Source organism: Dermochelys coriacea, chromosome 1 (genome assembly GCF_009764565.3).
Source record: "Dermochelys coriacea isolate rDerCor1 chromosome 1, rDerCor1.pri.v4, whole genome shotgun sequence".
Taxonomy (NCBI): Eukaryota; Metazoa; Chordata; order Testudines; family Dermochelyidae; genus Dermochelys; species Dermochelys coriacea.
Genome location: NC_050068.2, coordinates 213,481,357 through 213,609,910, shown reverse-complemented (window position 1 = coordinate 213,609,910; position 128,554 = coordinate 213,481,357). Strand labels below are relative to the sequence as shown.

The 128,554-nt window shown below is 45.9% G+C and overlaps 2 protein-coding genes and 3 gene segments (V, D, J or C); 3 read left to right on the top strand and 2 right to left on the bottom strand.

The window, feature by feature from the left end:
- Nucleotides 1-18,219: 18,219 nt before the first annotated feature.
- LOC119849980 (C-type lectin domain family 5 member A-like) lies at nucleotides 18,220-31,505 on the bottom strand. 3 transcript variants are annotated; one of them, XM_043513585.1, is made up of 9 exons: nucleotides 31,290-31,505; nucleotides 30,674-30,837; nucleotides 28,462-28,559; nucleotides 25,679-25,747; nucleotides 21,766-21,834; nucleotides 21,508-21,644; nucleotides 20,573-20,682; nucleotides 18,681-19,397; nucleotides 18,220-18,454 (listed from the first exon to the last, which is right to left on the bottom strand). In XM_043513585.1, exons 3-8 carry the CDS (start codon nucleotides 28,550-28,552, stop codon nucleotides 19,283-19,285), a joined length of 591 nt encoding a protein of 196 aa, XP_043369520.1. In that variant the 5' UTR covers nucleotides 28,553-28,559; nucleotides 30,674-30,837; nucleotides 31,290-31,505; the 3' UTR covers nucleotides 18,220-18,454; nucleotides 18,681-19,282. The 3 variants fall into 3 exon arrangements, with proteins under 3 accessions (XP_043369520.1, XP_043369515.1, XP_043369525.1); XM_043513580.1 differs by lacking the exon at nucleotides 30,674-30,837 and having other exon boundaries at nucleotides 31,290-31,493; XM_043513590.1 differs by lacking the exons at nucleotides 25,679-25,747; nucleotides 30,674-30,837 and having other exon boundaries at nucleotides 31,290-31,489.
- A 15,394-nt stretch (nucleotides 31,506-46,899) lies between these two features.
- Nucleotides 46,900-86,056, bottom strand: LOC119854412 (DBH-like monooxygenase protein 2). Its single transcript, XM_038398790.1, is given in 12 exon segments — nucleotides 46,900-46,986; nucleotides 70,376-70,490; nucleotides 70,787-70,916; nucleotides 71,270-71,333; nucleotides 71,582-71,678; nucleotides 74,744-74,834; nucleotides 75,599-75,658; nucleotides 75,661-75,768; nucleotides 76,825-76,927; nucleotides 80,113-80,265; nucleotides 84,808-85,023; nucleotides 86,039-86,056. Coding segments are annotated over 12 exon segments (1,242 nt in total).
- Nucleotides 86,057-91,417: 5,361 nt separating this feature from the next.
- LOC122459979 lies at nucleotides 91,418-92,918 on the top strand. The segment is given in 2 exon segments: nucleotides 91,418-91,543; nucleotides 92,026-92,918. Coding segments are annotated over 2 exon segments (375 nt in total).
- Nucleotides 92,919-95,521: 2,603 nt separating this feature from the next.
- LOC119854367 lies at nucleotides 95,522-96,147 on the top strand. The segment is given in 2 exon segments: nucleotides 95,522-95,664; nucleotides 95,759-96,147. Coding segments are annotated over 2 exon segments (384 nt in total).
- Nucleotides 96,148-99,515: 3,368 nt separating this feature from the next.
- Nucleotides 99,516-103,517, top strand: LOC119854334. The segment is given in 3 exon segments: nucleotides 99,516-99,915; nucleotides 100,010-100,309; nucleotides 103,288-103,517. Coding segments are annotated over 3 exon segments (588 nt in total).
- The last annotated feature ends 25,037 nt before the right edge of the window (nucleotides 103,518-128,554 follow it).

Sequence of the window (128,554 nt, the reverse complement as noted above, 5' to 3'; positions counted from 1 at the left end):
TATTTGGCTGCTGGACCCCCCACTCTTGGGTACTGCTACTGCTCCAACTGCAGCCCTGGGGGGGGGGGCTGCTAGCCCACTCCCCAGAGAGGGGGAGTGAGGGACCCCAGCCACTGCTGTTGTGGACACCACCACCACCACCTGAGAGGGGTCCTCTCTGCCTGCCTGGATCACCACCTGGAGTTCTTGGAGCTGCTGCTGCTGCTGTGGAGTCTGCTGCCTGGAGCTGCTGAAGCCCGAGGAGGAGAAGAAGAGGATCATCTGCCAGTGGGGCAGCACCTAGAGACTTTGCAGACCACCGTGGAGGGGGCCTAAGACTGAGTAATTTTCAAACTGTGCTCTTGTGGTGGGGGTTTTGACTGTGTTTGTAGGGACACGGGGGGTGTGGTGTGGAGCTGCCCCCCGATCCATCTGTGTGTCCCCCCCAACCCTCACCACTGTTACCACCACCGCTGCTCCCTCCACCACCCCCACTGGCTGTATACCATCTGCCTCAGCTCCTGCCTCTGGACTCAGCTGCTTGCTTGGCTTGCCACGCCCTATTTCCACCCTTTGGGCCAGAAGCAGCAGCCAGCTAAAAAAGACTTGTGCAAGTGCACATGGGCACATGTGCCCCCCCCAGACTGCCTAACCCCCAGCTTTGCCCTTTACTACCTGCCCCAGTTGCCACTTGCTTTGCCTCCTCTTTTGCTCCAGCCCCGCTTACTAGCTTCAGTTTGTTTGCCTGCCCCGCCCATTTCCTCCTGCAGCCTTTGTTTGTTTGCCCCGCCCCAGCCTCTGAAGCTAGCCCCTTGGTTTCCCTGTTCTACCCCCAGACCGCTTAGCCCCTCGCTCCGTGTGCCCATGCCCCCTCCCATGCGCTTGTGCAACTCCCCATTTCAGTTGCAACCCTCTTCACTGCACCTTCAATGTTGTTGAATCCTGCCCCCCATAGTGCACCAAGAGGAGCCGGAATTTCCACTTTGAGTCGGTGACTAACCCCAACCCCTGATTGCCCCCCGTTCAGCCCACCCCTTTTGGCGCCCTCCTCCCCTGCCTGCAGCCTAGCGGGGAGGAGTGGTCGACCTGCTTCCCCTCTCCCCTCCTCCTTTTGGTGTCCCCCCTTTCCTCCTTGCTCATGATGGCGGGGGATGAGACGGGCGAGACCTCTCCAGTAGCCCGAGCTCCCCCTCCCCCACCTGCCCCCCTGTCACCCCCCCAAGCTTCTACCTCCGCTGCCAAACCATCTGGCATCGCCCCCGCTGGGGCACCAGCAGCGACGGGCACCGGGGTGACCTCCACTGCTGCCACGTCTCTCACCCCCTCAGATTTGGGGGGAGTCCCCCCAGCCGGCGGGAAGGGCCAGGGGAAGAAGAAGGGGAAGGGCCCCGCTAAAAAGACCAGGCCATCCATGGCAGGGGCTGCCCCCGATGCCCCGGCCCCATCTCCAGCTGGGGCGCCCCTCCCCGCTGTTCCCTCCACCAGCTCTGCAGGTGTCCCTCCCCAGGCCCCCAGAGCATACGCCCAGGTGGTGGCAGCCCCCGCGCCTGCCGCTACATCATTTCTCCAGCCCACCGCCTCCGCTACCATCTATAGCGGCCGGGGCCCCTTTCCCACCATGACCAGGAAGCACGGCGTCCGTTGCCTCCTGGTGCCCGCCTCACCCCACGTGGAGACCTATGTGCGGGCATTGGCGAGGGTGGTGGGGCCCACGGCCATTGTGGCGGCCTCCAAAATGTATGGCAAGGTCGTCTTCTTCCTAGCATCGGAGGCCGCCGCCCAGGAGGCGGTGGAGAAGGGCCTGGCGGTGGGGGGAGTGTTCGTCCCCTTAGAGCCGCTAGAGGACCTGGGCGTCCGCCTGGTCCTGACCTCCGTCCCTCCCTTTCTCCCCAATGCCGCCCTGTTACCCGCCCTTTCTGCCTTGGGAAAGCCCATCTCTGTCATCAGCCCTCTCCCGTTGGGCTGCAAAGACCCCGCCCTCCGTCACGTCCTCTCCTTCCGCCGGCAAGTGCAGCTTCAACTGCCGCCGGCGGCGCGCGACGGAGAGGCACTGGAGGGGTCCTTCCTAGTCCCCTACCAGGGGACCCCTTATAGGGTTCATTATTCCACGGGGGAGGCCCGGTGCTACCTCTGCCGGGCGATGGGGCACGTCCGGAGGGACTGCCCCCTGGCCCGGGAAGAAGGGGCACTCAGAACCCCCGAGCCCCGGCAGGGCACCGGCCCCGTCATCGCCGACGCCCCTGGCTGCCCGGCACCTGAAACCGCCCCTCCTCCTTCACAATCCACCATTGCTCCCGCTCAGGCCCAAGGGGCACCTCCCCCACTATGCCCAGACGAGCGGGAGAACCCCGCCCCCGCTGCTTGCAATCTGGCGGGGCCTGTGGAGGAGGGTGCGGCAGGGACAGCGCCAAGCATGGGAGAGGGCCCGCCCCAAGGGGAATCTTCCCTCCCTTGTGCTGCCCCACCGTTACCCCCTCGAGTCCCTGAGCCATCGCTTCTGCCCCCTGACACAACCCCTGCTAGCCAGCCCCCGGATGATGCCATGGAGGGCTGGGCCTTAGTCAAGGGGAAGCGGGGCAAGCGGAAGGCTCGAGCTCCGCTCTTCCCATGTGACGCGGAGGCCCCCCGGAAGACCAGGAAGGGGGGCACCGATGCCGAGCCTTCCGCTCTACCCACGGGTGTGTTCCACCCACCAGAGCCGGCTGGGGAAGACGTGGCAGCACTGGAAGACGGTATCTCCCCTCCACGGGAGTCCCTCCCCTCCAAGACCCCCGAGGCACCATTTGAAACCCCAGTGTGCCCCGAAGTAACCATCGCGTCAGGTGCCGGCGGGGAGAATCCCGGGGTAGCGGAAAACAATTTCCCCTCTATATATGAGGAGATCGATGCCCTGGGTCTGACCCCGGTCACCCAAGGGGAGGACGATCCTATGCCAGCGGGCCTCGATCTGGGCGACTTCTTTCCAGCCCCCCTTTCCCCATACTCCCTCCTCCTAACCGTTGCTTCTGCTCCCACCTCCGAGGAGCCCCTGGACTCCTCCATCAACCCGGCTGCAGAAGGTACCCTGCTGAGAGCCACCGAGCCAGTTGAGGCGACGGCCAGTGCCACGCGGCTGGAACCTGAGCCACCAGGGGCATCCCTCGCTGGTGAGGAGCATTCAACCTCCTTTCCGGGAGAGGACCCTACAGAAGAAAGTCCACCTCCTGATGCCGTGGCTGCCAAATCCACCAGACAGCTTGCGCCCGGCATCGGTGAGAGCCCTCTCCCGACCCAGAATCTCACCTCTACCCCTGCCCCTGCCCTTCTCCCGCCCACCTCCCGAGATATTATTGCCACCCCTGGGACAGTCTCCTTCCCCTTTCCAACAGATGACTCCCAGGGAATGGCCTTTGTGTTTGCCCGTCCCGACCCACCAGGGGCTGCTATCCTCCCTCCGCCGCCCCCTATCGCCCCAGCACTCAGGTCAACCCATCAAGAGCCCCGTCGGGGGTCCGCACCCTGTCTGCCCGTCCCGCTGGGCCAGGGGGCTGTACCAAGGGCCCCATCGGGAAGCAACCAGACCATAACCCCAGCCCCCCATGCGCTGCGAGAGGAGTTGCGGGAGTTCCTAGAAGACGTCCGTGGCTCCCGCAACAAAGTCCAGCTTGCCCTCCAGCGATGGGGGGACTTTAATCAAATCCTCCGGGCCGCAAGGGCCCTCATGGGGGAGGGGAAAAGGACCGGGAGACAGGGCGCCGCGGCCTACCAGCGGGTCCGCCACTTCCGTGACTCCTTACTCACCTACGGGGTGGGTCACGGACTGCTACGCGGCCCGCCGGGAGCCACGAGCATCCCTGCCGGCGAGGATCCGCCCCAGCCCTCCTCATGGCACCCTTTACCATCGCAACATTGAACACCCGTGGCTGTAAGATGGGTCTCCGCAGGTCCCAGGTGCTCTCCTTCCTTCGAGAGGGGAGGTACTCTGTGGTTTTCCTGCAGGAGACCCATACGGATCCGACCGCCGAAGACAGCTGGCGGCTGGATTGGGGGGACAGGGTCTACTTTAGCCACCTCACAGTTCATACGGGTGGAGTGGCGACCCTGTTCTCCCCCGACCTACGGCCCGAGGTGCTGGGGGTCGCCGAGGCTGTGCCGGGTCGCCTGCTGCACCTCCGGGTCCAAATGGAGGGGCTCGTAGTCAACCTCGTCAACATCTATGCCCCAGCAGCGAGCCCAGAGCGGCTGCAATTCTATCAGCAGGCACCCGCCTTCCTCGGCACCTTGGATCCTCAGGAGTGCCTGGTCCTGGGAGGGGACTTTAACATCACCCTTGAGGAACGGGACCGCTCGGGAACCGAGCAGAGCCCGGCCGCCGTGGCCGTCCTCCAGGAGATAGTCGAACACCACTCCCTGGTGGACGTCTGGCGCGACCACCACCCGGATGACACTTCCACGTTCACCTTTGTCCGGGTGGAGGCCCATCGGTCGCGCCACTCCCGGTTGGACCGCATTTATTTATCACGCTTTCATCTTACACGAGCCCACTCCTCCAGCATCCGGCCGGCCCCATTTTCTGACCATCACATAGCCACCGTGACAGCCTCCCTCTGCGCGGAGAGGCCGGGGCCGGCCTATTGGCATTTTAACAACAGGTTGCTGGAGGATGCGGGCTTCGTGGCGTCCTTCCGGGAGTTCTGGCTGGCCTGGCGAGGGCAGCGGTGTGCCTTTCCCTCGGCACGGCGGTGGTGGGACGTAGGGAAGGTGCGCGCCCGGCTCTTCTGCCGTGACTACACCCGGGGCACCAGCCGACTGAGGGATGCAGCGATAGAGCAGTTGGAACGGGAGGTCTTAGAGCTGGAGAGGCGTCTGGCCGCCAGCCCCGAGGATCCACCCCTCTGCGGAGCGTGCCGGGAGAAGCGGGAGGAGCTCCGGAGCCTCGAGGACCATCGGGCCCGGGGTGCCTTTGTTCAATCCCGCATCCGTCTCCTTCGGGAGATGGATTGCGGCTCCCGCTTCTTCTACGCCCTGGAAAAAAAGAGGGGGGCTAAGAAACATATCATCTGCCTACTGACTGAGGATGGCACCCCCCTCACGGATCCGGTGGAGATGTGCGAGAGGGCGAGAGCCTTCTACGCAAGCCTTTTCTCCCCGGAGCCGACCGATCCTAACGCTTGCAGAGTGCTGTGGGAGGAGCTCCCGACGGTCAGCGTGGGCGACCGAGACCGGCTAGAGCTGCCTCTCACTCTGGCCGAGTTCTCGGAAGCCCTCCGTCGCATGCCCACCAATAAATCTCCGGGCATGGACGGGCTGACCGTGGAGTTCTACCGCGTGTTCTGGGACGTCCTGGGCCCAGACCTAGTCACCGTCTGGGCCGAGTCTTTGCAGAGCGGGGTCCTCCCTCTTTCGTGCAGGCGAGCCGTGCTCGCCTTATTGCCGAAGAAGGGGGACCTCCGCGATTTACGAAATTGGCGTCCCGTCTCGCTCCTCAGCACGGACTACAAAATCGTGGCAAAAGCCATCTCCCTGCGGCTAGGGTCCGTGCTGGCGGACGTGGTCCACCCAGACCAGACCTACACCGTCCCGGGCCGCAGTATCTTCGACAACCTCTATCTGGTCCGGGACCTATTGGAACTTGGGTGTAGGGATGGTCTGTCGTTCGCCCTCCTGTCCTTAGATCAAGAGAAGGCGTTCGACAGGATGGATCACGGGTATCTCCTGAGCACTCTGCAGGCATTTGGCTTCGGACCCAGGTTTGTGAACTTTCTCCGGGTGCTGTACGCTTCCGCAGAGTGTCTGGTAAGGCTCAACTGGACCCTGACCGAACCGGTCAACTTCGGGCGAGGAGTACGGCAGGGGTGCCCCCTCTCAGGCCAGCTCTACGCTCTGGCGATCGAGCCCTTCCTCTGTCTCCTCCGAAGGAGGTTGACAGGGTTGGTGCTGAGGGAGCCGGAGCTGCGGCTGGTCCTGTCGGCGTACGCTGATGACGTGCTCCTCATGGTCCAGGACCCGGGCGACTTGGTGCGAGTGGAGGCTTGCCAGGCCATCTATTCAGCAGCCTCCTCTGCGCGCGTCAACTGGGTCAAGAGCTCTGGCTTGGTGGTAGGGGACTGGCGGCAGGCGAGCCCCCGCCCACCCGCGCTTCAAGCCATCCGGTGGAGCACGGGTCCGCTGCTCTATCTGGGCGTTTACCTTTCTGCCACGCATCCCTCTCCGCCGGAGAACTGGCAGAATTTAGAGGGCGGGGTGATAGAGCGGCTCCGGAAATGGACAGGACTACTCCGGTGCCTCTCCCTTCGAGGGAGAGCGTTAGTGCTTAATCAACTAGTCCTGTCCATGCTTTGGTACCGGCTCAACACCCTGGTCCCAGCCCCGGCTTTCCTGACCAACCTGCGGACATCGATTCTGGAGTTCTTTTGGTCAGGACTGCACTGGGTCCCTGCAGGGGTTCTCCATCTACCTGTGGAGGAGGGAGGGCAGGGCCTCAAATGTCTGCTTACTCAGGTCCATGTCTTCCGCCTCCAGACCCTGCAGAGGCTCCTTTATGGTGCAGGTAGTCCGGCGTGGAGCATACTGGCGCACGCCTTCCTGCGCCGCTTCCGAGGGCTCCGATACGACCGGCAGCTCCTTTATCTCCATCCGAGAGGTCTTCCGCGAGACCTCTCCGGGCTGCCGGTCTTCTACCAGGACCTCCTCCGGACCTGGAAACTCTTTACAACGAGCAGGTCCGTGGCGGCCACCGAGGGGGCAGATCTCCTCGCGGAGCCCCTGCTACACAACCCCCAGCTCCGTTTGCAGGTGGCGGAGTCCCGCTCGGTGCGCCAGAGGTTGGTCCTGGCAGAGGTCACAAGAGTCGGAGACCTCCTGGACTATGACCGGGGAGACTGGCTGGATCCCCTAACCTTCGCTCAGCGCATGGGGCTTTCCAGACCTTGTACTCCCCGATGCATACTTCAGGAGGTGAAGGCCGCTTTGCCGCCCGCTGCTCGGGTTTATCTCGACCGGGTCCTGCACGAGGGCACGCCCCGCCCACCCACTACCCCAGGCCCGCCGGACCTTTTAATTGGACCCCTCCCCCGTGGACCCAACCGATCCCTTCACCCCTTCACTAGAAGCCGGCTGCACGAGATGCAGCCGGTCTGTTTTCAAACCGCGCCAAGAAAACATCTCTACACGCTCGTGTTCCACACCCTTCACGCCCGCACCCTCGTGTCCCGCCCCGATACAAAATGGCGGGACCTCCTGCCACCTTTGGAGGGTGAAGAGCCCTGGTGGGCCAGCCTATATTCCATCTTAGTCCCAAAGCCCGCCGGGGATGTCAGTTGGCGGCTCCTTCACGGAGCCGTGAGCACGGGCGTGTACTTGGCGCGGTTCACCACAATCCCAGACACCTGCCCCTTTTGCGGCGTGAGGGATACCCTGGCACATGTCTACCTGGAGTGTGCCAGGCTGCAGCCCCTATTCCGGCTCCTCACCAATATCTTATTACGTTTTTGGTTGCACTTCTCCCCTCACCTTCTCATTTATGCACTCCCTATCCGTGGCCCTACAAAGTCCCGGGATCTCCTGGTCAACCTCCTCCTGGCCCTAGCTAAAATGGCCATCTACAAAACCAGAGTGAGGAGGTTGGCCGATGGAGTCTCCTATGACTGTAGGGCCTATTTCTGATCCTCGGTCCGTTCACGTATCCGGGCAGAGTTCCTCTGGGCGGCGTCCTCTGACTCCCTTGACGCCTTTGAGGAGCAGTGGGCTCTGTCCGGGGTTCTCTGCTCGGTGTCCCCGTCCGGTTCCCTTCTTTTGACCCTTTGACCGCACTCCTGTCCCTGTTATTTTATTAGTTGTCCCCCGGAATTTTTTGGGTATCTAGGTCCTGTGGATCCCCCTTTTAGGCTGGGGGGGATCCTTTAGCTGTGGACGGGCTTCGCCCGCCCACTTCCCGGATCCCAATAAGACCTGACTGACTGGGAGGCTTTTAACTAGTTTCAGCCAGCCCCTGATTGGCTTCAGGTGTCCCAATCAACCTAGCCTTCTCCCCTCCTTCTGGAAAGTTCTTGATTGGCCCCAGGTGTCTTAATTGACCTGGAGCAGCTGCCATTTCACTTACCCTGGTGCCAGGGATTTGTTTAGCCTGGAGCGAATCTCTCTCTGCCACTGCTCTCCCATAGCATTCTAGCTTGGAGGGAGGTGGGAAGCTGCTACTCCTGCTGCTGCTAGGCCCTAAGCTCTCCCTGCTGCTCCAGCTGCTCCCCTGGCTGGGCCAGACACCCCCATTCTCTGCTATTTGGCTGCTGGACCCCCCACTCTTGGGTACTGCTACTGCTCCAACTGCAGCCCTGGGGGGGGGGGCTGCTAGCCCACTCCCCAGAGAGGGGGAGTGAGGGACCCCAGCCACTGCTGTTGTGGACACCACCACCACCACCACCACCACCTGAGAGGGGTCCTCTCTGCCTGCCTGGATCACCACCTGGAGTTCTTGGAGCTGCTGCTGCTGTGGAGTCTGCTGCCTGGAGCTGCTGAAGCCCGAGGAGGAGAAGAAGAGGATCATCTGCCAGTGGGGCAGCACCTAGAGACTTTGCAGACCACCGTGGAGGGGGCCTAAGACTGAGTAATTTTCAAACTGTGCTCTTGTGGTGGGGGTTTTGACTGTGTTTGTAGGGACACGGGGGGTGTGGCGTGGAGCTGCCCCCCGATCCATCTGTGTGTCCCCCCCAACCCTCACCACTGTTACCACCACCGCTGCCCCCTCCACCACCCCCACTGGCTGTATACCATCTGCCTCAGCTCCTGCCTCTGGACTCAGCTGCTTGCTTGGCTTGCCACGCCCTATTTCCACCCTTTGGGCCAGAAGCAGCAGCAAGCTAAAAAAGACTTGTGCAAGTGCACATGGGCACATGTGCCCCCCCTGGACTGCCTACCCCCCAGCTTTGCCCTTTACTACCTGCCCCATTTGCCACTTGCTTTGCCTCCTTTTTTGCTCCAGCCCCCCTTACTAGCTTCAGTTTGTTTGCCTGCCCCGCCCATTTCCTTCTGCAGCCTTTGTTTGTTTGCCCCGCCCCAGCCTCTGAAGCTAGCCCCTTGGTTTCCCTGTTCTACCCCCAGACCGCTTAGCCTCTCGCTCAGTGTGCCCATGCCCCCTCCCATGCGCTTGTACAATTCCCCATTTTAGTTGCAACCCTCTTCACTGCACCTTCAATGTTGTTGAATCCCCCCCTCCATAGTGCACCAAGAGGAGCCGGAATTTCCACCTTGTGTTGGTGACTGACCCCTAACCACTGATTGCCCCCGTCCAGCTCACCCCTTTTGGCGCCCTCCTCCCCTGCCTGCAGCCTAGCAGGGAGGAGTGGTCGACCTGTTTCCCCTCTCCCCTCCTCCTTTTGGTGTCCCCCTTTCCTCCTTGCTCATGATGGCGGGGGATGAGACGGGTGAGACCTCTCCAGTAGCCCGAGCTCTCCCTCCCCTGCCTGCCCCTCTGTCACCCCCCCAAGCTTCTACGTCCACTGCCAAACCATCTGCCATCGCCCCCGCTGGGGCACCAGCAGCGACGGGCACCGGGGTGACCTCCACTGCTGCCACGTCTATCACCCCCTCAGATTTGGGGGGAGTCCTCCCAGCCGGCGGGAAGGGCCAGGGGAAGAAGAAGGGGAAGGGCCCCGCTAAAAAGACCAGGCCCTCCATGGCAGGGGCTGTCCCCGATGCCCTGGCCCCATCTCCAGCTGGGGCGCCCCTCCCCGCTGTTCCCTCCACCAGCTCTGCAGGTGTCCCTCCCCCGGCCCCTAGAGCATACGCCCAGGTGGCGGCAGCCCCCCTGCCTGCCGCTACATCATTTCTCCAGCCCACCGCCTCCGCTACCATCTATAGCGGCCGGGGCCCCTTTCCCACCATGACCAGGAAGCACGGCGTCCGTTGCCTCCTGGTGCCCGCCTCACCCCACGTGGAAACCTATGTGCGGGCGTTGGCGAGGGTGGTGGGGCCCACGGCCATTGTGGCGGCCTCCAAAATGTATGGCAAGGTCGTCTTCTTCCTAGCATCGGAGGCCGCCGCCCAGGAGGCGGTGGAGAAGGGCCTGGCGGTGGGGGGCGTGTTCGTCCCCTTAGAGCCGCTAGAGGACCTGGGCGTCCGCCTGGTCCTGACCTCCGTCCCTCCCTTTCTGCCCAATGCCGCCCTGTTACAAGCCCTTTCTACCTTGGGAAAGCCCATCTCTGTCATCAGCCCTCTCCCGTTGGGCTGCAAAGACCCCGCCCTCCGTCACGTCCTCTTCTTCCGCCGGCAAGTGCAGCTTCAACTGCCGCCGGCGGCGCGCGACGGGGAGGCACTCGAGGGGTCCTTCCTAGTCCCCTACCAGGGGACCCATTACAGGGTGCATTATTCCACGGGAGAGGCCCGGTGCTACCTCTGCCGGGCGATGGGGCACGTCCGGAGGGACTGCCCCCTGGCCCGGGAAGGAGGGGCATCCAGGACCCCCGAGCCCCGGCAGGACACCGGCCCCGTCATCGCCGACGCCCCTGGCTGCCCGGCGCCCGAAACCGCCCCTCCTCCTTCCCAGTCCACCATTGCTCCCGCTCGGGCCCAAGGGGCACCTCCCCCACTATGCCCAAACAAGCGGGAGAACCCCGCCCCCGCTGTTTGCAATCTGGCGGGGCCTGTGGAGGAGGGTGCGGCAGGGACACCGCCAAGTATGGGAGAGGGCCCGCCCCAAGGGGAATCTTCCCTCCCTTGTGCTGCCCCACCATTACCCCCTCGAGTCCCTGAGCCATCGCCTCTGCCCCCTGACACAACCCCTGCTAGCCAGCCCCCGGATGATGCCATGGAGGGCTGGGCCCTAGTCCAGGGGAAGCGGGGCAAGCGGAAGGCTCGAGCTCCGCTCCTCCCATCTGATGCGGAGGCCCCCCGGAAGACCAGGAAGGGGGGCACCGATGCCGAGCCTTCCGCTCTACCCACGGGTGTGTTCCACCCACCAGAGCCGGCTGGGGAAGACGTGGCAGCACTGGAAGGCGGTATCTCCCCTCCACGGGAGTCCCTCCCCTCCAAGACCCCCGAGGCACCATCGGAAACCACAGTGTGCCCCAAAGTAACCATCGCATCAGGTGCCGGCGGGGAGAATCCTGGGGTAGTGGAAAATAATTTCCCCTCTATATATGAGGAGATCGAGGCCCTGGGTCTGACCCCGGTCACCCAGGGGGAGGACGATCCTATGCCAGCGGGCCTCGATCTGGGCGACTTCTTTCCAGCCCCCCTTTCCCCATACTCCCTCCCCCTAACCGTTGCTTCTGCTCCCACCTCCGAGGAGCCCCTGGACTCCTCCATCAACCCGGCTGCAGAGGGCACCCCGCTGAGAGCCACCGAGCCAGCTGAGGCGACGGCCAGTGCCACGCGGCTGGAACCTGAGCCACCAGGGGCATCCCTCGCTGGTGAGGAGCATTCGACCTCCTTTCCGGGAGAGGACCCTACAGAAGAAAGTCCACCTCCTGATGCCGTGGCTGCCAAATCCACCAGACAGCTTGCGCCCGGCATCGGTGAGAGCCCTCTCCCGACCCAGAATCTCACCTCTACCCCTGCCCCTGCCCTTCTCCCGCCCACCTCCCGAGATATTATTGCCACCCCTGGGACAGTCTCCTTCCCCTTTCCAACAGATGACTCCCAGGGAATGGCCTTTGTGTTTGCCCGTCCCGACCCACCAGGGGCTGCTATCCTCCCTCCGCCGCCCCCTATCGCCCCAGCATTCAGGACAACCCATCAAGAGCCCCGTCGGGGGTCCGCACCCTGTCTGCCCGTCCCGCTGGGCCAGGGGGCTGTACCAAGGGCCCCATCGGGAAGCAACCAGACCATAACCCCAGCCCCCCATGCGCTGCGAGAGGAGTTGCGGGAGTTCCTAGAAGACGTCCGTGGCTCCCGCAACAAAGTCCAGCTTGCCCTCCAGCGATGGGGGGACTTTAATCAAATCCTCCGGGCCGCAAGGGCCCTCATGGGGGAGGGGAAAAGGACCGGGAGACAGGGTGCCGCGGCCTACCAGCGGGTCCGCCACTTCCGTGACTCCTTACTCACCTACGGGGTGGGTCACGGACTGCTACGCGGCCCGCCGGGAGCCACGAGCATTCCTGCCGGCGAGGATCCCCCCCAGCCCTCCTCATGGCACCCTTTACCATCGCAACATTGAACACCCGTGGCTGTAAGATGGGTCTCCGCAGGTCCCAGGTGCTCTCCTTCCTTCGAGAGGGGAGGTACTCTGTGGTTTTCCTGCAGGAGACCCATACGGATCCGACCGCTGAAGACAGCTGGCGGCTGGATTGGGGAGACAGGGTCTACTTTAGCCACCTCACAGTTCATACGGGTGGAGTGGCGACCCTGTTCTCCCCCGACCTACGGCCCGAGGTGCTGGGAGTCGCCGAGGCTGTGCCGGGTCGCCTGCTGCACCTCCGGGTCCAAATGAAGGGGCTCGTAGTCAACCTCGTCAACATCTATGCCCCAGCAGCGAGCCCAGAGCGGCTCCAATTCTATCAGCAGGCATCCGCCTTCCTCGGCACCTTGGATCCTCAGGAGTGCCTGGTCCTGGGAGGGGACTTTAACATCACCCTTGAGGAACGGGACCGCTCGGGAACCGAGCAGAGCCCGGCCGCCGTGGCCGTCCTCCAGGAGATAGTCGAACACCACTCCCTGGTGGACGTCTGGCGCGACCACCACCCGGATGACACTTCCACGTTCACCTTTGTCCGGGTGGAGGCCCATCGGTCGCGCCACTCCCGGTTGGACCGCATTTATTTATCACGCTTTCATCTTACACGAGCCCACTCCTCCAGCATCCGGCCGGCCCCATTTTCTGACCATCACATAGCCACCGTGACAGCCTCCCTCTGCGCGGAGAGGCCGGGGCCGGCCTATTGGCATTTTAACAACAGCTTGCTGGAGGATGCGGGCTTCGTGGCGTCCTTCCGGGAGTTCTGGCTGGCCTGGCGAGGGCAGCGGCGTGCCTTTCCCTCGGCACGGCGGTGGTGGGACGTAGGGAAGGTGCGCGCCCGGCTCTTCTGCCGTGACTACACCCGGGGCACCAGCCGACGGAGGGATGCAGCGATAGAGCAGTTGGAACGGGAGGTCTTAGAGCTGGAGAGGCGTCTGGCCGCCAGCCCCGAGGATCCACCCCTCTGCGGAGCGTGCCGGGAAAAGCGGGAGGAGCTCCGGAGCCTCGAGGACCATCGGGCCCGGGGTGCCTTTATTCGATCCCGCATCCGTCTCCTTCGGGAGATGGATTGCGGCTCCCGCTTCTTCTACGCCCTGGAAAAAAAGAGGGGGGCTAAGAAACATATCATCTGCCTACTAACAGAGGATGGCACCCCCCTCACGGATCCGGTGGAGATGTGCGAGAGGGCGAGAACCTTCTACGCAAGCCTTTTCTCCCCGGAGCCGACCGATCCTAACGCTTGCAGAGTGCTGTGGGAGGAGCTCCCGACGGTCAGCGTGGGCGACCGAGACCGGCTAGAGCTGCCTCTCACTCTGGCCGAGTTCTCGGAAGCCCTCCGTCGCATGCCCACCAATAAATCTCCGGGCATGGACGGGCTGACCGTGGAGTTCTACCGCGTGTTCTGGGACGTCCTGGGCCCAGACCTAGTCACCGTCTGGGCCGAGTCTTTGCAGAGCGGGGTCCTCCCTCTTTCGTGCAGGCGAGCCGTGCTCGCCTTATTGCCGAAGAAGGGGGACCTCCGCGATTTACGAAATTGGCGTCCCGTCTCGCTACTCAGCACGGACTACAAAATCGTAGCAAAAGCCATCTCCCTGAGGCTAGGGTCCGTGCTGGCGGACGTGGTCCACCCAGACCAGACCTACACCGTCCCGGGCCGCAGTATCTTCGACAACCTATATCTGGTCCGGGACCTATTGGAACTTGGGTGTAGGGATGGTCTGTCGTTCGCCCTCCTGTCCTTAGATCAGGAGAAGGCGTTCGACAGGATGGATCACGGGTATCTCCTGAGCACTCTGCAGGCATTTGGCTTCGGACGCAGGTTTGTGAACTTTCTCCGGGTGCTGTACGCTTCCGCAGAGTGTCTGGTAAAACTCAACTGGACCCTGACCGAACCGGTCAACTTCGGGCGAGGAGTACGGCAGGGGTGCCCCCTCTCAGGCCAGCTGTACGCTCTGGCGATCGAGCCCTTCCTCTGTCTCCTCCGAAGGAGGTTGACAGGGTTGGTGCTGAGGGAGCCGGAGCTGCGGCTGGTCCTGTCGGCGTACGCTGATGACGTGCTCCTCATGGTCCAGGACCCGGGCGACTTGGTGCGAGTGGAGGCTTGCCAGGCCATCTATACAGCAGCCTCCTCTGCGCGGGTCAACTGGGTCAAGAGCTCTGGCTTGGTGGTAGGGGACTGGCGGCAGGCGAGCCCCCGCCCACCCGCGCTTCAAGCCATCCGGTGGAGCACGGGTCCGCTGCTCTATCTGGGCGTTTACCTTTCTGCCACGCATCCCTCTCCGCCGGAGAACTGGCAGAATTTAGAGGGCGGGGTGATAGAGCGGCTCCGGAAATGGACAGGACTGCTCCGGTGCCTCTCCCTTCGAGGGAGAGCGTTAGTGCTTAATCAACTAGTCCTGTCCATGCTTTGGTACCGGCTCAACACCCTGGTCCCAGCCCCGGCTTTCCTGACCAACCTGCGGACATCGATTCTGGAGTTCTTTTGGTCAGGACTGCACTGGGTCCCTGCAGGGGTTCTCCATCTACCTGTGGAGGAGGGAGGGCAGGGCCTCAAATGTCTGCTTACTCAGGTCCATGTCTTCCGCCTCCAGACCCTGCAGAGGCTCCTTTATGGTGCAGGTAGTCCGGCGTGGAGCATACTGGCGCACGCCTTCCTGCGCCGCTTCCGAGGGCTCCGATACGACCGGCAGCTCCTTTATCTCCATCCGAGAGGTCTTCCGCGAGACCTCTCCGGGCTGCCGGTCTTCTACCAGGACCTCCTCCGGACCTGGAAACTCTTTACAACGAGCAGGTCCGTGGCGGCCACCGAGGGGGCAGATCTCCTCGCGGAGCCCCTGCTACACAACCCCCAGCTCCGTTTGCAGGTGGCGGAGTCCCGCTCGGTGCGCCAGAGGTTGATCCTGGCAGAGGTCACAAGAGTCGGAGACCTCCTGGACTATGACCGGGGAGACTGGCTGGATCCCCTAACCTTCGCTCAGCGCATGGGGCTTTCCAGACCTTGTACTCCCCGACGCATACTTCAGGAGGTGAAGGCCGCTTTGCCGCCCGCTGCTCGGGTTTATCTCGACCGGGTCCTGCACGAGGGCACGCCCCGCCCACCCACTACCCCAGGCCCGCCGGACCTTTTAATTGGACCCCTCCCCCGTGGACCCAACCGATCCCTTCACCCCTTCACTAGAAGCCGGCTGCACGAGATGCAGCCGGTCTGTTTTCAAACCGCGCCAAGAAAACATCTCTACACGCTCGTGTTCCACACCCTTCACGCCCGCACCCTCGTGTCCCGCCCCGATACAAAATGGCGGGACCTCCTGCCACCTTTGGAGGGTGAAGAGCCCCGGTGGGCCAGCCTATATTCCATCTTAGTCCCAAAGCCCGCCGGGGATGTCAGTTGGCGGCTCCTTCACGGAGCCGTGAGCACGGGCGTGTACTTGGCGCGGTTCACCACAATCCCAGACACCTGCCCCTTTTGCGGCATGAGGGATACCCTGGCACATGTCTACCTGGAGTGTGCCAGGCTGCAGCCCCTATTCCGGCTCCTCACCAATATCTTATTACGTTTTTGGTTGCACTTCTCCCCTCACCTTCTCATTTATGCACTCCCTATCCGTGGCCCCACAAAGTCCCGGGATCTCCTGGTCAACCTCCTCCTGGCCCTAGCTAAAATGGCCATCTACAAAACCAGAGTGAGGAGGTTGGCCGATGGAGTCTCCTGTGACTGTGGGGCCTATTTCCGATCCTCGGTCCGTTCACGTATCCAGGCAGAGTTCCTCTGGGCGGCGTCCTCTGACTCCCTTGACGCCTTTGAGGAGCAGTGGGCGCTGTCCGGGGTTCTCTGCTCGGTGTCCCCGTCCGGTTCCCTTCTTTTGACCCTCTGACCGCACTCCTGTCCCTGTTATTTATTAGTTGTCCCCCGGAATTTTTTGGGTATCTAGGTCCTGTGGATCCCCCTTTTAGGCTGGGGGGGACCCTTTAGCAGTGGACGGGCTTCGCCCGCCCACTTCCCGGATCCCAATAAGACCGCTCTCCCATTGGCGGCTCCTTCACGGAGCCATGAGCACGGGCGTGTACTTGGCGCGGTTCACCACAATCCCAGACACCTGCCCCTTTTGCGGCGTGAGGGATACCCTGGCACATGTCTACTTGGAGTGTGCCCGGCTGCAGCCCCTATTCCGGCTCCTCACCAATATCTTATTACGTTTTTGGTTGCACTTCTCCCCTCACCTTCTCATTTATGCACTCCCTATCCGTGGCCCCACAAAGTCCCGGGATCTCCTGGTCAACCTCCTCCTGGCCCTAGCTAAAATGGCCATCTACAAAACCAGAGTGAGGAGGTTGGCCGATGGAGTCTCCTGTGACTGTAGGGCCTATTTCCGATCCTCGCTCCGTTCACGTATCCGGGCAGAGTTCCTCTGGGCGGCGTCCTCTGACTCCCTTGACGCCTTTGAGGAGCAGTGGGCTCTGTCCGGGGTTCTCTGCTCGGTGTCCCCGTCCGGTTCCCTTCTTTTGACCCTTTGACCGCACTCCTGTCCCTGTTATTTTATTAGTTGTCCCCCGGAATTATTTGGGCATCTAGGTCCTGTGGATCCCCCTTTTAGGCGGGGGGGGATCCTTTAGCAGTGGACGGGCTTCGCCCGCCCACTTCCCGGATCCCAATAAGACTACTTTTCTATAACCATCTGGCCGTGTCCCGTCACAGTATGCATATGCAGAAATTCATAGTGACATGTTATTTAGTACAGTATTTGCAGTAATATATAAAGCTTAAACCTCACTAACACGTGTGGGATCACAATAAAAAAGGGAAAACAGAGGAGACTGAGGATTTCTGAATATTGCAGAAAATCATTCTACTATTTGTAGATGACAATAGATGGTTACATACTGTGGCTATGCATGTGATATAAATAGAATTGATTAGATTAGATACAATTGAAGATACAGTATAAATCAAATAATCTAAAAACATAGCAAGACAACAGCACTCTTATTGGTAACGTTATACTTACATTACAATAAAAGGCAAATCACAAATTTCAGTTAGTAATCCTTCAGGATAATGGGTCAATATAGTGGTGATGAAATCCAGTAAGGGCTCTATCTTCAGCACAAATTGGACCAAGAATTAGGGTGACCAGATGTCCCAATTTTATAGAGACAGTCCCGATTTTTAGGTCTTTTTCTTATGTAGGCTCCTATTACTCCCCAACCCCCATCCTGATTTTTCACATTTGCTGTCTGGTCACTCTACCAAGAATCTGGGTATATGAAATATATCGTGAAACCGGTCTTAAGTAATCACTGAAGGGATTGACATTTGGTTGCTTAATTGAGGGGGTCTTTTAATAGAAGTGGAGCTGAGCTGTACTTAGTACAACTGAGGAATACTTTGATGTCATCCCTTTAAAAGAGAGGGTAGCTTTTTAGGGTAGTCTTGAATATAAGTATGGTTTAGTTCTCCAAAAGTATGGACTGGGAATGTTCACCTCACAGTCTCCTCAGTGATAATCTCCAGCAGTTGCACTGCTGAATTTACCCTCAAAACAAGGTGATTTATTTCAGGATAAATTTTTCAGAGTTTTGCCTGCAATAGACTGAGTTGGAAATGCTCTGTCAAAGAAACTCTTCTTTTCAATGAGGTAATATCTTTTACTGGACCAACTTCTGTTGATGAGAGATACAAGTTTTCAAGCTTAAACAGAGCTCTTCTTCAGGTAATCTGAGGAAGAGCTCTATTTAAACTCAAAGCTTGTCTCGCTCACCAACAGAAGTTGGTCCAATAAAAGAAGATATTACCTCACCCACACTGTCTCTCTAATAGCCTGAGATTGACATGGCTGTAACAACACTGCATATCTTTTTTACAATATCCATTGACTTCCCTGTAGCATCACCAGGCTTAAGTCCAGAAATGTTAACAGTTCGTGCTATCTATAATAGGATCTTAGCTCCCCACCACAGCTGCTGCTATTAAAAATCTTCTGTTTTACACATCACAGGAAGTGTAACAAGCATTGTATTTCCCTTTGTAGTGCACCTTCCATGTATTTCATTGTGGTGGTCAGTAACAACAGTGTTCAACCTACAGGAAACTGTGTTCTCTTTAATTAGCTAATGTTTCTGCATTTCTCACGCGATTGGGGCGAAATCCTCATCCTGTTGAAGTCAGTGAGAGTTTTGCTATTGACTCAGTGGGATCAAGATTTCACTCTTGGTGCCAAGTTGATTTTGAACTGGTGTAACTCCATAGACATTAATGAAGTTATTCCTGTGAAAGTGATCAGAGAATCAGGCCCATCAAGCTCTATCAAAGTGCTAAATATAGCTGAGCTGCTATATTGCTTTTAGAAAAGGAGTACTTGTGGCACCTTAGAGACTAACAAATTTATTTGAGCATAAGCTTTCATGAGCTACAGCTCACTTCATCGGATGCATTCCTATGAAGTGAGCTGTAGCTCACGAAAGCTTAAGCTCAAATAAATTTGTTAGTCTCTAAGGTGCCACAAGTACTCCTTTTCTTTTTGCGAATACAGACTAATGGCTGCTACTCTGAAACCTGTTATATTGCTTTTAACAAGGGCTTCTAGAAAAATTGTGTTGTTCTCAAGAGTTCCAAGGATTCTAATGTTCTTGGTTTGAACAGGGTCTTCCAGGTGCACAGGTCTTAGTCTACCCCCACACCTTGCTTTATAACAGTGTTTTTAACCATTGTCATTTCCAACACCACTTTTATCTTCTTCAGCCTCAAATTTTATCTGTCATGCTTATTTTAATTCAAGGATTCTTATGTCAGCGGTAAGTTTGTCCCTGGCTGCATGTGTGCATAAGAAAGAGAATTAGCTTCTATGCAAGTTTACTGTAGTTTGTGTGAATACAGCATTATATGGGCATTAACATCAGTACATGGCACCACCATAGTGCATGTCATCTGAGGATATACTTTACAAAAGTGGATACATTTATTCTTTTTCTACAGATGGGAAAACTGAGTCACAAAAAGCCAAAGTAACTATCCCAAGGCCTTTCAGCCAATACAGTATAGAAGAAAACCTGTCTCCTGACTCCGAGTGACTTGTTCTAACCACTAAACCGTGCCACCCAAGTTCCAGTTAGCCTGTGTGTGCCAGCCCCAGAGTCTTCCTCCTTCCATGGGAGCTGTTATGCTTTCTTTTCACAGATCCAGCGGTTTGGTACAGAACAAGATATAGTACCCACGACAGTTAATCCAATTACAACACAATTAGAGGTGTCACTATTCAAATCTATAATAAATCTGTGTGGAGATGAGAAAGAAATGAGAATCAGGGTATTCATTCCTATTATTCTGAATTATCCAAAGTTCATGCAATAAACCCAAGGACAGACTAAGGATATTTCACCTTCTAGTCAGAAGTTTCCTGATGAGTGATTGAAGCCACTTCATATTGACACCTCCTTCAATCCCCACATTTCTCACATGCACACACTCCTCAGTTTACTATCTAAATCTCCCTCTGATGCACACACAAATACAGTGAGTTCTTTATCCAGTTCTATAGAATAGCCTGGGAGATTCTCACTCTCTAGACCAGTGGTCCCCAATTTTTTTCTGTTCCCCTGCCTACTTCCCCCCCCCCCAGTAATGGAAAAATCTGTCCACACTCCCTGGGAGTCGCGGCCAGAGCTGTGGCCAGGAGCGGGGCCTAGCCAGAGCTGCAGCTGGGGCCACGGCCAGGACCAGGAGCAAGGCTGCAGTTGGGGCAGGAGCTGCAGCTGTGGCGGTGGCTGGGAGCAGGACACAGTCAGGGCCAGGGTTGGAGCTGTGGCTGGTGGAGAGGCTGGGCTCTGGGGGAGGAGGGCATGTGGGTATCTGGGTAAGTGGGGGCCCTGCGGCTGGGCTCTGGGGGGAGAGAATGTGAGTATCTGGAATGGGGGGGCCCCCGGGTGGGTTCTGGGGGAGAAGGGGGTTCAGGTGTATTGGCAGGGGGGTAGGCCCCATGGCTGGGCTCTGTGGGAGAAGGGTTGTGGGTTTCTGGCCCCCCAGCTGGACTCTGGGGGTGGGAGAAAGGGGCAGAGAAATAGGAATTGGGTTGTCATATAGGTTTCTTTAACTCTACTCCTTGGGGAATTTTTGTGTGTGTCTGTATTGTTACACACATATTTGCTGACAGGTATTTTGAATTAAATTTTCCAAAATAATTAAAACTGGCATGATTATATAGTGTTATTTTGACACATAACGTGCAGAATTTTTAAATATTATGTGCAGAATTTTTAATTTTTTGGAGCAGAATGCCCCAAGGAGTAGCATTTTAATCTTAGCATCAATTCTGCCTGTGTTACTCTTCCCTGTTGCAGGCACAGGAAAATCCTAGCCTGTGTTCTGTCCCCTTTCTCCACAGTATACCTGTGGCAGATACCTCAGAGGAAATAATTGACACTTGGAGGTATAATAAGGAATAAACGTACATGTCTGTGTTAAACTCTGTGTTGTCAATCCATTTCCATCTACCTTTAGCGCCTCTGATTGACAATCCAATGAAGTGATCTTCAGCTTTTGTGTTATTATGGAGGAACTCCTGCAAAGGAAGCATACAGTGAGTTCTGAGAATTCTTACCTGTGGCCAGAGACAATTCAATAGCATTAGCATCTATTTGGGGTGCCACTAGGGGTGATTTGCTTGGGTTTGTCCGGATTGTCCAGATTGTCCTAGCCAAAAACTGTTGTTCTAGACTAGACAAACCAAACATGACCAAGGGATCCCCAGTAGCCTGCTGCAAACCCAGCACAAAGCCTATTAGATCCCATCCCCTATCGGAAACTCTCTGTAGGACAATGCTCTCACAGGGCTTTGTCTAACAGACTTGCCAATGTCTCATAAAAGGACCCTATGAAATAAAAGGTGCATATTACAGCATATTCCCATGGTGGGCTATCTGGCCACATTTCAGAATGCTCACCTGTGGCTTTATGCCTCTCCCCACTCCAGTTCCCTGCCAAGTACTTTGACATCTGATGATGTTGCCATCCTCTTCTTACTTTAGACACAGGAGGCCTGGCTGTTGTATTGCTGGGCCCTGCCTCTCTGCATGCTTATTAAAATCACTTAGTCATGCTAGCCCACTGTGCATTGGGGTGCATCATAAATCCTGGAGTGGGTGTCTTTAATTAGGTAGCAGAGAAGCAGGTAAAGCCTCTGGGCCTGCACAAATAAAGCTGAACCCCTGCACTGGTACTAAGGTAGGGTGTAGCTAAGGAGGGAAGGGGAGAACTTGGAAGAGTGCAGATAGGAAACTTGCATGGGGAACTCAGAGATGGAGAAAACAGGCTGGGAAGCTCTTTGAAGCAGAGTCCATGGTTCATTTTCCACAGGATTATATGCTCTTTCTACAATAGCTCTCACCAGTTCCTCTTTGCTGTTGATAATCACTAAACTGGAGTTTGCTTCAGAACATGCTCTTTGACTGGCATTCCAAGTCTTTTCTTGAACAGAAAAGAAGTAGCATTTCCCCCTTTGAAAAGTCCACCGGATCGGGCAGTCTGTAGGAAGGGCACACACAAAGAAAGAGGGAAATACCAACATGTAATTGGCAGGAAAAGAACTCTTCTCTCCCAATCACATTTTACAGCAAACATCACACTCTCACTGCACTGATCTTACCTGTTCTTCCCCCGCTGGTTGAAGACCTAGAGTTCTCTGGTGAGTCATCAGTGGAGAAAATCTGTGAAACTGAACACAAACCTAGTTTTTGGTCTCTGATATCTTTAATGCTATAAAAACATACTTGGCAATAAATGCTTGGGCAGCATTTGCTCTTCTTGATTTATAAAGTGCAAGATGCCCTATGACAGTGGTTTTCAAACTTTTTTTCTGGGACTCAGTTGAAGAAAATAGTTGATTCCCATGATACAATGGAGCTGGGGATGAGGGGTTTGGGGTGTGGGAGGGGCTCAGGGCTGGGGCAGAGGGTTGAGGTGCGGGGATGAGGGCTGTGGTGTGGGACCAGGAATGAGGAGTTCAGGATGTGGGAGGGGGCTTTGGGCTGGGACAGGGGATTGGGGTGTGGGAGGGTTTCAGGGGCTGGGGGTAAAAGCTTTGGGGTGGGGCTGGGGATGAAGGGTTTGGGGTACAGGAAGGGGTTCTGGGTTTGGGGGGGCTCAGGGATAGGGCAGGGGATTGGGGCATGGGGTTGGGGTGAAGACTTACCTCTGGCAGCTCCTGGTCAGTGGCGCAGCCCAGGGACAGGGGCTGCGCCCCGGAAGTGGCCAGCAGCAGGTCCAGCTCCTAGGTGGAGGTGTGCAAGTGACTCTGCTCGGCTCTTACCCGCAGGCACCATCCCCTGAGCTCCCATTGGCTGGGAACCAGCCAATGGGTGTGCAGAGCCGGTGTTCAGGGTGGGGGCAGTGCGTGGAGCCCTGTGCCCTCCTCCCTAGAAGTCAGACCCATTGCTGGCCATTTCCAGGGCACAGCGCGGTGTTGGAACAGGTAGGTATTAGCCTGCCTTAGCTGGGCAGCACTGCCAACGGGACTTTTAACGTCCCGGTCGGCAGTGCTGACCAGAGCGACCCAGTGCCTTACATACAGCGACCCAGTACTGGGTCGTGACCCAAACTTTGAAAAACACTGCCCAGGAGACACCATTCTTGTCCTGGGAATCTTGTGACCTAAACAGATGGGCAGCACAACACAGTCACTGGGAGATCCACAGGAAGGTTTTGTCTTGGTGGGTTTTTGTTTATTTGTTAATTATGGGGTGGATGAGAGCATTTTACTGATGTGGGCTAGTGTGTTTCACGGAAAAAGTGAGTTTTGAGGAACTTTGAGGAAAGTTTTGAAAGACAAGAAGGTAGGTGACTGTGCTGTAGTGTCCCCCACTGCAGAGAAAAGACAGGGCTTAGCTGTAATGAATATAAAGGGGTTTCTTTGTTGGGGCTGCTGGGACACAAATAGACCCTGTGGCTCTGTTGCTTCCGGATGGATTGGCTAACACAGTCTGGGCTGAGCAGGCTCACCTTATGTCCTGGCCTGGACCAAGCCGCCATGAAAAGGACTACTGATTGCACTGCAGGTGCTGGCATTCTGGGACAGGGAATGAGTGGCCAAAATACTATGCCTTCTTTCCAGTAAAAAACTGCCCCATGCCTGGAGACCATCCCCACCCTGTGTCTTCCCTTACACAGAACTCTCTAACCTCATCACCTGTCTGGTAAAGGGTCAGTTTAGGCCCGACTGAACACAATCACATTAAAAGTTATATCCAGACAAGCAAAAAGACAGACTATTTACAAAACAGGTCAGGACATGTTCAGCATCCTAAGCCAGCCTGGGTGGACAGCAAAAGAAAAGCCTGAGAGAAGATGATGTTAGCGGTGAGGTTGGATTCTTCAATGGATCCAAGGGAGCAAGGGGAAGAATGGTAGACGATGAGCGCATAGCTGTGCAGGGCCTAGAAGGGGAGGAGGAGAAGCATGTTTTGCTATGGAAGGTAAGAGGATGAAAGGTGGAGGAATTCAGAGAGGGGAGGGACATGGTCTGCATGGTGGGTGAGGAAAAAGATTTTATCAACAGTGGTCTAGATGCACTAGTCTGAAGGTGGATTGTGATGGGGATCAGGAAGGCCAGAAAGAAAGGAGTTGTAGGAGATGAGTGTGATGTTGCACCCCATAATGCTTCATAGAAATATGCTTAAGAGTGTAAATGTGACATAAGTGGATATTTTATGCCAGATATGCCACGTAACATATCTTTGCAAAGGTTATGTTCTTCTGCGTGTATTCATCCTATTTCTATGCATGTATCATTTTTGTATTCAAAGTTTCATAGATTTATAGATACTAAGGTCAGAAGGGACCATTATGATCATCTAATCTGACCGCCTGCACAACGCAGGCCACAGGTTATGAATATTGGTTGTGTACTTGTTTGATTTTAAGTAGCCTCAGTGAAGCATTTGCTCAGCTTCTTGAGAAAAGACTATTCTCAGTAAGTACCCAAACAAGAAACACTTAAGCTGACAATAGACCTTGATAGACGCCAATCCGCATCTGAGCTTTCCTGGCTGTGTGGCTTGGCCTGTAAAGTTCTGAGTCATGCATGGACATATCACTTGCCCATGTGACTCCAAAACTCCATTTTGTAGCTGTAATTCTACACAGGGGGAGAGGGGAGTTTCCACCCAGAAGAGAGAAACTATATAAAGTCCTGGGAGACCCCTCCATTTTGTCTTCAGCTGGCTCAAGAGATATCCTTTGGGGGTACAGAGGCTACCTGGAAGAAAGTGGAACAGAGGACAGTAGCCACAGGGGTGTGAGTGGTTGCTGGACCCAGACTACAAGGAGACTAGTCTGTAAAAGAAGCTTACTGGAACATCTCTGAGGGTGAGATTTCATCTGTAATCACTTTCTTACTGTATTAGGCTTAGACTTGTGTGTTTTATTTTATTTTGCTTGGTAATTCACTTTGTTCTGTCTGTTATTACTTGGAACCACTTAAATCCTACTTTTTGTATTTAATAAAATCACTTTTTACTTATTAATTAACCCAGAGTATGTATTAATACCTGGTGGGGGACAGTTGTGCATATCTCTCTATCAGTGTTATAGAGGGTGAACAATTTATGAGTTTACCCTGTATAAGCTTTATACAGAGTAAAACAGATTTATTTGGGGTTTGGACCCCATTGAGAGTTGGGTATTTGAGTGTTGGAGACAGGAACACTTCTTAAGCTGTTTTCAGTTAAGCCTGCAGCTTGCGGGGGATATGGTTCAGACTTGGGTCTGTGTTTCTAGCAGTCTAGTGTGTCTGGAACAACCAGGCAGGGCCCTGACGTCCCCAGCTGACAGGGAAAACAGGTTCAGAGGTAGTCTCAGCACATCAGGTGGCACTTCCCAAGGGGGTTTCTGTGATCCAACCTGTCGCAATGAGCTTCCTGGTCTACAATGCAAAAATTAAAAAGGCTGAAATTTCCCTCTTTGCTGCGCCCATCATTTCCCCCAAATCCCCGAACACACACACACATGCCAGAAATTAGAGGTTAGGAAAGTCTGGAGATAACCAAAGCAAGGACAGGTTTTATTTCATTATTAGGGTTGCTGGGATTATTGGGAATGGCAACAGAGGGCTCCTCATTGAACCCTGACCTGCAAAAAATGGTGAATGGCCAGAAAACTGTCACTTCTTTGGACCAATGACATAATCATAGTCCAGAAGTGCAGAGAAGGGCTCCAAGGAAAGCACAAACACAAATCCAGGCATAAAAAGCACAAGTATACCTATAGCACACAAGGTTCAGGGCACAGGGGCAGACAGGAGAGATCTCGTATCCAAGTGGATGCTGCTAACCATTTCCCATCCACCATGATGAGTGAGGGATAATCCCATCTCTGCAGCCCCTGCCCCAGTTGGGACGCAAACACAAATATTAGTATCTCTCTGGGCAAATATCCCAGCCAATAGGGTGACTTTGCAGAAGTGGACATCAGTGATGGTGAATCAGGAACATAAACCAAGATAACTCCCTTTTGCCCCAGAGAATTTCACAGCAAATCCCAGAATCTCATTGCCCGGACATTACCTGTTCTGTTCCCCTCAGTTGTGGAATTGAGTATCCTCTGAAAACCCAGAGTTGGGAAGATCTGTGGAACTGAACACAAGCCCTTGTTGGTCTCTGGGAGATGATTTGTAATACTCAATATAAAGTGCACTTGTGGTGTTAACTTGTTGGATGGTTGTCCATTTCTTGTTTTACTTTATTATTATTAATATTGCATTTGGGAACCCCAAGGATCTCAGCAAGAGTTTGTCATTGCCTCCGTTCCCAAGACACTGGAGTATGCCCTTAGCCTTAGGATGGCAAATAATACAGTGGGAAAATATAGCATTCAGGGGAGGAAGTAATGCACCTCTGACATTCTAACAAATAGCATCAAGTGATAAATGATCAGACCCATGCAGAGATTTAGGCAAAAAGAGAGCAGGCAGAGGTCAAGGACACAAGCAGAGATACAGACAACAAGTTTAGGTGGAGTTATGAGCATGGGAAGTGATGCAGGCACAGGTACAGCCAAAACAATCATGGGTTCAGGTGCAAACTCGGCACAATGAGAGGCACAAATAGTAAAATTAAGAAAAAGAACAGTCACAGACAAAGGCACATGTTAAGGCTGACTGCCCAGCTATCATGCTCTTCTGTTACAAGATGTGTGGCTCAGCTCCTGTCCCACATGCTATAGTTTCCAAAAAGCATGAACTTCACATCACAATCATGGAAGGAACTGTGAATGGCTTTGGGGAAAGGGCAGACCTAGTCCATACTTGGGGATGCATGTAGATTTGGGGATAATTATAGTTCTCTAAACATGTCATACAACTGGATTCCCATTGGCAGTGGAACCTGTTCATCAGCATACAGCACATAATGGCCATTCACTGAGCATCTCCACTGGTTTAGATGGAGATGCTTGCAAACTCCAATCCATTCTTTCTCTCCCACTTGCTGTAGACATACATAAACCATTTCCTTTGGTAGCTATGGACTCCTTACGAAATTGTCAGTTCATAGTAAAATAGGAAACTGGCTGTGGCAGTGTTGTGCAACAAAGTGAATATGTGCCTGCGAGATTAGTCACTTCTGAGCCAACCATCCCCCTTTCTTTCCATTTATGCATTAGCTGTGTCTCAGTGGAGTTGGTGGGGGTGTAATTTGTCAATTTGGCCTATAAGGAAGTAACATCAGAGAGAGAATTTTTGTAGAATAAATACAAATGGGGGACATACACATGACAAACATATATATACATATTGATGTATAAGACACATATCAAACAATATTGGGAAGCACTTTTTGTAACCCACTGGTCAGTGTGTGTTACCGGAACCGCTGTGGACTAATCCATAGAGGATGTGAGTGTTACAGCCACCAGCTACAGGAAGTTGAGTTTTTAGTTCAAACTGGAGCAGCTTGTGCTTTTAATAATGGAGATCCCTGGTTCAGTCTAAATGTGTCATACAAGAGGGCAGTCCTCACACTTCTACCATCACTATATGGATATATTGTTTGTAAACGGTGATCTCCTCTCTATCGGTTAGGGTGCGTTTTGTGTACGAGTTGTATAAGCAAAGAAACTGATGGTGCTCTCTTCTCTGAAGTAGGAAGTTGCACCTTCCAGCAAACTTCTTCCTTTGACTATAAGACAGGATTTAGTTATTAAGAAATACAAAACACATACAGCAGCCAGTCTGCACCTCAGTTAATATGCTAATTTACACACCAGCCAGTGTATGGACCTTGGTGCAGCTCACATGGGTGATAGACATCTCGCTGTTGCCTTGTCCCCATCTATTGGTTGTAGCCACCTGCTATCTGTTGTTTTGTACTTAGGTTGCTAGCTCTTAGGGGAAGCCTCTTTTTTGCTATATGTTTGACACTACCTAGCACAGTGGGCCCTGATCCCTAAGTGTGGTCTCTATGCCCTATGCAATACCAATACCAAACCCTATCTTAACTGTCAATTCCCATACTTTCAAACACTTTTTAAAGTTTAATATTATCTTGAGTTTCCTGGCTCTTAAATGTTTAGGTTTTGAGAACCACAATGTTATCTTACATGTTTTCCTGTAAGTTATGGATTTTTTTCTTGGCTTTAACTCCACTTTACCAAAGTCTTTTGTCTGGGAAGCTCTCCAGGTAGGTATAAAAATGTAGATAATCAATACCAATTGCAAAATATGGTCAAAAGCACCATATAGCAGCTACTCTCTTTCATCTTCACACTATTGGCAAAACCCATTTGCAGGCTAAAAAGACAGATTGGCCAGATGTGTCTTGCACTGTGTTAAAAACGGCAGAATGTTAAGCAATGGTAGAGAGTACTAGTACTCAGACTCAGACCCCTCCATTAAAATGCCACATCCCTCCCCTCCTAGAGTTCAACCAGAGGGATAGTCAACAAGAGCATTTAAAGATACACAGGAAGAAGAGATATCCAAGATAGTGAAGTCCATGGCCACTTATGGATTTATAGAATAATCATCAACATTTTGAATTGCAGCTGGGCGGGGAAGGGAAACCAGCGTAAGGCACAGAAGACAGGTATTATATGTTCACATCCGTCTGTCATTTAGACAGGCAACCAAGTTCTGCACTAGCTGAAGGATATGAGTTGTTTTCAAGCACAATCCAATGCACAATTGTCCACCCTGGAGTTGACAAAGGTAGTAACGGTTGTATGGATAATCTTGTTGAATGCCACCCTGTGGGATTTACATGGGCCTTGCCTGAGGCAGTGAGATTTAATTACAAGATCCCAGAGAATGTAAATTCCACTTGAGAAATAACAAATATTGATTGATACTCACAATATACCATGAACAGGGACGTTCCTACAAGTTTAATGGCCAAGATGATCAAGCCAGGAATCACCAGCTGCCAGTTCATGTTATTCGGCATTTTAGCCCTGAAAAGTTTAAAATGACATCATTTACCACTTTGCAAGTGTTCTCCATTGTCTCCTGGGATCTGCACTCATCTCCATGATATCTGAGCACACAGGGATCTATGGCAGCTTGTCATGAAATAGAATAGGTGTCTTCATTTACTAATAAAGTTTGTATTAGTAAAATACTAGTTTGTTTTATTTTCAGTTAGTCCCTTCATTCCTTCTTCCGGTCGGACTAAAGCTATCTGTGTCACTGCTGTCTGGTTTAACAAACTACTGTCCTTGGAAGAAGCTTCTAACATTCAACCGATTATTAGGTAGGAAGCACCTGCAGGTATAACTGCATTGCAAAAGTAGTATGCAATAACAGAACAGATCACAACTGAAATCAAGTCTCCCCAATATGGATGAATTTAGATTATCTGAAAACGGTTACCTCATACAGTAATTTCAGTCACCATTATAAAACCAACACTTGCCAACAATGGTGGTGGACTTAGTTATTGCAGTTATTTCCAATTCTGACATACCCTGGTAAATTAATAAATGGTATCAGATGACATTTTAATGGAGATCTTGAGTGAAGTATTTGCTTCCTATATTAACAAACTCCACTGTTGATGATATCTGCCCTCAGACTCTTAAGATCTCTATGCAGCTCATAAGCTTGTCTCTGTCACCAGCAGAAGTTGATCCGATAAAAGATAGTACCTCACCCACCTTATCTCTCCAGTACCCTGGGACCAGCATGGCTACAACATTACAAACTGAGACTCTTAAGTCTATTGGATGAGCAAATTGCCACAGAGGCCAAAACAATGTTCATTTGGATCTGCAACTGGCCAAAAGATTGTGTCTCAGTCTATGAGATGTACCTGGTCACAGTGATCTACATATTTGTAACCTCCAGTCTTTATGATTTCAACTCATATCGAGGAATGAAGCAGCCCACGTAAGAAAGCTCCAGCTCCCACAGAATGCTGCTGCTCATCTGTTTAGTAACACAGATTGGCATAAATATATCACACTGGTTTTCTGCTCTCTCTACTCTCCACTGACTACAGAGTCCAGTTCAATGTTCTATCCTTATATTCATAGCCCTCACATGCCCTAGCTCCCTGTGGCTGTGCTTATTCTAGGATTTTTTTCCTAAAATTTCCCACTGGTGTTATCACTGCTTCAGCTCTACCAGTCACAGCCATTGTGGGACTGCTAGAGTAGACAGGATTCCTGGCAGTTGCTAGCATTTTCATCACCATGCCATTTGACCCTGCTCACAGCAGGTCTAGATGACAGTGATTTAAATGTTAGTAGCTGTGAGTACCTTGCCTACATTAAAACTCCTATGACTGCCTCCACTGGAGAAGCTGAAACAAATGGTTAGCAACAGTAGAAAACTTTTAGGAAATAAATTCCTAGATTGGAAAAGACCTCTCAGAGCACATCTCCCTCCACAACTATGACCTCACTCACCAGCTACGTTCCACTGGAACAATAAAACTGTTGACTAATACAGGGAGGCTTGTGGATGCAGGAGAGAGGACTTTCCCAAAAGCTGGGCATAAACTATGAAACTCACTGCCATGAGAAATATGACCATCGCCACATCTCAATCAGACCTACATGCAAAACTAACTCCTTCAACTTCATTCACCCCCCAAAAAAAGTTCTTTACACACCCCAATAAATGAATCAAGCTGTTTCTCTCACAGGTTAGGAAGGAAGGAAGAGAGAGAGAGAGATTGTTCTTATTATTCCTGTTGTAAATACTTGGTAGGTGCTCAGATATTCTAGTAATAGGGAATATTTAGGCACAGAGAGAGAGAGAGACCAATTATTTAAATATTTAATCAGAGTGTGCCAAATTAATCTGTAACGTAACATAACTGAACTTCACTGAAGTTGCACAAGACCTGAATTTGGCTCAAAATGGTCTATTCAAATTTTAGTACCTGTTCAATAAGGTAGATAATCTATTCACAATGACTGAATCTCTACAGATAAATTCCACTGGGTATTAACAAAGGTGTGATTCCAATGCAATAACTAGGGCAACTAACATACATCCCTTTAAATTGAATAAGGTAGTTCTTGCATATTAATCATGTAATGCAGCCAAGCAGTTATTATACCTGGGGTACCACTAGTCAGAGACCTGGGTTCAATTGCCTGATCGGTCACAGGCTTCCTGTGTAAACTGAGGCAAGTCACTTAGGCTCAGATCCACAACGGTATTTAGGCCCTTAACTTTCATTGATTGAATCCTTCCAGGACAGTTTGCAAAAGCAGACAGCATCTATATAAAGATAAAAGGAGATGGTATGTGATGGGGAATATTTCATTAAAAAAAACAAAACTTTAACCTTTTTTTTCAGTGGGTTGGAATAAAAAAACAAAACTTGTTTTTTTTTAAAACCAGCCTGTTGGAGAAAGTGCCACTTCCCTGTCTTACTCTGCATCCTTCAGCCCCATCAAGACAGCAGCACACACCATTCTGAGCAGTCATATTTCCCAGGTCATCTACAAACTTGTATCCTGGGCCCAGTTCTATATATACCCTCCATGCTCCTCAATTAGAAACACCAATTGGAGTCTCTCACAATTAAGAGCCTGTGAATCTTGCTTATTCTATCCCACTTAAATCTTTGCAATTCCAGGAAACCATTATAGTCATAAAAGGCAGGAGAATTACAGGAAGCAAGCTACACAAATAAAATAGAACAGAAGTACTTCTCAGAAAGAGCTCACCACACTGAAGCAATAGTTCACAAATCTTTTTCCATCGTATCTCTTGGTCTGGAATAGATGCTGTGGAAAGGAATTAACAGACCAATTGTCCTTTGGGTCTTGGTCACAATATTCTATATGTCTTGGCTTCCTTGGCAATCATGCTGTGGTTCCTTTTGTGTATGTGCCTCCCCCCCCGAAGAGAATCAGTGTCCATAAAGGCTTCCTCTTTTGTATCATTTCACAGGATGTGTTCTCTTCTAAATAGCTTGCAGTTAGGAAACACATCATGCCTTCACAACAGCTAAAGAGCTGAGATAACACAATGATGGTTTCATTCCTCAAGTGATTTAATCAAGGAGAAGAAAGCACAACACTTTATGTCTGCCCACACTAAGAGAGAAATGTGGGGTTCAACATTTCTGGTCATTCCCTGTCACTCCCAGACTAAAGGCTGCTTGAAAGGTTTAATGGGACACTTAAAATGATGCTGAAAACTTTTGCAGATTAGCAGCCACATGATTAGCATAAGTAAGTGTTTACCTTATCTGCTGTTTGTCTATAGGGAAATTCCCTAAGTTTCTCTTTTAAACTGCTCTTTGGAAGGAGGGCTTGAGGGACCTCTAGAACTAATGAGGGCTGAGCAGGAGGGCACTGCCACTTTGTGTGTTGCTCTATTGAAGGTACATATATACCCCGTCACTGTAGTGCCTGAGCACCTCACAATCTGTAATGGGTTTATCCTGATAACACCCAGGTGAGGTAGAGAAGTGCCATTATCCCCATTTTACAGATGGGGAACTAAGGTACAGCAAAGCTAATGCCCAAATCCACAAAGTTATTTAGCTTGCTAACTTTCATTGAAATCAATGAAAGTTAGGGGCCTAAATACCTTTGTGGATCTGAGCCAAAGTGACTTGCCACAGTTTACACAGGAAGCCTGTGACAGAGCAGGGAACTGAACTCAGGTCTCTGACTAATGCTCTAACCCCTGACTTCTTCCTTCCTCTCATATTTTAAGAAGCCCACAGCTTGTAGTAATGAATATGTTAACCCTCAAGTTCTACAGGGGACAATAACAGTTTTTATAAATTTTGCTGTTACCAATAGTCAAGCAAAAATCACAATGAATTACTCAAAAATGAACCTAACAGACTTTAAAGTCAAAGGAACAACCCACAGAGGACAAATGAATAAAGTTAATTGGGAATTTTTCAGGATCCTAGAGCTTTGGCTCCAGCCTGAGCCCAAACAGCTATACAGCAATTAAACAATCCCTTAACCCAAGACCTGCAAGCCCAAATCAGCTGGCACAGGCCAGCCATGGGCTTTTAATTGCAGTGTAGAGATACTACTCAAGTGCTTAATTTGTAATGAAAGAAGTGCTGGGGCTCAAGCAATTGTTTTACTTTCATAACTGATGCAAGCCCAGAGTGCTGGGGCTATGAACTCCCAAGTCTAGAATCAGCCCTGGCAAGTCCTGGCACACATTAAGCACTGAGACATACACATTTTGGCCAGTTGGAGCTGCTGAGTGCTCAGAACTTTGAAAGATTGGATGACTTATTTAGAAGCTTCTGTAAGAAAATGTGTAAATTTGAAATTTTGCATCTAGATTTTTAACAAACCATAACTTCAGAGATGCTATCAATCAAAATTCACAATTCTGACTGATTTTTTCACCTATTATTGTTTCTATTCTATCAAATAATGCTGCTATAACTGAAAGAGATTAACATTTTTTCCTTCCTTCACTCCAGTTTCTTTACTTTGTGTATTTGACTGCTCTTTGTTTACAGTCAGTTTCACTGTTTCTTATTTGTGTGATTCTTTCACGCAGCAACAGAAGCAAGAACATCATCTTTAAAAATAGGAAAATGTAATTATAAAACACAAAAAATGGCAACAAGACTTGTATCAGGGTTGGCCACCACCAGAGCACCCCTTCATGGCCAGAGGTTGATCTGCAGCCACCTGCCTCTGCTTTCCCTTTCTTCAGGGCTCCTCAAACAAACTCAAAACAGTCCAAAGGAAATTAAAATATTTTCCCACATGGGGTCCAATTTATTCAGTCTTCAAGTATATAGGATAAATAAATACAATTTTGTAATTATTTCACATGGACTGGAAATTCCATTTCCCCACTAGCTCTAGAGAAAAGTTCTTTCTATGGGAGTCTTGTGATGAAGTTTATCAAGTCTCTTGTCTCAGATGGCACTTAACCCAATGGAGAAGTCTTATTGATGCCGCTTTCAATTTGGGATTGACGAGAGGGAGAACAACGTCGTCCACAGAAATACAGGTCCATCACGATTTCACAAATCATCCATATCCTGGAGTTTTAACTGGAATTTTGACTACAGCAACCATTATCATTGAGACAACACTAGCTACAAAATATAACACAGAAGATAAGGAAGGAGATCAGAGCTAACAGCTCCGGCATGGACCTCAGTATTTGGGTTGCTTAAGCTGGATATATTGTGTTGCATGTGCCTGATGTTTCTCCAAAGAGAGATGATTAGCAGGATGATTAAAACCAGGAATATCATGAAGAGGAAGAAAGATTCCAGACTACTGAAAAAAAAGTAAACAGATATCAATGATTTTCTCATTATTTTTCCCAGTGATATTTCCAGTGAGATGTTTAGTTGTGTGGAGGAGAAAACTGTTATAAACACATCAAGATAATAGCACTGTGAAGACCAAGGACCCCAGTTGGGATCTCAGGAGCAGCCACAGCACCAGCCTTAGCCAGAGCAAGAGGAAATGGGTGAAACTGGTAATCTTCAGGTAGCAGAAGATGCTGAACCAGGTGGTAAACCAGAGACTTGACTGATATATAAACATCCAGATTGCAATTAATGTAATCTTCACTTGAGCTGGCCTGGAACTGGTATCTGGAGTGCAAATGAAATAGATGCTGCCAGGAATAACAAGCACTGCAGGCAAAATCTGCAGGCAGAATCAATTACAGGAGAAGACTTCTCTCTTTTTGATCCAATCAACGAAATTCACCACCACAATGAATTCATTTACATTCCCTGTAAGGAACTCAGGGTCTGTCAACTGTGATACAGGAGGGCCAGGGAGCAGTGGTAGAGTGGTCGACGGGGAAATATATAAGCCCTAGGCTAATTAAGGCATGGTTCTCTGTAGACTAGGGAGGGTTGCTACAGGTTAATTGGAGCACCTGTAATAAATTAAGCCCTGTCAGGAACCTAATAACCCCCCCCCCCCCCCCCGCGCTTCAGGTAGTCAGGGGGAGAAGGAGAGAGGACTGGAGCTTGAAGGTGTGTTGTAAGATTTGAAAGACCAGAAAACTAAAGTAAGGGAGACCCTGCCCTAGTATCTAAGGACTGAAGGTTCCCTATCTAAGGGGAAAGAGGGTAAGAACCTGTAGGGGTTGAGAGGGGCTGGGGCTCAGAGTGAGGAACAAACCCAGACCCCTCCCCTGCTTTTCTCCTTTGTCACCTTCCTGGGCCACAAGTGGGGACCTTGGTGGCCCAAGAGCAGGGGTAAGGGGTGGTGTCTTAGCCTCCCTGCCAAGAAAAGTGCAGGACCCACCATACTAACATTGGCCATCTTGCCACACCACATAGCAACTAGACACCCATGGCTGGCCCAGGCTCACAGGCCTGAGGTTGCAGGGCTGTTTCATTGTGGTGTAGACTTCTGGGTGTGATCTGGAGCCTGGACTCTAGGACCCTGCAGGGTGAGAGGGTCCTAAACTTGGGCTCCTGCCAGAGCCCAGAATTCTACATGGCAGTGAAAGAGCCCTGCATCCTGAGCCTTGTGAGCCTGAGTCAGCTGGCACAGACCAGCCCCAGGTTTTTCTTTGTCACTGAGGTTTAGTCAGTCAAACCTCAATGACTAAATTGATGATACAGATGCTGCTAACTTCAGTTAGTCTCATGGTTCCAACAAGAGCATCACAAGTGTAGTGCCCCATCTGTATTGGAGGCTGTTTGGCCAAAAGAGCAATGGGAGCAGTGCAAGTTGGCTTCTCAGGAGTAGCCTCGGAGTGTTAAGCATGTGGTGTTTTTTTGTTTTTTTTTTTTTTTAAAGGGGAGCCCAAACAAGCAGCTCCAGGGGATGTCAGGAGAACTCCAAGGATTCCAGGTCAGTAGAAGAGGGGTGAACTTGAGCCTGGACTGGTTTTGGGGGGGGAGAAAAGGCAAAACAGCTGGGTAGAGCAGGTGGCAGTTTCACCCCTCACCCTCCAGCACTGCTGTGATCCTGCCAAACAGGCAGCTGCAGAAATGGCTAATGGAGTCTGGAGGGAGGTTGCCCAGTGCTGGAAGGAAGAGAGTCCAGTTGTGAGTGAGGCAGCAACTGGCATCAGAAAAGAAGGGATGCAGTAAGTGTGGAGCCAGTGCATAGGGTCCCCTAGTGGATGAGTTGAATCATCAGAGGGGCTCCAGGAACAGCTGAAAGGGAAAGACCACTCCAGTTCAGGAGAGACAGGAAAGACAGGAACAGTAGGGATTGCTACAAACGGGACAGTAGATGGGAAGAAGAAAGATGGTGGTATAAGGAAGAAGAGGAAAAGTCAAAGGAAGAACAGCGCAGTTAAACAAAAGGAAAAACAACTAAAGAAGCTCTAAGTAATTGAAAAACTATTAGAAAAACATCATTAGAAAACTGGAAAAAAGTAAACCAAGAATGAAATGTGAAGGAAATAAGCTGTAATAAAAGGTATACTCTAATAAAAGAGAAATACTTGAGAAATAAGGAGGACCTGAGCTGTAGTGAAAGTAAGAAAATAGCAAGGACTGTGTGTATAAAAAAAATCTGGATAGCATCTTAAAGTATATAAGGTGAAGTGACAGAAATAGAGAGATTGTCAGAGTAAAAGAGTGTAAGCTAAAAGGAGCAGAGGAATAATTCTTCAGTCAAGAAGCCAACACATTGCATCATGGAATCTCCATTTTAGTTAAGATGGAATTCAAAACAATAAACAAAGGTTGCACAAGAGGATTGCTCAAGCTATAACTAAATATCCTAATAACTTTTTCTCTAAACTCTGGGCTTACATAGGCTGAAAACTGAGCAACTGAAAAGGGAATTATAACTGTGGGGTTTATGTTCCAGTGTATTGTATTTTCTAATTCAAAATTCTGGTATTTCATGAATGTGAATTATGTTAAGGGGAGTTTAGTTTAGATAATAGTAGTTAATATACAGTAGATAGCAGTGCTAATTTATAGTAGTTTACAATATAAATTAGTAGTTCCCACAAAAGCAAATAACTGTGATTTACTTGTGATTATTCCCCACGAAACTGATGTCTCATTTATCTCAGCTGATTGAAACAAAACATGACTTGGCCTCTAGATTGCCTCTGCTTCCTCTCATTGCTGATTCAGAATACCCCTCTGTTGCACAATTACTGACTGGTAAATTTGCAGAGGAGTCTCTCACTGGTTCTCCAGAGTCGATCTGAAGAGAAGACCTTCCATACAGAGCTGGCCTGCTGATATCTTCTCAGATTCATAATACATGCTTTTGTCACAGATTTTTAAAAAGTAGTGGATGTTTTTCCATTTGTCAAAGTGCCAGGTGCAGTTCATAGGGATGCAAATCAGGCAAGGATTCTTTTACTGACTCTGTCATCTAGACACATCTTTGCATTTCTGCTTCTGAGGTGACTGATGATCTCCAGCCCCATGATTGATGGACCTGGAGAGTGGTCTTATGTGGAAAGAGGCAGATCTTTCCTTTTAGGTAAGAGTTAATAAATTAGCATCTAAATATTGGGGACACCAGGCATGGCCACTAGGTAACTCAAGGGGATGGAAGACCACGAGTGTCGATGAAGCCCCCTCACTCTAGGCCCAGATGGCCCTTCCCTTTTCTGCCTGGAAATACTCACAGCCTTCAGGCTGAGAAATTTGCAACAGTGTATTGCAGGCACAGACTGGCTGGAGCAAGATTAGGTCAAGCCGGACAGGAATGTTTGTTCAGCACTATCTAACAACTCCATATATGGGGGAATAGATAAGAGGAAAAAGGGGAACTGGCCAGTATACCAGATTGGCTATATGGATACTTAGGACAGCTTGCTATTGGATAAGCATGCTAAAGAATAAATGTATAAAATGTGTAACTGCTTGCACTGGTGTGCAGGATTTGAGATTGTTGTCTCCCTGTACCGCTTGAAGCTTCAAATAAACTTTTCTACTTCTCCAACCCATTGTGATTATTGGGCAATGCACACTAGGCAACAAATCCAGCTGTTGCCTGCCTCGGGCATTTTGTGCCAGCAACATAAGGGATGTAAATCAGGGAAAGATTCTGTTACTGACTCTTGATTACGTGGTCACATCTTTGCCTTTCTCCTTCTGTAGTGATCTTTCAGGGACATGTCCCAGTCTTAGTGAACGAAATGAGTCTGGAATTTCCTATGTGTGTGTGCCTAAATCTGATCTTATGCATTCAGCTTCATGTGAGACATAGTGGCTATGGATTTTCAAGATTGTTTTTGGACAAAAGTTTTCAAAACTTGGAGATTAAATATAAGATCATAAATCCATAGCCAGACATTTAAATACATGGCCTGACTTTTTCAAAAGTTCTGAGCAACCAGCTGTTCCCACCGACTCCAGCAGAAGCCACTGAGTAGCTGCTTATTTGGGTACCTGAATATGGACTTAGGCACATAACTGTAGGCTCCCACTTCTGAAAATCTTGGGTCTGGATGCACATCTTTTATGAAAAGAGATTGTGAGATTTGCAGGGGTAATTGCTGGAAGCCCAAGGGTTTTGCCTGGGTGCCCAGAGCTGTGATGTTCAAAAGGCCTTGTGAAAGCTACTTTTCCAGAAGGACCATTCCAGCCTTTCTGTGAGCTCTGTGTGGCATCCTTTCCCTGCAGTAGAAGGAGGAAACCTAGGCAGTTGTTGGCAACTGCTTAATACCCACCACCCATGGCTGTATAAGCTAAGATTCTGCTTTGGTATCAAAGGCCAAAGGAGGCTAAGCCTCCCTAACCCAAGCCATGGTCCCTCTCGGTCCTGAGGCCCCCATCCCCACTCGCCCTCACCCATGAAGCTGGTGGGGGCTCAGCTCCAGCTGTTGGAGCTCAGGGCTCAGGCTGGGGAGTGGGGCAGCCGGGGTGGTTCAGGTCAATGCTTGGGATGGTTGATGACCTGGTGCAGCTCGGGCTGGCCCAGGGCAGGCCAGCTGGGGCTCCTCTGGCTGTGGAGGTGGGGTGGGAAGATGCCTGAGGGCTCTGGCAGGTGGAGGCAGGGCCTCAGTTGGAAGGGGCATGGCCAGGGGCTAGCCTCCCTGAAGGGGGTTCACCCCCCACTCATGTATGCAGCTGAAATATTGCAGAATCAAGATTGTGTGAGATGAGGTTTCTGCACGGATGTTCACCCAGCATTTCATAGATACTAAGGTCAGAAGGGACCATTCTGATCATCTAGTCTGACCTCCTGCACAATGCAGGCCACAGAATCTCACCCACCCACTCCTACGAAAAACCTCACCTATGTCTGAGCTATTGAAGTCCTCAAATCATGGTTTAAAGACCTCAAGGAGCAGAGAATCCTCCCTCAAGTGACCCATGCCCTATGCTACAGAGGAAGGCAAAAAACCTCCAGGGCCTCTCCAATCTGCCCTGGAGGAAAATTCCTTCCCGACCCCAAATATGGCAATCGGCTAAACCCTGAGCATATGGGCAAGATTCACCAGCCAGATACTACAGAAAATTCTTTCCTGGTAACTCGGATCCCACCCATCTAATATCCCATCTCAGGGGATTAGGCCTATTTAACATGAATATTTAAAGATCAATTAATTGCCAAAATCACATTATCCCATCATACTATCTCCTCCATAAACTTATCAAGTTTAATCTTAAAGCCAGATTTTTTTTTTTTTGCCCCCACTGCTTTTCTTGGAAGGCTATTCCAAAACTTCACTCCTCTGATGGTTAGAAACCTTTGTCTAATTTTAAGTCTAAACTTCCTGGTGGCCATTTGTTCTTGTGTCCACATTGGTACTGAGATTAAATAATTCCTCTCCCTTGCAGGTATTTATCCCTCTGATCTATTTATAGAGAGCAATCGTATCTCCCCTTAACCTTCTTTGAGTTAGGCTAAACAAGCCAAGCTCCTTGAGTCTCCTTTCATAAGACAGGTTTTCCATTCCTCGGATCACCCTAGTAGCCCTTCTCTGTACCTGTTCCAGTTTGAATTCATCTTTCTTACACATGGGAGACCAGAACTACACACGGTATTCCAAGTGAGGTCTCATTCGTGCCTTGTATAACAGTACTAAAACCTCCTTATCCCTACTGGAAATACCTCTCCTGATGCATCCCAAAACCGCATTAGCTTTTTTCACAGCCATATCACATTGGCAGCTCATAGTCATCCTATGATCAACCAATACTCCAAGGTCCTTCTCCTCCTCGGTTACTTCTAATTGATGCGTCCCCAACTTATAACTAAAATTCTTGTTTTTAATCCCTAAATGCATAACGTTACATTTCTCACTATTAAATTTCATCCTATTACTATTACTCCAGTTTACAAGGTCATCCAGATCTTCCTGTATAATATCCTGATCCTTCTCTGAATTGGCAATACCTCCCAGCTTTGTATCATCTGCAAACTTTATTAGTACACTCCCACTTTTTGTGCAGAGGTCAGTAATAAAAAGATTAAATAAGATTGGTCCCAAAACCGATCCCTGAGGAACTCCACTAGTAACCTCCCTCCAGCCTGACAGTTCAGCTTTCAGTAGGACACACTGTAATCTCCCCTTTAACCAATACTTTATCCACCTTTCGATGTTCATATTGATCCCCATCTTTTCCAATTTAACTAATAATTCCCCATGTGGCACGGTATCAAACGCCTTACTGAAATCTAGGTAAATTAGATCCACTGTGTTTCCTTTGTCTAAAAAATCTGTTACTTTCTCAAAAAAAGAGATCAGGTTGGTTTGGCACGATCTACCTTTTGTAATACCATGTTGTATTTTGTCCCATTTACCATTGACTTCAATGTCCTTAATTATTTTCTCCTTCAAAACTTTTTCCAGGACCTTGCATACTACAGATGTTAACCTAAAAGGCCTGTAGTTACTTGGATCACTTTTTTTTCCTTTCTTAAAAATAGGAACTATATTAGCAATTCTCCAATCATACGGTACAACTCCTGAGTTTACAGATTTATTACAAATTCTTGCTAGTGGGCTTGCAATTTCAGGTGCCAATTCCTTTATTCTTGGATGAAGATTATCTGGGCCCCCGATTTAGTCCCATCAAGCTGTTTGAGGTTTCATTCTACCTCCGATATGGTAATATCTATCTCCATATCCTCATTCCCATTAGTCATGCTACCCTTATCCCTAAGATCCTCTTTAGCCTTATTAAAGACTGAGGCAAAGTATTTGTTTAGATATTGGGCCATGCCTAGATTATCCTTAACCTCCACTCCATTCTCAGTGTTAAGCAGCCCACTTCTTCCTTCTTAGTTTTCTTCTTATTTATATGGCTATAGAACCTTTTACTATTGGTTTTAATTCCCTTTGCAAGGTCCAACTCTACTCAACTGTTAGCCTGTCTCACTTTATCCCTATATGTTCTGACCTCAATAAGGTAGCTTTCCTTGCTAATCCCTCCCATCTTCCACTCTCTTTATGTTTTCTGCTTCTTCTTAATCACCTCTCTAAGATGCGTGCTCATCCAGCTTGGTCTACAACTCCTTCCTATGAATTTTTTCCCCTTTCTTGGGATACAGGCTTCTGATAGCTTCTGCAGCTTTGATTTAAAGTAATCCCAGTCCTCTAACTTTAGATTCATAAATTCTTCAGTCCAATCCACTTCCCTAACTAATTTCCTTAATTTTTGAAAGTGAGCCCTTTTGAAATCAAACCCTAGTTGCAGATTTGTTTTTGTTAATCCTTCCATTCAGTTTGAACTGAATTAGCTCATGATCACTTGAATCAAGATTTCCCCTACAACCATTTCTTCTATGAGGTCCTCACTACTCACCAAAACCAAATCTAAAATGGCATCCCCTCCAGTCAGTTCAGCAACTACTTGAGGAAGACAGGTTTCAGAGTAGCAGCCGTGTTAGTCTGTATTCGCAAAAAGAAAAGGAGTACTTGTGGCACATTAGAGACTAACAAATTTCCATCCCACCATCAACCTCTGCCTGGACTAATCCACACAAGAGATCCACTTCCTGGACACTACGGTGCTAATAAGCAATGGTCACTTAAACACCACCCTATATCAGAAACCTACTGACCGCTATTCCTACCTACATGCCTCTAGCTTTCATCCAGATCACACCATTCGATCCATTGTCTACAGCCAAGCTCTACGATATAACCGCATTTGCTCCAACCCCTCAGACAGAGACAAACACCTACAAGATCTTTATCATGCATTCCTACAACTACGGTATCCACCTGCTGAAGTGAAGAAACAGATTGACAGAGCCAGAAGAGTACCCAGAAGTCACCTACTACAGGACAGGCCCAACAAAGAAAACAACAGAACGCCACTAGCCATCACCTTCAGCCCCCAACTAAAACCTCTCCAATGCCTCATCAGGGATCTACAACCTATCCTGAAGGACAACCCATCACTCTCACAGATCTTGGGAGACAGGCCAGTCTTTGCTTACAGACAGCCTCCCAACCTGAAGCAAATACTCACCAGCAACCACACACCACACACCAGAACCACTAACCCAGGAACCTATCCTTGCAACAAAGCCCGTTGCCAACTCTGTCCACATATCTATTCAGGGGACACCATCATAAGGCCTAATCACATCAGCCACACTGTCAGAGGCTCGTTCACCTGCGCATCTACCAATGTGATATATGCAATCATGTGCTAGCAACGCCCCTCTGCCATGTACATTGGTCAAACTGGACAGTCTTGACATAAAAGAATAAATGGACACAAATCAGACATCAAGAATTATAACATTCAAAATCGAGTTGGAGAACACTGCAATCTCTCCAGTCACTCAATTACAGACCTGAGAGTGGCTATTCTTCAACAAAAAAACTTCATAAACAGACTCCAGCAAGAGACTGCTGAATTGGAATTAATTTGCAAACTGGACACAATTAACTTTGGCGTGAATAGAGACTGGGAGTGGATGAGTCATTACACAAAGTAAAACTATTTTCCCATGTTATTTCTCCCCCCCACCCCACCCCCCACTGTTCCTCAGATGTTCTTGTTAACTGCTGGAAATAGCCCACCTTGCTTGTCACCATGAAAGGTTTTCCTCCTCTTCCCCCACCCCCACTCCTGCTGGTGATGGCTCATCTTAAGTGATCACTCTCCATACAGTGTGTATGATAAACCCATTGTTTCATGTTCTCTGTGTGTGTATATAATTCTACCCACTGTATTTTCCACCTAATGCATCCAATGAAGTGAGCTGTAGCTCACGAAAGCTTATGCTCAAATAAATTTGTTAGTCTCTAAGGTGCCACAAGTACTCCTTTTCTTTTTACTTAATGAAGGAATCCATCAGCTATCTCATCTAGGAAAATCTGAGCCCTATTATTATTACTAGCACTGGTCCTCCCGTCTATATCTGGGAAGTTAGTCTCCCATGATCATGCAGTTTTTATTAGGATTTATTTTATTAAAAACATTAAAAAGAGCTCTATCCATCACCAAATTAGATCCCGGTGGTCTACAGCATACTCCAAGCACTATCGTAGGGGAGACTCTATTAGTTTTCTTCCCCAATGTAATTTTTGCCTAGACGGACTCTGTCTTATCCATTGCATTGCTTCTTATTTCTTTACATTCTACCTCATCATTGATATACAATGCTACTCCACCACCTTACCTTTATCTCTGTCTTTCCTAAACAGCACATACCCTTCAATACCTGTAGTCCAGTCATGACTATTATTCCACCATATTTCTGTTATCCCTATAATATCTGGTTTCACTTCCTGCACCAGTAGCTCCAGTTCCTCCATTTTATTACCTAGGCTCCTCGCATTGGTGTACAAACATCTTAATTTTTGCTGTTTGTCCTGGCTCACATTTTGTATCCTATTAGGCACAGTCATTCTACAGCCAGTATAACCTATTAGACTGGTATCCACACTGTCCTTCCTCCTTATATACATTCTCCTATACACGGCTGTATCTTTCCTTACGTCGTCGTCTTCCCTCTCAATGCTAAAATCCAGCGTGGAGATTATCTGGACATCTCCCAACCATTTCCCCCAGATTCCTAGTTTAAAGTTCTCTTAATCAGTTGTGCCAGCCTTCATCCTAGAAGTCTATTTCCTTCCCTACTCAGATGAAGTCCATCCCGAGAGAACTGTCCTCTGTCCATGAATGACTCCCAGTGGCTATACATCCCAAAGTTCTCCTTATAGCACCACTGCCTAAGCCATCTGTTGATAGTCGTAATCTTATCACACCTTTGTTGCCCTTCTCTAGGAACAGGCAGAATCCCACTAAAGATCACCTGAGCCTTAATTTCCTTAAGCGTCTTCCCCAGCCTAGCTTAGTCTCCCTTAATATTTTCCAGCGAAAATCTAGCCGTATCATTTGTTCCCACATGAAGGATAATTAGGGGATGCTTTCCCGCTCCCTTTAGGATCCTTTTCAACCTCAGGTCTACATCTTAGCACCTGGAAGATAGCCCATCCTTCTATTCTCTGGATCAGCTCTGGTTACAGGCCTGTCTATTCTTCTCAATAAAGAGTCCCTGATCACATAGGCCTGCCTCTTCCTGGTGACGGTGCTATTCTCCTGTCTCTCCCCTGTTCCCTCTGGCTGCAAGTTCTTTCCATTCCTATTTTCCCTTATAATCCTCTTCAACCCATCCTGTATCCTCCTGGGGCTCATATTTGATGTAGTCTCCATTGACTCTTCCCCTTTTCCTATAGGACTAGCCGCTCTTCTCTTCTTCCTTGCCCTTTCACCTTCAGCGACTACCTGCTGAGCCCCTTCATTTTCCAACTCTGCAAACCTGTTCCTAAGCTCTATTTCTCCTTCACTAGCCCGTCTTTTCCTTTGCCTGGTTCTTTTAGTCACATGCTTCCACTGACCACTTTCCTATCCAGTCTCCCCTCAAAATTCTCCAGTCCTGCTTCCATCTGTAAGTCTGAGCTTTTCCCTTCAGATACCTCATGTCTTTGCTCCATCCGCTCAAACCCCTTCCTAAACTCAATTAAACTTTCCCCCTGCATCTCCAAACCTCAGATCTTTTCCTCCATCAGCTCTATCAGATGGCATTTCATGCAGAAAAAACTCTTACCAGGTCCTCCCTCTAGGATCATGTACATACCGCAGCTTCCACATCCAGTCCTCCTCATTGTGTCTTCCGCTACATGAGTCACTCCCACTGCTGCCTCCATATCTGTCATAGCCTTCCCACCTAAATCCTGTTAATCTGGGAAACACAAACCACACCAATTTCTGGAAGTATTTTGAATTTCTCTTGGATGAGCTACAAACTGGTCTCGTTTGCCCTTATGGGAAGAGGGATCTCTTCAGGCTTATATTAAAGGGCACTTCAGTTACCATGCATGCTGTACTCCATATAGGGACTTTGGGAATGGGAACAGGTAGAGAAGAGACCCTATAAAGATGATGGCACAACATAGAGCTCACCTTCACACAAACTCTATCGCTCTTTGCAGCTTCCAGGAATGGTAACACTGAGCAACTTCCAGTAGTAACTGTGCTGAACATATTGTTTAGCTCTCAATTATCAGAGGGGTAGCCATGTTAGTCTATATCCACAAAAACAACAGAGTCTGGTGGCACCTTAAAGACTAACATTTATTTGGGTAGCAGAGTAGCAGCCGTGTTAGTCTGTATTCGCAAAAAGAAAAAGGAGTACTTGTGGCACCTTAGAGTCTAACAAATTTATTTGAGCATAAGCTTTCGTGAGCTACAGCTCACTTCATCAGATGCATTTGGTGGAAAATACAGAGGGGAGATTGATATACACACACAGAGAACATGAAACAATGGGTTTATCATACACACTGTAAGGAGAGTGATCACTTAAGATAAGCCGTCACCAGCAGTGGGGTGGGGGGAAAGGAGGAAAACCTCTCATGGTGACAAGCAAGGTAGGCCATTTCCAGCAGTTAACAAGAACATCTGAGGAACAGTGGGGGGTGGGGTGGGGGGGAGAAATATCATGGGAAAAAAGTTTTACTTTGTGTAATGACTCATCCATTCCCAGTCTCTATTCAAGCCTAAGTTAACTGTATCTAGTTTGCAAATTAATTCCAATTCAGCAGTCTCTCGTTGGAGTCTGTTTTTGAAGTTTTTTTGTTGAAGAATAGCCACTCTCAGGTCTGTAATCGAGTGACCAGAGAGATTGAAGTGTTCTCCAACTGGTTTTTGAATGTTATAATTCTTGACGTCTGATTTGTGTCCATTTATTCTTTTACGTCGAGACTGTCCAGTTTGACCAATGTACATGGCAGAGGAGCATTGCTGGCACATGATGGCATATATCACATTAGTAGATGCACAGCTGAATGAGCCTCTGATAGTGTGGCTGATGTGATTAGGCTCTATGATGGTGTCCCCTGAATAGATATGTGGACAGAGTTGGCAACGGGCTTTGTTGCAAGGATAGGTTCCTGGGTTAGTGGATCTGTTGTGTGGTGTGTGGTTGCTGGTGAGTATTTGCTTCAGGTTGGGGGGCTGTCTGTAAGCAAAGACTGGCCTGTCTCCCAAGATCTGTGAGAGTGATGGGTCGTCCTTCAAGATAGGTTATAGATCCTTGATGATGCATTGGAGAGGTTTTAGTTGGGGGCTGAAGGTGATGGCTAGTGGCGTTCTGTTGTTTTCTTTGTTGGGCCTGTCCTGTAGTAGGTGACTTCTGGGTACTCTTCTGGCTCTGTCAATCTGTTTCTTCACTTCAGCAGGTGGGTATTGTAGTTGTAGGAATGCATGATAGAGATCTTGTAGGTGTTTGTCTCTGTCTGAGGGGTTGGAGCAAATGTGGTTATATCGTAGAGCTTGGCTGTAGACAATGGATGATGTGGTATGATCTGGATGAAAGCTAGCGGCATGTAGGTAGGAATAGCGGTCAGTAGGTTTCCGATATAGGGTGGTGTTTATGTGACCATCGCTTATTAGCACCGTAGTGTCCAGGAAGTGGATCTCTTGTGTGGACTGGTCCAGGCTGAGCTTGATGGTAGGATGGAAATTGTTGAAATCATGGTGCAATTCCTCAAGGGCTTCTTTTCCATGGGTCCAGATGGTGAAGATGTCATCAATGTAGCGCAAGTAGAGTAGGGGCATTAGGAGACGAGAGCTGAGGAAGCGTTGTTCTAAGTCAGCCATAAAAATGTTGGCATACTGTGGGGCCATGCGGGTACCCATCGCAGTGCCGCTGATTTGAAGGTATACATTGTCCCCAAATGTGAAATAGTTATGGGTGAGGACAAAGTCACAAAGTTCAGCCACCAGGTTATCCGTGACATTATCGGGGATACTGTTCCTGACGGCTTGTAGCCCATCTTTGTGTGGAATGTTGGTGTAGAGGGCTTCTACATCCATAGTGGCTAGGATGGTGTTTTTAGGAATATCACCAATGGATTGTAGTGATGGTGCATATTTGAATTAATGATTATGCATCACAGGGTATCTCATAAATTATAGATGACTTCAGGGAACTTGGAAAGGTGCTGACGCAGAATAATGTCCAACTGATCTTCTTGGAGGTCATTCCTTTCCTGTAAGCAAAGAAAGACAGAAAGCAGAAGATTCTGGAAGTGAACCTCTGGCTAGGTAAATAGTATAGGGTTTTGGGTTTTTGGAAAATTGTCCACCTTCTGGGGACAGGATGGGAACAATTTGGATGGCCTCCATCTCAGTGGAATAGAAACCAATGTTCTAGAAGACAGGCTGGCTAGAGTAATCAGGAGGACATTACACGAGTAACAAAATAGGATGCTAAAAAGAGGGAAGAAATGAGCATTCATTTAGCACAAAATCAAGGTGTTGAGAAAAAAATTAATCAAGACACCAAAGAATGGAAATTCTCTAATTGACTATACACTAATGCTAGATGCCTCAGTAATAAACAAGAAGAATTGGAATTGCTCATTCTTGAGCATAAACTTGAGCTAGTTGGTATTGCATCCCATGCGAGATGATCTGCATGAGTGAAATGTAAAAATGCATGATTATAATCTCTTTATGGAAAATACTCTTTCAGGATCTAACTTGGTTTTTGATTTTATGAAATTGCATGTTTGGTTGATAAAGGCAATAGTATTGCTGTAATATACTTAGACTTCTGTAAGGCATTTCACTTGGTATCTCACAGCATTTTGATTCAAAAACTAGAATGATACAAAATTAACATGGCACAGATTAAAATGGGTTAAAAACTGGCTAACTGACAGGTCTCAAAATGAGGTAATTGTAAATGGGAAGTCTTCCTAGAGTGGGGATGTTCTAGTGGGATCCCGCAGAGATTGGTTCTTGGTCCTGTGCTATTTGCCATTTTTTATCAGTGACCTGGAAGTAAACACAAAATCATCACTGATAAAGTTTGCAAATGACCCAAAGATTGGGAGAGTGGTAAATGAGGTGGACAGGTAACGATCCAGAGTGATCTGGATCACTTGGTAAACTGGGCACAAGCAAACAATATGCATTTTAATATGGCCACATGTAAAGTTACACATGTACGAACAAAGAATGATGGCCATACTTACAGGAAGGAGGGTTCTATCCTTGGAAGCAGGAACTCTGGCGGGGGGGGAGACTTATTGTGTTGGATAAGCAGATAAACATGAGTTTCCAATGTGGCCAAAAGAGTTTGGCTAATGTGATACTTGGATGTATAAATAGAGGGAGCAGGAGCAGAGAGGTTATTTTCTCTCTGGATTTGTCACTGGGGTGACCCCTACTGGAATATTGTCCAGCTCTGGTGTCCACAATTCAAGATGTTGATGAACTGAAGAGTTCAGAGAAGTCACAAGAATAATTAAAAGATTGGAAAATATGCCTTAGAGTGATAGACTTCAGGAACTCAATTTGTTTAGATTTATACAGAGAAACAGTGACTTGATCAGAGTCTGTAAGTATCTGTTATATTTAGATCCAGAAGAGAAGGAGATGTCCCAATTTTATAGGGACAGTCCCGATTTTGGGGGCTTTCTTATATAGGCACCTATTACCCCCCACCCCCATCCTGATTTTTTCACATTTGCTTTCTTGTCACCCGACAGGCTAAGGTGATAGAAACAGAGCTGTCTGCTGAGGAGACTTTATTGTTCAGGCTACAATACAGAAACCAACAGGAAAGTGAGACTTTGCACTCTGGTGGGGCAGTGCTGGTGCAGGGAGGGCGGGGAGTGCTCAAACTTTTAAAGGGACAGGTCATCACAATACATACATGGGAAACAGATCTGATAACAGAGCCCTACAACCTAGCTGGCAAAAATAGAACAAAAACCAAGTGGCTGGAAGTTGAAGCTACACAAATTCAGACCAGAAATAAAGCACAACTTTTTAACAGTGAGGGAAATTAACCATTGTCACAACTTACCAAGGGTAACGGTGGATTCTCCATCCATGGCAATTTTTAAATCAAGATTGGATGTTTTCCTAAAAGATATGTTCTAAGTCAAACTGGAATTATTTTGGGGAAGTTCTCTGGCCTGTGTTATACAGGAGGTCAAACTAGATGCTCACAATGGTCCCTTCTGACCTTAGAATCACTCAGTCTATAAAAGAAAATCCACACCCTTCCGATTCTCAAATAAAACCCAAACCTCAGCTATTATAACCCTCCTTAGTTGGCTGTTCAAATCAATAGGATTTGTGATATGCTGAGGCAATGAATGTGGAGAGCAAAGATCTATAATCTTTGTCCCAGGTGTTGCTTAGGAAAACAGTAACCAGAGAACTGAGTATTTGCATCCATCTATATATTACCTGGAGTTCCCTAAACCCAAAGCTCTTGGTAACTTTACACTCTGTGCGGTGGTATCAGGAAGTAAACCAAGGGAGTAAACCAACCACCTCCATCTGCTATATGGCTGGCATAAATCACACAAAATCAAGTGCTTTTACTTAAAGCCTTCACATTATTAGAATCCAGCACTCTCACCAGAAATGCCTTTTCTTAAAGTCTTAAAGTCTCTGCTTTTTTAATCTCAAGCACAAACAAACTATGGCTGTCAAGTAATTAAAAAAATTAATCGTGATTAATCACACTGTAAAACAATAATAGAATCCCATTTATTTAAATATTTTTGAATGTTTTCTACAGTTCCAAATATATTGATTTCAATTACAACACCGAAAACAAAGTGTACAGTGCTCACTTTCTTTTTTACAGTGCAAATATTTATAATAAAAATATAAACTAAAGAAATAGTAGTTTTCAATTCACCTAATACAAGTACTGTAGTGCAATCTCTTTATCATGAAAATTGAACTTACAAATGTAGCATTATGTACAAAAAATAACTGTACTCAAACATAAAACAATGTAAAACTTTAGACCCTACAAGTTCACTCAGTCCTACTTCTTGTTCAGCCAATTGCTCAGACAAACAAGTTTGTTTACATTTGCAGGAGATAATGCTGCCCGTTTCTTGATGACAATGTCACCTGAAAGTGAAAGCAGATGTTGTAGCCAGCATCACAAGATATTTACATGCCAGATGCGCTAAAGATTCATATGTCCCTTCAAGCATAGGGGCCCAGGCAGAGACAGATGCATCCTGGAGATGAATGGTATCGCCAGGAGGGCTTCGGCTTTCTTGATCATGGGATGCTGTTCCAGGAAGGAGGATTGCTAAGCAGAGATGGGGTCCACCCATCAAGGAAGGGGAAGAGCATATTTGGATACAGACTGGCTAATCCAGTGAGGAGGGCTTTAAACTAGCTTCGCAGGGGGCAGGTGACCAAAGCCTGCAGGTAAGTCAAGAACATGGAGACCTGGGAGAAGATTCAGAATTTAGGGGGAGCATGGGCTGTTATAGCAGGGATAAAGGAGAGAAAAGACAATGAGGGTAGGTAATCAAATCAGTATCTTAGATGTCTGTATACTAATGTGAGAAGTATGGGGAATAAGCAGGAAGAACTCAAAATGCTAGTAAATAAACACATTATGACATAGTTGGCATCACAGAGACTGGGTGAGATAATACAGATGACTGGAATATTGGTACAGAAGGGTACAGATTGCTCAGGAAGGACAGGCTGGGATAAAAGGAGATGCTGCGTTACATTTTTAATAGATATACATTTGGACTGAGGTTGAGATGGAGAGTCTCCAGGTAAGGATAAAAGGGGTAAAAAAACAAGGGTGATGTCATGGTAGGAGTCTACTACAGACCACCTAACCAGGAAGAAGTGGATGAGGCTTTTTTAAAACAACTAACAATCATCCAAGGTGCAGGACTTTGTGGTGATGGTGGACTTCAACTATCCAGACATCTGTTGGAAAAATAACACAGCAGGGCACAGATTATCCAACAAATTCTTGGAATGTATTGGAGACAATTTTTTATTTCAAAAGGTGGAGACAGCTACTAGGGGAGAGGCTGTTCTAGATTTGATTTTTGATGAATAGGGAGGAACTGGTTGAGAATTTGAAAGTGGAAGGCAGCGTGTGTGAAAGTGATCATGAAATGGTAAGAGTTCATGATTCTAAAGAATGGTAGGAGAGAGAAGAGCAAAATAAAGACAATGGATTTCAAGAAGGCAAACTTTAGCAAACTCAGGGATTTGGTAGGTAAGATCCCATGGGAAGCAAGTCTAAGGGGAAAAACAATTGAAGACCAGTCTGCAGTTTTTCAGAGAGACATTATTAAGAGCACAAGAGCAAACTATCCCACTGCGTAGGGGAGATTGGAAGTATGGCAAGAGACCACCCTGGCTTAACCAGGAGATCTTCAATGATCTAAAAATCAAAAAAGATTCATACAAAAAGTGGAAACTAGGTCAACTTACAAAGGATGAATATAAACAAATACAAGTATGTAGGGAAAAATTAGAAAGGCCAAGGCACAAAACAAGATCAAACTAGCTAGAGACATAAAGGGTCTAGAAGCAAGAAGAAGACCAAGGACAGGATAGACCCTGTACTCAATGATGGGGGGTGGCGGGGGGGGGGGAATAATAGAAAATGTGGAAATGGCAGAGGTGCTTAATGACGTCTTTGCTTCAGTTTTCACCAAGAAGGTTGGTGGTGACTGGATGTCTAACATAGTGAATGCCAGTGGGGAAAATGAGGTAGGATCAAAAGAAGCGAAAATAGGGAAAGAACAAGTTTAAAATTACTTAGACAAATTAGATGTCTTCAAGTCACAAGGTCCTGATGAAATGCATCCTAGAATACTCAAGGAGCTGACTGAGGAGATATTTGAGCCATTAATAATTATCTTTGAAAAGTCATGGAAGATGGGAGAGATTCCAGAAGACTGGAAAAGGGCAAATATAGTGCCCATCTATAAAAAGGGAAATAAGGACAACTGGGGGAATTACAGTCCAGTCAGCTTAACTTCTATACATGGAAAGATAATGGAGCAATCAATTTGCAAACATCTAGAAGATAATAAGGTGATAAGTAACAGTCAGCATGGATTTGTCAAGAAAAAATTGTGTCAAACAACCCGATAGCTTTCTTTGAAAAGGTAAGAAGCCTTGTGGATGGGAGGAAGTGGTAGACATGGTATAGCTTGACTTTAGTAAAGCTTTTAATACTATCTCACATGACCTGCTCATAAACAAACTAGGGAAATGAAACCTAGATGGAGCTACTATGCAGTGGGTGCTGGTTGGAGAACCATTCCCAAAGCATCCAATTAAGTGAGCTGTAGCTCACGAAAGCTTATGTTCAAATAAATTTGTTAGTATCTAAGGTGCCACAAGTCCTCCTTTTCTTTTTGTGGACACAAACTAACACAGTGGCTACTCTGAAACCTGTCATTCCCAGGAAGTAGTTATCAGTGGTTCAGTCATGCTGGAAGGGCATAACAAGTGGGGTCCTGCAGGGATCAGTTCTGGGTCCAGTTCTGATCAATATTTTCATCAATGATTGAGATAATGGCACAGAGAGTACACTTATAAAGTTTGCAGACGATACCAAGCTGGGAGGAGTTGCAAGTGCTTTGGAGGATAGGCTTAAAATTCAAAATGATCTGGACAAACTGGAGAAATGGTCTTAAGTAAATAGGATGAGATTCAATACGGACAAAGGTAAAGTATTTCATTTAGGAAGGAGCAATCAGTTGCACACATACAAAATGGGAAATGACAGCCTAGGAAGGAGTACTGCAGAAAGAGATCTGGGGAGTCATAGTAGATCACAAGCTAAATGAGAGTCAACAGTGTAACGCTGTTGCAAAAAAACAAACATCATTCTGGGATGTATTAGCAGAAATGTTGTAAGCAAGAAACAAAAAGCAATTATTCTGCTCTACTCTGTGCTGATTAGGCCTCAACTGGAGTATTGTGTCCAGTTCTAGGTGCCACATTTCAGGAAGGATGTGGACAAATTGGAGAGAGAAGAAGAAGCTATAAAGATGATTAAAGCTCTTGTAAATGACAAACATCTAGAAAATGTCTATTAAGCAACAAATGATTAAAGGTCTAGAAAATGTGACCTATGAGGGAAGATTAAAAATAATTGGGTTTGTTTAGTCTGGAAAAGAGAAGACTGAAGGGGGACATAACACTTTTCAAGTATGTAAAAGGTTGCTACAAGGAGGAGGGAGAAAAAATGTTTTTCTTAACATCTGAGGATAGGACAAAAAAGCAATGGGCTTAAATTGCAGCAAGGGAGGTTTAGGTTGGATGTTAGGAAAAACTTCCTAATTGCCAGGGTGGCTAAGCACTGGAATAAATTGCCTAAGGAGGTTGTGGAATCTCCATCACTGGAGATTTTTAAGAGCAGGTTAGACCAACACCTGTCAGGAATTGTCTAGATACTACTTAGTCCTGCCACAAGTGCAGGGGACCGGCCTAGATGAACCTCTCTAGGTCCCTTCCAGTCCTATGATACTATGATTCTATGCTTCGACCACCATTCCAGAGGACATGCATCCATGTTATGATGGGTTCTGCTTGATAGCAATCCAAAGAAGTGCGGACTGACGCATGCTCGTTTTCATCATGAGAGTCAGATGCCACCAGCAGAAGGTTGATTTTCTTTTTTGGTAGTTCAAGTTCTGTAGTTTCTGCATCAGAATGTTGCTCTTAAGACTTCTGAAAGCACACCTTGTCCCTCTCAGATTTTGGAAGGCACTTCAGATTCTTAAACCTTGGGTCGAGTGTTGTAGTTTTAGAAATTTCACATTGATACCTTTACATTTTGTCAAATCTGCAGTGAAAGTGCTCATAAAATGACCAATGTGCTGAGTCATCATCCGAGACTGCTATAACATGAAATATATGGCAGAATGTAGGTAAAGCACATAGTAGGAGGCACACAATTCTCCCCCAAGAAGTTCAGTCATAAATTTAACTAACACTATTTTTTAATGAGTGTCATCAGCATGAAAGCATGTCCTCTGGAATGGTGGCCAAAGCATGAAGGGGCATATGAATGTTTAGCATATCTGGCATGTAAATACCTTGCAACGCCAGGTACAAAAGTGTCATCAAATGCCTGGTCTCATTTTCAGGTGACATTGTAAATAAGAAGCGGGCAGCATTATCTCCTGTAAATGTAAACATTTTGTTTTTCTTTGTGATTGGCTGAAGAAGTAGCACTGAGTGGACTTGTAGGGTCTGAAATTTTACATTGTTTTGTTTTTGAGTGCAGTGAAATAACAAAAAATCTACATTTGTAAATTGCACTTTCATGATACATATTGCACTACAGTACTTGGTATTCTGTTTAACAGTGCAATTGAAACTGCAATTAATTGTGATTTTTTTTTAAACCATGAATTTTTTGAGTTAATCGCGTGAGTTAACTGCGATTAATTGACACTCCTAATTATGAGCTTGTCTTACATACTCCTCTTAATTATCCTGGCCCCTTAGGTCCCCTGGTGCTGGTAGTCCTTTCCTCCATCCTGATCCTCACCTCACTCTACAACCATATCCAGCAGATGGAATGAAATGCATTAATTTTAAGTGACCCCCACATGTACATGAAGCACTTATGTGAGCCTTCATTTCCTTGTCTCTGACAGAGATATTCATCAGAACTGACAGTATCTCCATGTGGTCTCCTGAGTATTTGTCTGTCTGGCAGTTCAGCTTACCAAACCAATGGCGCAGGGCACCCTCTTGATTCTGACTAACTGCAGACTGAAGCGGACAATAGCTTCAAGTATATGCCCATGTTTGAGACACTGATTAACACAAACCCTGAAGAGAGAGATGTCACTTCCTTTATCATAACCCTCTTTACTTTGTGTATTATGATGAATCTGGCATTTGGTATATTGGTATTTGAAAAAATAATAATAAAAAATTATAATGGTAAAAAATATATGTAAAGGTTAAAGAAGAAAAAGCTAACAGGAAAGGGTTAAAGCTACCTAAGGCCCAACAGGAAGGGGTTAAAATACAAAACAAAGGCAAATACCAATAGATGTTAAAACATTATCTCTTGTCCATCCCTTTCTCCATCCTTTGTGTGTTGCCTTTTAGATTGTAAACATTACTGAGCAGGGCTCAGACTTTTTGATATGGCTGCAAAGTGCCATGCAGACTTATGTTAAATTATAAATATTAATAACTGATTTTAGAGTCCAGCTAGCAGTGATTTTTGCAATGCTTCATTCTAGTTGTGTAAATATTTTGTTTACCATTTATTTTGATTCTGAGTTTTCTCATCCTCTGCATCACCTAAAGAGACGCTGAACTAGTGATAGTAACTGTTAGCTTGTTGTCAAATGCTGTTAAGCTACCTTGGAGAGGGCTGGCACCGAGACACTTTTGGAGGCTGCAATAGACTTGTCTGCCACCAGAGATCCATGGCCCTGCAGCACATAGACTGCTGGCAGGAAAAGGAGGAGGCACAGAAAAGCAAATGCTGGTCTCCAAGAGGCTACATCACAATTGTTTGTTATGATACAGAGTGATGAGATAGCATCCCATCTCATTGAGATAACATCATGTATTGATACACTATCAAAACACAAAGATGAACATTGTTGTGAATTCTGAAATTAATGTGGGACTCTTTTGTCATCCTGCAGATGCAAGACAAACTTATGGTAAATCAGGACGGCCCCATAACACATTAGATGCAGGATGACTCTATTTGAAAGCCTTCAACAAGAGACTGTTTAATCTAGGGTCCCAGGAACCAAACAAGTCCCAGACACCTGAGAACCAGTGAAGTGTGGATGCTCAGAACATCTACTCACACTCTGTACCAGGTGATCAACTGGTATAAATCATGGTACTTCCATTGGCTTCCATGAGCTGGGACTCCTAAAGCACCTGCCCTCAATGTCCATGCCAGTGATGACTGACATTGTTAGTGAATATCCATATCTGACTGCCCACATCGGCTCTGCTTAGATCCCCATGGGAATGGGACAGCTGAAAGATTAATCACTCTTATATTTTTTTTCAACAAGAAGATTTTAGTTTTGCTAATTTTTTGTATTTTTTTTCAGAGACCACTTGTCCACTGAAAGTCTGTCTGTGGGTCTCTCTGTGGTGGCATGAAAAGAGGTCTGGAATTTGTCCTCTGTGTAGTCCAACCAGCTATGATGATGGTGATGCTCTTGCTGTTTTATGATCAGATGAAAACACAGGTTTGTGAGTGTCTGTGTAAGAGTATGTATTTGTTTGCATATGAGGGTGCGGGTGCCTGAGGATGTTTATAGAGAGAAACATCCTTGTTGGCATCTGGATAGCCCAGGCATGTTCTTGTGCCTGCAATTTTCTCATCTTGAGGATCAATAGTTTTCCCATTGTGTTCTTACAGATATAGCAGATGTGTAAGTATTCAGAACAAACTGCAGTCACCACCTTATTAAATCTAATAACAGCACAGGCATAGTCATGGAGATTCTTTGGTATATCAAATCTGTGCAGTGAGAAATCAAAATGAAAATATGGATTTAGTTCCAGTTATGTCCCAGTTATACACCCATGAGCCTAGGAAAAGGGGCCAGATGCTCAGAGAGGACAGTGACTCTGCTACTGATCACTTTTCTGTGGAATGAAACTAGAAGCTGCTCCCCAGTGAGACTCCTCAACCTCCTTTCCTACAAACACATCTGGAAGTTACTAGAGTCACATAGTCTTCTTCCCTTCCACTTTTGTTGGTTATGTTCCCCTGGCACCTCCTCTGGGCTGTTTAAGTCAACTCATCCCAGGAAATAATAACCAGTTCTTGTGTGGTTATAGAGAGATTCCTGGAATAAAAGGAAAAAGCAAATTGGAGGCATACCAAGACATATTTCCCTCCACCACAGACAATCCCACCTAGAGTTTGGAGTGACTCTGAATATCAAACATGAAATGGGTAAGTTGGCAAAGCATGAGTAGGGGAACGGAGCCTTCCACTCTGTAGTCAGGAGACCACACTCCTCCCTGGAGACAAAAATCCTTTCATATTCTATCCCTGGTCCCATAGGGTCCACACACAAGTCTTCTCTCTAGAGGATATGCCAGTGTTTTACAATAGGATCTGTGGTGCTGGGAATAAATATGAACAGTTCACAAGCATGCTGGAGGCTGAAATGTATTCCCCTAAACTATTTGGAAAATAATGAATGAATCTGAAAAAAATCAGGACCAGCTCCTGAACAACTTGCAAATAGAAAGAAAGGGCAAAATGTATTGTATAATTTGTTCACAATAAATCAGCCAGTTCTACCCAGATTATTGATCTCTGTTTTATTCACAAAGAATGCATGTGCATTTGTAAGGGGATAATTAGTTATTAGGAAGTACTAAGATATACCTCTTTCCATTAACATTTCCATCTCTGTCCTCAGTCACTTATATGGGCGATGAGTGGGATTTTCAAATTCACCAAAATGAAAGTGGGATTTATGCACCTAAGTCAGATAGGCAATTTTGGAGATCCCACCCTGTGTCTGGCAAAGGAATATAGAAGCCCAGGGTCAGATTTTTAAAGATATTTAGACACCTAATGCAGAAAGATGCCTAGTGGGATTTTGAAAAGCACATAGATGCCTAGTTCCATTGATTTCAATTGGTGTTAGGTGCTGAGGCACATAGGAAAATGCCAGTAGGTGCCTATCTGCATCTTTAGGTGCCTAAACTCCTTTGAAAATCTGGCTTGCAGTGGCCTGTAAATTAGAAGCTGTGAATGCAGTGACAGGAGTTTATTACAAACCATCTCATTAGGAATGGGGTAGAGATGAACATGCCCCTCCGTTCCTACAGGAGGGAGTGGGGCCGAGAAACTGAGATCTCACCAGTTCCCCTTTGTCACTGATGATCACTAGGTCTGAGTACTTTTCACTACATTCCGTGAGGCTGGAGTTCCAGTCTTTTCTGTCCCAAGCTTGAGAAAAGAAGAAGCATTTTCTTTTGTGCTCCTCCCACCCGGTGGGGCAGCCTGCATCAGGGGAGATGAGGAAAATCAAGCATGTTAAACAGAAATAAAAGAGAGCTCTGATTTATGGAAGATTCTTGCAAATAGATGAGAACCTTAGTTATAGCCTGTACAGCACCTGCTCTCAGTATCACTGGAGCAGCAGAGATTCGCAGGAGCCAACGAAGTTAATGCATGCAAAAAATTCTATATGTATAAGCCAAAGAAAAGCAGCCTATCTGGCTTCAGGGGGACCACGTAGCTGAAGTTGTATAACTTAGATCAATCTCCCCCTGTAGTGTAGACAAGGCCTCAGATTTCTAACTTCCATTGATTTTGATGGAAGTTAGGACTCTAAATACCTTTGAGGATATGGGCAAGAAAAAGTATTTCTTACTTTTTATAGACACTCTTTATAGACATTATAGAGGGACAGGTTATGAGATAGTGCAGCAAATAATAGGTGAAGTGTTTTCAAAGTATGTCTGCACAACTAACACCTACGTGGTAGAAAGACTTACGTGAGAGATGTGCATCTATCTGGGGCTCTATTAAAATACTAGCATCTAGCAAACTTTATTCTTTATTGCTCTCTTCTCACTTTCTTTCCTAAAGTGTTTATGGTCTCAGGAGTATCTAGAGAACTCTAGCAGGTGTTATATATTTCTTATATACACAGTCTTACAGGTAAATAATTTTTAAATTATTTTAAATGATATTGATATATATAATGCTGTATTGAGTTCCAGATCCAGTTTATGAAAGGCCCATATCTCAATCTCTGACTTATCTCAGTTCACTGCATCAGAGATGTAGAGAATGGTTTGTTCCTGTCATATACTTTTCTTTCAATAAAATTTCTGATACTTTCAAATAATACCTAAAATGACTCTAAGTAACATAGACTTTAGGGTATACAATTCTTCTCAGTGTTCTTACTTTTGTGCATTTGACAACACTTTGTGTGTATACTCGGTTTTCCCTATTGTTTTTGTGGGTCTTTCACACTGAAATAAGGGAAAAATTCATATTTTCAGCAAAAGGAAGATGTGACGGTAAAATCACAAAGACTGGCACTTCAGAGGCATGTGTAGGCTCTGAAACCATTTCTATCTCATTTTCCAAAATAGCCTAAATTTCAAATGGACTGTGTCCCCTTGAAGCCAGAGATTGCTGTAGTCTATATCTGCACTGTGGTCTGATCCTGATCCCTTTAAAGTCAATGGCAAAACTTGATTTGATTTCAGCCATTTAGGATTGATCTTTCAGGCTTTTAGCACTTTCTTTCTACACAGAATTTTCTCAACTGTTTCAAAGACTCCTGTCCTGACTGAGATTAAGTCCATCAAAAGTTTAAATTAGCAGAATAGTCTATTTTTAAATAATTAAAGTATCTGAAAGAATGTAATAAACAGTTTTTTCCTACTAAGATGGGGAAACTCAAAAAGGCAGAATTTTCTTGAATTAAATTCAGGGGTGAGAATGAGCCTAAGAAACTTCATTCCAGAGAGTAATGATTTCAAAAGCTCAATGTGCCTGGATAGAGAGGCTAATAACACAAGCAACAGCTTACCCATAACTATATTAAATGATTCTATGCTGTGTTTACATACACATGGACATACATGTTACATATCAAACTCAGACTCCACTACATAGGCGTCTAAATTGAAACCCACACTGTATACCCAGTAAAATATGAAGTTTGGAAATGTATGAAGTACAATTATAGTCCGTGGTCCTCCAGAAAGTCTTATTGCATGACAGAAAGAGTTTTTCCTGAGAGCCAGCAGGAGGTGCTGTTTCCTCCACAAGGACCTTTCATTGACCCTTTTGAAAAAGCTCCAGTGAAGTATTTTATTATTAAGAGCTATATGAAAAATGGACTATAAAATGCCACGAAATTACCTGGTCAGCTGTTGTTGGAGAATGTTCGTGGCTCAGATGGGCCTTGTGTGGTGCAGATTTCTGCAAGTAACATGGTCTTTGTACTGTTAATTTCTATTTTGAATATTTTGTTGCATATTATAAGGGATCTATTGAATTCACAGTGGGTAAGTGCTATTAGAGAGGATCCAAGCAGAGTGCTGACTTGGTCATACCTAGCCCTAAAGTAATGCAAGACACCATAGCCCCATCCCCCAAATACTACAGTAGGTGCTGATTATTCTCTGGATCTTTAACCCTTTTCTCCAGTAATCAAAGTGAGACACGTTAGTTTCTCAACCCCAAGCTCCAGGTGGTAGCTGATCCCCTCCCTGTTCCCCCACAAAAACAAGAGTGAGATAATCTAACCTTTTCCCTTTATTAGCTTTATTAACAAACTGCTTTATTTACACATGCTTGGGCTCTTAGTTCTCTGATTGTTTGGATGGCTGCACAATCAGTTTGCAGCACAAGTCCAGACTCTGTGGCAGGGTAGCAAGGCGATCTGCCCCTTTAATGGCCTGCAGAGCTAAGAAGCAGCAAAACCCTGGCCTAAGGAGATGCTCAGCTACTGCTGGAACTGTTTGTCTCCCCTGGCCTGCCTTCTCTTACAGAGATGGGTCCTCTCTTCTATCATCCAGCTGGGAATCAGAGCCAATCATTAGCTGCTTCTTACATGGATCTGCTGATTCCCACAATCTGCCTGCTGGGCTTCTCCTTAGGCCAGGGCTCACTGCTCCCCGGGTGCACAGACCCTTAAAGGGGAGAACGCCCTGCTACAGGCAGCATTCCCGACTCTGCTTTTGGCTCTCTGCATAATCTTCAGCAAGTCATTGAACTTCTCTGTTCCTCCGTTGTGGTTTGGCATTAAGTGAAACAAAGCAAACTTGAATGAAGTAGAAATGGGTCCAATGGAAAAGTATAAATTGCTAAAGAACCTGAGAATAGGATGGAGCCAGAAATAGATGAAGAGACCCTTCCAGGTGATTGCCGGGGAGAGAGTCAGGGGTGCACAGCAGGCCCACCACAGTCCCAGACTGCACGCTGCGGGGATCTAGTCACATAGAGTGTTGGGGATCTTAGGGATTGGCTTGTTTTGGCCTTGTTTTGAAATGGGATTAGCTTGATTTTTGGCTTATTGTGAAAGTCTGCAAATGTGGTTTCCTGTTGGTGGGGTCAGACTCCATGAGGGCAAGCTGTCAGGCAGCTGCTTTGCGGCAGGCCACGTGTCCTGTGAGAGTTGGGAAAAGCTGAGCCCAGGAGCAGAAAACAGGCTGTTGTTCCTAACTCTGAAGCATTTTGCGGCAGGTTAGTAATATTGTTCACCCTCTAACAGGGAAGCATGGGCAATGCTAATTATAGCAAGGGGAAATTCGAAGGGAAAAATTGTTTCATCACAGGTTTCAGAGTAGCAGCCGTGTTAGTCTGTATTCGCAAAAAGAAAAGGAGTACTTGTGGCACCTTAGAGACTAACAAATTTATTATTCAGCAGTCTCTCGTTGGAGTCTGTTTTTGAAGCTTTTTTGTTGAAGTATAGCCACTCTAAGATCTGTGATCGAGTGACCAGAGAGATTGAAGTGTTCTCCAACTGGTTTTTGAATGTTATAATTCTTGACGTCTGATTTGTGTCCATTCATTCTTTTACGTAGAGACTGTCCAGTTTGGCCAATGTACATGGCAGAGGGGCATTGCTGGCACATGATGGCATATATCACATTGGTAGATGCGCAGGTGAACGAGCCTTTGATAGTGTGGCTGATGTGATTAGGCCCTATGATGGTATCCCCTGAATAGATATGTGGACAGAGTTGGCAACGGGCTTTGTTGCAAGGATAGGTTCCTGGGTTAGTGGTTCTGTTGTGTGGTGTGTGGTTGCTGGTGAGTATTTGCTTCAGATTGGGGGGCTGTCTGTAAGCAAGGACTGGTCTGTCTCCCAAGATCTGAACTGGAATTAATTTGAAACTGGATACAATTAACTTAGGCTTGAATAGAGACTGGGAATGGATGAGTCATTACACAAAGTAAAACTATTTCCCCATGGTATTTCTCCCTCCCACCCCACCCCCCACTGTTCCTCTGATATTCTTGTTAACTGCTGGAATTAGCCTACCTTGCTTGTCACCATGAAAGGTTTTCCTCTTTTCCCCCCCTGCTGCTGGTGATGGCTTATCTTAAGTGATCACTCTCCTTACAGCGTGTATGATAAACCCATTGTTTCATGTTCTCTGTGTGTGTGTATAAATCTCTCCTCTGTTTTTTCCACCAAATGCATCCGATGAAGTGAGCTGTAGCTCACGAAAGCTTATGCTCTAATAAATTTGTTAGTCTCTAAGGTGCCACAAGTACTGCTTTTCTTTTTGTGAAGGTAGTATCTGTGGATGACAAAATAGCCATGTCGTGCTGTAAAAAAAATCATGGCTATTTGTTTCTTTATCATATTTTATAAAGTTATTTCATTAAATTCATTTTAGTTCCTTTTGGGACTTGAATGTGGAGAGGTTGACCCTGTGCAATCCTTGCTGAAAACCCTTAGAGACTGAACTCTGGGTCTCCAGCTACTTTTATATGGGAGCTGGGGTTTTTTAAGGCACTGGAGAAGGGAAATGAAGTGAACTCTAGCCCACCCAAAGGTTAAACAATCTGCTGATGAATCTCAGTCCAGGTCCTGAGGCAAGTGTTCTCATTACACAAAATAAAATAAAATTAGGGTTAAATGGCCCCACTTATGATGTCCTCTATAGAATGGCTAAGGAGTGAATGGGCCTAGAAACTAGAACTCTCCCTTCTCCTCTAGAAATGGGCCTTGCAGGTTAGGCACTGAGACACATTAACAATGTTCGTGGGGGAAGCTTGCACTAGACCTTTCTTTTCTGGGCATAAATGGAAAATTTCATTAAAATTTCATCTGTGGGCTGCTGATCCAACTCCTTATACCAAAACCAGAATTACTAATAATATTATTAAAGAAAAAATAACAGTGAAGGAATGGATAGCACTAAAATTACATTCAAATAACATCAATGGCCTGAACTAAATCCACCACAGGCAAGAAATAGAGTTGAAGTTCCATGTTATATTCTATGCTCAGGGAGACCCTGAGCAACAAGTAACCTTCCCTTCCCAGATGTCTTACACTTCTCAGACCCAACAGAAGGGGTCCTAAGAGAGTTAGACTCTGTACTGTGAAGTTCTTTCACTTTCCCGAGCTTTACTTTGTCTCTTAATGGCAGTTAAACTTTTTTATTTTGTTGTAATTCCACTATACAACAACTAAAGGGAATATGAGAACTGTCTATGGACATTAGAAGGGTGCAAATCTTTAGGAAGGACATTAGTGTTTAGAGGAAGCCTTGGTAGTGTGACTAGGAGTAAAATGATGAAAGTAAGCACAGGAGAGTATTTCAGACTGGAAATGTACAAATATTTTCTAACAGTGAGAGCTATTAGTCTGAGGAATAGCCTCCCAAAGGAAGAGAGGGGGAACCCCATTATTCTGGTTATTTAAAACTTAGGTGGATAATACCCTGGGGTAAGAGAGGGTTAGGTAAGATGTGACCTCACAGATCTTTTCCCATATCGATTTATTTCTAAAAAGAAACCATACAGAGGGTATCCTTTCACCTCCAGGACACAGAATAAGAGTCTTTCAATTACCTTTCATATACAAACATGTTAACTGTATTTCCCTTTATTTAACATAATACTAAATTCTGAACTACAAGCACACCAAGGTTACCTGCTGATTCGTTTAATCTGACATCCCCCTCTAGGTGATGTGAACAGTCACTCTCGTGCTGTAAAACTAAAAACAAAAAAGTGTTATCGATCTTATGGAAAATTTCGTTTTATAAAGCACTGTAAGCTGCTTGTGAAGGTGTTTCAGTCTCTGAAGTGCTCCCTAGGATCTATTTCCTATCCTGGGGTTCCTGATTTGCATTCCTCTTCTGTGTTCAAAACGGGTCTGGATGGCACAGTGATGGAGCTCAAACTAAATGAAGGGTTAACATTACTGTGTCACCCAGAAAACTAGGAATGCCAGTTCTCATGACATTTAAAAAAATAATTTAGAAAACTGACCAGATCATTTGAACCCCTATCTTCTTGGAGTAGTAAAGAGTCCTGTGTGGAAAGAAATGAATGACCTTACAAAAAAACATGGGGAAAGAGTTGGGATCAAAGGTTGTACAACTCCCCCATTCATATGACTTAGGAAAGTATGGGTGATTACTGGGTTCTTGCAATCATCTGCATAGTCTCAATGGAGCAGGACATCAGCGTGGACCAATAGACTCTGTAAGTCTATGTATGCATCACTGTGTAGCTCAGATTTTGCTATAGCCCAGGAAGTGATTTCTTTATATCAGTTAGTCCCCATACAAGGTCTTTTCCTGCTGTAATAAGTATGGACATATTTTCTGCATCTCTTTTTCTCTAAAGATTTGTGGTTGCACTTCTGTGGGAGTCCAGACCTCTCAATCAAGAGAGGCTCAAACTGTAAAATTGGATCTGGATCTTTATTTTCAATATGCCCAAAGCTCACAGGAATTGGAATCAGGGGTTTGGTTTTGTTCCATTATAGAGACAGAGACCACCTGCAAAATGCAGATCCAGATCTGGCTTCAACTGGCCAACTACCTAAAGTTTAGGGTGTTCAGATGAAGGTATCAGATATATCTACAGTTCTAAGTGTTAGACATAATGATAATGCACCTATTCCATTTTTAACCCCTCTAGACTCCATATAGTGCTTTGTAATTATAAGGAATCCTACCTGGAGAGAGATGGAGCCTAATAAGTGATCCTTCCTCAATAACATGCTATGGTTTCATCTCATACAAAAGAATCAGGGAGACAACCCTTTATCCTAACTAATTTATACAAAATACATTTTTGTGGCAGCAAAACAAATGTATAATTATCCATCATCAAATCTAAAGGCATTAGTTGCAGGCTGGGCTTTGGCTACACACAGCTGGCTGTGATGGTCACTCTTACTCTTTCCCAGTTGGCCCTGATGCCTTTATCTGGCTCTACTGCTGTAGTAGTGATGGATGAAGGTTTAGATGTTTGGCTCAGAAAAACACATATAACTTCAGAGTCTGATCCAAAGTTTCTTTGAACCAGGTTGATCTAGAAACAAGGGTTGGAAATATTGCAGGAATGGTATCGCTTGTACTATTCATCTGGCCACCCTGCCAGTTCTTCACTAATTGGTTTCTTTCAGTGTAATGAATTTCTGCAACACTCTGTCTAATAACTTTAGTACAACATAGAAACTCAGCTTTATAACAAGGATTCCTGTGAGAAGTATAGTGCATAGTTTTTGTTACTACACAGAAATGCTGTAGTTAGAGTATATTGGGAATGGATGAGTCATTACACAAAGTAAAACTATTTCCCCATGTTATTTCTCCCCCCCCACCCGACCCCCCACTATTCCTCAGATATTCTTGTTAACTGCTGGAATTAGCCTACCTTGCTTGTCAACATGAAAGGTTTTCCTCCACCCCCTCCCCCCCCCCGCTGCTGGTGATGGCTTATTTTAAGTGATCACTCTCCTTACAGTGTGTATGATAAACCCATTGTTTCATGTTCTCTGTGTGTGTATATAAATCTCCCCTGTTTTTTCCACCAAATGCATCTGATGAAGTGAGCTGTAGCTCACGAAAGCTTATGCTCTAATAAATTTGTTAGTCTCTAAGGTGCCACAAGTACTCCTTTTCTTTTTGCGAATACAGACTAACACGGCTGCTACTATGAAACCATTCATTATTTTGTTTCATAGTTTATGGAAAACACATTTATAATTATGGTAACTGTATTAGGGAGGTGGGTGTTGAAACAAGTGTTTGAAATGATGATAATTATATGCAACTGAAAAAATGAAGGGTTGTGCTTGTGGGCTGGTTGTGTATGGAGGTAAAAGGTTCAGATTGTTATTGGATTGTCTAATAGGAATGTAGACATGCATATTTTTAAAGAGAATTAACCTTTATCTACAACATTAGTTGATCAGATCATTTACGTACCTTTGATTTTTGTTTTATTATTTTTCTTGATATATAGTTTTAGTAATTATTTAGTAAAGTTATTGAACACCTTCATTGTGTTAATCAACTTATTTATCCAGGAATAAATTCTAGTTTGAACACTAATGGCAGCTTTAATTAATATTGTCTAAGCATTTCCATTGTAACTGCCCCTGTTTTTACTTACAACTTTACTCAACATTTATACAATTACACTATCTATATCTATATCTAGATATATAGGGGCATACAGGCATCTGCATACATAAAACATGTTAGCATGTTGAGAAGTGGCAAGTCCCAATATTGTTGTAGTGTAATAGTAATTATTACATAGATGAAATCACAACAAAGACAAGGAATGAGAAGATAAAGGTTCCAAGAACAACATTAACATTAACCCAGCCACGCTGCATATCCTATATGTTTTGTGGAATGTATTATTGTAAGTAAACATTTAACCAGAAAAAGAAAAACAGAAAATCTAAATGCAGTGCATGAAATGTGGTTAAGTTAAAATTGCAAAAAGAACCAGAACTTTTACATTTCTTGACTGAGTGGAACTTTAACATTGAATCATAGAATCATAGAATATCAGGGTTGGAAGGGATCTCAGGAGGTCATCTAGTCCAACCCCCTGCTCAAAGAGGGACCAATCCCCAACTAAATCATCCAGCCAGGGCTTTGTCAAGCCTGACCTTAAAAACTTCTAAGGAAGGAGATTCCACCACCTCCCTAGGTAACACATTCCAGTGTTTTACCACCCTCCTAGTGAAAAAGTTTTTTCTAATATCCAACCTAAACCTCCCCCACTGCAACTTGAGACCATTACTCCTTGTTCTGTCATCTGCTACCATTGAGAACAGTCTAGATCCATCCTCTTTGGAACCCCCTTTCTGGTAGTTGAAAGCAGCTATCAAATCCCCCCTCATTCTTCTCTTCAGACTAAACAATCCCAGTTCCCTCATCCTCTCCTCATTAGTCATGTGTTCGAATCCCCTAATCATTTTTGCTGCCCTCTGCTGGACTCTTTTCAATTTTTCCACATCCTTCTTGAAGTGTGGGGCCCAAAACTGGACACAGTACTCCAGATGAGGCCTCACCAATGTCGAATAGAGGGGAACAATCACGTCCCTCAATCTGCTGGCAATGCCCCTACTTGTACATCCCAAAATGCCATTGACCTTCTTGGCAACAAGGGCACACTGTTGACTCATTAATGTCATTTCTGTGGTGTGTGTATTATTCAAGAAATGTTTTCCGTGTTTAGTAATAGTGGCCTTATCAAAGTAAACCAGATGGGAATTACAGATCTGTAAGCTTTACTGCACTTCCAAGTAAATTGTAATTATCATCTCAAACAAATTCTTATAAAACACCATTATGCACATGATATATGACAGAAATTAACCAGCATGGCTTCTGTAAAGTAAAATTGTGATTCTCTAATCTATTAGAATTCTTTGAGCAAAATAGTAGATGAAAAGAGCCAGTTGATGTATTTGGTTGGACTTTCTAAAAGTCTCTGAAAATGTCCCTTACAAGACGCTATTAAGAAAGTAGTCATGGAAGGAGAGGCAAAATACCATCATGGATTTGAGATGGAAAACAAATTAACTTTTCACTATGACAAAAGATTAACAGTGATCTCAAAGTTCCGTGCTAGGACCGATGCTGTTTGATCCATGTATTAATGATCTGGAAAAGAGGATGAAGTGTGAAATGGCAAAATTTGCAGCTGATACAAAATTATTTCAGTTAGATTTAAAATATGTTACAACATCTGCTACAAACAATCTCCAGTATAGTAGCAAGTTTTTTAATGTATATTAAACGTATATTGTATATTAATTGTATATTGTATAAACGTAAATGTATATTGTGATCCGGGTAACTACAGGCCTGTTAGGTTGACATCTGTATTATGCAAGGTCTTGGAAAAAAAATTGAAGGAGAAAGTAGTTCAGGACATTGAGGTCAATGGTAATTGGGACAAAATACAATATGGTTTTACAAAAGGTAAATCATGTCAAACCAACCTGATCTCCTTCTTTGAGAAGGTAACAGATTTTTTAGACAAAGGAAATGCAGTGGATCTAATTTACCTCAATTTCAGTAAAACATTTCATACGGTTCCACATGGGGAATTATTAGCTAAATTAAAAAAGATGGGGATCAACATGAAAATTGAAAGATGGATAAGGAACTGATTAAAGGGGAGACTACAGCGGGTCACTCTGAAAGGTGAACTGACAGGCTGGAAGGAGGTTACTAGTGGAGTTCCTCAGGGATCTGTTTTGGGACCAAACTTATTTAATCTTTTTATTACTGACCTTGGCACAAAAAGCGGGAATGTGCTAATAAAGTTTGTGGATGAAACAAAGCTGGGAGGTATTGCCAATACAGAGAAGGACCAGGATATCATACAGGAAGATCTGGATGACCTTGTAAACTGGAGTAATAGCAATAGGATGAAATTTATTAGTGAAAAGTGCAAGGTCATGCATTTAGGGATTAATAACAAGAATTTTTGTTATAAACTGGGGACGCATCACTTGGAAGTAACAGAGGAAGAGAAGGACCTCGGAGTGTTGGTTGATCATAGGATGACTATGAGCTGTCAATGTGATATGGCCGTGAAAAAAGCTAATGTGGTCGTGGGATGCATCAGGCGTGGTATTTCCAGTAGAGATAAGGAGGTGTTAGTACCGTTATACAAGGCACTGGTGAGACCTCATCTGGAATATTGTGTGTAGTTCTGGTCTCCCATGTTTAAGAAAGATGAATTCAAACTGGAACAGGTACAGAGAAGGGCTACTAGGATGATCCGAGGAATGGAAAACCTGTCTTATGAAAGGAGACTCAAAGAGCTTGGCTTGTTTAGCTTAACCAAAAGAAGACTGAGGGGAGATATGATTGCTCTCTATAAATATATCAGAGGGATAAATACCACAGAGGGAGAAGAATTATTTAAGCTCAGTACCAATGTGGACACAAGAACAAATGGATATAAACTGGCCATCAGGAAGCTTAGACTTGAAATTAGACAAAGGTTTCTAAGCATCAGAGGAGTGAAGTTCTGAAACAGCCTTCCAAGGGAAGCAGTGACATATCTGGCTTGATAAGTTTATGGAAGGGATGATATGATGGGATAGCCTAATTTTGGCAATTAATTGATCTTCAACTATTAGTGGTAGATATGCCCAATGGCCTGTGATGGGATGTTAAATAGGGTGGGATCTGAGTTACTACAGAGAATTCTTTCCTGGGTGTCTGGCTGGTGAGTCTTGCTCACATACTTAGAGTTTACCTGATTGCCATATTTAGGGTTGGGAAGGAATTTTCCTTCAGGGCAGATTGGCAGAGGTCCTGGGTTTTTTTCGCCTTCCTCTGCAGCGTGGAGCATGGGTTACTTGCTAGAGGATTCTCTGCACCTTGAAGTCTTTAAACCACGATTTGAGGACTTCAATAGCTCAGACATAGATTAGGGGTTTGTTACAGGAGTGGGTGAGTGAGTTTCTGTGGTCTGCGTTGTGCAGGAGGTCAGACTAGACAATCATAATGGTCCCTTCTGACTTTAAAGTCTATGATTCTATCAAAGTCAGGCTAACTGGTCTATAGTCCCTTGGCTCCTCCTTTTTCTCCTTTTTAAAGATGGGCGCTGCATTAGTCCTTCTCCAGTCTTCCGGGACCACTCCTGTCATCCATGAGTTTTTAAATATTATCGGCCCATTATTGCCAGTGGCTCTGAGATTTCTTCAGCTAATTCCTTCAGTACCCATGGGTGAATAGCATCCAGCCACACTGATTCGAATTAATTCAGATTGGTCAGAAGATTTCTGACATGTTCTTTACTTATCCTGATCTGCACCCCTTTCCCTATATTGTCTGTGGTAATTTTTCTAGTCATCTGGTCACATGTTATTTTTTGTGATAAGACTGAAGCAAGGTAGGCATTGAGCAGCTCTGCTTTCCTATCATCTTCTATTCTGAGCTCACCTTCTCCATTGAGTAGCGGACCCACACCATCCTTGATCTTTCTTTTATGTCTAACATATTTGAAGTACCCCTTGTTGTCTCTAATGTTCCTTGCCAGCTGTAACTCATTCTTTGCCTTGGCTTTCCTGATTTTGTCCCTACATGCTCATGCTATTCCCATGTATACTTCTTTGGTGACATAGTTCCATAGCTCATCAGATGAATCCCAAGAGAGTGTCCTCTAACTAATACACAGATGAGGAGTAAGATGCATTGAAAGATTTGAGCAGAAGCACTAACAACTCAAAAAGCAGGGGATAGGGGCTGTCAGGATTAAGAGACATTAACGGAATTGTGTATGTGTTGTGCTCAGGACTGGAATAGAAGCGGGGCCTTGGAATAGGATTGGGTGGCATTGGCAGAGCTGTGTGTGCAATGCGGGAGGTCCAGAGTTAGACTATCAGGGGATGAAGTAGTCAGTGAAAGTGTAAAGTGAAGTGAATACACCTGCCTATGGGCCCTTCCCCTACATATGACCCAGTTGATATCAATGGAGTGCGAGTGCCATTCTGTGTGTAAGGCACTGACTCTGGTTCTGCCATGTGTTTTGGTCTCAAACGCCAGAGCTGACCATGTTTCCCCAACCCCTAACCCCTCAGGAAGGTAAAGGCAAAGGACACTTACATCAGTGGTTTTAATCATGACTATCTGATCAGACTCCTTGGCTGCTTTCTCTGCAGTCTTTATGGTTTCATTGTTCCACTCGACATAGTTCATGGCAATCATTCCTTCCATCGCACTGCAGGGGAAGAGTAAAGGGGATTTGGGAGAATGAGGAAGACAAGTGTGAGGAGAGGGGAGGAAGAGGAGAGAAGAAGGAAGGAGAGAAGGGAGGGAAAAAGGAAAGGAGACTGTTATGGTATCACAAATGAAAAATTCCTGAGTAGGGTTCAATCAGACAGGTCCAGACATGTGCAACATCAGCAACATCCCTTCTCAGTTATCTCTTTCAATTGGAATCCTCCCCATCCATTGCCACATCCTTCAGAAGTTTAGCTCGTTACTCCCCAGAAATGCATCTAATGAGGGACTTACTCTGAGGCCTCCTGGCCAAGTGTGTGGGCAATCTGCTGGATGTCTGGGTAGCCCACGCAGCTGGAGATGTTGTTGCGAGGGTAATAGAAGAGGAATGCCAGGCACATCTCATTCAAGATACTTGGCCACCCTTCAAGGTACAGAGAGCAACACAATGTTCTACTAAGACACAGTGGGAACAATACTACCCATAGTGTCATTACCAGCACTTTCTATAGTTTAGCCCAAGCCAGACCACAGGGGAATTCTGTGTGATGAATGATTCTAAGCAGCTGTGTTCCATCTCAGTCTTGGAGACCCACTTCCCTGCTTGGGGAGCCACCCCTCAATCATGGTATGAATCTCTGTGTATGTCAAAGAAAGCTTGCATTGCTTTAGTCTGGGGATAGAGGGCATTGTTCTTCAAGATCTGACAATCCAGCACCTTTCAATAAAACTAAATTGGTCTTAAATTCATAGAAAATTTGCAGATAGAAATCAGACTTACGAAAGTGATCTCCGTCCGATCCAAAGTTTGAAAGTTACATTCCACTAGGACCTCATCTCCCTGCAGCACAAAACAGGTCATAGTCAGAGCTGTAGGAGCAGGAGCCACTGCCAAAAGTGTGCCTGGAGAAAGCACAGAGCAATCGGTACCCACCAGTGGGAACTGGGAAACTACACGAGACGGTAATAGGCTCCAAACCAAAATGACATGGAGAAAAACTGTCACTATGTAGGCCTGTTCTGCCTCCTCTGCATCCCAGTCCCCAGCCCACAAACTATGTCCCAGTGGGAGATCCTGGGAGAACATACCGCTTTGATGGTGATGACCTCCTTCAGGTCTTGTGTTTCCTGCAGGGAGAAGTCATATTTATTGTCTTTGCAGATGATCCTCACCTGCTCACCATTCCTGGCAGGGATGAATAAGGAAAGGATGTCAGAGGCATTTCCACACACTGTTCAGACTAGGGATGTGGATGGGAACTAGTTCATATAAATAATAACTAGTCCCTTTTTTCTCCCGGAGACTCGGTCCTTATGTCTCCCAAACCTCAAACCTTCCTCCTCCAAACCCAAAGGCTGAACTTTGTGCCCCAAAATGAAAAGTGTAGAACTGGTTCCCTGGCCAGACAACAGCTCCTGTGAGGCACCTGCAGCCCTGCGATACCAGAGAAACTCCATCTTAAAATCCTCAGATCTTTGGCTTCCACTTTAAATAAGCACAAGTCACTCCACCATTAGATGGAAGCTGCAGGTCATGTAGTGCTCAATACAGAACTGACAGTTAGAAACAAGACTAAAAATAGAACTGACAGTTTAGAATGTTGGTATGCATCCAAAGAGAATGTTGGCAGTTGGCATGCATCCAAGAAAGATCTGACAAAAGATATTAGCTAAAGTGTCTAGAAAGTTCTCACCGAATGGTATAAAGGTCAGGGTGTCAGCGAGCAGGCAGCAGCAGCAACAGCTGAGGAGCTGAGGAGAGAGAGAATAACAACAGCAGTGGGAATCTTATCACTGGAGCAAAGGAAGAAGAGACAGAGAGCGAGAGAGAGACAGCATGCAGGAGACACAGTAGAGCATAGTAAGTCTGTCAGCTAGTTACAATATGCTGTTAGTGTGTATATACATCTTTATTAAACATTATATATATGCTTAATAAAGGTGAATATATACAGTAACACTATAGGTTTCAGAGCAGCAGCCGTGTTAGTCTGTATTCGCAAAAAGAAAAGGAGTACTTGGGGCACCTTAGAGACTAACACATTTATTTGAGCATAAGCTTTCGTGAGCTACAGCTCACGAAAGCTTATGCTCAAATAAATTTGTTAGTCTCTAAGGTGCCCCAAGTCCTCCTTTTCTTTTTAGTAACACTATACTATAACTATCTGGCAGTTATGCTCTACTGTGTCTCCAGTTATGCTCTACTGTGTCTCCAATCACTATTTTTATATATATAGGCGGGGTAATAAAGATGAGTGTGTATGTGTTGGTTGTAAAATGAACTTATATATGTAAGACTTAAATAATATCTAAGAGCTGCTGTCAGCCATCTGTGGAAGACTGGCCTATGAAGTGGGGTGCAGCCACTTAGCATTACTTTAAACTGTAAAGCAATATAGTTTGGAGTGCCCTTGAACTTGTTATAAGGGATTTGTTTTGTAGATTACTATTTTGTCAAGGATTATTGGTTGCATCAATAAAAGGTGCCTGTTTTAGAAAAAATACTGCTTGTGTCAATCATTTATCGGAAAGTTGTATCCGTGTCCTCCAGGTATTTCCTTAGCCATCCTGGTGACCAATACCCAATGAGAACAGATTGGTATGTTTATAATAGGTGGACCATTCTCAGGGTATCTTGAAATCTGTTTTTGGGGTAACACCATGACACACCACACTGCTCAGGCAGAGGGGAGACTTCATTGCATCATGGAAGATGTAGTCCAGCCATGGGGCCCAGCCCTTAGGAGAGAATGGGGCATCAGGCACGTCAGCTACTGCTCCCATGGGGACAATATGACATACTAGGGAAATACAATTTAACGTAGAACTCACTTGAAATGAAATTTTTGGCTCAGTTCAACAAACTGAAATATTTAGATTCACGTTGAACCCACTTAAAACATTTAGTTTAGTTTTCCTGATGAAAAATCAACACATTTTCCATGGAAAATTCCTAATCAGCTCTACTGTTCCTGTAAGACTTTCAGTCTAGAAGTTGGGATGCCCACCAGGACTAAAACATACCTATATTCACAGGTCTGTCTCATGTCCTCTGAGCCCATCTTGCAGGTCAGCTACAGTCCCAGTGCAGGTCAAATCTCAATCTCTGGCAACCATTTGGATACAATTTGAATATGCCTCCTAACAAAAACTCTGTATCTTTATTAGATCCATCTGTCACTAATTATAACCCATCCTCTCTCTCTCGCTCTCTTCCCCCCTCGCCCCCCGCCTTGGGTGAAATTCACCTGGGGCAGATGCCCACAGAAGGCCTACGCACAAGTTAAACACTCAAAATAGTGCTTAAATTGTACTTCTGTGGTGCATAGACCTTGTGCTGGTCCTCTGCACAGGGGAATCTCACTCTTTCCAAATTAAGGATCTTATTGAGATGTCTCTGAAATGTCAAGCTAGCCTCAAGAGCCAAGAAGGCCTTTGCTTGAGAATTTCTCCCCATGGGTCCCTTAGATGCTTGGTTTCTTTCATATTATTCTGGGTTGTTACACCAGTTTCTAAGTAAAACACTTTGGACCGGAGATAGGTCTGTGCTTTAGATTTTGGAGCTGACCTGAAGCAGAAATTCCCCAGGCATTAAGCAGGTTTGGATCTGGGATTTTGGTTCAAGGTCCAGCTCTATTTCTGATACCACTACAACAGAAGGACTGATGTGTATCCACCCATTATGGAGACTGTTTAGAGTTTAATGCTGAGTGCTCAATTCACAGTCTCAGGCACATTGGTAGACTGGTGATGGTGTGGACCTGTTTCCCCAGAATGATTTCTGAGGATGCACCCCTAGAGGGGTTCAGCAGGTACTCCCCGCTCTGGCCAACCAGCTCTGCTGGCTGTCCAGTGGTGCATGGCCAAACCACAGAGCTCCTTCCCTTGGGCTGACTAGCTCAGGAGAATACAGGGACTGCATTTGCAGCTGGCTTTTATGTAAAAGAGAAGGAAGGCTCCTTATACCCACCCCTGCCCTACTGCCCCTGTGCAAGGGTCCAGCTCAAATTATCCCTCAGTATCTTGCTGTGACAGTGAGTTGAGTCTGGTTCCTGAGGACTTAGTTCTCTGCATTGTGATTCAGAAAACATGTTGGACTCCCAGCCATAGTCGCTCACCATGACAGGTACTTGGGGACTAATCCAAGAAGGTTATTCCCTCCATTATACCCCAGAAAGGTTCCCCTGTCTCCTGAATTAGATTGAACCCCAGACATGACCAGCTGAAGTGGGAATTCACTTTTTTTTTTACTGGTACTGAACAACTTTCACTCCTCTCCCAACCAGATGAGTGTGCAGCAAGAAGCCAAACACCTTCAGATCTGGCACAGGTGTCCATTCATCTGCAGGTCAAAGGGAAGAGGGTTAGAGAATGGCTGTCTGGTCCTGCCAGCGCAACCCAGGGCTGGCTATTGGGGCCTGAGATGTCCATAGGCTTCAGTTCTCTTCTGTAAATGTCAGGGCTAATCTTAGCTCTCATTTTTAAAAAGGAAGTTTCTAGCCCTTTTCCTTGCAGAGGTCACCTTGGGTTGACAGCTTGTCTTCTTGAAAACTGCAGGTTATTTGCAGTCCCTGCTGTGGTCACCTAGAATTACTTGCTTGAGTCTGGGATACCTGAAGCTGGATATCCCTTGATTTATTTATTTATTTATTGGCTACACATGAATTTTTAGCTCTGTGTGTTCCACTGATGACCTGAGAGCTGCCACCAGCTCTCTCTGGACTACGAGCTGGTGGCTGGCAGAGAGCTATCACTGCTGATGAACACCCAGGGTTGGGCATTCGAAACAGCTCTGGCACAAACTTTTTCTGGGGTCCTGGAGAAGTCATTACATCTATCTTTCACCTTCTCTTTTATGGGGATAATAATGACTTGTGTATTGGACCTGGAACCTTCAGTTAACCTTCAGAACCTCTTTCTTTATCTGCAGCACCACCTGCTGCTCCATTCCTACTGTTTCTTCTGAATAATTACATTGACCCATATGGTAGTTTTTAAAAATGCAGAAATGGAGACTAGGGTGACATCTACAATTAATTAATTTTAGGCATGACCTGAGCAGGATGTGAACCCAGGAGGAAAGGGGAGTTATTGGCATCCCAGAACTTACCTCATTGAAGTGGCTGCTTTTGCAGAGTCCATAGGATTTGTAGGAATCTGCTCCAGTGGAATGAAATAGACAGGGAAGGTGAACACCCCTGTTTGTAGCACCCCCATGCCATATGGCTGCAGGTCCAGGGTGCAGTAGAGTCATATCCCTGAGTTGTCAATTAATCCTATAAAAACACACTGACTCTCTCAACAACTTCTCCAGTAGACCCTCTTGCTCAACTGTCTTATGCTGTCCCAACTTCTCATGCCCCCTGAGAGCCTCCTGGCTGAACCTCTGTCTCTCCTATCACTCACTCTGTCTGTCCTCAGCCCTCCCATATTTCTCTAAGCACCCTCATATTCCTCATATTAACCCCCAGCCTTGTCCCAGCCACACATCCCTTAACTCCCTTATACAGCTCTATGCTTCCTGCACCACAACTCTACACTAGTATCGCCTTTCTCCCACCAGCACTCCAATACTTCCATGAGCATCTATGTAGCCCTTAATCTCCCTGACCTGGTAATACTGCCCCAGCACCTCCACATGAGGAAGCACTGCTTAGTGGTTAGAACATGGGGCTGTGAGTCAGCAAATGCGGGTTCTGTTCCCAACTCTGGTGCTGAATTGCAGTGTTGTGGTCTCAAATAGGTCAGTTAAAATCTGTGCTTCAGTTTCCCCTTCTGTAAAATGGGGGTAATAATTAATGCTGATTTACCTTTGCTGGTTGTTGTGAGGCCTAAGTCACTAATATTTATTAAGCATTTTTGAGTGATATGGACAGCACTATACACATGCAAAATAGTGGCCTCTGATGTTATGAGCCTCTCACATACCCCTGGCTCCCTCCTGATCCTCTGATACTTCCCTAGCTCCCCCATCCTCATATTCCCCTGGGTCTCCTCCTAACTCTCCCAAATATCATTCCCCTCGATACAGACCACAAGAGAATGATGCACTCAGGTCTTTTGGGTCCCAACTCAGCAAAGCACTTAAACACATGCCTAGCTTTAAGCATATGAGACTACTAATTTGCTTAAAGTTAGGCCTATGCTTAATGCCTTTGAGAATTGGAGACCTTAACAGGTTCCTCTTGCTGTCATGGAACTTGTGCTAATTAAGACCAGAGGTCATTTCATTTGGAAGTTGGTTTCTAGTGTGTATGTAAGAGAAAAAACATGAGAATGACAGTTCTCCTCATTTCATGGCCTTTTCTTGCCAGATACCCATCCATCTTTACCTGGTATGAAATCAAAATTGCTGTAGTGGATTTCCAGCCGGATGTATTGAGGATCCACAGGGGTACCTATGGAGATCGCAGCTTCATTTGGGAACTGGTAGGACTGATGGGAGGGGAAATAACAACGTTTACAATTCAGGAATCATTTCTCAGCTCTTCTCAGTTATTTCCTTCCCTGCAGAGAGCTGGAAATTTGCAAAGAGGTCCTGATATTCATGTGTCAATAACTATGTACTAGAACTGGATGGGAATGGGACATCCTATTCTGTGTGAAATTCTGAATACGAATAAAAGATTTAAATTCTTAAATCTCCCATGAAATGAAAATTCAAGAAGAAGAAGATTTGGGACTCTAGAAATGTTTTATTTTTACTTTATCATTTCAATTCATTTAAACATTTATACTATTTAAAACATTATGTAAAATATATACATATTAAATTCTGTAATAATAAAACTAATATTTAATATAAAAATTGCAATGAAATATATTAAAACATTTCAACTACAGATGGTCAAAATTTTTCAACAGAATAGATTTATAGTAAAAATGCAGTTTCATTGAAAAAATATTTCACAGGAATGTGTGGATTTTAACAAAATGTTTGACGGGGAAAAATAGAAAGATTTCATATTGGCAATGAAACATTTTGATTAAATTTGTTTCAAATATTATATTATATTAAAATATTAGTTTCAATAGTATTTTATGTCTATCCATAGTATATTTAATGTCTGTGTACTATATTTTGAGTTTATACTATACTATACTATAATTAATATATCTAAACAAAATACTGCACATCAAATGGATAAAGTTGAAATAAAACACATTGTACAAGTAAATGGCAGCAGAACTGAGCTTAGCATGTCCTGACTGTGGGGGTCACTCTCAACTGAACTGTACTTGCTAAGCAGGGGATAGGATGCCAAATCCTAGTGAAAAGAGAGGGTGGGAAAAGGTGTTCCCACATGGTGGTGTGGGCGCTACATAAGACTCCCATGTGCTGTTTGATCCTTCTCCTCTCCACTGTTTAAATACAGCTGCTTAGGCTCAATGGAGAGTCTTTTGTTTAGTGATCAGTAGAGCTAAAATTACTGATAACTAGGTCTAAGTACTAAGTACTTATCCTGTGCTGTGGGACAGTCTTTCAGTGAAAGAGACTGCACTGCCTGCGCTAGCAATGAGGTTCTTCATTAATTGCTGAGAGCTGGGTTATAGGGTAGGATCTCAAGACTTGGCGTCTTCAAGGTTGCAGTAGAGATGCAGGTGGTAGTGGAGAAAGCAACGATGCAGCAGCGTATGGCAAAGTGAATGACAACACATCAGCGGCAGTGGGCAGAGATGCAGAGTGAACAGAGCAACTGTGAGCCAGTTGTTGCATCATCATCATCATCATCATGATCAGGGCACCGCTCTGGGCATCCCAGGGGTGGAAGGTGAGCCCATGTGAGCACCCCTTTGATTTCTGGGTCTTTGCTGACCAAGGACAGCAGCTGCGAGTGGGGTGCAGGGGAGGCAGAGGGGAGTGGTCTGTTAAAGGAACGTTTTTTAGACTTTCACACTGCAAGGTGAGAAACTGAAGCAAAGGGCCACTGCCCAACACACTGTGGGGTCGGATTTGTTTATAGTCACATGCTTTGAATGTGGTTGTGGTGTTTTCCCAAACTAATGTTGGGTTCCCTTTCCCTTTTAATAAAGGTTCTCATTTGCTATATACAGACTCAGTGATTGTGAGTGGGAAGTACTGCCTCTTAGAGGCGCCCCAGGGCAGTATTAAGGTTCCCCAGATTGCTTAGTGGGGGCTGGAGCTGGTTCTGTTTTGTAGTGTTAAGAGTCCTTGTTGCTTCCAATGTCACCTGGCAGAAGGATTAGGTCATAAAGGACCTGATCCTGAGTTGTACCAGACAACTGTTCCTTAAGGGCCACCTTACCTGGTAATTTCTGTGAGTGCCCAGTGACTAGGCCTGGATACGACAGAGGGAACACCATGAGGACTTGGGGTTGGTGTGTGCCTAATACTAGTCTGCATAGAGACAGTGAGGCCTGTGGAGACCTGGAAGGAAGTGCTTGTGGGGGCAGAGGCTGTTGGTTTCACATAGCTGAGCTATAGCAGGCCCAGACAAGATTGTTTCACTCTAAGGGCAGGTAGTGGTGAGATACCTCACAGCTCTGGGTACCCCTGAGGAGCATCACAAGGTCCACGAGAGATAAAGTCTGACACTGAAGGCCAGATTTTCAGAATTGCTGCATGTGTTAGTGCATGTGGAAAAATGTCTATGTGTGTGCCTGTTCTGTGAGTGCAACTTCAAATGTAATCTTGGTAACTGAGCACCGATGACCAGCCATGTATCTAAGTGGTCATTTGTACATGCAGTTACATGTAGAATGATGTCAAATGTGGTCCCACTTTAGATCCACAAACATACACATTTGTGTATGTAGAGTTCTGGTAATCTGTCCATTAATGTACCAGTGGCAAAGCAGAACTTTTGAAAATAGGGCTTCTAGGTACTACAATAATAATACTAATTAAAAATAATAATATCACTAACTCATATTGTCATTTTTAAATTGATCAGATTAGGTTGATTACATTTTTAATTGTAATTTTGCTTTCAATCTGAAACAACTGCACAACATTTCAATTAAAAAAGAGCCCGGGGTGAGACTTTCCAAAGCACTTTGCATTTTGCCAACGCTGTTCCCACTGAAGCAATGGATTTAATAGGAACTGAGTTATACAAATGATGAGCACAACTGAAAACCCCATCTTATGTTTTTCACAGCTCATATAATGCACTGCACTCAAGTGATGGTTCTATATGTGATGTTCATTGACTCGTAAAACTTATCTTCTTTCTTAAAGAGGCAGATCCATGATCTATGAAAGGGATAGATAGAGAGAGGTAGACAGAAAAAGAGAAGTAGGAAAGGTTGAGGTGAAGGGTAAAGAGTGGTATTCTTCAAACCTCTGCCTAAGTTTAGTTGAGTTTCCCAGAAGCCAGAGGTTGTATTCAAGCCTCAAAATGTTTTGAGGCTCACATCTCCCCAGTCCTGAATACTGTCCACATAGAGGTCTTTACTAAAAGGGAACCACTAATCCTATCAACATATTCTACATCATCATAAATTGTTGCAATACGCTCCTATTTTTAGACTGTAAGCTTCCTGTTCCTTTACTGTTTTAAGAGAAGTTCCCTGTTTAAGGTCAGAATACAAGGGGGAGGCATGTTTGTTTCACTTATATGTGGCTCCTTGTGCAGAAGGATTGTCTCCTCCATTACCGTGATATACAGGTCATTTGTGTCACATGTCTGGAAGTAGCGTTTGAACCGCATGGTGGTAAAGGTCTCATCTTCTGTCAGTGACAGCAGCTGGTAGTCCTGGTTCTTGCTTTTGTCCTCCTCGAGATTTTCCTCATCCACAGCATGCCAGTCCTGGAGAGGACATGGAGAAGGAGATCAAATCAAATGAGAAACAACATGGAGAGAAGAGAAGTAACTTCTCTTTACATCCTGAGACAGCATCTCTCTAAATAGCACTGATGGGGATTGAATAACTGTTAAAGTAACTATGACATTGAAAGGCCTCTCTGCCTTCATTGCCAGTTTCCTACAAATCAGAGAAACACAATAGGCACATCTTGTCCATTCCCTCCCTCTCTTCAATGTGACAGTAGCCACTGGAGTTCTTGTGTACTGACACCTATATAGTGACAGAATGACCTTTGGTAATCCAGACTAGAGCTGGTCAGAAAAATTTAGAATCAATTTTTTTCCACTGAGAAGTAGCATTTAGTCAAAACCAGAATGCTTCATGGAACATGTTGGTTTCAATGCAAATTTAATCAGGAAGGTTTCTCAGATCCACGATACTGGGAGGAGAGGAAAAGCAGAGTTTTTCTAACCACCAGGCTACAGAGTCTGTCTCTCTCACACACACTTTTTCTGACCACTCCTAATCCTGACCCATATCAGCTGAAGAACTAGAGATCAGTCTCTTACCAGTACTCCTGTGAGTCACACGATCAATTTCAGAAGTAAACTAAACTGAATCTTTGGCAAAAATGGAGCAAGTGAAGAAATCAATAGAGCAGATGATTAAAAGAGCTGTGTAACCAGCACCTCCCATTGTGACACTTATGGGCAGATTTTCAAAATAGATCAGCACCCAACCTTTGAAAAATGGGCCCTGGTTATGGGTGATGAACCCTTCTGAATATTCTGCCTAACAGACTGCTTTATCAGTACAGTCACTATAAGAAAACCAAACACGTTTAGAATATATATCTATATATACACACACACATACAAAGGGATTGGAGGTCATCAAAGGTGAGTGCTACCCTATGAGAACAGGAGAAGATGTAAGGCCAGATTTTATAAGATATTTAGATGCCTAAAGATACAGATAAGGACGTAGTGGGATTTTCAAAAGTGCCTAGGTGCCCAACTCACATTGATTTCAATGAGAATTATGCACCTAGTGCTTTTGAAAATCCTAATAGGTGCCTATCTGAATCTCTAGGTGCCTAAATACCTTTACAAATGTGGCCTGTCATGCCTAGACTTCAAAATACAAGAGCATTTTCTGTACTGCTGCAAGTCAAGGGTTTTAGCAAGTTGACTCACTACAGGAAATGAAAAACACCTTCAACTCTCCTTTTGGGAAACATGTTTAAGTGACTTCCCTCCAGGACTGCCTCAGCATCAGAGGGAAGCATGAACAAAGCATGAAATCCTACATCTTGAGACCAGAAATGAATAGGGTAGAATTGAGGATCTGATTATTTGGAACAAAAAATGAGGGATTGGATAATGTTCCGCAGCCTGCCACAGAAAAGGAATTTAAAGTAAACAAGAACCAGGATGGGCTGAATGAGATTAGTCACGTAGGACAAATACATAGTGAGAAAAAAAGTTCAACTGACCCAAGGAAGATGGAGATGACTGTATAAATGCAATGACTCCAAAACAAGATTCACAGCATGTTATCACATCCAAGCAAATTCACCCCTTATTTCTCATCATTAAGGACTCGACACAGAATTCTGCTTGAGGACAGTACAGAATGGCACTGGACTGATAGACAAGAGATCCACCCCCACAATGTACTCTCCTGAGTTTTGTCTAGTTTCAGACTGTTGTCCATGGACCAGTAGTGGTTTGCACAGCACTTGCTGGTGGTGCACAAACAGTTGGTGTTTTTCTCCTTATTTCCAGCTTCTAAATTGTATTAAATGACCTCTGCACATTCATCAGCTACCTTTCTAATGCTACTTATCTGTGTAAGCAGTTGAAGCAGTTGCCATAGGAATGTTATGTGATTATGAATGGGAAGGGAGGTGATCAATGTAATTGTGAATGTGATGGGAGGTGGCCCTCAATCACAACTGAGAAAGGTGGTGCCGTCAAGATAAGCTCTATGACTGAAATATAGTCCATACACTATGAAAGAGCTTGAGAAATTCCCCCCCCTTGGAATGGGCAAGAAACAAAATTTCCTAGGACAGGAGATCCTATATCCCCCTACAAGATCACCACCTCACTCCCATCGACCCATCCCATTTCAAATTAACAAGCAGAACACTTTGCTAAACTATTTATGTGCTCAGAATATTTTTCTGGTACAAACTACGTTTTTTTTCCAATTAAGTGCACTTAATATAAGCTTCTTTGCCAAGTGAAGTCCCCTCTATCAATCATGACTGTGAAAGTATTTAAATGTCCCCGGGACAGGAGTTTATTATGAGCTAAGAGAGAACATTTTTATAGGAGCTCCTTGTGAATATATTGGTAGCACATCTCTGCTCCTTGGGGTGACTATCGAAAACCTAGCATCACCTTCACTGCATTTCCTGATACCCAGCCTGAAATTCTTTTTTTTCTGCTCAATTTCACCTCCATTGCCTCTAATTGTAGCTTCTCAGATCCCTCTAAACCATTCCTTTACCAAGTTGGGAATCATATTACAGAGGGGAGTTAGAAAATACCTCCTTTGTTTTTTATTCTTTGAAATTCCCTTTGTATTACATTATTTACTAAGCTAAAAAAGCAAAGATGAACAGTCCCAAAATGAGTTACACAAAAACCAATACACAAAATAAGTATTAAAAACTAGAAGTAAAATCATTCACCAGACATTTCTTATCCCTGAGACTTATTTGAAAAAATATCTCTCACTCTTGAGAAAGACAGAGAAGAATGATTAAGAGAAAGAGCAATGTAAACATACACACATAGTACATCTACACTTAAACTACATTCTCTCCCTACCCCCAAATTTACCTATTGTTTGTACCACTGGTTCAGCTAATAGGTGAGTGCTAATATGGGGTACAGATGTGTGTATTCATGTGTGCGTGAGCATGCTTGCCTATATTCTTATAAACTGGATCTGCCAAGACTATTGGAACCTCTTTGCCCCTCACCTGTGGTTTCCCAACCATCTGAGGTCCCATGCTAGCCACAATCTTGAAGTTACATCAGCTAATGATTTGGGGTGCCTCACTATTAGGAGGACATCATGAGACCCCTTAAAAATTAAAGCATTCCTGAATCATTTTGAAAATTCTGGTCATTGTGATCAGAATTTCACAACCAACCAACGAAAACATGCAAAACTAATTTAGTTTCAGGTTCAAACATGGAAATGAAACCAGATGAGTAGAATAGATATATTTTGACCCTGCAAAGTTTCATCAATGTTCAGAAAAAAAAGCCTCTGGATAAACAGAACTATTCTGAGATTAAGCTCTTTGGTTTTCTAAGGGGCTTGGTGATAACTAAATAAATGGTAAATGTTTTGCAAGTAACACCCAAGTCTTCACAGAACTCATTGGTTTCGTTAGACTTGCATGTTCACCATACTGTACTGAGTTTGACCTGTGTTCCATAATGGGCAAACTGAGGTGGCTTGGATTTTGCAAAACCTAATCAGCTGAGGTTTGGTTCTGCAAATTCAGAATGAGGAATGGTTTGGCTACAGGTTCCATTTTATCTGGCCTTTCAAGGAGAAGTTGGGAGAAGTCAGAGTGGTAGGGATTTAGCTCATTTTTCATCTGAATGGGAAAAAAGACATAGCAAAACTCAAGGCAAGTGAAACCACAGGAAGTGAAACTGACAAAATAAATGTCATCAGAATCCACATAAAATAAACCAGTGGTTCTCAGCCTTTCCAGACTACTGTATCCCTTGTAGGAGTCTCATTTGTCTTGCATACCTCCTAGTTTCACCTCACTTAAAAACTACTTGCTTACAAAATCAGACATAAAAATACAAAAGTGTCACAGCACATTATTACTGAAAAATTGCTTATGTTCTCATTTTTACCATATAATTGTCAAATAAATCAATTGGAATATAAATATTGTACTTACATTTCAGTGTATAGTATTAGAGCAGTATAAAGAAGTCATTGTCAGTATGAAATTTTAGTTTGTGTTGACTTCACTAGTGCTTTTTATGTAGCCTGTTGTAAAACTAGGCAAATATCTAGATGAGTTGACGTACCCCCTGGAAGACCTCTACATACCCCAGGGATATGTGTACCCCTGGTTGAGAAACAAGGAAATAAACCATACATGATTTCCCCTATCTCTAGTCTTAGCGGGTCATTGAACTGGTGGACCAGGGACTTTCATGAGAGCATGGGCATGTTAGTAACCAGAAGCATGCAGTGTTTTCAGGTATGTATCTAGGTGAGGGCAGGTAGCAGGTATGTCTTCATGAGCGTGTATGGTGGTGAGGGATATGGTTGTGAACCTAGCTGCATGTTGACTGCATGTGTGTTGATGCATCAGCCATGTGTTAGCAGGACTATACTGCTTCTGGAAGCATCCACTGACCTGATAGTAGATGGAATGACCCAAATCTATCTAAATCTTCCTGCTTGTGAACTCGGAATCCTGCCTTGAATGCAGTATGTGTAAAGTATGACTCTCTGAAAAGGGGGAAGGAGGGGAAATGTTTTCAACTTACAGAGAAATAGATGCTGCCATTGGGGAAAACGCCCCCGATCACAATGTCGGACCCAGGCAACTCTCCATGAGGGCTGAATCCAAATGCCACCCAGCCAACAGTGCAGACCTGGAGCTCAAAGTTCATCATCTCCTCTTCATCATGGCCCCAGGGCATGAAGACCATGTTTGAGTGGTCCAGGAAAGCAGAGAAATGCAACAGGGGAAGTGAGAGTGGCTGGAGCAGAGGCATGGGATGGACAGGAGGAAGAGAAAGCTCTTGGTCCACAGGAGGGTCATCATCTTCATCAGGATCAGGGTAGCCTCTCTCTCGTGCTGATCCCCTGGGCAGGATGCTTGAGGTAAGGGGTCCAGCTTATATGGATGTCTGGCAAGGCTGGGTCTGGTGCCAAAGAGGAGGGGCAGCAACTTGTTCTTCTACATCTGATTAAATAGATGGTGCAAAGTCAACACTTTACATAATACACCTTGGTGCCATGCCTGGAGAGACAGGTACCAGGGACCCTATGTGCTAGTGTCACAAGATATTGAACAGCTCTTTTGACCTACCTGGATGCAGGAGGGGACTCAGCATTCCCATCCAAACTGGTATTCTGAGAGCCAGTATGTTACCTCAGTTCACAAAGAGAAAGGATTTCTTTTAAGGAGTCCTCTCATCAGCTCACCCCTGTCTTGGAAAGGCTGGAGTGAGCACCAATCATTCATTAGTATCATATAGTCATTAGCCGGGAGGGCCATTCAGAAGCAATATGTTGGTGAATCTCAGTCCATTCCTCATGGGAGGAGAGTCTGCATCAGAAAAAGCACCATCTGCATACCTGTCAGTGTCAGTGTCAGGCACCCCCGTGTCAGTGTCAGGAAAGAGACCGTGAGCACTGGAGACTGCATTCCCCTCATGGAATTGGGTCCATCACAAGTAATAGCCTTTGTCCAAATGATAGCACTCAGAGTAGTGTACAGAATGCAATAACAGTGGAAGAGGGAGAGAGAGAGATTAAAAAGTGCCCATGTCCTAATATTTTTAACCCATCTCCCCCACCCTGTATCCTTGCCCACCTGATTTTGTCATCCATTTCTTATGTCTTGTCTTTGAGACTGTAAGCTGTTTGGGGGCAGAGACTTTCATTTACCATATGTTACCGAGGAACACAATAGATCGCCATCACTTGATGTTTTAAAATCAAGACTAGCTGTCTGTTTAAAAGATACGCTGTAGCTGAACCGGAACTCACGGGCTTTGATGCAGGCATTATTCGATGAAATTCTCTGACCTGTGTTATAAAAGAAGTCAAACTAGATGATCAGAATGGTTCCTTCTGGCCTAAAATCTATGATTCTGTGTTTATACAGCACCCAGCACAATGGGGCCCTGGCCTGATTCACCTCTAGGCACTACCACAATAATAATAATAATAGTATAAAGGCAAAAAGTTTCCCCTGGGTTCTGAAATAATACAAAGACAGTCAATGAGACAGAGAGAAAGAGAGTGTCTGTTTGGGTGGCTGGAGCTGCAGAGAGAAGGCTCTCATACCAGCTGACATTTGGGGAAAGGACATAGAGGAGGCAAGTGCTGTGGTCCTTGAGCAGAGTTGCTGAGGAGTATTGTAATGAGAAGCCTCATCCCTGAGGCAGGCTGAAGGAATGTTTCAAATAGCAAGGTTTCAGAGTAGCAGCAGTGTTAGTCTGTATTCGCAAAAAGAAAAGGAGTACTTGTGGCACCTTAGAGACTAACAAATTTATTAGAGCATAAGCTTTCGATGAAGTGAGCTGTAGCTCACGAAAGCTTATGCTCTAATAAATTTGTTAGTCTCTAAGGTGCCACAAGTACTCCTTTTCTTTTTTCAAATAGCAAGAGAGTTATTTTCAGTTCGTTCCTGCAATGCCTGAGCAGGCAGGGTAGTTCTCTGAGGCAAGGGGGTGATGCATAGCCATGCTTTTTAGTATTGGATGTGGAGGGGCAGATTCTGAAGAGCAGGGACTTGAGGTCATTGTTACAATAGCTAAAGAAGGGGGATTTGAATAGTACGGAAGGGGATATGAATTAAAGAAACACTCTTGTCCCATGCATTGCCCCTTGATTGGGAGACTGGAACACTATCAAAACACTCTAACCCTCCCAGAGACATTATCAGTGTGCAGTAATAATATCAACAGTGGTGGGCCCTAGCAACTCAGTGACCATCCAGCCAGTTCTGCAGGGAGTGGCTTGTTTTTCCTCTGTTGCTTTGTGTCATCGCCAATCTGTTCAGTTATATAAACCACTGTGATCTGTTCCCTCACCCCATGAGCCACAACTCACACCTGTGGGTATGTATCAGGGGGTTGTTAGTTCTCTTTATACCTGCTAGAAATGCCCAGAGCAGCCTTTCATGTTAATCTGCTGGGACTGGAACTCCCAAAACAGATAGAGAACAGAGAAGGAAGGGCATCTAATCAGATTCTCAGGGACAAGATTTAAATGGATCAGGTTCCACACGTTATTCTTGGATCCAAGGTTGTTTTGCTGAGAGTCTTGCTGAAGACAGTGAATGTGTATGTGTTGCATTCTAGCCTCTTTTTGCAAACAAATCTAAACCATTGCACAATACAGCACAATTAGTGTCTTCTTCTCAAGAGAGAGCCAGGCACATTTCTGTGGGTATGGCAGGTAAGAGAGAGGTGCAGGCAGAGCTGTGTGAGGATTTCAAGAATAGGATACCACACGATGCTGCATGTCAGGATTGAGGGGCATTGGCAGAGCTGTGTAGGGAGCTCAGGACTGGAAGAGCAGGGGTTGCATGTCAGGACTGAGGAGCATTGGCAGAGCTGACTGTGAAATCCAGGACCAGGATAGCAGGGGTTGCTGCAGGACAGGACTGAGAGTCATCAACAAAGGATATGTGGGAGTGTATACAGAACAGCTCCTGCTCTGCCTATCACTGGCCAGACCATACTTTGGTTTTCATTGTCACAGATTCTAAACTCATGTTCACTTTCATTTTCAAAGGAAGAGCAGAGAATCTCTGTATCACATGGAGAGGATGTGAGATAAGGGGATGCACCTGAGACCTTGCTGGAAGAGGCAACTACCTAGGGATTACAGGAGGAGGTAATTTAGCTGTGTGACAGAGATTAGAGTTGCATGGTTTCTTTTAAGGAGGAGGATTTGGGCAAGACTCCCTGTTGCCATATCAGTGGTGATTGGCATGGGAGATATATCCAGGAACAGGAACATACCACACAAACTGACAATGAGAAACATGCCAAGCAAGATTATGAAATGAAAGAGGAGCTAAATGAGATTAAAAAAACCACACCTTTAGAAGACTAAAACTGCATAAGAGCTAGGTGTGGAGTGAAAGAAGGAGGCTCAAATCCATAAGGCCAGCACACAATAGCAGCCTTGAGGATCTGTGTAACACAGGAGACAGAGAGACACCCACAGAAGGAAAAGGGCAGACTGACAAAAGCAGAGGAGACACCCCAAACCGGTGGTATGTTCCATCATCAGATTTCATTAACCCAGTAACAAGTGTGAACTCCTGGATCACTGTAACAGTCTTACCATGTTTCAGAGTAGCAGCCATGTTAGTCTGTATTCGCAAAAAGAAAAGGAGTGCTTGTGGCACCTTAGAGACTAAGGTGCCACAAGTCTTACCATGGAGTCACAGACAGTCCCCTTGGGCACTCCAGTCTATCTTGGCACCCAGGCAAGCTGGACTCAGTAATAAATGGCCACTTACACCAAAAATCACAACATATTCAGGTTCCTTCCAGTCCCAAGAAACCAGTCACTTATCCCACATCAATTTGTACCTTAGAAGTCACACCAAAGTCAATACTTGTAGCCAGTCTTGAAATAAATTAGCTAGAGGTTTATTAACAAAGAAAAATAAATGAGAGTTATTTACAGTTTAAAGCAAGCAAACTTATATGCAGAAATGAGTTTCAGTCTGTGATTCAAAAGATGACAGAGATGTAGTAATCAGTCACCACTAAATGTCTTTTTAGGGCTTAACTCAGGTTGACCTTGGGGCTCTCTGCTTTTTGTTTCTTAGCTCCAGCTCTTGTGAGAGTCCAAACAGCACTGAAATCTATGGAATAAGACCTTATGCATGTACTTCTCCATGGATTGATGGACCGATTAACAAAGCTTTTGTCCTATGATGGCCCACTTAATTTTGATAGTCCTCCTGGATGGGCGAGGGAGTCACTCTTCCCATTTGAGTTCACAAATTCAGAACAGACATTTGCACAATTATAAAACAAACTTATATTTTACCTTGTAGTATGGAATACAGACATTACAAGTGAGATTAATGCACACAACAACTTACAAGCCTTTTGTAGAGTCAAAACTCTAAATAATTCTTATAAGACTGTTTTGAAGAAAATTAGCATACAGGTGAGCTGGTTTGATTTCCAGCTATGAGTTTGTCAGTTCTTAGCTAATGCATATGGCCTTGGCCAGAGCTGGCACTTGGTTTACCAGCATCATACCCTCCTTACACCATCCTTCTGCTTCTCAAATGGCAGCAGAGGAACATGTGATGCCGTCAGTATGTGCTCCATATTGTGAAGACATACCTATAAAAGCCTGTCAGTTACATTTGGGCTATGGTTGAAAAATTGTTTTTCTGGCCCACACATATATGTTATAGCTTTATTTTGGATACAGCAGAGTGGTTGCAAAATGGGTATCAATGAGACCAGAGAGGAGGAGGAGGTAAAAACAGTCTATATGGGGAATGCTCAGGGCCTGAAAATATGTTTTGGTTGTCTGGGCAGAGAGAAGGGTCAGGTGACTGATAAGTTGTGGAGGAAAAAGTGGGAGGATTTGGACACAACTGGGATGAGAGGAGTCAAAGACGATGCCCAGGGTTCAAGTTTGGGTGAGAGGGAGGGTGATGCTGTCAAAAGCAAAGGAGAGTAAGGTAAGATGAGAGCGGTTAGGAGGAAGAATAAGGAACTCAGTTTTAGCCATATTAAGAATAAGGGACTTGCACGCTGTTCAGGAAGAGATTTTGGAAACAGTCAGAAAAGCAGGACTAGACAGGATGCCAACTCAGTGATGGAGAGTCAAATCAGGTCAAGTCAAAGTTGTATTTTTGCGGGAAAAGGATGTTAGATAAGAGAGGGGAAGAGGTCAAAGGTGGAACAAGCTCTCAGGAGTACATGTCAGAGCTCAGGGTGAAACAGAACTATGATTTGCAGGATGGCTTATGACAACTCAGACCATCCTAGTCATAGGATAGAAATGCAGAAGAGTTACCTGAACAGAATAAGAGTAAATGTTGCCTGGGGGAGATGTCTTTGCTACAACATATTGTATGGCTGGAGCATACTCACCCACATTCACATTTCCTGGCTGTCCCTGAATTCAATTCAAAATCAGACTTTGGTTTTGAGATCTTCTCCCAATTCACCTGATCTTATATCCACTTACTGCCCCACGCAGCACAATCTGTCTCCCATTGCTCCCTCTAAATAAAGGTGTGCCTTTCCCTCTGCTCCCTTTGCACCAATGCACTCAGTCCCATCTCTCCTTTATTATGCACCCTGACATTTTTCACTTGTTTTTCACTTAACATTCCCTGTCCCTGGAAGATAGTTTGTGTTATTGGGTATGGAGGAAACTGCATATACATGCATTGTATTTTATTGCATTGCATGGTGTTGTATTGCATTATACTGTGTTGTGTCTCATTGCAATGATTGAACTAACACCAGTAGTGCAGAGACCCGTCAAGGTAGACTCCCCTTAGTCTATGTTATGGGCACCATTATCTTTCCCATCAGCAGTAGCCCCATCACATCTCCCCCTCTGAACACACCACTACCGCACTCTCTCACAGGCTTCCCATACACAGGATACACCTGCACTCTTATGGTGTGTACTCTCTTCTGTGTCCCACACATGCTAATCTGTTCTGACAGCTGGTCACAAGATGGAGCCACAATCAAATGCACAAACTGGTGTGTTACACTGACACTCCCCAGGCTGGTCAGTGCCCTCAGCACATGATGCGTAATTTGCTCAGAACTGGAACCTTTAGCCAGATACATTTTTAGTTAGAGTGTCTGTGCATGGGGAAATTGACCGCAATAGCTATCCAGACTAACTTCTCTGACAAAGCCCCAGTGATGGTGATTCTTCTGGTATCTTTATCCTATTATGCAGAATACAGACATAGAGACACTTGCACTGGCATATGTTCTTAAAGAGAGAGAACATAAAAACAATCATTTTGAATATAAAAAAGTATATTAAGCAATGAATATAATCCACATTCTGTGCATTGTGAAGCCTTGGTATCTGAAGCCCCTAGAGCCTGAGCCAGGGTGACTCTAGTCATGTTTCAGCAGTCTATGTTCATAGCTAGGATTTGTGGTCTGCTACATGATCACATTTGACATCTTCTCTGCTGGCATCTTCCCCACCAACATTTCTCACTCCTGCATTAGCAGCAGGAAAGCATCATCTGGGAGAAGGGGACCAGACATGAGTCTCCAGGACATTCATGAAACTGGCCATTCAGAAAGCAGAATGACATGAGGTCATGAGAAGCCATGAGCCTTTCCTCTGCAGTGACACCGTAGTGTTTCTCCTCCGACTGAAGAATGTATTTGTCCATCCCTCCTCACTTCCCTTGAAGCATAGAGAGAAGCACCCAGAGCATGGAGGAGACAGAGCAAGGTAAAGCTGACACCATGTGGAGACATCTCCTGCTCTCAGCACTGCTTCTCTGGGCCCCAGGTACTGTTTGAGTGGCCACGGGGATGGGGTGAGGCAGGCCGGCCCAGAATCTCAAGTTAAAGGGACACATTCTCGTCATTGAGACTGAGGTGTGAGGGGATCTCTGGCCACTGCATCTGCTTAGAAATGCTGGGAGGAACAGAGAGAACCACCCAGGAACAAGGACTTGTGGGTAAAACACCCAACTCAGAGTGTCTGACCCAAGAGTGAATCCTAGATAGGACATACTTCGCGCATATCCCATGAATTCACTGTATAGGGAAGTCAGCTTTCAGCCAAGAATCTCCCACAATGACTCCTGTTTGGCTGAACAGTGAAGATGACTGTCCTGTTTTTCATTTTATCTTTTATTCTGCTTTTCATTTTTTTTACCCTCTTTCTCTCCTTCTGACTTTCCTTCTTTCCCTTCCTTCCTCCCTATTGCACTTTTTCATCAACTTGTCACCATCTATTCTATCATATTGTTTCCTGTTTCCTTCCAGGTATAGGCTTGGCCTATGTGGAGCAGCTGCCCTTCCTCACCGGGGTTCCAGGCGAATTCCAAATTCTGCAGTGTACATTAAAAGAAACCAGCCACTACTGGATGTACTGGTACTGGCAGCAGGAGGCAGAGGAGCTAGGGCAGCTCTTCTATTCTTCAGGAGATGGATCTGGGACCAACTTCACAGCTGAGCCCATGTTAGCCTGGAGGAAGAACAACAATTGGCATCTACAATGGAAAAACCTTTCACGATCAGACTCAGCTGTGTATTACTGCACCTGCAGCACTGTACAGTGACACAGAGCCCTGAGACAGCCAGCAAAAACCCAGAGAGACAGAGGCAGGGAGTGAAATAGGGGAGCTGTGTGTGCCTAGGAGTCAAAAGGACACTGTATGGCAGTGGTTCCCAGATGAAGTATCTGGGATATACAGAATGTCTCCCAAAAGGGTGCAAAGAGCCCCTGGAGCCCACATCCTAGATCACTAACCTGGTCACACACTTGAGATGTGACTTGGGCTCTATTAATAACAATGGGAGTTTTGCCACTTGATTTCAATGGGGCCAGGATTTCACTGTTGGGCTTTCAAAATCAGACATTGCTCTTTACTGCTTGAACTTCTCTCTCTTGCCTTCCCAATTCCTTTCATTCCTTCTCTATAGTCTCTCATTCTCCTACTATTTCCTTTGTTCCAGCTCCCTCACTTTCCATTCTTTCTCTTCACTTTTTCTGTTTCTTTAAATCAAACACCCAAATCCAATTGCAGATCCCAGGCCTCATTTCCCTGTGGTTTGGTCTGACTGTGTCTCTGGGGACTGTTCTGATGTGGTCTTATTCACATGACTGCTGAGCCACAGATACCTAAGCAGGAACATATGGAGTAGAAGCAATTAGGGGGTGCTATTTCTATATACGGGATTCCTGGAATACCCTGTCCAGTTCTGGGGCCCACAATTAAAAAAAAATGTTGAAATATTGCAAAGGGTTCAGAAAAGAATGGTTTGAATCTGGAAATCCTGCTTTACAGTGAAACACAAAATTTCAATCTGTTTAATTATCCAAGGGTAGGTGAAGAGGTAACTTGACTACAATCTATAAGTACTTGCATGGGAAGAAGATTTCTGATCATGGACTGCTCTTCATTCTATGGCATAAAGGCATAATGAGAGCCAATGGTTACAATCTGAATTTAGACTAATTCACACTAAAAATAAGATACAACTTTTTAACAGTGAGCATAATTACCCACTGAAGCAACTTCCCTTGGAATGTGGTGGATTCTTCAACATCTGGAACCCACAAAGCAGGATTGTATATCTTGATATGCTTTAATTGAGCCAGATGCTGTGGGTTAGGTGCAGGAATTAGTAGATGCAATTCTCTGGCCTGTGCTATTTGGGAGGTCAGACTAGATGATCATAATGGATCCTTGTTGTCTTAAAAATATATGTATCTGTGAATATAAGAGATGCCTGTGCTGCTATGTGTTGCAGGTGGATGGCTGCAGTTTATGGATCAACCTTTAAAACTGCATGGCCAGCAGGGGTCATCTTTGAGCATCCCCTGCCAAATGTAAGACACCATGCACTCTGTCATGGAATGGTACCATCAGGCAGAGGGAGGCAATGAGCTAGAAGCTCTCTTCCTTTCCTCAGATGAAGAGACAATCACACCATACATAGATCTAGTCTACATGGTGATTAGAACTTCCATGAAGTACTTTGTCTGAATTCCCCAGCTGAGACTGCATCATTCAGCCATGCATTTCTGTGCCTGCAGCAAATCACAATATGAAGGAGCTGTGAGGACGTGCAACAAAAATGAGACAGAGAGGGGAGGAGAGAGCAGAGGTCCCCAATCTAACCCAGTCCCCTGCAGCTGCCATTCCAAGTGTGGATCACCTGAGAGATAGATGAACAGGGCTGTCTGCAACATCTCTCCATTCTCTGTAGAGGGCACTGAACTACTATTAAGAATTTCTGAAATTAATACTCAAATTTGGCATCCAATCAGCTTGTAGTGAGAATGATTTCAAGTAGGGAGGCCATTCTATATCATGAAGAGTCAAGATTTACCCAGAAGGACTCTTGAAGACTTTGGAAACAGGAGATGGCCTGTGGTGACAGGAACCACAACTTGTAAAGCTCCATTATTCATAGAGCAGGGGAGTGGCAGTTGATGGTATCAGCTGAAGCAGATAGATAGAAACCATGAGGGTGGAAGATAGGTGCATAAGGAGAATGTGGCTCTGAATGTCAAACAGAGAATGACCCTTGACATTTGATACAAATCAGGGGTTAAGAGAAGAAATGCTCAGTGGACTTGGATATGAGTGTGCATAAATGCCACTGGTGTATACCATGTCTGACAGAGCTGCCCATACAGTGTTATTTCTGCTGTAGCAGTATATCCTTATAAGCTCAGGAATGTTTTCTTCCCATTGGCGCACATGGTGCTGAAGATGTAGTAAATAGATAGAGTCAATCAGAAACCTCTAGCAATACATCAAAATGAACAGAAATAATCCCCATAGCACAGAGCTGACCCACTCGGAAACAAACCTAGAATGAAGACAAGGACCTATTCTCAGGAAGGTCCATCTATATGACTGGTGCAAGCATAAGAGATATAAGGCATCCACATGGCAATTGAGTGTGATACTACAGGAGTCACCAGCACATCCACTAAGAATCCCCACCAGCACCAATATCTGCTGTGGTCCAAGGGAAGCTGCCTGTTTCCTTTTGTCTGCTGCCCTTGTAGGGAATCATGTTTAATTCAGCTCAGATCACACCTCATTGTGGAGGCCATGGTACAGTTCTACAGCATGCAGAAAAACTGAGCATCCCCCATTCAGCCCATTGTGTCTCAGTTGGTGGGCTCTTTTTCTTATGTAACTCACATGCTTTTGCAATGACCCATCTACCCTCCACACTTTTGCCAAGTTTGAGCCATATACATAATAACATAATAGATGTGTGTGCATATAGATTCCCTCGGCTCCTGCTGTGCAGCACTGCAGGAATCTATATGCACTGGGGGGAGAGATAGCTCAGTGGTTTGAACATTGGCCTGCTAAAACTAGGTTATAAATTCAATCCTTGAGGTGGCCATCTAATGGTCTGGTGCAAAAATTGGGAATTGGTCCTGCTTTGAGCAGGGGGTTGCACTAGATGATCTCCTGAGGTCCCTTCCAATCCTGATATTCTATTCACACAGACAAAGTGACCTGTGAGAATGCATATTGTGTGTGTGTGCATGAGTGCAAATGAAATTGTCACTGTTCCCTAGGGGAGGGCATGTGCCTGAGTTCTTCAAGTTTTCTTAGTTCCCTCTACTGTCCAGGCAGGAAGAGCTGCTCCTCTTAGTCTGGCAGTGTCACACGGAAAGAGCAGGTGCTCTGGGCTGGGCTTAATACATTTATCAACACTGATACCCCTGGCCACACCTATTTACCACACACAAGGGATGTGTAAGTTTTATCCCCATCCCATCCCACTCCACCCTACCCTGTCCCTCCCCTCCCCTCTCCCGGGCTCTGCAAACACCCCACAGACACCTTCCTGTGCAGACACAGAGAGTCATGGTGATTCTGCAGCTCCTCTCTCTGCTAATGGGGCTGCTGGCCACTGCCCCCTCAGGTGAGACTGGGGCTCCCTGCAGTAGCCACCTGGGTGGGGTCAGGCTCCCTGGAGAAGTTCATCATCCTATTGGGCATTCCCCTTTGTCTTTCAGGTGCAGAGGGCAGATTAGTGGAGCAGTCATCCCCATATTTAATGGTGCGGTTGGGAGCATCAGAGTCAGTGACCTGCACCTTGAAGGACAAAACCTACCCCTGGATGAGCTGGTACCTGCAGGATGCCCAAGGCCAGATGCACTTCCTGGAATCTTTAAGAAACAAAGGTGATACTGGTAACACATCCAGGATGGGAACATCCTATCAGACTAAACGGGTCAGTGATAAAGGGCTCAGGCTGGAGATGAAGAATGTGACTCAGTCCCAGATCATCTACTGCACCTGCAGCAAAGGGCACAGTGAGAGAGCAGAGCACAGATGGTGACAAAAACCTTCCTTCATTCAGGGATATCTGTCCCACTGGGGGAATTTCAGCCCAGCACCAGGAGTCTGAAACCAAGAGGCTCTGGGGGAACTGGTCAGTTATCCAGTAGGAGGGAGATGAGCTAACACCATTAGTGCAGAGACCTTTCAAGGGAGACCCCTTGTCAGTCAGGGAAACTGTTATCCTTCCCATCATCATCAGTCCCCATCACACATCTCTCCCCACTGTACACACTGCTAACTTTGTCCCTCACAGGCTCCCCGCAAACAGGACACACCTGCACTCCGGTCATGTGTGTTCTCTTCCTTTCCTACTCACTCTCGTCAGCTCTGCCAGCCCGTCACTAGAGGGAGCCATGATCACACACATGAACCGGAGTACACGGAGCAGAGAGTCCTTTGCCTCCATTTCTCACCTCCTGGCAGAGCCGTAACTAAGCATTTTAACGCCTGGGGCGAGCAAGCATATTTGCGCCCCTTTAGGCAATGGATGGGGGATCTTGCAGGGTCATGTGCACCCCTCAGATTTCTGCTTTCCATTTAGCACAGAGGTTTTCAAACTCTGGGGTCTGCCTTCCTAGGGGGACGTGCCCCACAGTTTGAAAACTGTTGCTGCCTGCCAGGAGCCAGGCAAAAACTGCTTCTGATAGATTTTTGCTACCTGTAGCAGTTACTGATATCTATGGATGTTCTCTTTTGCTGCTCTGTCACAATTTGCTACCACTTACCTTTATCATTGGTCCACTGATAACAAATTGTCATGTATGGGATACAACAGCCACAATCCCTATTGGTGAATCAAATGAAAATGAAGAAGTTTTGACACCAAGCCAGGAAATCAGTCAGACTGGAAGTCAACTTGTGCTACAGAAAGAAAAATTTAGAATAAAAAATTCCAAATTAAAAATCACTGTAAAAACATAGGAAGTGCTATAATAGAAACACAGTGTCATTGCTAAAACTACTAACAACTGTGTACTTATAAATAGTTTCAATGATTATCTGCTATTAAAATATAAAATAGCACAATGACATCCATCTGCACAATGTTGACAAAGATAAACAATGAAGTGCCAGAGTAATAAGAGTTCTAAAAATCACATTTTAAAAAGTAAACAATTAGAAGGAGCAAAACTATATTTAGAATGGATTATAAGAAAGGAAATGCAATTCAGGGAATCACAGTAGCAGCAAAGACAAATTTGTGAACTGCTAAGAGACTTTATGCAGGCATATAAACTGATAAGTGAATCTTTTAAATACTCAAAATGTGTGACACATAATTTTTGGCAGGGGAGGGGGGTATATGTAAAATATTTCACTGAATCAAGTCTCCTGTAGGTTATATCAAATAGAGAAGAGATGCCTTGTGTTGTCATTGGGTTGCCTGTGCTTTTAAGAACAGAGCCCTGGGAATAGGGTGCAGAGCATTCAGTCGGACCCAATCCCGCAGGAAGGGATGATGCTGCTGGGCCCGATTCTGTACACCGCCCCATTTTTCTGCCCCCCTTGGCTCTGTGCCCTGGGAGGCAGCCCCGCTCGCCCCACCCTAGTTAAAGCCCTGCCTTGTGGTATGAAAGTCCAATAAACAAATGTCTCTTTAACACACCACTCTCCTCTCCTTCCACTGCACCCCACTCACAGTTGCTGTCTTGGTCAGCAGAGACCCAGAGTTCAGCCGTGGATTCACATGAGTTCACCTGTTGTCGCTGTTCAATCTGCTGATGTCATTCGTAGTGCCACCATTTACTCCACTGTGCCGTGGTCTGCTCCGTCTCTGATGGCCCTGAGCCGTCACCTTCTGCTGCCACCCACCTCTTTACTGCGACCTCTGTGAATAGGTCTCTTGAGGTTCCACCCAGCAATCAGTGATTTCAGCTCTCAGTGGGGGATTACTAGTGCAGGCTGGGTTGTCTCTTCCCCACTAAAAGAAAAGGAGTACTTGTGGCACCTTAGAGACTAACAAATTTATTTCAGCATAAGCTTTCGTGAGCTACAGCTCACTTCATCGGATGCATTTGGTGGAAAATACAGAGGGGAGATTTATATACACACACAGAGAACATGAAACAATGGGTTTTATCATACACACTATAAGGAGAGTGATCACTTAAGATGAGCCATCATCAGTAGCGGGGGGAGGGGGGGGGAGGAGGAAAACCTTTCATGGTGACAAGCAAGGTAGGCTATTTCCAGCAGTTAACAAGAACATCTGAGGAACAGTGTGGGGTGGGGGGGGGGGAGAAATAACATGGGGAAATAGTTTTAATTTGTGTAATGACTCATCCATTCCCAGTCTCTATTCAAGCCTAAGTTAATTGTATCCAGTTTGCAAATTAATTCCAATTCAGCAGTCTCTCGTTGGAGTCTGTTTTCGAAGTTTTTTTGTTGAAGGATAGCCACCCTCAGGTCTGTAATCGAGTGACCGGAGAGATTGAAGTGTTCTCCAACTGGTTTTTGAATGTTATAATTCTTGACGTCTGATTTGTGTCCATTTATTCTTTTACGTATTCTTTTACATTTATTCTTTTTCTTCCCCACTGTCCCACAGCAGATCTAAGCACTTAGACCTGATAATCAGTGATTTCAGCTCTAGTGGTCACTTAACAAACCAAAAGACTCTCAATGGAGCCTAATCAGCTCCATCTGGAGAGGGGCAGGTCAGATAGTGCCTGTGGCTCTTAGGCAAAGCCCACACCACTAGAAAGAAACACCTATCCCCAATGTCTCTCTCTCTCCACTGGGCTCTGGAATCCAAACCATAGCGAGTGCAGTTCAGTGGAGGGTGGGTAACCCCCTCAATCAGAACAGGCTAAATACAGTTCTGCTGCACTTTACTCATACAATAAGAATAACAAAATTTCATTACGCCACCTTACTTTAGGCTGGCTGGCTGCTGACTGAATGTTGCTAGATCCAGATCACACTTTTCCCTACAGAGCCCACTAGCAGGACCAGGAAAACCTCCCAAAATTTAAAGTAATAACTTACAATTTTAAACAGTTTTAAATAAAGCACAATTATAGGAATAATTGTTACATCCCCCAAGAGTCCCAACTAATGCCAATATCTACTGTGGTCTCATGTATGAATCAATTAAGATCCAAGGAAAGGCTACCTGTTCACTTTTGTCTGCTGCTCTTGTAGGGAATCATGTTCAATTTGGCCCAACCAACATATCATTTAGGGGGGCATTGCCAAAATTCACTTTTTTCTAAAAAAAGTGAGCAATCCCCATGCACTCAACATGTCCCAGCTCTGCTACATAAGGATAATCAAGTGTTCTCTTTTTTAGCTCAAACTTGAGCTCTTTTAAAAATGATCCCATCTGCCCTCCATGCTTTTACCATATATGCTTCATGCACATGATGGGATAATAGAGCTCCCGTGTATACAGACTCCCTTTGGCCTGCAGTGCAGCACTGCCTGACAGAACAGGCCGGACAAGGTGGCATGCAGGAATGCAGGGGTGCCTGTGTGTGTGTGCGGGTGCGCACGCATAAACCTGCCACGGTTCTCTAGGGGAAGGATTTGCCTGAGCTCCTCAAATTTTCTCAGTTCCCTTTACTGACCAGGTGGTCAGAGCTGCTCCCCTTAGTCTGGGAATGTCATACAGATAGAGCACATGCTCTGGGCTAATACATTTGTCAACACTGACACCTCTGGCCAAACCTATTCATTACAATCAAGGGACCTGAGAGTCTCATCCCCGCCTCTTCCCTGGGCTCTGAAAACATCCCACATTCACTTTCCTATGCAGATGCTGGTGGGGACATGGAGCTGCTGCAGCTCCTCTCTCTGCTAATGGGGCTGCTGGCCACTGCCCTCTCAGGTGTGACCGGGAATCCCTGCCGCAGCCACCCAGGTGGCGTCAGGCTCCTTGAGGAGGTTCATCACCCCATGGGGTATCCCCATTTGTCTTTCAGGTGCAGAGGGCAGATTAGTGGAGCAGTCATCCCCATATTTAATGGTGCGGTTGGGAGCATCAGAGTCAGTGACCTGCACCTTGAAGGACACAACCTACCCCTGGATGAGTTGGTATCTGCAGGATGTCCAAAGCCAGCTGCACTTCCTGGTGCAATCAGGAACCAAGGGTGACCCTGAGGAAATATCCTTGATGGAAATATCCTACACGTCTGAGCGGGTCAGTAGCACGGAGCTCAGGTTGGAGATAAAGAATGTGACTCAATCCCAGACCATCTACTGCACCTGCAGCACAGGGCACAGTGAGAGAGCAGAGCGGAGATGGCCACAAAAACCTCCCGGGTTCAGAGATGACTCTTCTAATGGGGGAACCATAGCCCAGCACCAGGCTCTGGGGGGAACTAGTTAGTTATCCAGTGGAGGGGGGGGGAGATGGGCTAAAATCAACAGTGCAGAGACCCCTCAAGGGAAACCCCCTTGTCAGTCAGGGACACCGTTATTCTTCCCATCAGCAGCAGCCCCCATCACACGTTTCTCACCGCTGCACATGCTGCTAACAGTCTCCTTCGTACGCACACACACACACACCCCCACAGGACACACCTGCACTCCGGTCATGTGTGTTCTCTCCTTTTCCTACTCACTCTCATCAGCTCTGCCAACCCATCGCTAGGGGGAGCCATGATCACACACACGAACCGATGTGTTACACTAACACGCCCCAGGCTGCTCAGTGCCCTCTGCACATGTTGGATTATTTGCTCAGAGCTGTAACCTTTAACTAGTTAGGTTTATTAAAATAAGAAATGGTGTAATTTTCTGGTTTCTTTGTCCTTCTTCCCAGAAAATAGACAGACAAACACCTGCACTCACACACATACACTGAGAGAAAAATAATATCATAAAAACCGGCTACAATATGAAAATCTAAATTAAATGCATATGAGGCCTGCACCAGAGTGATTGTAGTTGTTTGTATTTACTGAGTGTCAGTCCCATATCTGTACCTAGGATCTGTGGCCTGCTATGTAGAGACACATGTGTGCTCTCCTGATGGTGTGTTCCTCATCATCATTCCTCAGGAGCAAATCTCATTCCCATGTTAGTGGCAGGAAAGCATCATCCAGGAGAAAGGGACCTGGACACCTGTCTCCAGGAGATTCTGAAACATCTCATCTGCTTTGAGACACAGTGGGGAATGGAGTGAATCACCAAGCAGCAGGGACTTGTGGGTAAAATGCAGCCACCTGAGACTCTGAGACCCAAGAGTGAATCCTAGATGAGAGACTCCTAGTGCATGCCCTGTCTGTTCAGTCTACAGGGACATCAAATCTCAGCCAGGAACCTCCCACAAGAAAGATGACCGTCTTTTCTGTGTTCTGTCTTTTTCTGCTTCTCAGTGTTTCTCTCCCTCTTTCATCACTCTTTCCAATTTTTTTCTTTTCCTTCATTTAATCTTTCCCTTCTTTCACTCTCTCTCCTCATGTTCTACCCTCGTTTGTCCCCTTATGATTTTGTCAGTTTTTGCCCATTTTTCTCCAGGGTTTGGCTCCCTCTATGTTAGGGTGACCAGATGTCCCGATTTTATAGGGACAGTCCTGATTTTTGGGTCTTTTTCTTATATAGGGTCCTATTGCCCCCCACCGTCGTACCGATTTTTCACATTTGCTGTCTGGTGACACTACTCTACATGGAGCAGCTGCCCTTCCTCTGCAAGTGGATGTACTGGTACCAGCAGTGGGGAGACTGTTTGTTCAATATCTTCATAAATGATCTGGAGGATGGTGTGGATTGCACTCTCAGCAAATTTGCGGATGATACTAAACTGGGAGGAGTGGTAGATACGCTGGAGGGGAGGGATAGGATACAGAAGGACCTAGACAAATTGGAGGATTGGGCCAAAAGAAATCTAATGAGGTTCAATAAGGATAAATGCAGGGTCCTGCACTTAGGATGGAAGAATCCAATGCACCGCTACAGACTAGGGACCGAATGGCTCGGCAGCAGTTCTGCGGAAAAGGACCTAGGGGTGACAGTGGACGAGAAGCTGGATATGAGTCAGCAGTGTGCCCTTGTTGCCAAGAAGGCCAATGGCATTTTGGGATGTATAAGTAGGGGCATAGCGAGCAGATCGAGGGACGTGATCGTTCCCCTCTATTCGACACTGGTGAGGCCTCATCTGGAGTACTGTGTCCAGTTTTGGGCCCCACACTACAGGAAGGATGTGGATAAATTGGAAAGAGTACAACGAAGGGCAACAAAAATGATTAGGGGTCTAGAGCACATGACTTATGAGGAGAGGCTGAGGGAGCTGGGATTGTTTAGTCTGCAGAAGAGAAGAATGAGGGGGGATTTGATAGCTGCTTTCAACTACCTGAAAGGGGGTTTCAAAGAGGATGGCTCTAGACTGTTCTCAATGGTAGCAGATGACAGAACGAGGAGTAATGGTCTCAAGTTGCAATGGGGGAGGTTTAGATTGGATATTAGGAAAAACTTTTTCACTAAGAGGGTGGTGAAACACTGGAATGCGTTACCTAGGGAGGTGGTAGAATCTCCTTCCTTAGAGGTTTTTAAGGTCAGGCTTGACAAAGCCCTGGCTGGGATGATTTAACTGGGACTTGGTCCTGCTTTGAGCAGGGGGTTGGACTAGATGACCTTCTGGGGTCCCTTCCAACCCTGATATTCTATGATTCTATGATTCTATGATTCTATGAGACAAGGAGCTGGAGGGACTCTTCTACTCTACTGGGAATATATCCAGGACCAACTTCACAGCCAAGCCCATGACAGCTTGGAGGAGCAACAAAAACTGGGAACTAAAATGGACAAACCTTTCACGGTTGGACTCAGCTGTGTATTACTGCACCTGCAGCACTGCACAGTGACATGGAGCCCAGAGACAGCCAGCAAAATTCCAGAGACAGAGGCAGGGGAGGAAGTAGAGGGAGCTGTCTTTGCCTATGAATCAAAAGGCTATGGCAGGGCCAGGGTTCCCAGACAAAGTGTCTGGGATATATGGGATGTCTCCAAAAGGGCTGTAAACATCCCCAGGAGCTGCCATACCAGATCCCTGGCCCATTCACACCATCAGTCTCTGGGTTAGGAGGTTTCTCTCCATTGCCCTCCTTTCCCTCTGTCTCTGTACTTTTATATTTCCTCCCCCCTTTTCTTTCTTCCTTGAGACTTATTCCAAAATTCAGTCACTGAGCTCATTCCCACCCATCCTGGTGATTCCTCACCTCCAATCAAATCACACAGCCTTGTGTTTCTGGGCCTGCAGCCAAGCAGGACAGTGTGAGAGAGCTGCAGAGTGGTGGCACCGAAATAATTGGGGGAATGAGGGAGTCAGAGCAGCTCGCCATCCCAGTCCCTGGCAGGTGCCTTTTCCATCTGCTGAGCACCACTAGGGGCAGAGAGGGAGAAGAAGAGGTCTGGCTGCACCCTCCTTCGAGTGCCATAATGAGGACACTGTCCATCGAACAAATCTCCAATGTGACCAGCAGCAAATGAGGGTAGTGTCAGTGGGGGGGATATTCTGTATAAGGGAGAGTGAGTGTTGGTCCCGAGCCTGCAAATGTACCTTCACCTAGGGCTTCAGGAGACCCTGACACATCAGACTGTCAGTGTCACAAGTGTGTAAACTCCATTATACAGAGTACAGAGAAGGGGCACAAGATGGCATGATAAGAAGTAGATAGAGAGACATGATCAGTGTGGAAAATGACTGGCTAAAGGCAACACTGCCTGGCATTTCAATTGAGATAAAATCCCCTAATATTTAGTTTTAATCAGAGGTGTATGAGAAGAAATGATCGGGTGACTTGGGAATGAATGTGCAAAAACACCACTGCTGTGTACCACGTCTGAGAGAACTGCCCATACAGTGTTATTTCTGCTATAACAGTACATCCTTGTGAGCTCAGGAATGGTGTCTTTCCATTTGGGCACATGATGCTGGAAATACAATGACTAGTTACAGGTTTCAGAGTAGCAGCTGTGTTAGTCTGTATTTGCAAAAAAGAAAAGGAGTACTTGTGGCACCTTAGAGACTAACAAATTTCTTTGAGCATAAGCTTTCGTGAGCTACAGCTCACTTCATCGGATGCATTCGATGGAAAATAAATCTCCCCACTGTATTTTGAGCTTATGCTCAAATAAATTTGTTAGTCTCTAATGTGCCACAATTACTCCTTTTCTTTTTTGCGAATGACCAGTTACAGACACTCAAAAACCCTGCAATGCTAGACCACAGGTTTGTGGAGCAGCAGCTACAGATGTGATAGGGTATGGCGTGTGGTTGGAGAATTCAAAAAGTCACATTCATATAGCAATGCAAGGCTTGAAATACTGCTATGATCAGAGAGCTGCCTGCTGCAGATGAGAGCAGACCCTGGTCTGTGCTGTCAGGTGAATGTAAAGTTCTAAGTGAAGGAACATAATTGTTTAGCAAAAGTTTTTCTTGTGTTCATGTGGAGAACAACAAAACAGATTCCAGTCCAGCTTTGGAAGAGAGTAAAGCCATTCCTATCTGCTGACGATTCAGAACCTGCATGAAATGAATGGGTTGATCTCAGTGGCAGAAAAAGTGATGACCCCACATGTTTGTGTGTACAGTGGGAGTATTGAGAGGAGAGTGTTACCCTGAAGAGGAGACAAAAATTAAATCTAAGTTTCTCCAGCTTTCAGTTCACTCACTGAATTGAAAAAAAAAAAAGACACAAAATGCACCAACCCTTCAGAAACACATCTCACACTTACAAATAATATCCCACGCACAGCTGCACAAGGGTCATATCTCCTGCTAATTACAATTCTCTCACTGTTAAATAATTCCCTTCCAGCTCAACTGTTGTGCCATTTTATACCCTCATTCTGCCTAGCCCCCCTGAGTACAAAATTCTCTCTCATTCTTTCTTTCTCCTATCCAGGTTTTTTTTCTTTTCTTCTCTCTCTCTCATATCATTTCCTGTCTCTCATGTCTCTGCTCCCTGGTTGGCCAATAGATGGAAGTTCTGATACAGACTCAGGCTGTGTGTGTCTATGCAGCTGTCTCAGAAAGATGCCCAGCCAGATGAGCAGGTACCCAGTGGTTCCCCATTTGCTCTTTATTGTTGGCCTGTCTCCCTTGGGTAAGTGAAATCTTTTAAATTAAGCAGAAACACATGAATGAGTCTATGGATCTGTTCATTTTTAGAGAAAGTAGAGATGGGACAGACCATCTTTCCTATTTCCCCCATCCCTAGCCCCTGGGGGGTGGTTTCCAGTGTTATATTCTCCAACACTTTCAACAGTGAGATTATAAAGTGAAGGCAGCAATAAGGCTTCCATCCCTTTCCATGCAGCAATCACTCTCACCTTTGGGAATGTTTCCTCATCACAAGCCTGAAATTCCCCATTTCTCCAATTTCATCCCATTAAACTCTCATCTCATTTCATTTCTGTTTCCTCACAGGATGGGCCATCCGTCAGTCCCCAGACATTGTGATCAGTCAGGGACAGCCACTCACACTGAACTGCTTCCAAAAATTAACCAGATACAACAACATGTACTGGTACAAACAGGCCGTGGGGAAGGATGCAAGGCTGCAGCTGGTGCTGTTTTCTATAGAAAGCTTCAATGCAAATATAGAGAAGCCATTTGAAAATCACTTCCAGAGCAGCGGGACAAAAAACTATGTCCTGTCTCTGTCCGCAGAGAGAGCCCAGATGCAAGACTAAGGCACATATTACTTTGCTAAGCAAGATCACACAGTGACTTAACTGCAGAAAGTGCTTAGCATAAACCTCCCTGCAAAGGGAAAGGACTTCGCTTCCCCACACCCACGAACAGCCCTGCCTCCTGCATAAGATGCACTCCATCTTGCTCTAACACCTCCCACCCCTGTCCCTATGTATCCTCCTCTCCCTTCCCTATCTTCTCTTCTGCCTCTCTTCTCCTCTTTTTCTGAACCTTTCCTTTTTCCTTCTCCTCTCCTACTAAGGCTATGTCTACACTATAGCATATGTCAGCTTAACTTATGTCTCTAAGGGGGCTGCGTAAATCACCTCACTGAGCAAATAAGTTACACTTTCGTAAGTGCTGGCATGGACAACTGCTTTCTGAGACTACAGTAGTTAAGCTGACAGGAGAGCTCTCTCCTGGTGGGCTTAGAGAGGCTACATTAGAGAGTTTACAGTGGCATGGGTGCATCGGTGCAACTGCGCCACTGTAAACTCTCTAATGTAGCTGTGGATGACAAAGTTGGGGATTTTTGTAGTATTTTACATAAATAGTGTGTGTGTGCCTCAGTTTACCTGTGAGCTGCATGTTTTACAAAGTGGTGGGAGAGGGTTTGTTGTTGAAGAGGACCAGCTGTGACCTTGCCTAGCAGCCGGGACACACGGACAACGGCCTGGAGATGGGGTACCCTAAAAACTGGTGACCTGTTTACTAAGATGCCCACCCCAGCTTGGCCGTCAGCTGGTTCTGGCCAATGAAAGGACAATGGGCTGAGGAGAGAGGACCCTGGGGACCTCACCAACCAGTTCCAGCAAGAGAGGAACAAAGGATGAAAGAGAGAGGGCCCCAGCAACCTGTTTACCTGGGACAGAAGACAAAGGACAGGGGAGGAGCTGTTGGGGCCAGTGATATCGGATGCCCAGCTAGAAAGCGCAGGGTCCCTGGACTGGAGAGAGAGAGCAGGCAGAGCCCACCTGGATGAGGGGAGACTTAGATGTATTGTGCTGAGGGAAGCCAGGCCTGAGGGCCCTGAGAATTTCCTGTGCTGTGTTCAGATGCTCAATAAATCCTCTTGTTTTATGCCGGCTGAGAGTCGCACCAGTCTAGGGAACAGGGTTGCATTGTTCCCTCTGGGAGTGGAGGCCTCAGGGGTCCAGAATGAGTGGACTCCCTGAGGGGGCCCATGGTGAGCGACAGGGGTGCTAAGCCTCAGAGAGTTGCGGTTCCAGGAGGTGGAGGGGCTTAACCCCAAAGAGAGAGTGGACCTCCAAGAAGGGTTGTCACACTGAACGGGATTCCCCGCAGGGACCGTCCGGGTCAAGAGTGGGCACAACCTGTGAATCCGTAACACCATGCCCTAAATCTTTTTCTGTTCTTCTGGTCCTCACTCCTTCTCTCTCTTCACTCTCCCAGTTTTCTTTTCTCCTTCTTGTCTCTACCTCATACCATCACTTTTCATTTCTTTCTCTCTCCCCCTTTTCACTCCTCTTCTCTCACACGTTCCCTTCCCCATTCTCCCTATTGCCTCATTCACTCCTCCCTCTATTTCTCCTCCCTTCAACGAAATTGGGCAATGGGGCCATTTCAAGCTGGATGTAGGAGACCTTTCCATCCATCTGTGCTCTTCTGCCTTCTCCTCTCTGTTCCCTCCCCTCCCTTCCCCTCTTTTATCTCATTCCTCACTTCCCCACCTTATTTCTACACCTCTCCTCTCTCATTCCCCAGAATCTTTCCCCCTTTACAAATTAAGGGCCTGGTCTCAAGGCTGTTTCCCAGTGACATCTGTGAACCCCAAAGTCAGTTTTTCCCTGGAGTACAACAGTTCCAGCCCCAGGGACAGCACCCCTGACTTCTGCGTTGCAGAGAGCCATAGTGCACAAGACAACAGTGCTACAATATGACCCCCGGTTTGCCAGCTCGTTTGGTCAGAGATTCCTCCTTTCAATCCTCACTCTCTTCATTATGGCCAATACTGAGCTGGGGACATGTATTTCAGATTAGAAAGCAGGATAATTTTCTAACAATGAGTTTGTTAGACTGTTGGATTGTGCCACTCCACCATTAGCAGCCAGCAGAGGAAGCTAGTACATGCCTCAGCAGCTCTGACATATTCCGTCCAGCAGGGGGCAGTGGTGTATAGGCACACAAGCCAGGCCATGACCAGATGGGTTTTGCAGGGTTCCGTGATAAAAATAATCCCCTGTACTCTCTGCTGACACTGTCGGTCTTTTGGGGATCAAGAATAGGACATGTAGCCTTTCACCCCAGGTTACAGGGTTGATATCACCCAAGCTGGTAGTTACTGACTCCTGGGGCTATTCAGGCCTTTGGTCAGATTCCATGTGCAAGGCCCTGGGGGCCGTGTGCCAGGGAACTCTGTGTTTTACTGTAAATCCGCCTCTGCTCCTAAGGTCTCTTCCAACCCTAATCTTCTGTGATTCCATGATTCTATGAAATGCTCAGGTGACTTGGGGATGAATGTGCACAAACACCACGGCTGTGTACCACGTCTGAGAGAGCTGCCCAGAGGGTGTTATTTCTGCTGTAACACTACGTCCTTGCGAGCTCAGGAATGGTGTCTTTCCAGTTGGGCATATGGTGCTGGAAATAAAATGACCAGTTACAGACAATCAAAAACCCTGCAACCCTAGGCCACAGGTGTGTGGAGCAGCAGCTATAGTTGTGACAGGGTATGGGGTGTGGTTGGAGAATTCAAAGAGTAACCTTCATATAACAATGCAAGGCTTGAAATATTGCTGTGATCAGAGAGCTGCCTGCTGCATCTAAGAGCAGGCTCTGGTCTTTGCTGTCAGGTGAATGTAATGTTGTAAATGAAGGAACATATTTGTTTAGCAAAAGTTTTTCTTGAGTTCATGTGAAGAACAAGAAAACAGGTTCCAGTTCAGCTCTGACAGAGACTAAAGCCATTCCTATCTGAGGCTGATTCAGTACCTGTGTGAAATAAATGGGCCGATCTCAGTTGCACAAAAAGTGATGACCCCACAAGTTTCTGTGTACAATGGGAGTACTGAGAGGAGATTGTTACCGTGAGGAGGAGACAAAAAACTAAATCTAAGTATCTCACTGTTTGGTTCTCATGATGCATCTTTTCTCCAGCTTTCAGTTCACTCACTAAATTGAAAAAAAAAAAGGACACAAAATGCACCTATCTTTCACCATACCAAGGCTGGCCCTGGGGAAATATCCTTGATGGAAAAATCCTACAGGTCTGAGTGGGTCAGTATCATGGAGCTCAGTTTGGAAATAAAGTAATATCCCACACACAGCTGCACAAGGGCCTTATCTCCTGCTAATTACAATTCTCTCACTGTTCAATAACTCCATTCCAGCTCAACTGTTGTGCCATTTAATATCCTCATTCTGCCTAGCCCCCCTCAGTACAAAATTCTTTCTCGTTCTTTTTTCCTCTTTCTAGCAAGGTGTTTTTTTAACTTTTCTCTCTTTTCTCATAACATTTCCTGTCTCTCATGTCTCTTCTCCCTGGTTGGCCAATAGATAGAAGTTCTGACTCAGACTCAGGCTGTGTGTGTCTATGCAGCTGTCTCAGAAAGATGCCCAGCCAGATGAGCAGGTACCCAATGGTTCCCCATTTGCTCTTTATTGTTGGCCTGTCTCCCTTGGGTAAGTGAAATCTTTTAAATTAAGCAAAAGCACATGAATGAGTCTATGGATCTGTTCATTTTTAGAGACAATCGAGATGGGACAGACCATCTTTCCTATTGCCCCCATCCCTAGCCCCTGCAGGGTGGTTTCCAATGTTATATTCTCCAACACTTTTGACAGTGAGATTATAAAATGAAGGCAGCAATAGGGCTTCCACCCCTTTCCATGCGGCGATCGCCCTCACCTTTGGGAATATTTCCTCATCACAAGCCTGAAATTCCCCCATTTCTCCAATTTGATCCCATTAAACCCTCATCTCATTTTATTTTTGTTTCCTCACAGGATGGGCCGTTCATCAGCCCCCAGATATAGTGGTCAGTCAGAATCAGCCAGTGACACTGAACTGCTCCCAAAAATCAACCACTTACACCTATATGTACTGGTACAAACAGGCCGTGGGGAAGGATGCAAGGCTGCAGCTGGTGTTGTTTTCTATGGAAGACTCTGGTGGAACTGTTGAGAAGCCATTTCAAGGTCACTTCCAGAGCAATGGAACAAAAAACTATGTCCTGTCTCTGTATGCAGAGAGAGCTCAGATGCAAGACTCAGGCACATATTACTGTGCTAAGCAAGATCACACAGTGACTCAACTACAGAAAGTGCTTAGCATAAACCTCCCTGCAAAGGGAAAGGACTTCCCTTCCCCCATACCCATGTACACCCCTGCCTCCTAAATAACATGGACTCCATCTTGCTCTAACACCTCCCTCCGCTGTCCCTATATATCCTCCTCTCCCTTTCCTATCTTCTCTTCTGCCTCTCCTCTTTTTCTGAACCTTTCCTTTTTCCTTCTTCTGTCCTACTAAGGCTACATCTACACTATAGCATATGTCAGCATAACCTTTTTCTCTCAGGGGGCTGAGTAAATCACCTCCCTGAGCAACATAAGTTACACTGCCGTAAGTGCCAGTGTGGACAACTGCTTTCTGAGACTAGAGTAGTTAAGCTGACAGGAGAGCTCTCTCCTGGTGGGCTTAGAGAGGCTACATTAGAGAGTTTACAGTGGCACAGGTGCATCGGTGCAGCTGCGCCACTGTAAACTCTCTAATGTAGCTGTCGATGACAAAGTTGGAGATTTTTGTAGTGTTTTACATGAATAGTATGTGTGCCTCAGTTTACTTGTGTGCTTAATGTTTTACAAAGTGGTGGGAGAGGGTTTGTTGTTGAAGAGGACGAGCTGTGACCTCGCCTAGCAGCTGGGACGCACGGACAACGGCCTGGAGATGGGGTACCCTAAAAACTGGTGACCTGGTCATTAAGAGGCCCACCCGAGCTTGGATGTCAGCTGGTTCTGGCCAGTGGAAGGACAATGGCCTGAGGAGAGAGGACCCCGGCGACCTGACCAACCAGTTCCAGCAATTGGGGAACAAAGGATGAAAGAGAGGGCGCCCCAGCGACCTGTTTACCTGGGACAGAAGACAAAGGACAGGGGAGGAGCTGTTGGGGCCAGTGATATCGGATGCCCAGCTAGAAAGCGCAGGGTCCCTGGACTGGAGAGAGAGAGCAGGCAAAGCCCACGTGGAAGAGGGGAGACTTAGATGTACTGTGCTGAGGGAAGCCAGGCCTGAGGGCCCTGAGAATTTCCTGTGCTGTGTTCAGATGCTCAATAAATCCTCTTGTTTTATGCCAGCTGAGAGTTGCACCGGTCTAGGGAACAGGGCTGCATTGTTCCCTCTGGGAGTGGAGGCCCCAGAGCGAGTGAACTCCCTGAGGTGGCCCATGACGAGAGACAGGCGTGCTAAGGGAGAGTTGCGGTTTCAGGAGGTGGAGGGGCTTAACCCCAAAGAGAGAGTGGACCTCCAAGAAGGGTTGTCACACTGAACGGGATTCCCCGCAGGGACCATCTGGGTCAAGAGTGGGCACAACCTGTGAATCCGTAACACCGTGCCCTAAATCTTTTTCTGTTCTTCTGGTCCTCACTCCTTCTCTCTCTTCACCCTCCCAGTTTTCTTTTCTCCTTCTTGTCTCTATCCCATACCCTCACTTTTCATTTCTTCTCTTTCCCCCTTTTCACTCCTCTTCTCTCACACGTTCCCTTCCCCATTCTCCCTGTCGCCTCATTCACTCCTCCCTCCCTTTCTCCTCCCTTCAATGGAATGAAATCGGGCAATGGGAGCCATTTCTAGCTGGATGTAGGAGACTTTTCCGTCCTTCTGTGCTTTTCTGCTTTCTCCCCTCTGTTCCCTCCCCTTCCTTCCCCTCTTTTATCCCATTCCTCATTTCCCCGCCTTATTTCTACACCTCTCCTCTCTCATTCCCCAGAATCTCTCCCACTTTACAAATTAAGGCCTGGTCTCAAGGCTGTTTCCTGGCGACATCTGTGAACCCCAAAATTAGTTTTTCCCTGGAGTACAACAATTCCAGCCCCAGGGACAGTACCACTGACTTCTGCCTTGTAGGTAGCCATAGTGCAGGAGACAACAGGGCCACAATATAACCCCCGGCCTGCCAGCCCGCTTGCTCAGAGACTCCTTTCCTTTCAATCCTGTCTCTCTTCATTGTGACCAATACTGAGCTGGGGACATGTATTTCAGATTAGAAAGCATGATCATTTTCTAACAATGAGCTTGTTAGACTGTTGGATGGTGCCACTCCACCATTAGCAGCCGGCAGAGGAAGCTAGTACATGCCTTAGCAGCTCTGACATATTCCGCCCAGCAGGGGGCAGTGGTGTATAGACACACAAGCCAGGCCATGACCAGATGGGTTCTGCAGGGTTCAGTGATAAAAATAAGGCCCTGTACTCTCTGCTGATACTGTCGGGCTTATGGGGACTAAGATTAGGACATGCCGCTTTCACCCCAGGTTACAGGGTTGATTTCACCCAAGCTGGGAGTTACTGACTCTGAGGCTACTCTGGACTTTGGTCATATCCCATGTGTAGGTTTCTGAGTGCAGTGCAATGAATCACTCTCTAAAAAATTGTGTTATTTCTGATCCAGGCTTGATGATGGACACAAAGAGCCCTAGAAATAGAGACACACAAGGCACTCTGCTTTCACTTGACTGGCTGTACTTCTATAGACTTGATTTGACTTCAGTGGGGTTACTCCTCACTTATATCGGGGACAGTGAGAACAGAATAAGACCTAAAGAGAGAGAAAACCAGAAACATGCAGAGAGAGACAAAAATGAAAACCCAAATGGGTGGGGCTGGAGGATTTGTCGCCCTGTTGGCAGCTGGAGATCACTTGTAGAGTGTATCAGCCCATCCCCTTCACTCCCATTAAGGGACAGACAGATGGTAACTCATATTGTGGAGGAAACAGAACTGGGAGACACTACTGTAGGGATATGGAGACATCTCCTCCCTGTACTGCTCATCTGGGTCCCAGGTAGCGGCTGAAAAACACAAGGAATGGGGTTAAGGTAAAGAGGAGCAGAGTCCCATGTCCAGGGGACACATACTCTTCTCTGAGACTGAGGGTGTAGGGGATGTCTGCTCCTCACATGTTATCTGCTCTGAGACCCTGGGAGGCATAGAGAGCATAACTAAGGAGTGGGGGAACTAAAGCAAAAATACCCCTCCCACTTGGGACACCCTTAGCATAGCTCCTAGTGATTCAGTGCATTAGAGCCTGAACTCCCAGACAGGACCAGCTCAGGGCAGATCCATTTGTTTGCTCATAGAAATCACTGTTTTTGTTTCCTTCCCATTTTCTCTGCTTGTCATTCCCTATGGGTTTCCCTTCATTCTTTTCTCACTTGTTCTCTCTCCCTCTCCTCTCACTCTCTGCCCTCATGGTTCTGTCATGTAGTTTCCCATTTCCTTCCAGGTGTGGGCTCAGCGTATGTGGAGCAGCTGTCCTTCCTTAGTGGGAGCCAAGGACACTCTCTAGTTCTGCAGTGTACACTCAAACAGTCCAGAAAGAGTGTAAGGATCATCAGGAACCCCCACACCAGATCAGTGAGCACGTTGCACACTTGAGATGTAATTGGCTCTATTAATAGCAATGGGAGTTTTGCCCTAATGGGACCAGGATTTCACTGTTGGTCTCTTGAAATTGGACATTGATCACTATTGAGAACACTTTTCTCTCTTCCTTGAGATTTTCTTCCATTTCTTTCTGATTCTCTCTCACTAGTTTCTTTGCTCTAGCTCTCTCACTTTCCATTGTTTTCTCTTCATTTTTTCTATTTCTTTAAATTAAACCCTCAAATCCAGTTGCTGACCCCAGCCCTCACCCTGTGGTTTGGTCTCACTGTGTCTCTGGGGACTGTTCTGACCTGACTGTAATGCCTTATTCACATGATTGCTGAGCCATGGATGTCTAAGCAGGGGAATATGGAGTAAGAGCAGGGATTAAGAGCATCTCTGTATACAGTATAAAATGCTGTATACAGAGATGAGACCATTAGTGGAATTACCTACCTAGTCTGGTGCCCACAATTCAACAAGGATGATGATAAATTGGTGAGGGTTCAGAGAAGAGCCACGAGAATGATTAACAGATTAGAAAACCTGCTTTATAATGATAGGCTCAAGGAGCTCAATGTTAACAAAAGAAGGTTAAGCAGTGAATTGATTATATTCTATAAGTACCTATAATGGGGAAAATATTTGATAATGGTTTTGACGGTGTCCCCCAAAAGGCTTTATGGAAATATGCTTATGAATATATATGACATAACTGGAATATGTTTTATGCTACATATACCATGTAACATATCTGTGTAAAGGTTATGATCTACTGAAGCTATTAGTCCTATTTGTATCCATGTATCATTTTTGTATTCGAAGTTAGGAATATTGTCTGTATACTGGCTTGATTTTTAAGTAACCTTTGTAAAGCATTTGGTCAGTTTCTTGAGAAAGGAATATGCAAATTAAGTGCCCAGTCAAGAAGCACTTAATGAACAATGGATCTTGGAATGCTCCAATCCACATAAGAAGTCTACCTGAGGATGTTCAAGGAAGCATGTGAATCATGGCTGCTACCTGTAAGTTCTGAGTCATGAATGGACATGTGACTTGTCCATTTTACTTCAAAAGTCTATCTTGTAGCTGGTCTTCTATACAGGGGAAGGGCGGGATATCCACCCACAAGAGAAAGTCTATTTAAACCCTGGGGAGACACCTCCATTCAGCTGGCTCAAGAGAGCCTCTCCACCCCCAAGGATACCTGAGAGAAACTGGAACAAAGGACAGTAACTACAGGGGGTGAGAGTGATTGCTGGACCCAGACTAGAAGGAGCCTAGTCTATAAAAGGAAGCTTACTGGAATTCCTCTAAGAGTGAGGTTTCTATCTGTATTCAGTTCTCTTAGACATAGACTTGCAGGTTCTATTTTGTTTTGCTTGGTAATTCACTTTGTTCTGTCTGTTACTACTTGGAACCACTTAAATCCTACTTTCTGTATTTAATGAAATACCTTTTTACTTATTAATTAACCCAGAGTATGTATTAATACCTGGGTGGGGGGCGTCAAACAGATGTGCATATCTCTCTATCAGTGATATAGAGGGCGAACAATTTAGGAGTTTACCCAGTATAAGCTTTATACAGGATAAAACAGATTTATTTGGGGTTTGGAGCCCCTTGGGAGTTGGGCATCTGAGTGTTAAACACAGGAACACCTCTTAAGTTGCTTTCAGTTAAGTCTGCAGCTTTGGGGCACGTGGTTCAGACCCTAGGTCTGTGTTGGAGCAGACTGGAGTGTCTGGCTCAGCAACACAGGGCGCTGGAGTCCCAAGCTGGCAGGGACAGCAGGGGCAGAAGTAGTTTTGGTACATCAGTTGGCAGCCCCAAGGGGGTTTCAGTGATTGAACCCGTAACAATGGTCTCTTCAATCTAGCAGAAATAGGCATAACCTGATCCAGTGGCTGGAAGTTGAAGTTACATAAACTCTGACTGGAATTAAGCCATAATTTTTTAACAGTGAATATAATTAACCCTTGGAACAATTTACTAGGGGGTCACGGTGGATTCTTCAGTGCAGCAAGACAGGATAGACTAGACAAGGTGCATCTGTGTACTGTGTTCACATGAAATTCTCACTGTATTCTAGTAGATGGCATGTGCCTGAGTTCCTCAAGGTTTCACAATTCCTTCTACTGTCCAGGGGGGCAGAGCGGTTCCTCTCAGTATGGGAGTGTCACACTCAAACAGCAGGCACGCTGAGCTAGCACATTTATCAACAGTGTTACCTCTGGCCATGCCTATTTACTACTACAATCGTCCTCTCCCCTCCCTCAGTCTCTGCAACCCCCCTTCCTCCCAGACACCTCCCAGTGCAGATGCTGAAGGGGCCATGGAGTTGCTACAGCTCCTTTCTCTGCAAATGGGGCTGTTGGCCACTGCCCTCTCAGGTGAGGTCAGTGCTCCTTGCAGTAGCCACCCTGTAGGATCAGGTTCCCTGGGGAGGTTTCTCACCTATTGGTTGTGACCCTTTTGTCTTCCAGGCACAAAGGGCAGATTAGTGGAGCAGCCACCCACCTATTTCATGGTGAGGCCAGAAGTGTCTCAGTGACCTGCACCTTGAAGGACACGACCTACCTCTGGATGGGCTGGTACTGGCAGGATGCCCATGCCCAAGCTCAGGTTGGAGATGCAGAATGTGATTCAGTCGCAGACCATCTACTGGACCTACAATAAGGGCACACTGAGAGATTAGAGTGGAGATGGTGACAAAAACCTCCCCTAGTTCAGAGATGGGGGAATCACAGCCCAGTACCCAGAGTCTGAAACAAAGAGGCTGCAGGGGAACTGATTAGTTGTCCTGCAGGAAGGAGATGGAATAACACCAACTGTGCAGAGACTCTTCAAGGGAGACCCTTTCTCAATGTCAGGGGCACAGTTATCATTTACATCAACAGCAGCCCACTCTGAACATGCTGCTAACTCTCTCATTTAAGTCCTCTCAGAGGTGCTGGAAGAGTTTGTGTAGTGGGGATGCTGAGAGTCGCTGAACCAAACTTTAAGCCCTGTATAGGATGGAAACCACTTCAATCCAGAAGGTGCACCCCCAGTTCCAGCACCTATGGTTCCCCACACACAGGACACAACCACACTCTGGTTATGTGTGCTCTGTTCTGTTTCACCACACACTTTCATGCACAAACCGGTGTGTTACACTGACACTCTCCAGATTGTTCAGTGCTCTCCGCACATGAGGGGTAATACGCTCAGAGCTGTAACCTTAAACCAGCTACAGTTTTAATTTAGAAACTGTTTTTTCTGGTTTCTTTTTCTTGTTCAGGGAAGAGCCAGACATACACCTGCACTCACACAGATACATACAGAGAGAGAGATAACATCACAACAATGAACTGCAGCAGGGAAATGTAATTTAAACAACACATATATTACCCACCCTGTTCAAACCTAAGAATCTGTGGCGTGCTATGTAAATACAAGCATCCTCTCCTCTGATGCTGTCTTCCCCATCATCATTCCTCAGGAGGAATTCCCATTCCTGTGTTAATATCAGGAAGATGTCATCCAGGAGAAGGAGGCACAGACACCAGTGTCAAGGACATTCATGAAACTGGCCAGGAAGAAAGTACAGTGAGGGTCGATGTGGGAAACTGGCTAGTTTCCCCTCCCACTGAGAAGTGTATTTGCTCTTCCCTCTCACTCCCCTTAAGGCAGAGAGAGAAGAAAACAGAGCATAGAGGAGCCAGAGCAGGGGAAAGCTACCACCATGTGCAGACATCTCCTGCTCTCAGCACTGCTCCTCTGGGCCCCAGGTACTGTCTGAGTGACCATGGGGATGGGGTGGGGCAGACAGGCTTAGAATCCCAAGCTGAGAAAGCACACTCATCACCGAGACTGAGGTATGAGAGGATCTCTGGAGACCACGTCTCATCAGCTTTGAGTCTCTCGGATGGACAGAGAGAACCAGTAAAGATCAAGGAGTTGTGGGTAAATGTGTCTCCACCTGAGATTGTTGGATCTTGAACGATTGAGTAATTCCCAGATGTAAAAAGAAAAGAGTACTTGTGGCACCTTAGAGACTAAAAAATTTAAAGACCTTCAGCACATGTCGTGTCAGTTCAGTTAATAAGGAAGCGAGATCTCAACCAAAATATCATACGATGACTCCAATGTTTTGCAGAGGGAAGGTGACTGTCCTGTTTTCTTTTTTCTCTCTTTATCTCTACTTCTCAATTTTTCAATACCTCTTGCTCTTCTTTACCGTTTCCTTCTTTTTTCCTCCTTCCTTTCTGTTGCTCTCTCTCTTTTATCTCAAGTTGTGCCCTGAGTTGGCACCACCTGGTTCTTTCATGGGGTATGTCTACACTGCAAAAAAACCCGAACAAAACTTTATGGCAGAGAATCTCAGAGTCGGTGGCAACTGACTTGGGCTCATGGGGCTTGTGCTACAGGGCTAAAAATAGCAGTGTAGATGTTCAGGCTCCAGCTGGATTTTGGAGTCCAGTTCCAGCCTGAGCGGGAACATCTACACTGAAGTTTTTAGCCCTGTAGCACCAGCCCCTCAAGCCTGAATCAGTTGAACCAGGCTCTGAGATCACTGCCAAGGTTCATTTATTTATTTAATTTATTTATTTATTTGTCTATTTTCTGCATTGATGTACCCATACTGTTTCTTGTTTCCTTCCTGGTGTGGGTTCCATCTACATAGAGCAGCCACCCTTCTTCACAGTTGTCATAAATATAAAGGGAAGGGTAAACACCTTTAAAATCCCTCCTGGCCAGAGGAAAAATCCTTTCACCTGTAAAGGGTTAAGAAGCTAGGATAACCTCCCTGGCACCTAGAAAAGGAGTACTTGTGGCACCTTAGAGACTAACAAATTTATTAGAGCATAAGCTTTCGTGAGCTACAGCTCACTTCATCGGATGCATTTGGTGGAAAAAAGAGAGGAGAGATTTATATATACACACACAGGGAACATGAAACAATGGGTTTATCATACACACTGTAAGGAGAGTGATCACTTAAGATAAGCCATCAGCAGGGGGGGGAAGGAGGAAAACCTTTCATGGTGACAAGCAAGGTAGGCTAATTCCAGCAGTTAACAAGAATATCAGAGGAACAGTGGGGGGTGGGGTGGGAGGGAGAAATACCATGGGGAAATAGTTTTACTTTGTGTAATGACTCATCCATTCCCAGTCTCTATTCAAGCCTAAGTTAATTGTATCCAGTTTGCAAATTAATTCCAATTCAGCAGTCTCTCGTTGGAGTCTGTTTTTGAAGCTTTTTGTTGAAGTATAGCCACTCTTAGGTCTGTGATCGAGTGACCAGAGAGATTGAAGTGTTCTCCAACTGGTTTTTGAATGTTATAATTCTTGACGTCTGATGAGTACCCAGAAGTCACCTACTACAGGACAGGCCCAACAAAGAAAACAACAGAACACCACTAGCCATCACCTTCAGCCCCCAACTAAAACCTCTCCAACGCATCATCAAGGATCTACAACCTATCCTGAAGGATGAGCCATCGCTCTCTCAGATCTTGGGAGACAGACCAGTCCTTGCTTACAGACAACCCCCCAATCTGAAGCTAATACTCACCAGCAACCACACACCACACAACAGAACCACTAACCCAGGAACCTATCCTTGCAACAAAGCCCGTTGCCAACTCTGTCCACATATCTATTCAGGGGATACCATCATAGGGCCTAATCACATCAGCCACACTATCAGAGGCTCGTTCACCTGCGCATCTACCAATGTGATATATGCCACGTGTGCCAGCAATGCCCCTCTGCCATGTACATTGGCCAAACTGGACAGTCTCTACGTAAAAGAATGAATGGACACAAATCAGACGTCAAGAATTATAACATTCAAAAACCAGCTCTGTCAATCTGTTTCTTCACTTCAGCTGAAAAAGCACAAGAAAAAATCCGCACAGACACACCCCTAGAGCCCCGACCTGGGGTATTCTATCTGCTACCCAAGATCCATAAACCTGGAAATCCTGGACGCCCCATCATCTCAGGCATTGGCACCCTGACAGCAGGATTGTCTGGCTATGTAGACTCCCTCCTCAGGCCCTTCGTTACCAGCACTCCCAGCTATCTTCGAGACACCACCGATTTCCTGAGGAAACTACAGTCCATTGGTGATCTTCCTAAAAACACTATCCTAGCCACTATGGATGTAGAAGCCCTCTATACCAACATTCCACACAAAGATGGACTACAAGCCGTCAGGAACAGTATCCCCGATACTGTCACGGCTAACCTGGTGGCAGAACTTTGTGACTTTGTCCTGACCCATAACTATTTCACATTTGGTGACAATGTATACCTTCAAATCAGCGGCACCGCGATGGGTACCCGCATGGCCCCACAGTATGCCAACATTTTTATGGCTGACTTAGAACAACGCTTCCTCAGCTCTCGTCCCCTAATGCCCCTACTCTACTTGCGCTACATTGATGACATCTTCATAATCTGGACCCATGGAAAAGAAGCTCTTGAGGAATTCCACCATGATTTCAACAATTTCCATCCCACCATCAACCTCAGCCTGGACCAGTCCACACAAGAGATCCACTTCCTGGACACTACGGTGCTAATAAGCGATGGTCACATAAACACCACCCTATATCGGAAACCTACTGACCGCTATTCCTACCTACATGCCTCTAGCTTTCATCCAGATCATACCACTCGATCCATTGTCTACAGCCAAGCGCTACGATATAACCGCATTTGCTCCAACCCCTCAGACAGAGACAAACACCTACAAGATCTCTATCATGCATTCCTACAACTACAATACCCACCTGCTGAAGTGAAGAAACAGATTGACAGAGCCAGAAGAGTACCCAGAAGTCACCTACTACAGGACAGGCCCAACAAAGAAAACAACAGAACGCCACTAGCCATCACCTTCAGCCCCCAACTAAAACCTCTCCAACGCATCATCAAGGATCTACAACCTATCCTGAAGGACGAGCCATCGCTCTCTCAGATCTTGGGAGACAGACCAGTCCTTGCTTACAGACAGCCCCCCAATCTGAAGCTAATACTCACCAGCAACCACACACCACACAACAGAACCACTAACCCAGGAACCTATCCTTGCAACAAAGCCCATTGCCAACTCTGTCCACATATCTATTCAGGGGATACCATCATAGGGCCTAATCACATCAGCCACACTATCAGAGGCTCGTTCACCTGCGCATCTACCAATGTGATATATGCCATCATGTGCCAGCAATGCCCCTCTGCCATGTACATTGGCCAAATTGGACAGTCTCTACGTAAAAGAATGAATGGACACAAATCAGACGTCAAGAATTATAACATTCAAAAACCAGTTGGAGAACACTTCAATCTCTCTGGTCACTCGATCACAGACCTAAGAGTGGCTATACTTCAACAAAAAAGCTTCAAAAACAGACTCCAACGAGAGACTGCTGAATTGGAATTAATTTGCAAACTGGATACAATTAACTTAGGCTTGAATAGAGACTGGGAATGGATGAGTCATTACATGAAGTAAAACTATTTCCCCATGGTATTTCTCCCTCCCACCCCCCCCCCCCACTGTTCCTCTGATATTCTTGTTAACTGCTGGAATTAGCCTACCTGCTTGTCACCATGAAAGGTTTTCCTCCTTTCCCCCCCTGCTGTTGGTGATGGCTTATCTTAAGTGATCACTCTCCTTACAGTGTGTATGATAAACCCATTGTTTCATGTTCTCTGTGTGTGTGTATATAAATCTCTCCTCTCTTTTTTCCACCAAATGCATCCGATGAAGTGAGCTGTAGCTCACGAAAGCTTATGCTCTAATAAATTTGTTAGTCTCTAAGGTGCCACAAGTACTCCTTTTCTTTTTGCGAATACAGACTAACAGGGCTGCTACTCTGAAATCTGCTCCCTGGCACCTGACCACAATGACCAATGAGGAGACAAGATACTTTCAAAGCTGGAGGGAGGGTGAAACAAAGGGTCTGTCTGTCTGTGTGATGCTTTTGCCAGGGACAGAACAGGAATGGAGTCTTTGAACTTAGTAAGTAATCTAGCCAGATATGCATTAGATCATGATTTCTTTAAATGGCTGAGAAATTAGACTGTGCTGAATAGAATGAATATTCTTGTCTCTGTGTCTTTTTTGTAACTTAAGGTTTTGCCTAGAGGGATTCTCTATATTTTGAATCTAATTACCCTGTAAGGTATTTACAATCTTGATTTTACAGAGGTGATTCTTTTTACCTTTTCTTATATTAAAATTCTTCTTGTAAGAAATTGAATGCTTTTTTTCATTGTTCTTAAGATCCAAGGGTTTGGGTCTCTGGTCACCTATGCAAATTGGTGAGGATTTTTATCAAGCCTTCCCCAGGCAGGGTGGTGCAAGGTTTTGGTGAGAATTTTTGGGGGGGGGGAAAGACATTCCCAAACAACGTTCTCCCAGTAAACCCAGACGTTTGTTGGTGGCAGTGGAAGTCCAAGGGCAAAGAGTAAAATAGTTTGTACCCTGGGGAAGTTTTAACCTAAGCTGGTAAAAGTAAGCTTAGGAGGTTTTCATGCAGGTCCCCATGTGTGTACCCTGGAGTTCAGAGTGGGGAAAGAACCTTGAAGAGAGTGTTTCCAGGAGACTCCCCAATTTAAAAAGTCTGAATATTTCCATATGTACTGGTACTGGCAGCAGGGAGGCCAGGAGCTGGAGGGGCTCTTCTACTCTGGAGGGAATGGACATGGGAACAACCTCACGCTGAAGAGGAACAACAATTGGCAGCGAACATGGAAAAGCCTTTCATGTTCGGACTCAGCTGTGTATTACTGTGTCTACAGTAAAAAGAAAAGGAGTACTTGTGGCACCTTAGAGACTAACAAATTTATTAGAGCATAAGCTTTCGTGAGCTACAGCTCACTTCATCAAGCTCACGAAAGCTTATGCTCTAATAAATTTGTTAGTCTCTAAGGTGCCACAAGTACTCCTTTTCTTTTTGCGAATACAGGCTAACACGGCTGCTACTCTGAAATGTGTCTACAGTGACACAGAGCCCCGAGACAGCCAGCAGAAACCCAGGGACAAAGACAGGAGAGGAGATGGAGGGAGCTGTGTGTGCTTAGGAGTCAGAAGGACACTTAGGGAGTGACTCTGGCTCTATTAATAACAATGGGAGTTAAGACATTGATTCCAATGGGGCTAGGATTTCACTGTTGGTCTCTCAAAATTGGACACATCTTTCTACTACTTGTACTTTTCTTTCTTGCTTCCCCACTTCCTTCTATTCCTTTCTTATTCTCTCTCATTCTATTTCCATTTCTCTGTCTCCCTCACTTTCCCTTTTTTTCTCTTCATTTTTTCTATTTGTTTAGATTAAAAGTACAAATCCAATCAGTGACCCAGCCCTTGCTCCTCTGTAGTTCGGTCTCACTGTGTTTCTGGAACTGTCCTGATCTGACTCTAATGGCCTTATTCACATGATCGCTGAGCCATGGATGTCTAAGTAGGGGAATATGGGGTAGGAGCAGGGATATAGTATTATCTCTCAAAAAAAGAAAAGGAGTACTTGTGGCACCTTAGAAACTTAGAATAGGAAGCATTTGGTGGGGAAAAAAAATTTTTTTTCCACCAAATGCATTCGATGAAGGGAGCTGTAGCTCACGAAAGCTTATGCTCTAATAAATTTGTTAGTCTCTAAGGTGCCACAAGTCCTCCTTTTCTTTTTGCGAATACAGACTAACACGGTTGCTACTCTGAAACCAGTATTATCTCTGTATACGGCATTGGATAAACCATTACTGGAATACTAAGTCCGGTTCTAGTGTCCACATTTCAAAAAAGGTTTTGGAATATAACAAAAGGTCCAGAAAAGAGCTAGAAAAACAATTCAGGGTCTGGAAAACCTGCCTGAAAAGATAGACTAAGGCTACGTCTACACTATGAGCTAGTGGTGTGATTCTCCTGCTTGGCTACTCATACTCACACTCATTCCCATTGTACTGGGTGAGTATAAAAAGCTGAGTATCTGCGGTAGCAAGGATAGCGGGAGTGGAGGCATATCTTAGCTGTACCAAGTATGTACCCATGAGGTGGGTTTGTACTGCCAGAACTCTGGCTACATGTGCTACCATAGCTACACTGCTCTTTACATCTTGAGGAAAGCTAGAGCAAGTATGTGTATGTGATTGGGGGAATCACATCCCATCTCATAATGTAGATGTAGCCTAAAGCTCATTCTATTTAATTTATCCAAGGGAAGGTGAAGAAGTAAATACCTACATCGAGAGAAGATTTCTGAGGAATCTTTGTAAGGAATATCAGGAATGATGTCTTCCCACTAGTGCTCAGGATGCTGGAAATGAAGTGAACAATAACAGTCGATCAAAAACCTTTAGTACCACATTTAATGAACACAAACCATTTTCATAGCAGAGAGCTGACCGATTCAGAGGCAAACCTGTAATGAAGGCCATCTCCAATGTTCAGACAGGTTATTCTATCAGCCTAGGTTGAGCGTGACAAATATAGGGAGTCCACATGTTATATAACTGTTATGTTCATAGCCTAAACACAGAGAAATTAAATAAATACAAAAAATATTCTTGCTGGTTGATTGGCCATTACAGTGCTTTATTTCTTAGAATTCAGAACAATAACACACAAGAACCCCAAAAGAGAGAGAGATAAAACAGGCTGCTCCCTAAAGACGGAGAGACACAACTTCCCCTACTTTACTCTAGGCTTGCTGGCTGCAGATTGACCGCTGCTAGGCCCAGATCACATGCTTCCCTACAGAGCACCTTAGCCTGAAAGCAGGACCAGGAACTCCCCTGAAATTTAAAATGATAGCTTACGACTTTAAACACAGTTTAAATATACCACAATTACAGGAATCACTGATAGTCCTGTGACAGTCCCCATCAGCACCAATATCTGCTGGGTCCCATGTACGGAGCAACTATGAACCATGGAAAGCTGCCTGTTCCCTTTAGTTTACTGGTCCTATAGGAACCATTTTCAATTCAGCCAAACCCATACCACATACTGGTGGGCCATTACCAAACTTCTACAAGATGTTAAAAAAGAGCAATCTTTGTGCACAGCATTATGTCCTAGCTGTGCTATGGCAGAATAATAGCATGGTCTCTTTTCTTTGTGTAACTCATGTCCTTTCCCAAAGGCTCGTATCTACATACCTTGCATGATTTTGCCAAGTATAGCACATGCACTGCATATGATGGGATAATGGGACACTGAACAAAAAGGCTCCCTGTGACCTCTCAGTGCAGCAATGCCTGACATGACAGACTGCATAAGGTAGCCTGGGGGAACACAGAAGTGTGTTAGTGCATGTGTGGTACGTGCACAAGAAATTGGCACTGTCCTCTAGGAGTTGGAATGTGCCTGACTTCCTCAAGGTTTAGCAATTCCCTCTACTGTCCATGTGGGCAGAGATCCTCCTCTCGGTATTGGAGTGTTCCACACAGACATCCGGCTTACTGAGCTTAATACGTTTATCAACACTGTTACCTCTGGCACAAACCTATTCACTCCATACAAGGGATGTTTGAGTCTCATTTCCTCCCTTGGACTCTGCAACCCCCTACAGACAGCTCCCTGTGCAGACACTGAGAGGGACATGGGGATGTTGCAGCTCCTCTCTCTGCTAATGGGGCTGCTGGCCACTGCCTTCTTAGGTGAGGCCCGGGCTCCCAGCAGCAGCCACCCGGGTGGACTCAGGATCCTTGAAGAAGTTCATCACCTCATGGGGCATCCCCCTTTGTTTTTCAGGGACAGGGGGCAGATTTGTGAAGTAGTCACCTCCATATTTCATGGCAAGGCTGGGAGGGTCACAGTCAGTGACCTGCACCTTGAAGGACATTACTGACTCCTGGATGAGTTGGTACCTGCAGGATGTCCAAGGCCATCTGCACTTCCTGGTGCAATCAGGAACCAAGGATGACTAGGAGGAAATACCTTGGGTGGGAACATTCAGATCTGAGGGGGTCAGTAGCACAAAGCTCAGGTTGGAGATGAAGAATGTGATTCAGTCCCAGACTATCTACTGCACCTACAGCACAAGGCACAATGAGAGAGCAGAGTGGATATAGCAACTAATCCTCCCTTCCCCCCCGCTGCCATTTCTCCTGGTTCAGCACTGCTTTTACCAACAGACCGGCAACCTCAGTGCTTAATTTGTGCTGGGACTTGCCACGGCTGAGCCCCGGAACCTCTAGGTTTGGCAGTTCATAGCTCGGGCACCTCTGTGCTTGCCAAGTCAATTATGAAAGTAAAAAGATTGCTTGAGCCCCACCACCTAATTGCTTGATCTCTGGCACCTCTTTCATTGCAAATTAAGCAGTGGGCAGTCTCAGCTCAGGCAAAATAATTAGCTTCCCAAAAAACAGGTACCTGGGAAAGGAAAAAGGCCTGATGTAAAATCTCAGGAAAGACTTGATATTTCTACTGTAATAAACATGATGTGCTCATAAAGGTCAGCAGCAGCCACCTCATGTGCTACTCACCCCATCCTCCTGTCCTCTAAACATCGTGCTCTCTTCTTCCTTTCCCAGCCTGTCCCAGGCAACATCTATGATATAGAAACATGTCCTGCACCATCCATAGCTTGCCTCCCTCCCTCCCTTTTCTTCTAATTTGCTCTCCTGCATTCCACAGTTACCAATCTTTTCACTCTGGAGGCCATGTGGGGCTTTGGTCATATCCCTGTGTGGTTTTCTAAACACACTATAATGAATCACTCTCTTAGATGTTTTTTTCTGATGCAGACCAAGGGATGGACAGATACAGATAGATCTAGAAACAGAGACATGTGGCACATGGCTCTGCTTTCACTTGCATTGGCTGTATGCCTGTGGAACTCACCTCAGTAGGGCTATTCCTGATTTACAGCAGAGACAGAGACCCATAAAAAGAGAAAACCAGAAACACGCAGACAGAAACTCACAAATGGAATTGCAAGTGGGGGGCTCCAAGGTTTACAGCCCCTCTCCTTGTGGAATGTATAAGCCCATCTCCTGCACTCCCCCTAAAGCACAGACAGATAGCAACTCACAGCATGGAGGAAATAGAACTGATGGAAACTACTTCTGGGATGTGGAGACATCTCCTCCTCCCTGTGCTGATCATCTGGGTCCCAAGTACCAGCTGAGCGATGCAAGGACTGGGGATGGGAAAAACTGGTACAGAGTCCCTTGTCCAGGAGACACACTCATCTCTGAGACTGAGAGGAAGGGGATGTCTGGAACTCATGTCTCATCTGCTTTGAGATCTTGGGAGACAATCATCACAGAACAGGATAATTTGGGGAAAAATTCATCTCTCCCTAGACTGTGAGACCTGTGGAGACTGATTCCCAGACAGGACATGCTTAGTGTATCTCCCACTAGTTTAATGCATGGCAGACTCAAGTCAACTCGCAGACTGGACTCACTCAGGAGAGATCAAATGGTTCGCTGAGAGAAGGCTACTCTTTTCCTTTCCTGTCACATTTTATTTGCTTCTGACTTTGTGTTTCTTTCTTTTCTCACTCCCTGTATCTCTACTTCTATCCTCTCATTTTCCAGATGTTGTTTCCCATTTCCTTCCAGGTGTGAGCTCAGCCTATGTGGAGCAGCCCCCGTTCCTCACAGAGTACTCAGGAAACTCCCCAACCCTGCAATGTACACTGAAACAATCCAACTGTGACAAGATATACTGGTATAGGCAACAGGGAGCTGGAGGGGCTCTTCTATTCTTATGAAGACCATTTGGTGAACTTCACAGCCGAGCCCAGGACAGCCCTGAGGAGGAACAAAAAATGGGACCTAAAATGGACAAACCTTTCACGGTCTGACTCAGCCGTGTATTACTGAGCCTGTAGCACTGTGCAGTGACACAGAGCCCTGAGACAGCCAGCAAAACCCCAGAGATATAGTGTGATATTGAGACACTTTGATGACTGCAAAGGGGTCAGTGACTATCAGGGTGAAGTTTTTTGTCCTACGACTGCAAGGGTGTTAACTGACCACAACACCGTGAATAGTCCCTTAGAATACTTCTTAACCACTTATGTTACACTCTGAGTGCCTTTGTCAGATCTTAAGATGAGCTCTGTGGAGCTCAACAGCTTGTCTCTCTCACCAACAGAAGTTGGTTCAATAAAAGATATTGAACCAAGATATTGAAATTTAATACAATTTAATTCAAATTACTTTGTCTCTCAGGGTAAAGATTGTCAGATGAAGGTGTGACAGGTTCCCCCCTAAGGTGCCACCGGGAACTGGGGTACCACTGAGCCCCCCTGGCTCACCAGCCTGGGCCTCCCTTACACTGTACTGCTCTGACCAGCCTGCTCTTTCGTTAGCACACATACAGTAGGGACACACGCAGCTGCAGTTACATGGAGAAGCTATGATCAGCTCTGCATGGGAAGGCTCCAGCTATGGAACTTACCAGCTACTCAGGCACATCCCCCCTCTGGAGTGTAAACCCACAATTATACCATCTTGTGCTGCACAGGAAACTGCACAATGTAAGCTCATGGAATTGGCCCCCTCCCTCAATGTGGAGAGGAATATACAACAGCTTTCTGCCCTGAGTTATGAATCCCACACACTGGTTTTAGACAAAGCAAAACCAAGTCTATTCACTAAAAAAGATAGATTTTAAGCAATTATAAGAGATAGCAAACAGATCAAAGCAGATACCAAGCAAATAAACAAAACTTACAAACTAAGCTTAATATACTAAAGAGATTGGATATGAATAACAGATCCTCACCTAGGTGATGATACAAGCAAGCTTCAGATTCTTAAGGGGCCAGCTGCACTAGTTTACAGCTTGGAATACCCAGGTGTTCTATTCACAGGCTAAAAATCCCTTTAGCCTGGGTCCAGCACTTCCCCCAGTTCAGTCTTTGTTCCTCAGGTGTTTCCAGGAGTCTCTTTGGGTGGAGAGTCAGTGAAGACCCACGATGATGTCACTCCCCTACCTTAAATATGCTTCCGCATATGGTGGGAACCCTTTGTTTCAAGCTTGGTTCCCATGCCAAACAGTGGAAAAACACTGATATCCCAAGATGGAGTCCAGCACCAGGTGACCTGGTCACATGGTATGGCGATGAGCTGCCAAAATCTTAACAATCAGTTCCCTATAAAAAGTTCTGATGTAAGGGATGTGCCCCAGTATGCATTTTTTGTACCAACAGGGTTACCATACATCCCTATTTTCCCAGACTCCCGGACGGCAATTTAAGAACCAAAAAGCCG

Excerpts from the sequence above, each read along its gene's own strand:
- LOC119849980 (XM_043513585.1), bottom strand. The coding sequence starts at position 28,552 with ATGCCGAATAACATGAACTGGCAGCTGGTGATTCCTGGCTTGATCATC. Across the intron at positions 21,835-25,678 it reads AACTGAGGGGAACAGAACAG|TTTCACAGATTTTCTCCACT; the intron begins GTAATGTCCGGG and ends GTTTGTGTTCAG. Across the intron at positions 21,645-21,765 it reads AACCAGCGGGGGAAGAACAG|ACTGCCCGATCCGGTGGACT; the intron begins GTAAGATCAGTG and ends CCCTTCCTACAG.